The 144,179-nt window shown below is 39.9% G+C and overlaps 1 protein-coding gene across 3 annotated transcripts; it reads right to left on the minus strand.

Annotated features, from left to right (window-relative positions):
• Nucleotides 1-1,384: 1,384 nt before the first annotated feature.
• SPTLC3 (serine palmitoyltransferase long chain base subunit 3) lies at nt 1,385-100,836 on the minus strand. Of its 3 annotated transcripts, none has more exons than XM_088160731.1 (14): nt 99,244-100,836; nt 83,272-83,330; nt 81,197-81,362; nt 51,393-51,584; nt 49,757-49,911; nt 48,687-48,835; nt 38,635-38,759; nt 36,424-36,517; nt 28,253-28,358; nt 20,201-20,420; nt 17,939-18,065; nt 6,640-6,775; nt 5,526-5,655; nt 1,385-3,193 (listed from the first exon to the last, which is right to left on the minus strand). In XM_088160731.1, exons 3-14 carry the CDS (start codon nt 81,308-81,310, stop codon nt 3,080-3,082), a joined length of 1,662 nt encoding a protein of 553 aa, XP_088016857.1. In that variant the 5' UTR covers nt 81,311-81,362; nt 83,272-83,330; nt 99,244-100,836; the 3' UTR covers nt 1,385-3,079. The 3 variants fall into 3 exon arrangements, with proteins under 3 accessions (XP_088016857.1, XP_088016858.1, XP_088016859.1); XM_088160732.1 differs by lacking the exon at nt 99,244-100,836 and adding an exon at nt 86,070-88,411; XM_088160733.1 differs by lacking the exons at nt 83,272-83,330; nt 99,244-100,836 and having other exon boundaries at nt 51,393-51,581; nt 81,197-81,727.
• Between the last annotated feature and the right edge of the window lie 43,343 nt (nt 100,837-144,179).

A 144,179-nucleotide genomic window follows, 5' to 3' on the forward strand; every position in this document is an offset into this window, starting at 1 on the left:
GAGAACAGCAGAACAGAGAGAACAATAGAAAAAGACAGAAGGTGGTGGGGGGAACCACCTTGACAAGTTTGTTAGCTCAGGAGATGAAGACTTTCTAAAAGATGAGGAAGGATAAAGGTGCAGGAAAACAATTCAGTTTCTCTCTCAAACAGAAACTCTAGAGTTTTCCCATATCATAAAGGTCGATCAAGTTTTTACATAAGATAACAGGATGCAGCTTGCCCACAAAAAATTAGTGTAGTTATACTTACGTTTCCACTGGATTAAAATACGACAACTTGAGCATTTTTTTAAAATTTATGGAAGGCAGCTCTTCAAAACCTTCTAAAGCAATTACAGAGAACTATGTTTTCCAAGAACATGCATGCCAGAAGAAGGAGGGCATTCTAGGAAAAACGTGGTCCTGTGCTAGAGGTGCAAATTTCCTAACAGGTATTCTATCAGACTTTTTCAGACATGAGCTAAAATAGAGTCTTCAAATGTTGATCAACTCTAAATCTTTAAGTAAACCAGGAAAAACTCCACACTGTTAGATAAGTAAGTTCCAGACTATAAACCTCATGGGGAAAATCGAAAAGGCTGAAGTTCCTGGGAGTTTTATTATTGCACTAGTGGAGCAGAGATTTCTCCCTAACTGTTCCCGAAGCCCAGGGGTAGTCAGTCTGTACTTTCTCTAGTGTGTAAGGGATGGAAGAAATCAGAAGAGAGCACATAATAAATCAACTGACAGTCTCTAAAAAATAGCTGTCCTGTCCCCTTAATATGAGTGAGAGTAATGTTCTGAGGGCAGGAAGAATTCGGCTTTAGACTGAAAACATTCCCCTATTGGGGTACAGAAAGTGATCACTCTGTAGTTTAATCAATCTCAGGCCTCTCTTTGAGGGAAATAGTGTGTTGCCTCCAACAGGACGTGTAATGATGTTTGCTGAAATATAAACTATGACTGTATACCCCAAGATGGAAGGTCAGAAGTCAACTGAGGATCTGGCCGCAGATGTTCAGCAATAGAGATCAAAAAGCAATATATCAAAGCCAGTGCTTTTCCTCAAGGAACAGGTTGCAGAGATTTCTCAACCCATCTCCTTTCACAGTAAATGCTCACACTCTGCATGTAACAAAGCTGTGCACTACAAACTGCCAGGTTATTCTAAGATGAAGCTGATATTTCCTAATTTCTCCTTGTCCTGTGCTCAAGTATTTGAATATTTATACAGTGAGTTTGCTCTTATCCACCAACACAGCTCCCCTGAAGCTCTGCAGTGCTTTTCAAGTGCATCTACCACAGTGAAGAATCACATGACACACCACTTAGTCCTCCCCCAGCCCTTGATAAACATTTCCTAAAGCCGACATTTGATATTACGGAATGTGTTGTAATCAATTCTTAAAGTTATAGCACCACTGGATTTTTATTAACTTGCACAACAACAACAACAAAAATCCAACAAAAAATGGGCCCTCATAATCAGTCAGCCTTGTTATATCCTGAAAGCTGCTTTAACAAGCAGGGAGTAATATAGTGTAATTGGTACTCCACAATTTAATTGTTCTGTTCTTAAATCTAATATTGCAGCTGTGGGTTAAGTTTACACCACAGCTTTCAAGAGAACATGAAAGTGTGGTACATCTGTGCAACAGAAAGCTAAACATCTCTCATCTGATGTGTTTACAATGACATTTGATAGCGTGGAATTGTTTGGAGTTCTTAAAGCTGCAGAACTGCTTTTCAACGCCGGGGAAAAAAAAAAAAAAAGGGAAAAAGCCTCCAATCTCCTTCCAGCAACTCAGCCCAAACAACCCTGATGCTTGTGGCTGCTGGCATTGCAGGGAAACTGCTGGCTGGAACAACTCCTTCAGGCAGCTTTGAGCATTTGTCACTGGGGCAGTGGACAAGGGGACAAGGGCATCTTCCTCTTCAGGAGATATAATAATTATTTAAAAAACAAACAGCTAAAAAAAAAAAACCCTGGACAGAACACCCCCTGACATGCATAAAACAGACAAAAATATTTCAAGAAATGTTATTTCATTGATGACTGTAGCATGTATAGAAATGGTGGAGTTTTGTATTTAACAGGTGGCAGAACTGCTTATGGTATCCTGAACTTCACATTCAGCATAGCTAACAGCTTCAGCATTATGTACTTGTTAGTGAATTTATGGGGCCCATAAGTAGTTCAAGAAACTTAGGAGTGGGCCCATAAATGTCATCTGCAGTTTGCGAACTGCAAGTATCTGACTGTTTTGATCAAGGTTTTTACGGGAAAGTTAAATGTTTATTAAAATTATTTACTACTGCTCCACAAAAAGGGAGCAAGCCTGCTGAAGAACTTAGGTAGTGATAGGATGTGATAGGCTGTAGGTCAAATGAGTTGGCAGAAAAGCATTTCTGTTTATGTCTAAGCCCAAATTTTTGTACAAATCAAATTTGAGAGTGCATTTAGGTGACTGAGAAAAGGTCTGTGGAGAGGAGGAATTTCCCCTTTCCCATAACCTGCTGTCAGAAATACATGATCTCATCAGGCTACTTTTCTCATTCTCAGCATTAGCCTTTTTCTAACACTTTGTGTCCTTGGAGAAATGCATGATAGTGCAACTTGGTTAAAGAGGTCACTTTCTGCTCATTCCTTTGTAGCAGTCCACACCGGCGTCTCCATCCGTGCTCTTCAAGAGATCAAGGTCAGTCTCACTGATGAAGCTCAGCTATATTACACTGGAATCTATTAACTTTTTAAACTTTATTGTTTCAGTCACAATTAAGACTATCTGAAGCCTCTTCATAAAAAAGGGCCATATCAAAAGCTGTACGTTAGCAACTGGATCAATGGATGCATTCATTCTGCATCAAAAACACCTTAAAAAGAACAGATCTCCTGGGGAGGCAAATCTGTATCAATATTTCAGTCTCTTGAATACAGAAATTTGATACAACGTGATGCAACACCCGAGCTTCCCCTCCTTTCAATTAACTGAAAAATAAAAATTGTCCTTAGAAGGGAAGAAATGCATTTGTGCTGTTTAGTTTTCAGGTTTTCCGCCCTTTCATAGCATCATAATGTTCTCTTCATGGGTGGAAAACTTAATCTTCAAGTTCAAGCCTAGATTCTTCATACAGTTCAGGATGAGATGACTTGGAATACCGGGAATATTTCAGATGTAGAAAATCACCCAATTCATCCAGAGCATTCAAAACCTGTAAGACCATGACACTTCGTCAATTCTACTGGAAAAGAAATGAAGTTCTAGTAACTTCTACTTTACTGCAGAACAAGAAGATTATAAAAAAAAAAAAAAAAAGTCAATTAAAAAAAGTTTAAAGGACAAATGGGCAAATTTTGCATTCATTCTGAAACAGTGAACATCAGTGCAGTTTAGATGTACAGCAGCATTACAGCAGAATTAACTCCTTCAGTAGGTTATGGTTTATTAGTAAGTACATTAATTGAGCACAGATGAAAAAGAATTACTTTTTCCAAAAGCAAAGAGAGGTAAAAACCAAGATAAAAAGTTATCTTTGCTTGTGCAAAAGAAATGTTTGATGATTCAATATTCCTCCACAGCTCCCAAAGACTGGAGTTGCATTTTCTTAGGTAGAACTCAGCTCACAGTGCTGAGCAGAGTCAGCTGAAACAGTCTGAATAGTTTAAGATAATTTTAGTGAATGCCATTTTTTATATATATCACAGGGACAAATAATTTTTGTTCATTAATACTGTAATGCAATTTGGTGAGCTGAGTGTGCCTAGCTCTCTAGTGGATTAAAAAAATAGCCAAGAACTCAGTACCACAGGAAAGCAGCTAAGTGCTTTGCAGCTTCTGACCCCCATTCAAGAGCAGCCAACTTTTTGGCATCTAAGAAGAAAACAGCAATTTTGATTTTGAGCCGGTTTCTGTTAAGCCACTAAAACAAGCTCACGGACAAAAAGAAGTAATTTGGAACAAAAAGAAGTAATTTAGTAATGGTTTATGCAGAAAGATAGCTTCCAGGTCATTAAGGAAGTTATTCTTGGGAGCTTGCCCTTTCATAGATCTTTCCTCTTTAATTCCAGGTTGAGATACAAAACAAATTTTGCCAAAGTGAAATATTTTCATTGTGCTTGTTACCTGTTGTTACCCTGGGTTTAGTCACAGTCACAAAGTATTTTGTCTGAAAAGCTTTCTTTCTGCTAATCATTAAACTCAGGGCATTTCCTTTGCCCCATGCTGTAAGAGTGCCACGAGTACTGTGGCAAAAGCTCAGCACATTCAGTGGTGGCTGGGGAGTGTCAGACCATCCCTGGAGGCAGCAAGGTGCAGGTAGCAGGGAGTGAATGCACAATGATGGCCCAAAAAATGAGGTGGGCTTGACATTTGGGGAAAAGGAAGAAAATCAAAGCAGCAACCTCGAGAGATGAATCTTCAGATCAGCTTCACTGCCTGTTACCTGTTACATGATCCAAAATCCTCACAGTCAAACATCATAAAGACCAACACAAGAACGTAGCTATGCTCTGTTTGATGAAATACTACCTTTATGGTATTGTACCTTGTTAATAACTACTGCATCTTTAAACCAGCAGGAATTTTACACTGCACACATGCAAGGCAGGTTTTTGATGTTTGAAGGGTATGGGAGCTGCTCAGCAGGACAGGGCTCCAGCCTCCACATCCATGTGCATCTCAGGATGCAAAAGGAGAGTCAGGGGCTCTCTGCAGGCCCAAGTGCTTGTCTGCATGAACCAGTGGCACATTTAACTCAAATGCCTTTCCATGTTCAAGGATTTTTCACTTTGACCATCAGCACACGTGCAAAGAGAGGAAAAGCAAAACCCGAAATGTATCGTTAAGCCTCTTTGTTTCATGCCTCTAAGTTGGCTCATTCTGAGAATGAAAGAACGTATCTCAAGCCAGGCCAAAAACACCTTCGGCAAAAAAAGGAAATGGAAAATTTCAAAGAGTTTATTTTAAACACATTTCTGTGTTGGAACAGAGGTTTATGATGGAAGTTTCAACATACTCTTAATGGTATTTCTGATATCAGAGAAAGATACAGAACTGAGACTGGCCAGACAGCACCAATTAAACTTGATTAGGTTCAAACAGTTCCAAATACTGTTTGCAATTTCTCCACCTGTACCCCCAAGGCTGTCCCATATACTTCTGTAATTCAAGAAACACATGGAAATATGGAATGGAAATATGGGTATGGAAACCTTGATTTTCAATTATTTCCACAGAGTTTCAGGTTTCCTACTCTGATAGTTTTGACGGAGCATTTAACTTTTGTCTTGTGCTCTTCATGTAGGTTTTTAGTGATGACAGATTTGGTCACTATTAGAAATAGAAGAACATAAGAAGTTAACTGTCCCGTAATTTATTTTAGAAAATAAAATGTATAAGGCTCAAATGCCTTTAAAGATCAAGTGACAAGGCCAGAAGAACAAATGGAAAAACGAAGTATTCAGATTCAAAGTAACAGAGGGACAGCTTCTCCCAGCCTCCTCAGCACCTGAAGTTAATTTGGGCAGGACATGTGCTGTGCTTACCGTGTCTAACATCTCCCGTGTATGTGCAGCTGACACACAAAACCGAGCCCTGGATTCTGTGATGGGAGTAGCTGGAAACCCAACCACGACCACCCCGATGTTTTTTTCTAACATGCGCCTTGCAAAAGCCCTAAGGAGAGAAAAAGTAGAAGGAGTAAAATCAAAAATACATTATCCCCAATAAACTGAACACAGACAGAAAACAGTCACATATAATGCAGCAATAGGTAAAATCCTGCTTTCAGTTGATTGAATATTCCCACTGATTTCCATAAAAGCCAGAATTTTACCAGCAGGACTGAGATTCTTTGCTGCCTAGTGGCTCATGAAGCCAAGTGGGTGTCAAATACTAGAAATGTGATGGCAGAGAGGGATCTGCAGGGTAGACATGATTAATTTATGTCAATGAAAGTCTCTGAGTACAAATCAAACCATGTGGGCATTGACAATCCCTACGGATGGAAGAGGCTGGGCTTGTGGAAGGCATGACTGCTTGGTTCCTGAACATCAATAGGAATGAACCAATCTCTGTGTGATGGTTTATTTGCTCTCACAATTACTCTGCCAGTTAGGAAGGCTTGTGTGGCATGAGACCAAGAGCCCACAGCCACTCTAAACTACTGAAAATACTCTCTACAGTTCAACATTTCCATTATTCTACCTCTGAATTCTGGTCTGTGTGTCCAAGTCAATGCACAAGTGCTGCCTGAGAGGAACTGAATGGTAAAACATGCAAAGACCATTCAAAGATCAGATGGGGAAAAAAAGCAGCCATCTAAACCAGTTCATACATCAAAGCTAATGTGTCTCTTTTAATGATAACAAATACAAAACCAAAAAGTTCAAATTCAAAATGTTATGAAGAGTATTATTCCAGACCACGTTAAAAAAGGAAAAGAGAAAAATTTTAAAATTCTGACATCTGGAACAACTCAAAATTAAACCTAGGGCCAAATTTAAAAGAAAACAGAACTAAATGATGAATTCAACTAACAGTGGATGTTTCTCCTGGGAGGCACCTACGACAGAGTACATCATCTTCTGCAGCGTGTACCAAATAACCCACAAACTTGAACAGTGCTTGCTTTGCCAGCAAGTTTTTTTCGGTACTTACCCTATCTTACCAGGCATATAAAGGAGCAAGGGAACAACAGGAGAATCATCATTGCCATAAATGATGAAGCCCATTTCATGCAGTTTTCGCCTGAAGTACCTTGTGTTTTTCTCCAGCTGACGCACTCTTTGGAGCCCTGAAATGAGCCAGCCAGGAGAACAGTCAGTACAAAGATCATAACTGGAGTCTAGCCACAGGCAAGGATCAGGGCTGGGGGTAACAGTTTGGCTGAAATGTAAATGTTGCTATTTGATGGAGAACAAAAACACGGAACGAGCTAAATGCAACTCCATTGATTATTATGGCATTGTAGGGATGGATGGCTGATACTCCTGTATTTGTGAGGTGCTTTCCCACGGGCAGAAACAGTCCCTGTCTGGGGACAGACATGTGGACAATTCCCTGGACTTTGTTGCGCCAAATAAGGCTTCCTGGATGACAGAAACCTACAGAGAAGTAGTGCAGACAGGATATGGAAATCAAGTATGTTCTTTCTCAACATAACTATTATCTCTGCATTGTCCCTGGCCTCATTTAGTCATGGATCCACAGATGGGACGCCCAGCAAAACTGACAGGAGAGTTGAAAATAATTATTTTTAATGAAGGAAAAAGACAAAAAACAGCAGAGGAAAAAATGTGCTTGAAAAGAATTTCAGCCATTTCTTTTGCAGTGCCACAAAGGAGGTGATTTCTGACAAGTGCAGTCGCTTCCCAACCCATTGCATAACGAGGCAAGAGCCACACTCTACATTACTGTAGTAGGAGATATTACATGTCCTTTCACCACTCCACCTGCATTATACCTAGTCACTGAGCTCACCTATGAGCTGTGAGGTGCTGACAGGGATGGTGCCACCTCCTCCACACCCACATGCCTGCCCAGTGCCAGCCCAATCGAGCCAGGTCTGTCATCTGCCTGACCTCACCAGAAACAGAACTGCCAAGCCACTGTTAAGCAGATCAAGACTCTAAAGCTAATCACTGTTCAGCAGCTTGTGTCTGCCCAGCAGAGCTGGTGAGAATGTGTGGTAAGACTGGGATTTAGCAGGACACAGTTACACTCTTAACTTTCATTTTCCTGCTGTTCATCAGCCCATACTTTCAATATCACTTACAATATGTCACCAGACATGAACACTGAAACCTCCAGTGCAAGTCATTTCCTCTTTTCCCTTTGCTTTTCCCTTTGCACAGATGTGTTATGCTTTCACTCTCCATTTACGTTTTCATTTTACTTTACATTTCGTTCACTTCATTCTTCATTTACCACTTTCTGCTGTCACCATTCTCTGACTGGAGGCCCGTTTCCTAATTCCCCATCTTGCTCTGTGTAACCACAGTGGCCAGCAAGGCATTTGCAGCAGCTACATGCCACCTTTGGCAGATTTGTCCTCAGACCACACTCTGCCCCCACCACCTGCTTTGGCTTTTCTTCCTTTTCCCTCTTGACTGAAGTGGGGATCACCACAACTACATGAACCTCTTTTACATTAATATTTCTGAACCTGTGTAGGCTTGAACAAGATCTGCTACTTCATTTGTTCTGTATCCTCCCGAGTCAAGGTTCTGTCAGTGCTCTGGCTGGGAAATTTATAGGGAAGCAGGGACTTGCTTCACAGTGATCGGTGTTTTGCTTGAACAAATTAAAAGATCTCATAAAAACAGTGCATTTGTAACTTTACACACAAAACTGCCCACGCAGACAACCTGTTACTTACAGTCTCGGTCATTCAGTTTAAAGCACTCAGTGGAAGAGATCTGCTGGGTTAGAAAAGGCCACAAATAGTTTAACCATCTCTCTAATGCTGCTAAAGCAAAAACAGCTGTGCCAGAGCAAGGAAAACAAATGAAACACAAAAGCATCCTACTACAAAGCTTTCCAGTCACTAATAAAAACAATAGTCTGTGGTATTTCCAAAAATATTTTTGGTGTAGTAGATCTCAAAGAAACAGGAGGAAGTATTGAGGAGGAGGAGGAGGGACGGGGAGATGGTGGTAAGGACAGGAGTTAGAGAACTACAGAATAATGTGGTTGAAGTCTAAAGAGAGACTTTTCCCCCTGTTAGAAATGGTAAAGATGTTATTAGCACCTCCTCAACGTCCAAGTTAGGAGGAGGAGTGTGGGGGAGTAACCTGAACTGGGGGCTCAAAGCCACTGCTGTTTCTTGCTATCTTAGCAGCCCCTGAGCTAGTTTCCAAACTCTCAGTTGGAAAGCATTTGAAACTACTAGATTTTCAATTAGGGAAAGTTTTTCATAAATGCAGATGTTCTCGGCGAGTGCAGCTCAAGACTTGCTGCCTTCTCCTTTCTATTCATGTGTTTACCACAGAGCTGGAAGCACAGTGTGAGCCACGCAGGATTCCAGGCTGTGCTGTTTGCTATTTATCAAACCATATGTGCAGGGCCCAGAGTTGAACACTTTTGTCTCTACTTATTTTTGGTGCTGGAAATTTAAGACTTCAGCTAAGGAAACTTTAGAGCTGAAAGATGAGGTTCAGGCAACCCCCCCAAAAGTCAAACACCTCTTCCTTTTCTGATCTTCCTTTCCTGATTCTACATCCTCAACCAGTTTGTGATGCAAAATCCCCCCTTTCAAGACTCCCTATGGAGCTCATTTCAAGCCAGCCAGTGCTGATGCAAAAGAGCCACTTGAATGTTTTAGCAACATCCCAGAATACTAATTTCATTTGCAGGGATGCATTGAAGAGCCAAATAAAAGATCAGAGCACTCACATATATCTGGAGGGAAAAAAAGCACATTAGGAGACGATTGCTACACACACTGTATTTGTGGGTGGGTGGCTGGGAGGAACCTATTTCTTTACCAAATGTCAACACTTTCCTTTCTCATGTTAAGTTTTGTGGTCAAAGACCACAGACACACATCATATATGCAGACTTCTTATATGCTGTCCCAATAAGAGCAATAAAACCATTAAAATTTGTAGCTGTATTTCAACACTCTTTTTCGTTCTTTTATGGGACCTTCCGACGTCAGATAAGGAGGCAGATCTGAGAAAAACGTTTATTTTTGTCTCACTGGTCTGCTTTTCCCCCCACACTACAGATTAAGAGTGATGAATTCAGTTTAGAATCAGGTCTTAGTCCAAATTCACTGTGGGATGTTCAAGTAAAAGCACCACATTTAGAAAGCACTTTCTTTGATTCCTGAGGCTGGGATCTTGTGTCCCTTATAATTTATTGAGTGAAAACCTGCTGAGAAGACCCTTGAGCTAAAAGAATCCTGTAAGTGTAAGAATTTACCTGTATGGGACTAATTAGAGGATCGGGTCCCCAGACAGTAAATTTATGTGTTACAAAATTCTTACTTTGCAAAATCCTTGAGGATTTATAGTCTATGCAGAGAGCTTATAGCACAGCATGCAGCATATCCAGAGAATTATATTCCATGAAATATGTGAACCACAACACAGCATATGTTTGGAAAAACAGCTTGGACAGGAAAAACCAACTCTCCTCTATTTAAAACCAAGCACACTAATGCTCCAGAGTATTCAGCTAAAGCTGAGAATGACTTTATAAAGTGCTCTATGTCTTCTTATTGGCTGAATTAAGAAGGGACAGAAAGGGAGAAAAATGAACGATAAACAATTCCCAAATTTCACAAGTTATCTTCAAGCTGCTGGGAACACACACAGCTGGTTTATGGGGATTTTTCTGAAATAAAGGATTAATTGCCTGGATGGTAGAAGAAAAGCACATTTACTGCATCAGCAATCCACCTTCTGCTGGCAAATTTAGAGTTTTCATTTGGTTGCACCACTTTAAAAATATTTGGTTTACTGCAAAATTCTAAGGTGTCTGCAATTCTGGGAAAAATGCTGATTATATTTTTACGTGACATGTATCATTGCATACTGCTGACTTTAGCTCATTAATTTAGGCAGGCTTTTAGAAAGCTTTATAGCTCAAAATTAATCTGGTTTAGCTGAAAGAAAAATACAAAAAGAAGGCAAGAGAGAGAGAGCGAAATAATAAAATGTAGCAGCTTGCTCATAGTTTCTTTGAAGCAATAAGCTTTTTAGGAGAGCCACTTGGAGCAACAGACTTGGCAGAAGCTTTGTCACACACTAGCAGGGCACCTGACACCAGGAAGGTATTCTGACTACATATTCAGCTCTCTGCACTTCAATTAAACTTTGCTGTTCATGGCAGCTGAGTACCTTATCCTGGCAGCAAAAGAGGCAGTAAAACTATCAGCTCTCTAAAACAAAACTTTGTTTTCCTCTTCCAGAGATGTCTGCTTTTACCTCCTGCAAAATGCTCGCAAGCAGAGGAGCTGCCTGTGCTCAATTCCTGCACGAACATTCCACCTTTGAACTCTTCCTGTAGGCTCCTACCCTTGGAAATTGTGACTCAGTCTATTGGAAAGAGGAATAAGCAAGCTGTAGCCTTTGATATCAAGATCTCAGGTGTAGGAGGTGAAGGAGAGCTATTTTTCCTGAACCCATCCCAGGAAAGATAACCCCACACTGTACTGTTTTTTTGGCATGTGGTGGACTCTTCAAAACACAAATCCACCTGCTTTAATCTTCTCCAGCTGTTGTTTCACAGGGTCTTTCTAAATAATTAGTTACACAATTGAGCTTTTACATACCGGTGTCAGAGTTCCTTGGATGGAGCACTCAACTCCCTGCCTTCCTCTACTAACAACTAGATAGGAAAAAGCAATCTTCCATAGGCTGCAAAAGCCCTGGAAAACAATAGCTCTTTCCCATTAAACTATTGCAGATGGACAGATTTTCAATTTTTTCCCCCTGGTTCCATTATAAGAGTAACACACATGTACCTCCATGTGCATTAAATCACAAATAGAATGCTATAAAACCAGGGTGCCTAAAAGGAAATATGTTCTCAGATAAAACAATCTTCATAAAACATAACTTTGCTATGAACTGGGGAGAAGTGAAGACATTTACTTCTACAATCTAATGCTAACTAGCAATCTGGTAATTTCGATTTAATTCAGCTGCTAAATAATCCCTTAAGGACTTATTTTAACAGTGAACTGCTGCAAAACACTTTTCAGAGAAGATTAAGGGAAGAAAAATGGCAATTTCAGTTGAAACAGAAATGAGAAAAACTGTCAAGATTCGGTCATTTTTACTTTATTTCTTGAGTCAGATCTGTGTACCCAGCACCTTGCCTATATTCAGATATACAATGCAGGGACAGCCAGCCTTGGCTGAGCCCAATTTACTCCCAATCACAGAGTGGATCCAGCCAGTGCACAGGGTGCTGCTCCATCTGCATCCCACTGGGTGTTTCTGACGTGCCAGGGATCCAGACTGGGAATGGCACTTCCCTGCTTTGTGCTCGGCAGGCTGAGAACAGAGCTGGATGCCTCGGGCAGCATCTGCAGCACAGGAGGGACGCTCACTCCCTTCCCGGCAGGAAAGACACCCTGGAAAGGGGACTGTGACATGGAGCTGCCTGCTGCTGTCCCTGGGGAAAGCAGAGCTTGGTCACATCGAAGTCTCACATCCCTCCTCTGCCTGCAGTTGATGCTTACAACAGGATACAGGGAATATCTATCCATGGGCAGGGTCTGTTAGAGGACTACAGCACTTTGAATATGAGAAAAGTGACTGCAGAAGAGGTAGAATTTGATTGATCCTCAGAGATCTTAAAATCACTGCAAACACTATTAGTCCAAAGCCCCTGCTTGTTCAGATCAACTGACTCTCCATGGATACATTGGATGTCCTGTGGCAGGTGGATCATTTGGCAGGTGTCTCCACTAGAACAGCATGTCTCACTCATTTTGAGCAAAGATGTCAGAATTTAGCTCTGTTTCATCATTCACTGCTGGGAGAACATCTGTGATGTTCAGCTTAGACAAATAATAACTGTGGCAGCATATTATCATCACTAATATCTTCCCTGTTGTCGTGACTGGGAGCCCGAGTCATGGAGCCAGTGCTGTGCAAACAGGGAATAAATGTGCTTAAGGGCTTGAAATGCAACCACATACTTACTGGGAATATTAATTTAAAATTGAGCCAGGGTTCAAGCATTCTGCTTGCTAAGGACCTAAGAGAAGCAATCCCCTCAGAATGAACAGCAAAATGAGAATTTGAAAAAGACAAGCTTTAGCATGACTGATTCTGCAAGCTGTTTTGAGCAGGTCCAAGGGGTCCATGACTAAGTCACTTACAGATTTAAAGGTTACAGAGATAGTTTCATGATCAGACCAGTCTGGCACAGATTTATTTTGCTGCAAAATGGATTGTTCCTCTTGGCTCCAGCTGCTCAAGTCCTGACACTGGGACTCATGGAGCCACATGGCAGAGTGGCTCTGGGAACCAGTCTGGGTGTAGGCTAACCATTTGTGGGAGGGTTGGTTATTTTTCAGCTCCATCAGTGCTGTGATTCAGTTCATTGCACGGCTGCACGAACAGTCCCACTGGCGTAGGAAAAAAACATTGGAAAGGGGATAGGCAGGGGGAGGAGAAACTGAGGACATGACTGCACTTCCTTGCACCAGTGCTGGTTTATGTCAGGTCATAGTGATGTGGAACTAAGGCTTCTGAATTTACAGAGGATGCTGACAAAGCAAAACTAGTGTTTTCCAAAGACTGTTGGGGACAGATCGCAGAGGAAAATGTTGGAAACTGATTTTAAGAAGCTGGTCCTCCAGTTATAAAAGAACATCTGAGGCCAATGGAAATATCTTAAAAAGGAACCTTCTAAAAACAATTTCTTTAATGCCAAACCAAAACAGAAAGCAGCATTCTGCCATTTCTCACAATCTGAGTGAGCTCAAATGCAAGAATTCAAGAGTTTGCGAAAAACACAAATGAAAACTAGAAGCTGCAAAAAGATAAACCCATCAGGCACAAATGGCAAAGTAAATGAACATTTTAAGGAAACACAATCTAAACTATTTCAGGAATTACCTTTTAACAAAACATGTTTTACTAGTAGATTCCAGAGGACAAACTTTTACATGTTTCAATATCCCATGAAAACATGAAAACTGCTCACTGCTGTTGGTGAATTATTGTTTGCCATGCATTAAACAGAAAAAAATGTTTCCTTTGTAAATGCTGCAATTTGCTTTTTAAGCCAGTACAATCTATTATTAGTCATCAAAAAAATTGCTTTGGACTTCCCAGCAGTCTTAACTCTGTCTGCCTAGTGGTTCTATTTTGTACCTATCAAATTTAAGTGTAAAAATATGCTTTTGGTATTCCCATGCAGAAAGGGGGGAGGAAGAAAAGGTCTGAGGTCACAGCTGGAGGGGCTGTGTTGCATGCAAGCAAGTGTACTTGCAAATTTGTGCAGGGTCCAAACACTCTGAGTCAACTCCAGCCTCATCATGGGATAAAACCACTAAGGCAGCTGCTGAGTTTCCTGAGGTATCTCCAGTGGTGTAATGAGAAGCCACAAGGAGAACACATAAAGAATATCTATATTATGAATTATAAAGAGTAAATGCCATGGGGACTTCTGCTTCCCATATTTCCTAAATAAATGGGCAGAGACACATATGAGATGAAAAGGCCACGAAGGCTTAAGAGGGATAAAATGATTTTTTTTTTTTAATAGACTACATGAGCTGAACTGTGGAACTTGCTGCCTTATGACATTTCTAGAGGAAATACAGCTGCCAGAAGTTCATACACTTTTGAACAACTCTATTATAAGAACTATGAAAGTATCTATGATGTTATGGTACTAGGAACAAATGTGTTTTGTTCCACAAGACATCGATTTTCAGAGTTCTGTAAAACATGGCACTGAGAAAAAACAGGACATTTACTCCACTAAAAATTAGATTTCACATTTGCATCTTTTCTAGTCAGTTTCTGATTCTTTGGATATAGTTGCTCAAGAAATATTGGTAATATTGACCTCAACCTGTTCCTCTTTCCCCAGAGGAACAATGCTGTATCAGTTTTGAGGGAGCTACTACCTTCTCCTAATTTTGCATTTCTTGCCCTTCATTTTCTCGAGTCGCCCCAGAAAACATGGCAAAATAAATGAAAATGTAATAGCTGGCTGTGGGCTCTGCAGTATCCTCCCAGTCACATTATCATGACATTCATGTCTCACAGCTATCACAAATACTGATGTGGAACATACCCACGTGTTTGCACCTTTCAGCATGGAACAGACACCAGCTGTGGGTAATTTCCAGCTGAACAGTTTAGGTTTCATAGAATTACTCTGAAGGTGCTAACCTGTTCCTTCCCTGTGATGAAGCAGGGAAACATAAACATCTATTCATATCCTGCAGTCATACATCCCCTATACTGATTCTATCCTGAAAATCCAGATCCTGATTCCTTTTCCAAACAACTATATTCTTACTAATTGAAAATAAAAGAAGAAAATATGGAAGGTCAATCAATTGGGTACAGATCAGGATACACAAGCAGTATCTGCACTTCTGGGCTCTTGCATTATCTACTATATAACTGCATCTGTGCTAGTCTTTTCTAAATCAGCTGCTTACCAAAGTAGTGGAGAATAACTACCAAGAAATTCAAGGGACTGTAATAGTCTTATATCTGGGGAAATAAAGAAAACTAAAAAAATAGGGATTTTTCTCAGCAGTGACTTAAATGCCCAAATCAGTCTTCCTTCTCTTAGTCTGTTAATGTGCCAAGGACTCAAGTTCAGATGTAAGAACATGCTGGGTTAGCACATTTGTTGTCCCCTTATTTCATCCTGTTTCCAACGAGCACCCTCTAATTCACATGGAACTTTTTAGCAAACTCTAATTTCATTATTGTCTAAAACATTCCCAGTGATTTGTGCAAGGCTCACTCTCCCAGAGAAATGACCTCTGGAGGACAAACCATTGGTGGATATCTCCTTATAAAGGATCCCTCATATTGTCCAGTGGGAAGGGAATGCCATTTGAAATTAATTGCAAAATAAATTTCTATGCAAGTTTATTTTTATTATCCATTATTTATGGATCCTTCTATGGATCTGAGAGGCTTCCAGACAACACATGGTCGATACTACCCTGTGGCAAATTCAGTCTCCTTGAAACTTCTCTGCTCCACAGCTCACTCTCTCACAAGAATGTCTTGTGTGCAGGATTCACCTTCTATGACAGTGGACCAAAAGAACTCTGCCAAGGTCATTGTCCTTGGAATCAAAAATATCTACGGAGAGACAGTGCTTCCTCCCTTCTGTTCCTTGCTCCTTTCTAAGCCACCACCTTCCTCTCTCTGATGCCAAAGCAACACATTGTAGTGTGGCCCAGCATAGCATTTTTTTCCTGTATTTTGGGTTGTGGGGTTTTTTTGTAGTCCACAAGACAGCCTAATGAAGGGAGGCCCACATGAAAGAAAACCCAAAAGACTAAAATAATGAGTCTGGCTCAGAAGGACAAGAAACATTTTTACACATCACAGCCAGCTTGCTAGCCTTTGTGCAATGGTCTAAGTTGTGATATATGATTTATTCAGTTGTTTTTCTACTCATTTGCATTTCATATTACAAGACAATTAAATAAAAATGACAGAACACTAATTTATTTCATAACAGATTTGCAGAAGACTTAATAAGCTCTTATTTAGTGCAGAAATCCAAACACTGTGTCATGAAACAACACCGCTCGTTGAAGAGAAAATGCTTCAAACTCTTAGCCCTAAGTCAGACACGCACATCTTAAAAGACTCCATCTTGAACCCAGCTCTCTTCTTACCCTGCACTGAACTGCACGCAGAATCACGCTAGCTGAAGAGCATTTTTACCAGGCTTTGGAGGGCTGGAAATGCTCGGCATGTTTCGTGTTTTACACGCGGCATCTGCGAGCGCTGAGCCAGCGAGTGCCGGGCAGGCTCAGTGTCAGACCGCCCTCTCACGGCAGGCGCCAGCCGTGGCCCCGGGCTACCCCTGAGAAAGATATCAGAGGTGGTCTCTTACACCAAACACGTGTAGGCATCAGCCAGCACATGCAACCAGGACCTTCCAAACTTCAAGCTGGAAGCAGATTTTTATGCTCCGGCTTCTCCGCCGAAATGACAGAAGCATCGCTCCCCTACCGCCCGCGCATCGCGCCCGAGTTTTGCTGCCTTTTGCCCTTGCACTCAGCAGAATTTGGTGCTGGGACTGGATTCTCCATCCCTCCTTCTGTACTCTGGGTCTTGTAGAATCCTGGCCTCATCGAAACACTGTGATGAATGTCTGAATAGTCTTGTATCTGTCATGGTTTGAAACAGCCCTCTAGGGCACTGCAACGGAGTAGTGCGGAGCAGTATCTCACCTGCTCTCATCTACCCTTCATCTCTTCCATTCCCACCTTATCCCGGTCATATCTATCAGGGAGGACTAATACAGAATTAATTCTGTTAGTCTCAGACAAAGGAAGAGAAAATAGCACTGCTGGACCAGTATAAAAGAGATTGCAACTCAGAGCAGAATGTTATCCTCAGCTGCACGTTAAAGAATAGCATGACTCTCAGACATTCCTGAAAAATATCTACACAAATTCAAACACTTTTTCTCCATATTGGGATTTAATTCCTAGAACACTGAACACATATCAGCATTGCTTTGAAACGGTAACAGATAGGTATGCCACAGTTGTTTTGTTGCTTGTTGTACAGAAAAGGTATTACACAGAGGATAAAACATCACACAGAGGATAAAGCATGTCACACAGAGGATTGGACACCTGCAACTTCAGAGCTGCATCTGCAACTTCAAGAGCTGAAAAGAAATACACCTAATTTTTCATAAGGACACAAAGTAGTCAATTCTTTTGGGACAAAATGTAGTACAAAACTAGGCTCAGGACACCATAATTGATGCCCGAGTGAGGCAGGAATTATTATAATCATCTTCTCATACTATTATTTAGCAGACAATACCTGTTCTGAAATGCTGCACCATGCTTGAGTTGCTTGCCATTTTCAAGGTTCACACTTACAAAGAAGCTGAACTGACAGCACCTAGCCCAAAAATGGTGTGTCCTTATGAACCCTACTACAAAGTCAGACAATGTACACCAAGGGAAATCCATGTATTTCTATTTGTTGCTGCAAAGCAGGATGGACTGGCAACTATATAGCCAGAACTCCAAAATCCCTGCTGCATGTGGGTGAGCATGGAAAAAACCCCAGGGTCAACAGCACTTAGAAATATGGTGATTCAGATATTAATTTTACAATAAGAATGATTTCTTTCGCACTGCCATTGCAATACGTCTTTGCTGCTGGATGAGGTTTTGCTTGTGCAAACAATACCCATACCCAGAGAGATGCTCTGGTAGCAGCTGAAATAAGTGAAGGAAGGAAGGAAGGAGGCTTACCTTGTGTTGTCCCATCCAGTCCCATGAGACATTTCATTGCCCTGATGATTTGCTCTGCCACGGCGGGACACATAGATGTGGCGTACACAGCGCTGTGAGAATGAGTTCGTAAAAAGTCCACGAGGCCCTTACACAAGCAAAACAAGGCATGAATGAGCTTTGAGCTGGCCAAACAGCAGATCTCCCTCTTAACTACTGCAGGAGAGGGAATGTGCAAAAGGAAGAGGATGTTTCACCAGCTACTGGATTGCATTCTTGGCTGCCACTGTTAATACATGGCCTGAAGAAACATCAGGCAGGTGCAAATGCTTTACCATATAAGTGGGGCAATTACAGGTGAAACAAAAGTCTGGAATAGAAGAATGTTTACTTCTGTGCTAAGACTTATTATAAAGGAGCCAAAATAATTTCAAGACCAATGAACAGCTGCACTGAAAATAATGCTGCTCAGTTCTCCTCTGGTAATGAAACAAAGGCTATACGACATCAGTGTAAGTCCTCTCCACATGACCTAGATCAGGAAAAGCAACCTTACTGGGATCTATCTTTGCCTATAAGCACATAAATTTTCAAAAGTTTCAATCAGTGTGGCAGGGACAGTCATGTCGGAGTTGGCATAATTGCTTTAACATTTCCTAAGAACACAGTAACTGTGAACACAATCTGTCCTCATAGAAAAACCACTGATATACTGTAGGCAAGTCTAAAACACCAGTAACTCTCCTGAATCCAGGCATGCAGAATTCAGATCTTACTAAGATCATCATTGTTATAACAACTTATAGCTCCTAGTGCAAAACATCAGAGTAACAGTTAGCACACTAAAAGTTGAGTGCATGTTAGTGAGAAAGGAATAAGGCCTACTTGAAAATTGACTTTGATCAAAAAATGGTCATCAGAAAAAAAAATCCAGTGAGAGTAACACAAATCACTACCAAAATACTGTAGGAGTCTACACAGTAACTCCAGTGCTGAGGATAAAGATTTACCTAGCCTTACACAGGTTGTGCATGCACATATTGCAGTTGTATTCCTAAGGGTTTGGTTAAAGGCTAAGAAGCTCCAGCTGATGCAGAATAAACAGCACCACTGTGAGTTTTTGGCTGCAGAAAGGAATGTAAGTGGGCGAGTGGGTGAGCAGCCTTCCAAGGCTGAGAAGCCTGAGGCAAAACTTAGTGATACACACAAGGGTGAAAAGAGTGACCTCTTTTCAGTTAAAAAACTTCCAAGGATTAGAGAATAAATTACATCAGACTACTTTTCACAGGTCTAATCTTTCTATATTTTCTAGCTACATTACCCACATTGTCTTTGGTAAGAAATAAACCTACAGATACAAATTCAGGAAGCCAAGGAAACAAAGAAAATTGGTTCTTGATATATTATGACACTTGGTTTTAAGATCTCTAGTGGAAACCCCCAAAAAAGACAGGAAGAAATACATGGTTGATACTTTCTTATAGCCCTTTTATTCTACTGTAGGGCTACCCTTATTAGTGTTATCCTGACAACAACCATATGGGCTCTCTAAACAGGCTTCCCACTCATTCAGCAGACTGCTTAAAAAATACATTCAGCTGGGTATGAAAAGAGAAAATAATCAGCAACTATTTGATCTCTCTGTCAAGCAACAAAACCAATGATATTTCACAATGGTGCTGATTATGCTTTCTCTTCTACACCCCCAGTTAAAGCAAGCTCAGCTCTACTTTTTGTTGACATCTGTTGTTGGCAAGAGATTGTTTTGTTAATGTACGCGGAGCAACTGAGGACACAGAATTTACTATTGCAAAAAGCTCCCAGTAACCTTTTTCTCCATTCTCCTAAAAAATGCAACTATGTCAATCCACAACTCTTTAGGAATTTTATTATCAGTGGATGAAACTGTGGTTTTAATCTCTCAATATTGCTTCACACACTGTTTACAAATGCGAAACAAAGTAATGAGCAATCCGCATGCAAATTAATGTAGGGAAGTGTATTAGCCAACCACAACATGCCCAAACATTTCCAAGACAAACAACAATCATCAGGGTGGCACAGAACAACCCAACTCAAGCAAATTACATAATATGAACATGAGACAAAAATAAGAAAGTCTGACTGTTTGATGTGCATTTGGGATCTGGGCAAAAATGATGCTAACTTCAGAACGGCTCTCACATTAAGCAGCCTGTTCAAAAAGATACTGAAATGTATCATACATCATACAAAAGCAGTTCCCACACCCTTGATGTGAAATAGTTTCTGATTTCCTTTTACCTTTTTGCCAGCTATGTATCCTCCAGCTGCGCCAAAGCTCTTTGTGAACGTTCCCATTAATACGTCAACATCGTCGGGACTCATCCCGAAGTATTCCACAACTCCTCGGCCCGTTGCTCCCACTGCACCAATGCTGTGAGCTTCGTCCAAGTAGAGGTAGGCTTTGTATTTGTTCTTCAAGGAGACTATCTCTGGCAGGCGCACGATGGACCCTTCCATGCTGCACAGGGAGGGAATCAGAGGTGAACAACAAACCCTCTACTCTTTCCCATGCTGGCAGAAAATATATTCATTGCCTTGTTCCACCAAAGTTCTTCTGGAACCTGAATTTTTACTTACAAGCCAAAGAAAACTTGCAACCCATTCCCGTTTGCGGGCGAGTACAAAACTGTTCAACAGTTTTAGAATTCAAACATTCAAAACCAGTCAAAAAGTCTTTGAATGTTTGTGAATTGTCAACGTGTCAGAGGAGAGAAGGAAAGGTGTAAAGCAAGGTGGAGATACTCACCCTGAGCAGCACATTACAGTTCATCTCTACAAAACAAATATTATAAAGAACTGCTATAATTCAGTCTGGTCCTTGCTTACTTCACCGTCAGCTACTGTGGCAATATTTGGGCATAACATCTCTAGAGCAAATTCATCTGGTGCAGAGGAGCTGGGTCCAACATACACTGGAGAAGGGCCATGTGAAACCCACAGCTGGTGCCATAAACTCTAAGTATTCCCAGTCTTCACAGAATCAGGGATTAAAACAGGCAGCTGAAATCCAGTCTTGCCAATTTTTGCTTCGATATGTACTTTTTGGGAAATATAGCCTGCTACCTAGTAATCAAAAGGAAAAACGCTTCCATTCCTTTTCTTTTTACTTTCTTACAACCATGCAGAAAAATGAAATATTTGGAACTGGCACAGGTTGCTCAGAGAAGCTGTGGATGCCCCATATCTGGCAGTGTTCTAGGCCAGTTTGGATGGGGCTCTGAGCAACCTGGTTTAGTGGAAGATGTTCCTGTCCATGGCAGGGGGGTTGGAACAAGATGAGCATTCAGGTCCCTTCCAATCCAAACCATTCCATGATTCTGTGATTAATGGTGTACTGAGATTTATAGAAATGAGAAGAGGTGATAAATCTTTTGCACTGTTGGCAGTCGTGTCAGTAAATGAGAAGGCACAGAGGAGGTGTCCAGCAAAATGAAAGCGTGGGGACATAAATAAGAAACGCTCTCTGATCCCATAAAGATGACATATGCAGAGTATTGCTGTGAAGATTTGTGTCCTGAAAACCTTTGTGAGATGACTACTGCTGTGCTTAGATATGCTCAGATCCACTCAGTATTCATTTCATAACTAGTTAATTGTCTTCCACTAGCTCGAGCAAGCAGGTCTCTAAAAGCTAAAAACTTCCTATCAAGCACAAAGTCAGTGTGCTGTGTGCCAGGAAAACCAGGGCTCTGTGGCTAAGGCTCACGGCTAAGGTGTATCCACTTGCAAATGCAATAAATTTCAGGTGACCAGAAATAGGGACTTTGATCCCAAATAGCAAGTACAAAAGAGAAGTGTAATCAGCAGCATCTTGGAAATTTTTGGATCCTGGACCAATGGCTTTCACAAGCTGCTTTTTTGCTACTTTACTTGTACTGTGCAGCTGCAAGTTTGGCACCATAAAAGGAGCACGATGTGCTTTTAGCACTTGGGAAATTTCTGACAATTTTAGTCCTTCTTCATCCTTTAGTCTCCTGAGTAAGCTTGGAAACTGGTCAGCAGTTTTGAAGGAGACCTGCCCAAAGGCAAGTCTCCATTAGTGTAACAGCATGGGGGAGTAGCCATGGACAAGGGTTGCCTGTGCTGTTCACACTGGGAGGTTCAGAGAGGCTGGCTGTGTGTGCCTGGAGGCATAATTTTGGCTGTTGGTGACTGCTGGCAAATCTTGTCCCTCTGTCTTGCCCAGCCATAAAAGAGGCAGCTGTGAGACTGCGTGCTGGCAACATGGTCCCTTGCAGCAAAGAAGGGTGGGCTTGTACTGCAAGCTCCTGAGGACTGGGCTTTCTCACTTTTCCCAAAAGGCACTTGGCAGCTGGGGGAGAAGCAACTTAAACCACCACAGCTATTTTCCTAGTGAATACAAGGGCAGAGCCCAGAGTCCTCACATAGCCCAGAGTCAGAGCATTAGTCAGCTAAAATGACACTGAGCCACTGGGAGTGCTTGGACGTGCACCATGGTACGTGCTGGGCTTGGCAGAGTTCAGCTGTGTCTGGTCTTGGAGAGCCAAGGAGCACCTCTGAAAACTGCAATCCCACCCTCCAGCAACGCCTGGGCACACCAGCCAGGCAGAGAAGGATAATAACAGTTTTTCCACATTTATATGGTCATCATTAGGCTCGGTGGCTCGTGGAGATCCAGCAGGAGAGACAGCATTTAACTTCAAAAAGAGTAAAAAACGGTGAATTAAAAATGCTGTGTATTCACATAAGGGAAGGAAAGTTGTGCTGAATCCGAGAATACATGGAGCTGGTACATGGCTGATGCAAGATTTAGCCATTTAGAAGATTTAATGAATTTTTTTTTTCTCACATGAGTAGGAGATTTCTCTTGGAACTCTAATCTGCTTAGCAAAACAAGGCACTTGTATTCAGTTCCAGTTCTGATCTACTGCTCTTGAAAGACGCTGGCTGACATAAATGCAACAGCTGACAGAGGTCCTAATGTGGTCTTGAAGCATCCATGGAACAGATAAAGTGCTGCTGGAGTCGTGTCCATGGTCTGTGCTGCCATTCCACCGTGTCTCAGCCCTCTCGATGGCAGAGATGAGAACTCTTTTGCTGCCTGCTCTGGTCTTGGTCTCTCTTTTGAGCCTAGGAGATGGTTAGTGATATGCACAGCACGCTGTCTAGAACTGCTTCAAGATAAAGCTCACTTCACGTAACTCCTTGGGTAGCCCAAATGGAAAGTTTACTGAATCCTTCAGTAAATGTTTACGTCAAGTGAGCTTAAACCAAAGAGCCAGAAGTGAACTGTACTGCTTCTGTCTCACTCTGGCTGGGCCACTTAGCTTTGTGTACAAACGTATTGATCTGTTTCCAGACCTGCTCAAGCACACAGGGCATATAAAAACCCCCCAGATGCAGATGAACTAAAGCTGTCTCTGCCCAGGCCAGGTTTCTCATTACGTGGCATGACACCCTGCCTTGTAGCACAAATTCCTAGCTTGGTAGAAGGGATGGAAAGCTTCCAGATTGCAGCTGATCCTTGTGTTGTGGACAGGCACAAAAACTTGGGTTAGTACCCACTCAGTCTGAAGAGTTTCCAGACGTGAGGAGATAATCCCAAGTTTTTAGAAGACTCTGGTTTGAAAGTTGATTCAATCCCCATCAAACCACAGATGTTCTTCCTGATGCAGCTGATGAATTGTGGAGCCAGGTGCTCTAAGAGATGGGAGGTGTGTGTTCTTCCTGATGCAGCTGATGAATTGTGGAGCCAGGTGCTCTAAGAGATGGGAGGTGTGTGCTTGTGATGGTCACTTCACTTGGAACACAGGCTCACCCTTGACACAACACTGATGGTTTTTTACCCAGTTTCTATTGAAACTTCTCAGGAAAAGAGGTTTCTACATTCTACTATGGTACCACAGTTTCCTTTTTTTTTTTCCTGTCAGAAAAACCAATTTACAAATATTCGACCTCTTATCCACTTCATCTCTAAACATGCCCTAGAGTACCACTATCTTTTCAACATTTGAAGAGTTTATCTGTTCCCCTTTCAAGCTAGTTTGTAATTGGGAAAAATCCCTCCTTTGGCCTGCTACCCACAAGACATATACATTCCACTTTAACAGTTACTTTAGGTACTGTTTTCTTACATAAACCTTGTACATTCATACAACAATCTCTGTTTTGTACTTTAGAGCAATAATTTTAAGGAAATCTTTCAACTCTGCCCTCAAATACAACTTCATTTCAACACTGAAATTATAGAAATGTTAACCTTTAATGCTGGTCCTTGGCCAAAGACATTAAATGTTACCTCATTCTTTTCTGGAAGTCCAGTTACTTAATCCCAGGAAATAAAAAATTACTCCGCTAAATTTCCTACACTTTTGGCATTGAATCCCAAGGAACTTCTAATACATATGAAAAGGCATTGGACAACATCTAACTGATCAGAGCTAATTTCTTAGCAGGAAGGGAAAATACACAAATTAAACTAAAAGTAAGGAAAAAACAAATGGAAACCATTCTGTTTTGATCAATTTCTGATGCCCCATAACTTCTGTCCTGGGCCTTGGCCTATTTGACTCCTCAGTAAATATGCATGGAAGAGAGCAGAAGCCTACCACAATTCATGTAAGAACACAGTAACTGATTAATCCTGAACTGGAAATGGCAGAAGCCAAGGAAAACATTAGCTGGAATTCAAATAATGAAAATATGAATTAGCAAGTCGGTTTAACTTGTGCCCCGGTCACTGCCAAAACTTGTTCATGCTTTTTGGAGTCAAGGTTGATGGCTAGATGGTCTCCCTCAGTTTGGAACACAAATGGAATATATTTGCTCCTAGGCTGGTCCAAGCTGAGAGCCAGCTTTCACTAGGAGTTACATTTACTTTTGATGATTTTTTTTTTTTCTTTTCAAGATAATAGAGACATTAAAAGCAAACAAACGTGTACTTAATGCTATTTATTTGACATGTAGCTTGAGTGCTTCTCAAGTTGAGGGGCCAATTCTGCCTTCAGTTGTAACCAAGTAAAATCTGTGGTTTATGGTTTCAAACACAAGTTTGATTTCCAGAAATGCTCATGTTGGCTAACAATGACCCTTTTCAAATTTTGCCAGCTGGTAAGTCTAGGCTTATGCACAGGGTAAACACTTTAAGATACTCCTAATGGAAACAGAAGGCAAATTTCTTTCCATACCATGAACTTCACCATACTAAGACTATGGTGTCCCATACAACAATATTGTTTTAAAGAAGGAAAGCTTAGTGTTTTCTTTTACATCTCTGGAAAAAGCATTTCTGTAAAAATTTGCCAAGCCAAACTTGCAAATCAAGGTATTTTAACTTGGAGAATGGCTCTGACCAAGTTATTTAAATTCTATATTTGCTGTCCATGAAGCATAACTTAAGGGGGAAAAAAAAGCAGTACTAACTATTGTAAGAAGAATACATTAACTACACTCTAACTCCTCTTAAACTCTCTTGATGAATGTTAATTTGGCACTTGGCAAAGCTTCAAGAAAACTATCATTAGCCAATATGGGGCTGGAAAATTTTAGTCTTTCAAAAACCCCAAGCCAAGAAAGGAAAGAACATACACACGAAAAAAGTAAGAGTATTTCTACTCTGTCCTTCTCCAGCTTTTTTTTTTTTTTTTTTGCATATGAAATGTTCTTAGCTACCAGCTGGCTCTGACTGCCCGGGCTGTGAGCCTGCCCCTGGCAGGGCTGCAGGGAGTGCCTGGCTGGCGTGTCCAGGGCTGGCAGCGGTGACAGGGACACAGCGCGGTGGCACCTGGTGGCATTCCCCCTCCAGTCACAGCACAACCAAACCATGCTCTACAATTCCTGATCTGCTTAGACTGTGAATAGAACTAACCAACCAACCTAGCTACTGCTAGGGATAGCTTCCAACAAGAGGCTATTAAGAGAGCTGAGCTTTGTTTTTCTTTTACTTTACACCTTTTAGAAGCATAGACACTCAATGGTCTTAACATTATTTAGCCTTTATGGAGCTGAAGGAACTTTATGGTTCCTTTTAGTAGGTACTCTGAGGTTCAACGTGCTTTTATTTTTGCACTCCAACATAAGGCTCTTTGAACTTTGGAAAATTAAATCTCATTTGAGAATGAACTGCAAAATGACAGCAAAAGAAACCTCTACACCAAACATTAATCTGGAAATACAGTTGTAAGTTAGTATAGTTAAATAGCTGACAGTGGGTTTGTCCCACTGCTTGGACTGATCCATCCATCAGTGTTACCAGTCTACCTTCTTGTTCCCTAGTGGTCAATATTCAGGGTAAAGGATTTAAAAGTGAACAAAGCTCAGCAGCTGGAGTCTTTTCTGCCAGCCATGTGACCAATGGGAACATTTGTCAGTAAAATGTTGGTGGTCCACTTAATTTCTGCATGATCAAAGTCCTTAAATCCGAGCTTTCTTTTAGTAGTGCCAAGGGATGTTTATTTGTAGTTTTGCTGTGTTTATTCTGGTTGAAAGGACACGTTCAGCCTGCCTTGGATCAGCTGATCTGCTGCCGACCTGCTTCACCTCTGAGTGACAGGTGTTTAGATAAGGACTGATTTAGTCTCTTTGCAGATGGAAAACGTTAGGCAAAAAGAAAGCACTGACAGCTATGAAGTTGTGATGACATGAGATCATAAAAGATTTCTTCCAAAATAAAAGTTAATTGGCAAAGCTGTGCCAATATTTTGCAGTAAAATGGCATAAGTGACTGTCCATCCAGACTGGCTGTATTTCAGCAACAAATGATACAACCCCTATGTATAAAATTTTAAGGCCACTTTTATAAACCCTGTCGTGTCCTGTGAATGAGTGGTTCTGGTTTTCTCCTCTCTGGGGCAGGTGTTGCCGCTCCCTAAACCACCCTTGTCCTGCTCCCCCATCTCCTGTCACCACCACAGTAGCCTTGCCTAGATCCCTGCAAGCCCCCTCACTGTCCAAACCCCTGCTTCTTCAGCCCTTCCTGCCTTTCCCTTCTCCAACTCACACCTGTCAGTGGCTGCCCCTCCATGAGCCCCCTGGCTGCCTTCCCAGTGACCTTCTCTGGACTGGAGCAATTGCCAGGATGAAGCCCAGGATGGTGAGCCTGGCTGGTGCCACTGCTCTGCTGCTCAACTCCTGTGACTGTTTGCCTTTCTGGCTGGGTGTAAGCTGCACCACACCGTAGCTATCTGACTGAGCTGCTCTATAATTACATCGTATTATTGATGCTGCTATTATCAGATGGATTCTCAAGGGCACTTCTCTCATTTGAATTCCTCCAGGGACTAGGGCAACATTAAATACCACTATATAATTCTCTGAAAGCCAGTCTTTCAATTTTCCTGTTGAAGTGTGAGTCTATTAGATCCAGCACAAGTTACTAAGAAGGTGCTGGTATCACTTAACCTCAGTTTAGGTTGAAATTTAAGATCTCAACAGCTAGGGAAGAACTGGACATGCAGAGCCTAATCAGTTCTGTATAGTTGTCTCTTGATCTGCCCACATGTAACAAACAACTCTAGAAAGTTAATTCTCAGATTACTCACTTGGTAGAACTCCTCACCAATTATAGCTCCACTGATACCTTAAGTTTTAGCTTTCATATTTCCCAGATTCTGCACTGCATTAGTATATAACTCTGAACTTCACTTAAAGTGTTAGCAAGTTCTCTTCACTGATTAGTTAGACAAAGCAATCCTTTTCCAGCCTGAGAACCAAGGACACCATTGCAGCTTCAGGCCCAAAAAGTGCAAACAGCAGCAAATTGAGGAAAGTAATCTGGGAGGATGGAACTGCAGAACCTGGGGCTGGAATTGGACAATCAACCCCGATATGTAAATGGACCAAAACTTATAAAATATGAAAACTCATGAATGGCTGTCCATCTTGTGTCCATCTTGGGTGTAGCCCTGGCCAGGCTCTAGTAATGCCCAAGGTGTATCCTTTGAAGGCCTTTTGATAAATACCTACTGTATACCTTTAACAGTGTCTAACCCCTGTTCTAGGTAACCTCTTTAGGCATCACCATGAACTTTATCACATCTGTCACAACACACGTCACCTTACCTGGCTTGCTCTCAGTACATCTTCCACTCTACTGTGATTTGCTAAATCAACATTCAGAACAATGCACAGGATCTAACTGGAGCTACAGGATACAGGGTTCAGGCTGCCATAATGGAAAACAACATATTTATGAGATCACAGAATGTTACTGTAACTTCTGCTCTCATTAAGATTTCCCTAAGATACCTAGAGTCAGAGTTTGCCCCACTCAATTCATCACTCTGTCCTCAGAAATGATAGAATACTCATCTTTCTATGACACAAACATACCTGTAAATGCCCTCCACGAGGATGATAATTTTTCTCCATGCTCTGTGGGTGCGAGGCTGTCCATATATTATTGCATCTCTCAGCAACTTCTCGAGGCTCTGCATATCTTTATTTAAAAATAAGAAAAAGGAGGAAGGAAAAACATCAACAAAGATTTTTCACAAGAACTTTCAATTTTCTCTTGGGTGCTATTTTTCCTATGCAGAAAAGAACAACATTATATATAAAAAAAAAAGTGTACTAAAGATAAACTTCCTTTATTAGTAGGCAAAACCCAACAATTACTTTCATCGGTGTAAATGCAATTTAGTGACAAGAAGAGTTATAAAAAGCTTTCAGTTATGCACCTGACCTGGGAATCTTCTGAATTCTTCTTCTTTTGTTTTGTATTTAAAGGCAGAAGGGAAGAAGCAAGAAAAAATACCACAGAAATCAGGGTCAGGCCAAATGTGACTTTCAATGCACCAGTATTCTGGTGTCTCCAATGAAGGGACACTCTTCAAAATGAATTGTTCTGGTACTTCTCAGGAATCCAGACTGGCATTTCAAAATGTTTTCCAATAACATCCTACAGAGTCTCATAATACCCAAGAAACTCTACAGATCAGCTCAAACAGTGGGCTGAGGAAATCAATGGCATTTTTTCACAATATAATCCCATTTGCTTCAGCAACACAACGCAGTTGATCAACCTTCTACAATAGCACAAAGTTAATGTGTAAAATGAATTGTCCTGAGGGAAAAAAAAATACACCTTAGAAATATTAATATTAATCCAAAATTTGGTTTCTACCCGAGGGGAATGGGGCAATTTGCACATTAATTGCCCATTGTGAATAACCTGTGCCTTGAGAGATGATCAAGTTATGACCTGAACCCTTCCACATCCTGATGCCTCACCTACTCCTAGCAACATTTAGTGATGTTGGTGGAAGGTAAAGTTCTCAGCAATGAAATTACCACTCTGCACCTGACTTAGCAAGTCCCTGCTGTGCTCTACAAAATAGGCATGGACAATATCAGCTGCCCCTTGTTTCAGTGGTGCAATGGCCTGCACAGCTCAGCGAGCTCTGAGATGGAAATGCTGCCAGGAATGATGCGATGCAGACAGCACACTTTCCACTAGATGGCAATCAAGGAAATAAAAGTTCTTTGGTGCTTTATAAGGGAAAGTTTTAACCAACCTGAACATTTGCAGCTGCCCATGTTCTCTTTTGTTTCAAGTAGAAAATACTTAGAACTCCTCTTAAAGGGCTCCCTCAGGATGACAGCTCGCAGTAAAATTTGGACACCTCCTTTCCTCCACGAAATTATTCTCTACTGATGTCACTGTCATCTAAATCCTTTTGAGACCTTTGAAACCCTCTTCTGAATCACACAAGGTTTTTCAATTCAGTGTTCTGTCTATGTATCAGTCCAGATTGGCTCTTGACTTCAGAAAAGTCATTTGCCTCTGAGCTAAAAGCATGGCTTAAAGATTCAGTTGTTTTAGCACAGGAAAAGAAAAAAAAAGGAAAGAGGAGATGAAGTGAAATGTATATAATTTTGTTTTAAAAAAACACATGGCAGTGAATAGGTCCTCTGTCCAAACTACTGTGGAACATGAGACCACAGACTGGAGAGAAAACATCTCCAAGGGATGAGTTTCCCTGACTTTACACATAATATAGTCCTGCTGGAGTACAGGCTAAGAAGATGTCTGTTTGCAGGATCAGGGCTATCTCACCTTCTTTTTGATGTCTCATTCTGAAAAACATGAAGCCTGTAATACTCAACACATAATTTGTTCATGAATTTTACTGACCTATTATCTCTGTGCCTCATCGGGAAAGGGAAAATAGGAAAAATTCCCCACAAAAGGCTGCTTTTGTTCTTCAAGGTGAAAACAAAGTGCTCTATGTGCTTGTACTTAAGCTTTTCAGAAAGTGGGATACACTGAGCAGCAGGAAAAACAATAGCACAACCCCAAGGTGACTTTCAGAATCAAATTATTTACCCATTAAATACAGTTAGATTGAGAGACATGACATTAAGATGATGAGCTGCACGAGTCCATCCTGAATAACCAGTTATAGAGAAAATAACAGTCCTTCCTTGTTTGACCATCACCAGCCCAGGGTTTTCAGCAGCAATGGCCAAAGACTGTTCACCAGCCCAGGAGGTGGTGTGAAGAATTTGACTTGATTAATCACAGCCAAATCTATCCATGTTTCACTTTCCACCTTCTCCTTACAGCATATTGCCCAGTTATGGAGGATAAAGTTTTCTAAGAGGGTACAGTGGATCTATCAGTGGGTTGCTGGACTTGCATAATCCTTGTTTGGCATCTCTCCTAGTTACTTCAAGAGTAATACCAAGAACACAAAGTGCCAGTGGGCTGGAGCGAGTCTGGACCTGGGCAGGCAGCGTGTCATGCTGCCTCCAGTGCAGGTGGGACAGCAAGGCTCCAGGAGGGAGGACATGCTCAGGGAGACACGGCGCCTCCACCCCTCATCCTTACACTGCAATGCTGGGGATGTCATCACCATTCCTCTGCGTGGGCTGGAAACCTCCTGTGTGATGTCAGCTGAATCCTGTTTAATTAAAATAAACAGGCTGCTGCTACTCTTGTCGCATTGTCCTTTTCGCTTTGCGCCTGTAACTCTGATTTTTAGTTTCTCGCAAGTCAGCACAGACCCCGTGGCTACACACGAATATCTGTGTTTGGAACATGGGAGTGGTGATCACTGCAGCCACACTAACAGCCTGAGACTGCCCTCCCTGCCCCTCAATAAATACCAATCTCTCTGAAGGTAAAGGGCACTGGCTCAAGAGAGCTCCCTGCCCACAGCTGGCAAGCCAGATGTGGCTTTCTCCGAGCAGAGAGGGCAAAGGCAGACACAGCGTGCAGGGAGCAGGACAGACCAGTCTCCTTGCCATGGCGTCTGTATGTGTCACTGGGAATTACACACCCTGCTGGATTAGGCTGCAATCCACCTATCTGGGCAACAATCTTGTCTCTGATAGTGGCCAGAGGCTTCAAGGAGCACAGAACCTTAGTGGGTAATGTGCCTTTCGTCCTGCTCTGTAATAGCTAGAACACTGCCCTCCCTTCTGAAATTCAAGGGCTACCTACACACTTGGAAAAAAAATATAAAATTAAGGAACCATCCTGTACTAAGCCACCTCAAACTGTCTGGGTTTTGCAACCAAAAAGATCTCTTTCTAATTTTTACCTGTTTATCTCTTTCATTTCTGACCTATTTTATTTGCTTGCGTAATTAGTTGCACTTAGTTTTCCACTTTTCTTTTTTTGTTTTCTTTTCTTTCCTTCTTTTTAGATAGAAAATATATTTGCACTGAAAGGTAAAGGCCTCCTGCCACCTAGAAGTTCCTTCAGCATTAACTACAACTCCTCCTGGTGCACTCTCTTTAAGGTGTCCCCATGGCACTTTTTATCTGAACTCCAAAGCAGTAATTTGACTGAGTAGACTGAGAAATGCCAGAGTTGGATTAACATAAATTCACAATTGTTGTCCAAGCTGGAAACTGTATTTTGTATGGAAACCTGGACAGCTCATACCTGCATCACACACTTGTCCTCAACCACTCGATCTGTGACAATCTAAAAAATCCCTGACTACTTTCACAACATTGAAAAGGTGACCAAGGAGGAGCTAGGAATGTATTTCCCTGATTCCCATTTCAGATGTGGATTCAAGCACCAGATTACAGGCTGGATTTTCACCTAACCAATGTGCTTGGTTATGCTTTGCAATTCCCTGCCTTCCTCATAGGACCACTTGCTCTGACTGCTGAGTGAAATGCCCTTGCAATGAAGAGAACTGGAAATATTTTTTCCCCCATTGCCTGAGTTCTGTACCTTGTCACAGCATTCCCACAGACTGTTGATGCAATTGTAAATCTGAACCTGAAAACGGGACATCACTTGAGTTGCTTGATGCTACATGGGAAAAATGTAGTAAAATTAGAAATAAACAAATCCTAAGCCTAGTATGGTGCCTTCTTTTACAAGCTGATAAGAACAGAACTCACTTGGATATAGTTGGTCCATAACACTCTCATCTCTTCACCTGATACCAGACTAAGACCCAGAACTGCTGTGAGAGAAACCCCTTGATAAAAATCACACACTGATTAATGGTTAAATATTTGGTTTTGCTTTTCAGGTTTTATTGGAAGGGTTAAGGATTCTGGCTAATACTTAACCAGATAAAGGTCAGAGGTCCTGAAAAAAAGAGCTTATAAATGTATGGTGTTCTTAAAAGATTGCCTTAGAAATAAAAAAAAAAAAAAAAAAAAAAAAAAAAAAAAAAAGCCAAAAACCTTAATGTGGTAAGTCAATCTCTCCCTGAACCACCAGGAAGTAAAAACATCTGAGTTTAGCCCCCATTTAACTGAAGGACCCCCAAGCCTGTCACTTGAGGAAGTTGGAAGAGACTCCCTGGAGCCCAAGGCTGGTGAGGGTAACATGAGACACTTTCTGGCAAAAATACTCACCAAGGCCAGGCCACTACTGCCCCAGTGGTGGGGAGATGTTTGAGCCTCCCACCTTCTCCCACTGCACACTGGCTGTTGGACCATGCTGCTGCCTGCATTCCAGGGCAGCAATGCAGCTCTTTCCTACCTTCCCAAACAAATCCCTGCCTGGGAGATGCTGACCTGAGTGGTGTCCACGCCACAGCAGGGGAGACAAAGGCAGGTGCTTTATGGGCAGAGCAGAATGATTTTAGTCCACTAAAACACTACTGCATACATTTAGGACTGCTTAGACCCTAAAATAAAATTGAAAAAAAAGAAAATTTAAAATCCCCTAGACCTGTGATTCAGAGCAGGGGCTCCAGGGAGCTGAACTTTGCTGCACAAAACCTCACAAATGCCTGACAGAAAAATTCCTTTAAAGGCCAAACCCCATGTGCCAATACTGCTGTGCCCTTAGCAGGGTGAAGATTATAGACAGTGCTAATGGGAGCCCCCAGGGAGGAAGGCCCTGTTCAGTAGTTTTTAGTTATGGGGCTAAGATGGAATATTCTCTTACATTTCTCTCACACAGATGATCTGTAGGTCTGTGTGCCTGTGCATTTCTCTCAGCCCAGACCTGTAAATTCCTGTCTGATCACAAGGAAGGGATTGTTCACTAGCAGGTAGGATGCAGGGCACATTCCTATGCCCAAATAAAAACAGACTTATAGGTCCACAGCACATTCTTGTTCTATTATTTACTTTAAGGTTTGAAAACCATCTCATACACCCATGCAATGTTTTTGTCAAAAAGGAAAGATATCTGGATGCCTTTTATTTCACCTAGGAAAAGCACAGAGGTCTAAGGATTTTGTCTGTTCTAGAAAAGCTGTTCAGATGTTTTACAGAAAGTATAATGTCTAAGAGAACTATTCATTTATTGAAATAGAACTTCATTGTCTTTTGTAAAAATAAGAACTACATTATACATAATGAAGGCAATAGGTAGAGATTCTTTCTTGTCTTACAAATGAAATAATTCTCTATTAATAATAATAATTATTTACTTTTGGAAGATGACAAATCAATCCTCTACTACAGATTTCATGCTTTGAAATAAAGTAACAGTTTTACAGAATTAGCTATAGTACAGCCTTTGAAAGGTGAAGGTACTTCATAGCAAGTTCAAAATGATAGATTTTACTCTCTTTTCTGTGAAATATTTTTATCATAGAACAAAGTTTTGTACTTTTTTTTTTTTTTGACAAAGGGTTTTTTCCCTAACAGAGCATGGAAAGGAAAAAGAAGAGAGATTTATGCACTTATTAGAACCTGATGGTGAAATCTATGCTTATTAAAGATCTTAAAGCAATAACTTAAAGTGCAAAGTTTTCTCTTCATGCACAGGGCCCATACAGCACAAGGAACTTTGCATTCACACCAAGCAGTGTGACATGGAGCACGGCTCAATTCTCCTATTCCTAAGCATGACAACGACAGCATGAGCACTCTGACAATTTGGGCATGCCTGTAGATGTCACATACCCACACATTAGCAAGAATGAATCTGGGAGCATAAGCAACACAGCTCTGGTCTAACAAAACAAACATCTGTCTAACTGAAAAGAACCCTTCCAACCCAAGCTGGAATTTTTGGTTACCTAATTACTTAGTTTTGGTCCTTAATTTTTTTGCTGTACTGATTAGTGTTCCACTTCTCCCTGACAGATTCAGAGGGCACAAGGCTCCATTTTGGATAAAAGCATGCATCCCACAAAGGCAGTCCTGCTGGGTTATGCTTTCCACTGCTACCTCCCCCAAAACACACCTTATTTCCCCCAAAGCAAAAGGCACACACACACACACCTGTGCACGTGTGATTTTAGTTGTTAGTGATGTGTAACTCATGGGTATCAGTAAGGAAATATTAAAAGACACAATTTTCTAACCATAGAACTAACAAGCTGAGAGAATCAGAGTGGGCTGAGAGAAAGCATGAGCACGTGAAGCTTCTTCACACGAAATGCTCTCTAAATGCAGCTTAGGCTCAAGACTAGAAAATTGTGACAACAAAAGCAGTCACTCAATACCAAAGAGTATTTGCAAAAGTTTCCACAGATTCCTTTTGGAAATAAGTTAAGGTGATGTCTCTGCAATGGCATACAAGACTGTCTTTGGCAAATAAGATCTCTAATCCAGAAAGCAGTGAGTTTTCCCAAAGCAACTTGGATGGGCTTCCATTGAGGTTTGCTAAGATCCTTAAAGGAACCGTCTGCATTTTCCAGCGCTAGACTAGCACTGTTTGGGTAGCTCACTATGATTTTTAGGTTCACCCATTATTCAGAAGAGCATCAGCTTTAATTTACTGTCAGTGCAACAGAAGCTGGTTAGTTAGCAGGTTCTGGGGAGGGGAATGAGATACTGAGGGATGGTTAGAGACTGAATTCCTTAAAGCCAGCATGACAGCTCCAGGTGATATCTTCACAGCTGAGAGTAATACACTCCTCAAACTGGAATGTTTCCTGAAATAATGTGGGAAGTGACACAAGCCAGCTGCACTGCATGCAGCATAGGTGGGTGGAGAGGCTGAGAACATTTGGATTTGGGTAGTAAGAGGTCAACCTGCAAGATATGATGTAACCTGACTGAATGGGATAAGGCTTTGAACAACCACGGAAAAGTTGAGAAAAGACCGGGGTGGAGCCATGCTTAGCATATCCAGATTTGTGGAAGTTGGGGCATGCTACAGGTTAATCTATGAATAATTAATTCTGTAAAAGTATTTGTGTTCAGATGATCTTTAATCCTTGAAGGATCTTCAGAAATTGCTTCTGGCCCAAATTATGAATCTGTATTAATTATAACAACATTTTATATTATAATTATACTGTGCTTTTCATTCCAACTCATCCTTAGGCCTTTTACAGCATATGCATAATTCATTTTTGCTCCCCTTGGGGCCGAACACAACACTTAATAAAGAGAAAGGATTGTATTAGCCATTAAGAAAGGTAATCAGATCACTCTTCTGATTTCTCACCACTTCACTAGCTTCTAAACTTTCTTGCAATCACTGCCTGGTGGCAGCAGTGAGGATAGAAAAGGGAATTGAAATGGGGAATAAGGGCAAAGAGCAAACTCTTGTCATCAAAGGCAGTCCCAATGTCACTGACAGTAACCAGAGCAACACTCACTAAATAAAAGTTAAAGAGCACGAGCATTTTGTAAGAGAGCTATACAATTGCAAAGTTAATGTGTGATTTCTATACTAAAATTCTATTTCAAAGAATATTTGGGATGATGCTGTTGATACAACCATCTGCATCTTTGCTATTAGATCCCTGGGAATTCAGAGTAGCCACTTCAAAGGAATGCTATGTTAAGTAACTCTGGTTTCACTGAACCTGCTGGAAACAGAGGCATGTTTTTGTAAATGTGTTTCTACTATTTGGGCTACAATGACACTAACAATAAAACTTTTGTGGCAGTATGTAGTCATTCAGCAAGCTAAAAAGAGACAATAGCAATTATATTATTGCACTATTGACTTTTCCCATCAGAAACCACACATAATATTAAACAGTTGATCCCACTGCCTGGACAAAAGCATCATCTGGGAACTGACAGCAAAGTAAGCATTGAAAGAAATCATTCTTGCCTTTGAGGTGTGAATAACTCTGTCTCTAAATTTTCCCAACTTCAATACTCACTATTGTGCTTGAAGATTCTAATAGTGGCACCTGAAAGCCTCGCACCGAGAACGAGAGAAGTGTGGTTCAACTCATCACTTAAAATGAGGCAGCCCTGTGGAGAAGGAGTACAATGAGCATCTGCATGAACTGGGAGGCTGCTGACTCGTGTGCATGTGTGTGCCAGCATACACACGTGTCTATGACAGAGCATTGCACCAATTAGGCTGTAAGGATTAACCATAAAATGAATTTTCTGCCACTTTCCTGAAGTGCAAAGGCAACCTGAAATAGTGGGATCAGATTCTCAGGCATTCCCAGGTGGTGCATAGGGGTCCAGTATTTCCTGCAAAATCAGGGATGTTGCTTCCTCTATCACCTGTTCACAGCCTATTTTGAGTTGCAAGGAAATTCAGCCACCACCCCACATATAAAGACTGCAGGACAGTAGTGTGAGGAGGAGTAACACTGAGGCTGGGCTGACATCAGCACTTTGGACTGCACAAATGAGAGCAGAAGAGACCAATGCCTTCTAAGTCCCACCTTCATTAAGATGTGAGTGAAGTTTAGGAACCAGTCTTTCTCTGGTAAATGCATATACCGTTGACCTGTAGTATACTTTTTATTAATAACTCAGTTGAAAACTCATTTTATTTTTAGAAACGAAATTAGAAATGTGGGAGAAGTAAATTTGTCTATTATATTAACACGGGGCAGAACTCGGAGTTGAAATTCAGGCTTGAACCCTTGTTTAGCTCTGCTTTCTATTAAACATGTTTTGCTGTGTTTCATTATGTGTTGCCAAAGGGCAACACATAATTAAGTAAAAAACTTATTCTGGAATCACAGATTAGGCCTAGGGTGAGAGATACTCACAACCTCCCTAGAGACTGGTTTGCAGAACTAACAGTAAGTGTAGGTGAAGCTTGACAAGAAAATGTAGCTGCTAGGCTTAATTATAGAGGAAAACACAGGAGTAAATCTCTCAAACATAGGGTAGTTAAATAATACTTGTAATATATATATATATATATAATAATATTGTATAATAACATATACTGAATTTTCAAATATATATATATACACACATATATGAAAAACACTTAGAGTAATATCTTTATTTGTGCCACTTATATCTAAATATCCCACCTCTGATAGAGGCTTGTATCTCTATGTGAATCCAGGTAAGGGAGGGGAAATTATTATGCAGCTAAGACAAGTATCTCAAACTGCATATCTGCAATTTCATCAATTTACCCTCATAAATTCTCCATATCTTTCCCTGTGAAACTCTGGACAAGTTCTCCAGCACTGCTGCAGACTGAAGTTCTTGTTCTGGACAACTGAAGCAACTCTCCCTGCCCAACACTTGTGTGCATGTATTTTAGAGATCCTGCAAAAACTGCAGTTGTCTTCAACAGTGAGTGAAGAAGTGACTTCAGCTCTGCCCTGGTGTTTCAGGAGTCTCTGTCATACAGCACAAACTGCATTCACTCCACCCCCACCTAGAAGGAGGTCATGTTTTGTACTTGCATGGCACACTTCATGCTGCTCCACATCTGGACAAGCTGAGGGGGAGTTACCCCCTTTCCAGCTGTCAGCACAGTGCACCTGTTTGTGATGGCCACAGTGACAGGATGATGGATATCCACGCCTTTGAGTTCCGCGCTCCAAGCTGGAGAGGAGGTCCCTTCAGCACCAAGTAAGAACCCAACTTTTGTAACATGATCACAGCTTTAGACTTTTATTTGCTGGCAGCTTTCTTCACAGGGCTGGCTGGAGCTCTGTTCACCAGGAATGCTAAGCACTGTGCTTTTCCTCTTCTCAAAGTGTTCTAGAAATTATCCTAATCACCATCTCTCATCACAGGCAGCTGGGCAAAAATCTCAGCAAGTAGCCTAAATACTTCATCCAACAACACCTGGGCATGGGATTCAACATCTGGTTATTTTTGAAGGGAGAAACACCTTCATTAAGTGGAGCTAGAGAGCTGTATCACTGATCCTTAAGCAAATGTTAGGTGTGTGTGATAGCAACACTCAGTGCTAGCACAGATGATAAAGGAACATATTTAAAGTCACAAGGTCATGGGCTTTATGACTCACACATTCCTGATACCAAGCTTTGTTCCTCGATCAAGCCTTTCCACTCACTGAAAGCCCAGAACACTGCAACAGTAGCTAAAACAATTAATAAATGATTGTTCTCTGTGTTCCTGAAGGAAGTACTCACCTTTCCAACAAGGGCTGGAATATTCATCGAATTAGTTGCAAAGCCCATCCCAAACACCATAGCATCTTCCACACCAAGGAAATTGGCCACAAGTTTCTCTAGCTCTACATGTTTGTCTAGGGTGCCTGCAGAAATAAGCAGAGGGAATATTAAATCTCGTTAAACTGTGAAAGTTATTATGACACAAAACATACAAAAGAACAGGCTAGAACTGTGTCATTAAGCTGTGTGACATTAAGTTCTAATGAGGGTTTTCCATTTGTATCCTATGCACGTGGACTAATGCAAGAGGAGCAAACTAGCTGTGACTAATGCTAACAAATACTGCTGCTGTTAGGGCAGCAAAGCAGTTGCTACGGGAAAAAGCTTCCTCTTCCCATAGTAACTTTTGACATAGATTATTCTTAAGACTATTTTTTTGTCTTTTTCTCTCCCTGCAATGAGGACAAAAATATTTCCTTTTTGCAGGAAATGTGGGACAAACGTTTTAGGCATTCTTGAGGTCTCTGATGTGAAAACAAAAATGGGCAACAACAAAATTCTTCCTTTTTTATTGCCTGTCTATGTAGGTGCACAAAATTCTTTATTAAGATTTTGTATGGATAGGCAAACTGATGATAACTCTGCTTTTTCTTTCCTCTCAACAGCAAACATTAAAGATAACGCAACACTAGAGACTCTTCTTTATTGCATGTAAATTATCTAATATTAGTGCTTGAAGTCTCCAAACAAGGTGCTCCAACTCTCCAACAAAAGCAGTATCCTTCCTGCCCAACTCACAGTGGAGGATGACAAAATACAAAAGGCAAACAAACAAAAGAGTGGTGTTAAGAGACTGAGGTAACAGATAGCTTTGAACAGTAAGGAATCATCTCAACTTGCCAGCTCTCTAGTCTTTGGTTGCCTGGCTGTGCATTGCAGGGACCAAGGCAGAAGGAACTCTTACAGGATGATCTGTGGGGAAGAAAAGAGAGTGGCCTGTGGATTCTGACAGAGCATTTCCCCTATGAATAAGGCTGTAATCAGAGAACAGAAGAAAAAAAAAAGGCAAGTGACTATATTACCTCACTTGCACTGCACAAGCTGATGGCACAAAAATATAAAGTGAATTACAATGGATGGAACAAGAAAGCTGTGTTCACTGTGATGCACAAAGGGCAGATGAATGGAGGAATACAAAAACTTGGCTAGAGTGTCTCAACAAGAATGATGAGTCAGGAAGATGATCTTACCTTCATTATGGAGCAGAGCTCATTAAAAAAATCAAATACGAATGGCAGGAGAACAGTTTCAGCAATAGCACTAAGTCAGCTGGTTAAAGTGAAGTAGTGTTTTCCTTATTTTTTCCCATTAAATATCTAAAGAATTACATCCATTTGGAAATAGAATGTGACAAATATCCATCAAGCAGGCAGGTAACTCTCCAACAGTCAGAGAGATAAGGGGCAAGGATCACACTGCTTCTTGAAAAACCTGGATTACACGGACAGTAAAGAACAGCAGTGCTGCTGAGATTTTGCCAGAGCCTTCCTGGGTTGTGCTAGACCTGAGCCTACTCCAGCAGAGCTTCAAGAGTGTCCCTGCTGTGTCACACTGCATGTACCTGGAGCTGGGTTGTCTCTGTGCTCTGAGAATTAGGTAATGTGGCACAGAACGTGTGTGGCTTTGCAGAAACTCCACTACGAGTGAGCCGAGTCTGTGTGAAGCTCTTTGAGGATGGCTATTTTTTGAATTTGTACATGCCAAGGCACATGAGGATATGAGCTGGCTCTGCACACAGTCACAGTTTGTTACCCAGGCTCTGTGAAATACAGAACAGTGTTCCAGAGCTGAGCTGCTCACTGGAAATGTGGGTAAGAATCTGTCTTAAGGTGTGAGCCCAGCAGGACTCAGCATATATTTCTGTGGTTAATTCTGTACTTTTTGCAAATTGGACCCAGCTAGTCTTCAACCTGGTTATAGCACTCATGGACAACCAAGAGTTCCAGCAGGATCAATTGCCTTTAGTGCTCCCTGCAGATGTTATTTTGTCACTCGAGGGCTACCAGCACCCAAAAAGAAGATGAAGTCTAAAATGGAAGCTTGAAGCCAAGCACACTGTGGTCACAGCTTGAATAGGAAGGTTTGTGAAAACATGAGAAACAAGCAGTGTGTGCTTTGCAAGGCATGACACAATTGTCCCTGACTCTTCCAGGAGTGAAGTCTGACACTAACGGGGTGGAGTTAAATTGCTTTTTGGGGTTGCATCACATGTTTTCTGTTTTTACAAACAGGAAAAGCCTGACTCAATACAGATTGCTCTGTTAAAGCTCCTATTAGATGACCCACAAAGGAGTAGCACATTTTGCACCTATTTTTATTGATTTTGTCGTGGTGAAGAATGACTCATTCTGAAAGTGACTGATTCATACTTATTGTTCTCTAATCCTAAAAGCGAATGCAGATGATTTTATACACCACTATTGCCTACAAATCCCAGAATACAAATGGGAAATGGTTAGCAAAACAAAATCCTGAATGACAAGGATTTGCAAAACGAGCCCTGTTTTTGAATCATGTTAATTATCGTGGCAGTATTGTTGGTGGTAGGTAAGGTGTTGCAGAAGCAATACAACACACGCCAGTACTGTCAGTGGGAGGTTCATGACAGCTGCATACACTGAACAGAGTGGAAAAAGCATATAATTATGCAATTATTTAATCATATCAGGAGCTTTCTCTACACAGGATGCCCTTGGACACTGTATAAATGGCATCAATTCTATCACCTCTCTCCACTGGAAGAAACAAGGGGTCAGACATGATGAGGTTTGGGATGAGGTTTGTCCACTAGCACTTCCCAGCTGGTCACAGCCACCACCATGACAGGCATGAACAGCACTTCCAAACAGATGCAAATTTGATCCAAAGGAACTGGCACAAGCTGAAACATCTCAGCATCTCAAGCTACATAACAAAGGCAGTAATTACACAGCTCTTCATTAAATACAACCTTGGTGATGTCAAGTAAGGTAATCCTGGCCCTTAAAGTGTTTTGTATTGTGCTAGATTTAAGACCAGTATCATGATCTGATGAATGAAAAGTGATATACTAGATATATCTTTTTAATACACTGTATACACAGATACTTTCTATGCTTAGCCTATAAACAGACATTAGAACTTCCCCACTGACTGACTACAGCTTGGCTTGACCCAACAAAAGAGGATACAACTAAAAATGTACACCAAATCACCAGGAAAGGTTTAAGACAGAAAAAAAAAAAAAAAAAGGTATTTGCATTTTTAAGAGACAAAATTAAATCGTTTTGAAAGTTATTCTTCCCTGCTGAACAGCTGTATGTAATAAAATACAGCAAGAGTAACTGTGATCCAAGACTATATATGTATTAAGATCAAAGATCATATCAAAAGTGGACTTTCACAATGGGAACCACCTCCACAGATTCCCACACTTCTCAAAGCAAATCCCCTCCTTTTCAAAATCTGATGACCCAGTTCCCTCCATTAACTTGCCACTGCACTCTGGTGACAGGGAACATGAAGTACACTGTGTTTTGACAGACTTTTTCTAGATTTACCCATACTATTGGGCTGAAAGTCACTGCCAGACTACTAGAAAGATAAAGCTGGAAAATGCCCTTCCCATGATCCACAGAGTCATTATTTAGTTTCACATTTTCAGCTTGGACAAAGTGGTTTATGCCACTGGTTAGTCTGCCCAATACAGTCTTTCAGGTTCTTACACACAAGTGACACAGACTGGTTGAACTGCCAACACTGTCAACAGTATCCTGTAATAGAATTTTATGTTTGGAATTCCAGGACCCAAAGAAGACAGGGAAATACCTGCTTGCCTCGAGTTAAACAAAAGCTGGAAGAGTAAACTGATATAAGCAACGAGCCCTTGAAAGAATAAAGAACAGCTGGGAACCCTCTGCATCCCTGACGTGACTCAGAACCATTACACTATGAAAATGAGGGTTTGTCAGCAGCATCCTTGGCAGGGTGGGGAGCAGAACAAAACACCTGAACTTCCTTGTCACATTTGAAACTTAAGGTCACAAACTCACTCTGGTGATGCTTGTCAGAGATGAAAAAAAATCTCAATTATTGAAAGGCACGCACACTTTTACAAAAGCAAGATTGGATGAGTTATCGATGGCAAGATGAAGAAATAGAAGCTGTGGAAATGATATTATTTATTATTTCTTGACACTGTGTTACCAGATGCAGATGGTATCACTGTCCTACAGAGCCACCAGCAGAGGAAAGCCACAGCCTGTAGAATGTTGGAAAGAAGGGGAGAGAAGCACATAGTAACGTTATGCAGTTGCCTTATTTAACACTGTGAGTGCAGAAGAGACTCCCAAAATAAGGGATTTTGATGAATCATTTGATAGAAAGGAAATGCTCAAGTTTTCTTAACATTGCTACCAACTGACAGGACTTTCATACCACAAAGATGCTGTGGGTGTCATAGATCTAATAATGTACCTGTGTAATTTAGTGATTCTCAGAAAAAAAGGAGATGAGTTTTAACAAAACTTCCACTTGAATTTGGTTTTGTTTCTTTTTTTTTTTTTTTGCCTTCATAAAAACACGAAGTTAAAATTTCCACTTTAAATCCACCCTCTTAATGCCAAAGCCTGTATGGCAGCATCTTGGGTATCAAAACATTTGCATGCAGATAACATCATATATCAGAGATATTTCGGATATTAACGAGTCATACAACCCTTAATTCTACAGATGCCTTCAATTTCACCTGCTAGAAGATGGACTATCCAGATCATTCATCTTGCATTGCAAAGCATACTTTTGCAATGGTGAAATACAAGGAACAAACTTGATCCAGTGATTATAAACTGATTGTAAGATGGATTAGTTATTTATGAGAGGGTAGGCACAAAAAGGAAAAGGATGTTAGTGAACATGACAAGAAAGAATTCTTTGCATGAACTGTTTACTAATATACACCATACCCTATCAGAAAATAGCTAAGATTATGAAATATGTGTATATATACACACATATATATATACATACACACAAATTCACATTTTGATGTCTTTATTTCTCCTTAAGATCCCACTTGGAAACTGTAAATTATAGGAAATTCAGTTCTTTATCTCTTTCTCCAAACTGAAGAATGAAATTCATGTTTGTACAATTATCTTTAAAATTAGCCCTGGCCCTAATTAAAGCTTTGAAAGAGCATAACAGAAAGAATGTCCAAATAACTATTTTTATCTTCTTGAAATGCTGCTAGAAATTCACATTAGGCCTTAAAATCCAGTGGAAGGAGGTGAATGGGATTGAGCTACTTCTGTATATTAAATGGTGGCACAGATTTTCAGATGTGCTTTTTAGAAATGAGATCACAACCAAGTGAAAGAAAAAGCCCTAAAACTTTGGTTGTTGGGTGTTAGGGGGTAATCTCCTAACATGCCCTCCAGAGTGAATCACCCTGCAAGTGTTTCTGTGCAGGCTCCATGTTGTCTTTTGGTCCAAGGCATAATCACAGGAGCAGGATTTCAAAAGGCAGGAATCCTGCCTGGCTGCTTATCCAGCCCTAATGACACGTTTGCTCCGGTTCCTCACGTATGTCACCTCCATGAGGGATACTGGTGAGTTAGATAAACAGAGCATTGGAAGTGCTGGCTGGCTGTGGGACAGTCCTGTCACCAGCCTGGCCCTAGGAGTGCTCAGATAATCTGCCTTATCTTAAAAAAAGTGTAACTTTGCTGATTTTGTTATCACCTGCAAGAGGTAAGCAGGAAACTAATTTGCATGTTTCTCAATAACTCTCAGTCACATTGCTTAGACAAGGCTGACTGTAAACACTGAACAACAGGATGGGCTCAGACAAAAGGCTTTTGAATCTGCCTTTAACAGTAGCCAACTCCCACTCCAGTCATTAAAATACATTGATTTGCATGGCAAAAAAGGACTTTATGTTCAAGCTGTCATTCTTTCATATTTTTCATTATATGAAGGGAGCACTTGCTATTTCATATTTATGTAGGTTCCCATTTGCTGGCAGTTTTATGAAGCTAAAAAATAACTTCAGAGAGAAAAATTAAAATACATAAAACAGTAGAGATATTTTTGGGGGGCAGTTTACATGGAATGCCCTAACATTCCCAACACTGCAGTTAACAGTTGCTGTCCAGTTACTTATGGAATCATAGAATGAATCACAGAACAGTTTCTCCTGGAAGGAACCTCAAAGATCATCACATTGCAATGTCCCAGCCTTGGACAGGGACATGGACACCTTTCACTAGATGAGGTTGCTCCAAGCCCCACCCAGCCTGCCCTTGAACACTTCTAGTAATGGGTGTCCACTGCTTCTCTGGACAACCTGTTCCAGTGCCTCGCCACCCTCACAGGGAACAATCTCTTCCTGATATCTAATCTGACCCTGCCCTCTGTCAGTTTGAAGCCATTCCCTCTTATCCTGTCACTCCACACCTTGTAAAAAATCCCCCTCAAGCTCTCTTGTAGCCACTTTGAGGTACTGCATGGCTACTTCAACATTCAAGAATTATTTTCTCAGACCCAAGATTTATTCCTAAAAGACAAAACTTCCTACTTCTTTTTGTGTCCCAGTTAGTTTCTTGGTGTATAATGAACAAGGCAGAGAAATAAAAAAAATTGACCTTTTCCTGCACCTACAGGAGAGACTGCTGCTGACAGAAGCTGTTTTAATTTAAAATAAAGCTCGTGATCAATTTTGTCAGCTAGGGTAGGTGCAGATCTCTCTGTATCCTCTCCTGGCATCTCTCAGAGTTAATAAGGACATCCTGAATCAGGTAGAGTTTGGGCATTTCTAGTAACTACCAGCGAGCTCTCTGCACACATGGCCAGAATCCCTTAGAACAAAGGGAGTGTGAAGCTCTGGCATCTGCAGCAATGAGCTCCTCTGGTCTGGCAGCCTCCAGCATTTATTTAGGTGAAAACCTTCTACCAGCTTCATACAATGCCTTGTACATCTGGTTGTGGGAAAGGCAACAGACAGTGAACCCTGGCCACTCTTCCACAACACATTATGTTGAAAATTTCTATAATTTCTCCCCTTAGGCTCTTTTTTGAGACAGGCATCTGTGACAGCTGAAGACAGCAAGCTCAGTAGTTCTTCACCCAGAAGCCTTCTGAGGCCTTTGATGATCCTTGTGGCCCTTCTCTGACACTTTCCAGTTTTGCTAAATATTTTTGATCAGACCTGCACAGAGTACTCAAGCCAACAACAAACAGCAGATTTACACAGCAGCATACTGAAGCTCTATGGTTGGCTTACTGTGTACTTTCTAGTAATTTCTGGTGTTTGATTTGCTTTCTGATCATGGAACAGCAAGTTAATTCTTCCATGGATGTACCACTTATAATTTCAAGATCTTGCTGCTAAGGGATAATAATTCTTGGTCTTAAAAAAAGGAAAGTATTTTTATTTCATATTGAAAGGCCCACAAACCCCTCAAAAACGTGTCTTAGATAACACTATTATAGTAAGAAAGTAATTTATTATTATTATTACAATTACAAAGAGCATAGAATTAAAAATGGAGTGAAAAGCCTTAAATATTTTTATGGGGGATAAGTCTAGGAAAGTCAGCCACAGTTTTTATCAGTTTTAACCCTGTTCTAAGAGGAAAATACCTGCAGCAGTATTCTGGTATGACAGCATTGTATACCCTCTCCAGAACCTCCACAGTTTTAAGAAGAGGAGTGTAGGCAGAAGACCATAAAGGACTATTTTACCACCATGTGTTCCTTCAAACATCACTCACATTACTTTCATTTGTGTCTCCTTTGTTTCACCCTCTGTCTGAAATCCTTTGAAAGTAGTGGAATGATCCTTCTCAAAAAGAGAGCGACCACTGCTTAGAGAGACATCTTGGTAAAACTCAAACATGCCAGACATTTAAATGCACACAAGCAGAACAGTACTTTCAAAGTCAATTAGCTTGAAAATAGCAACATGTTTAAGTGCTCTCTTGGATTAGAACCCTACAGGCAATTTCCAGCCTTGGCTCTTGCAGCTCACTGCACTTTTACTTCAAAACGCTTTAGCTCCACACACAATAGCAACAGAAGTTTTGAAATGTGATCTGTCCAGAAACAAACTCATCCTGTTCTTTTTTATCTAAGATGAAAAATCGTAATTTAAAGACTTAAGATGTTTCATTCAGACCCTTCCCTGTCTCTCTCTTTGATATATTCAGCTCATAATTTTCCTGCTTGACTGTGATGAGAATGGAGACCAAGAGCATAAAGGAATGAGGGTATCCACTATGAATCAGAGGCTGTTTTCCTTAGGCTGTTTGTACAGATACTGGGGACAGATGGGCTCTGAAGAGCCAGCACCAACGAGGGAGCCACTGCTCAGCCCTGCCCTGTGGAGCCACCTCTCCCCATGGAGCACACAAACACAGACCCTCTGTTACCTGCCCAGGATAAACTGCTCTGACTCCTCATTTACACCAGCTAAGTCAGGCCTAAACACCCTGCTTCCCTTTCTTAACAGGCTGATGTCCAAGCTGCTCTCCAAAATCCACTTCCAAAACACTGAGACTCACAAGGCTTTGAGGATGCTCTTTATCTGCAGCCCATTCTTGCCTTGTGAATAGTCTTGATGCAGTTCACTGTTTGTTGTGAAGGCAATTAGAATGAATCTAAAACTTTGCTCAATCAATCAAGACAACTTTGAGTACAGCACAGGAGTTCAGATGAAGAGAAAATCCTAAAAATCTCAATGCATGGGCTATCAAATAGACTACATGAAGTTACCTAGTAAGATTTTTAATATTTGAACACAGAATCAATCTTTTAATAAGTTGGGTTGTTTTGTTTTTTTTCTTCCTTTCTTTTTGAATAAATCTTTCATTTAAAAAAATATCAGCAAAAGTTACAGAATAAGAAACACCAGCCATAATCTTAGCTGTTCTGAAAACAACTTGAAATGCTCTTAGACAAAACAGAATCTGGGAGAAAAAGAGAGAAAGCTTCCTCCAGGACCTTAAAGGACTAGCAATGGTGACCACTTTCAAGCATGCAATTCAGGTTAAATAATATATTGCAGTCACCAGATGGGTCACCTACAAAGGGAAAGTAAAACCCTCTCTGAGTGGTGTCACTGACATAATTATTATTGGCAAATCAAACCACAGCGACAAGATAAGAAGCGGGTAACAAGGTTTCCATTACTTTTTAGTCTGAAATGGAGACTTAAAATAAAAAATTAAATTAAATACAGTGTTTTTTCTTTAAGATTTATGGAAGAACAGAGTTTACATTGAAGATAAAAATGTAAATTTTTTAGGTTGCTGGATTAAAAAAAAGAAGTCTTTTATAGACTTCTCCATACTGGGAAGCCTTTGCTTCTTTTTTCATTTCTATGGCTTGAAACTTTTTTTCTGAAATGTAAGATGATTGTACCATAAGGAATGCAAGATTTTGAGTAATAACAGAAAGTTGAAGGTAACACTGCATGCAGCCTACAAACTAACAAAGCAGACAAATCATAAAGGACATATAAACCAAACATGTCAGATGGAGCCTTCCTGAATTTATTTGCTAAAGGCAAACTAGAAATTTCTGGGTTTTGCCAGTAGTATCTCATAAAACAGTGCAATACATTCTTAGAACATAGGATTAAAACATTATGTAAAACATAATTTTACTAATCTGAAACCTGTGTGTGGTAACTGATATAAATCTGTGATGTAGTTGAATTTGCCCCAGAACAATTGTTGAAATCTCAAAGTGCTTTTTACTTCTCTTCAAAAATAAGCCTGTTACTTCCATCATTAAAAATCCCAGGCCAGTACACAACACATTTGGGTTCGCTTTTCCAAAAATCAATTTTAGTTTTCCTTTACAAAAAAACTCTCATGTGCGAACAAATAAAGCACAACATTCCTTTTAATTGTGAAACAAGTAATTGCCGATGTGATTGAAGTTTTCTAAGTATCCAATTCTTTCAAGATATCTGTGAGAAAAAGAATATAGTTACAGAACCTCTGGTGGCCATCTCGCTGTTTACTCACCCATTTCTTGCCTGGTACTGCAGACTCCTGTCCCGTATTTTTCCAGCTCTATGGTCACAGTTTTCAAAGCATTTACATCTGTTTCTGCAAAGCCGAGGTAGTTATAAGAACCCATATTGATTACATTCTTGATAGTCCTTCCTGTAAACCTAGAATTAAAGCAAATTTGGAACAATAGTGAAATTTTCCCTCCAATCCCAAACGAAAAAAAAAAAAAAATCTCGAAATTTTCCCACCGAATTTTGTTCCAGCGTCAAGCTCCTACTTGGGAATTTACAATCCTCATACTCTAAGAGCCCAAAAGTATTTCTAGCCTTTCTCTTTTCCTTACTAAGGACTACTTCATGGTCAGAGTGCTTTCTAGAAGCCATGCTGTAGATGGCAATATATTGGTATGGGGTGAATGGCTGATTTTAGGGATTTAAATAAACAAAAAATCCTATGATTTTATTTAAGGAACAACTTACAGATATTAATTTCTCAAACAAATTATTAACTGCTTCCATTAAGTCATCAGTGCTCTCTCACACACACAGAACTTAAACTTGATGAAAATACGGGAAACACTATGATGCATTCTCAATAAGCTCAAATATAGCCAACCTACACATTGTCTATGCTGTGAATTCCCATAGCTGTGTAATTCAGCTGCAACACACCAAAGCTGGTGTAATTCAAGCTGTAATCTGCTTAAAACCCACTGCCAAAGACTCACTGTGAAGGCAAGGAGCCACATTCCTGCAATGCAAGAAATTACGATTTCAAACCTAACCAAGGGATAAAACACATTTTGTTGTAATATTGTGAGTCAAGCTCTGTTGTTATAAATGGTGTGTGAGCAGTCTTGTGCTGACACAGCTAAACCCATTTGCAGTGGAGCTGGAAATCTATACTGCATTTCCAAACAAATACTCAGAAGAAAAGGGTCAGATTGTCAGCATGGTGCTGACTGCAGAAAGAAGCACACTGGTGGATATTAGACAAGGATCTCAACACAACTTTCTGTGCTTTGCAGAGGTGTCAGGAGTATGCTCATGAAGCTGAGAGCAGCAGAGTGTAAGGTGACTCACCTAAATGTCCAGTTGTAATCATCTGTAACACGCTCCATGAGGTCAAACTGTGGCCCAGGGACACTGCAAATTGGACGATTCCAGTTATCCCGTATTCTCAAATAGAGGTTTCTGGTGTAAAAGTTCTCAAAATCTTGATAAAGTGGCACAAAATCCTGGTTTGAAAACATGCACAGGGTTATGTTGCTGGGAAAATATCTGCTTCTGTACCCAAGTCATTCCTATTAACAAGGAAAAACTGATTCATCAGTAAACAGAGAGCCATAGCAGCCACATGTTCCTATGTCACTCACAACTCCAAACAGCAAATGTCTTACTATAATTATTTTAAAACACAATATTGTATTCCTTAGAGGGTGGAATATTTTGTTTGTTTCTGTTTCAAGACTGGGGGATTTTTTTATTTCTTTTTTGGTTGGTCAGGGTTTGTTTTTTTGTTTGTTTGTTTACTTGTTTAATGGTCAACAAGTTGGTCTAACTCTCCCTATATATCCTGAAAGTTGGAAATGGAAAAAAACCTAGATTCTTTCACTTGAAGAAACCAATTGCTTCAAATTGAGCATTTTTCTATGTGTGGAGCAGATTGCAGAAAAGTAGGATAAACAACTCACAACGTTTCATGAAATGCTGGATACATCAGACAAAAGCTAGTCCAAGATATGTGATTTGGGCATTACAGGCCTAGCATAGAGATGCAAACATCCAGTTAAAATAATTTTTTTGGTTGAGAATTAATGTCTATCCATGGAAATTAAATTTAAACAAAGCTTTATGTGAAACAGCAATATATCCATGTTGAGCACTGCCTACAATAAACTGATAAAATAACATGGCATGCAGTTAACATATGTGGGAGAATTAAATAAACACGTAATCTGTAGTGAAGGACAAAAAAAATTAACTGGCACAACTGGAATCAACAAATGGCCAAATCATGAAGTGAATTGAAAGTGATATTCATTAAGTAATGCACACATATTTGAAAATCTAAATCAGGAAACAATTTCAGGAATTTTATTTGCAAGAGAAACAGTAACACTGTTCATGTTTTTCCTTCATTATGCCAGGTGTTACCATAAATGTTACTCAAACTGCACAGAGGAGGAGCAACCAAAAATTCTAAACAAAGTTGGAAGGCAGTTGATCTTGCTAAGGTGCAAGTTTCACTTGGAACTATGTGGGATGAAAAAATTTTGGGAGTTACAAGAATTCAATAATAACAAAATTAGAAATGCCTTGCTGTGAAAGACAGTGTAAGACAGCCAGCTGGGACAAAGGAAAATCGGGGTTGAAGAGATTTGGAAAGATGATATATTTAACAATAAGGCATTTATGAGCTTTCTTTTTCTGTGGATTGACCTAATATACTGAGATTCTGCTTTGCTGACGGTATTATGGCACTCTTAGAACGAGGTGAACACGTCCCTTGGGTAAAAATGATGATTTTACATAAATGTAGGCACATAATCATACACATGCACACAACTCCACTGCAGGGCGTGTCACTCCTCCACCCCTGTGCAACCTCCTGCAAAATGAAAGTTGTCTGCCTTGTTCCTTCCACAAGTTGCTGAAAATCACTTGCAAGCAGGGGGAAAACTCAGCTGTGGACACATCATGACTTTTTCATACATACTTTTTGTTGTTCTCTCTCCGTAGCAATGTTACGTTTTTCTAGTCCCCAGGCTCTCATAAAATCTCGCAGGTAGCCAAATATTGTTCCCACTGCAAACCCCACGAAAGTAAAAACTGCAACATACATTGGTGCCTGTTCAAAGTGCTCAATAAATGTTTTTTTGTAGAGAGTTCCATTTGATACTCCATTCTTCTGGGGAAAAAAAAAAAAAAACAGAACAGAAACTTGTGATTAATACATTTCATCTCAGCAAAGCTTAGACCCTTTGACCTCGGGGCAAATCTTTTTTTCTACTTAGAGGAGACATTTAGACCTCACATTCTATCAGTTGAAGAAGACCTTTAACACTGACCACTCCAAGTATCTTCCATTTTCTCTCCTCTCATGTCCTCAGTTGCAGATGTCTTCAACACCACTCCCTTGTCTATTTTGAAACACGTGAAACTTATGAAAGATTGGCAATGTATTATTGTGCAATTGGACAATTATTTCAAAGGTGATTAAATGGAAGCCACAATGCTCTGTCTTGCAAGACAGAGCTATAAAAAGGGAAGGGCAACATTAAAAGCTCACCTACACTGTGCCTGAGTGCTTCTGGAAGTCTTGTGTAACCCATTGCAGCAACTAACCTATATAAAACAAATCCTGCCGAAAACAGGGCAGCTTTACCATGATGTTCTCCAGACCTGAGGAAGCATCCCAAACAGTTATGATCCCTGCCTTCTATTTCTATTCTGATTTCACAAATGCTTTTAATCCTATTTTCAGTGACATCTCCCCTAATTCTAAAACAAAATAGAGAAGAGCAAAAGTAAAGGAAAAAAAATAAAAAGAAGACACACAGCCTTGCTTATTGGAATTAGTGATCCCATTGTGAGCAAATTCTAGAAGTTTACAACAGTGTGCGGACAAAATATTTTGTCATTAAAATAGATCAAAATTTCCATTTTCAAATTAAAGAAGCCAAATTTTTCAGTTGCCATATCCAATAGGCTCATCAGATTATTCTTTGGAAGAGTGGTAACTCTCTTATTTCTGCAAAACATGATGGCCTTTACTGTCTAGTAACAGCCAATCTGCTAATTCAAAACTAACAAACTGCAATCCAGAAAAAAATAGTGCCCTGTTAAAAAAACCTAAAAAAACCTCAAACCAAACAAACAAATACCCAAGACATATATTTTAAACATATTATAAAGCAAAACTGCCAGCACATGAAGAAATACCTTTAATACATTTCTGCCTGTGGGAAGGATGAACTAAAAATGTAGGTTACCTAGTTATGTAATGTAGCAAGCTGAAATAGAATATTCGTATTAAGAACAACTGCCAATTCACCATACTTGTAAGGACAGAGTATTATTGATCTTCATATTGCACTAAAATGTCTTTATCCTCAAAGGATTTAGATTTCTGTTGTTACTTGTTTGCTGGTCCAGTCCTGGATCCCCCAATGGTTTTTTTGGGAGAAAAAGAAATAATAAAAAAAAAAAGTTGCTGGGCACAAGAGAAAATAGAAAGGCTGTTAAGGAAACCCAAAAAGAAAATAATGCTGGTTGGGCTGAACAGAAACATATTTAGACTTTGGAAACACATACTGCCGTGCAAGGGAGGGCTGGTTCTCACCATGTGAGGGAACACCTTTGAAGAAATGCTACACATGCACTCCTACCTCAAGCTAATTGCTCTTTTAGGGCAACCTATTTACCATGAAAAACATTTTATGAGGATGAGTTAAATACATGGTCAAGTCAAATTTCACATGAGTCACAACAGCTGTGTGCACATAGTGATGAGATAAAGCAAATATTTCAGAAAGGATTAAGCTCAGTCCTATTACCTTACATTTGCCATGGGCTAAGAGCATATTTATGGTCATCTATGGAAATTCAAGTGGCATTGCAGCTTGATGCTCTTGAATCAATTGGCATCAAGCTGTGATGATGTGATAATGCACCTGACCCCAGAGGAGAGAGTTATGATGTTTCTGTTCATTGATTTTATTAAGAAACACTTTATTGCTGTAAACCTTATTGGTGAGGGAATGGGAAAACTCCTATCAGATTTCTGCACTGTAACATCCTTCTTCCACAATAAAACTCTGCTGTTGTGGAACTCTCATTTCAGCAGGTGCCATCTGATGCAGTCAGTACGGCACGTGTATTTGACCAGGTAACCACTGTCACTGTCCTTAATACAAACAGCTGGGAGGAATAAGCACACATAGCAGTGAAGAACGAAGAATGTGGAGCCAGATGTGACCCACATTCTCCAGGCTATGAAGGAAAAAACCCAATAGTCTTTGAACAGTTAGTACAAGGCTGGGAGAACAAATTAAAAAACCACAGTGACACCTCGTCTAAAAAATAAAGTGGTGAAAACAAAGAGCATTTAATCCATCCCTGGAGTCCCACAACATAGTAAAGAGAGAGTTTCAAGACAGAATAACCAAAACTAGTGGATTTGCTGCTTCTGGAGAGTGAGAAAGTTGTAGCTGGGGTGTTTCTGTGCAGCATTTCTGATTCAAGCATGGGGTATATGAGTGAGTGACTGAACATCATGAGGATGTTCAATTTTCAGTCTAAATTGGCTGAACTTGTCAGTGAAGCAATGGTTGTCATTTTGCACTACATTACTGTTGACTTTTTCTATGTTATCATCTCATATTATACCATTTTATCTCAGAAGAAGGAGGTGGATTTGGAGACTGTGCCTTTAGAACAGCAGCTACACAGTGAAGGGAGATGTAATTCAACTGTTGCTGGCACTGAAATCAAATACAGCAGATTTCCAACAAATGCCTGAAACCATTCAGAGATCATCAGTAACACCATTACACAGCAGGTGCTCTGCTGAATTGTGTCTTATTACCTATAATAACATCTGCAATGGGCAGTACATTTTCTACTCCATACCTTCCACTGTAGCAATTGGTTGGGCAAAGATTCTAAAAAAATATATATATATTCTTCCAACTTTAGCAATTGGTGGCTTTGAGATTTTATGACTCTAAGACTGTCTTATCACCTTTAAGTCATCAGGGGATAACTATGAATGAGTCATCATTCTTGAACCTAAAAATGTTGGGGAAATAAACTGTGACTTTTGACAATTCATTTCATCTGTAAAAATGTGGTTCCTTTTTTGTAATGAAATTACCTAGTGTCACGACAGTTTACTTTGTTTGTGTCTGCTGTGCTTTCCTACTCAGCCAATTGCACAACTCATAATTTTCTATACTTAAATAAATTCTGCCTATTTGTCTCTTCCCAGCCTAGAAGAATCTTAATCTATATAATTCTATTCCAGTCTCCTTGTCCTTACAAAGATTTTAATCCTCAAAAATGAATTTAAAAAAAATCTATATTTTCATGCTCAGCTTTCTCTTCACTCTGCAAAAAATCAATAAAACCTTTCTGAGATGCAGAGGATGCAAATTAAAATTGCACACCCCACCTGAGGGCACAGTAGGGATTTATACATTTGCAAATGATGACAAAGGTCTTCAAATGAAGCCAAAGGTCTTTTCTGTAGCTTTTTAAAGACTGTTAACATTCTATTTGCCTTCTTACCACAGTTCACAGTTTCACCTTTTGATTCACCTTTTGATTACATATATCCTTCCCCAGTTGCAAAAATACTGAATTTAGAGCACACTAATGTTGTGCATTCTTGGGACCATTTTCCCTTCCAATTAATTCTTTGTTTTTTATTTAGTCAAATATTTTGTCAACATTATACACACTACCAACAAGAAACTTCTGCAGTGCTTCTTGCTCAAGCCTAATTTTTCAGCTACCTGAAGAGTTCTGTATTGTCAACACATATTATCACTTATTTCTCCTCACTCCTTTTTCCACACCACGGATAAAAAAATGAGAGCACAAGCTCAAAGAGTGATCCCTGGGGGACTCCATTCCCTGCATCTCCTTTTCAAAAATTGTTTGTTTCTTACCCTTAATTTCTCTGGCAAAAAGGGCAACATAAGCAGCAGCCCAGCCCAACAACTTTATCTTTGGCTTCCTTTAAAAATCTTGAGTAAATACCCCTTGTGATATGTTAATCCACAATTTACTGGTTTAAAAAAATAATTATGCTGGCATCTCAAATCAAAATAGTTTCTCAGTAGCCTACCACACAGTAAGTTTAGCTTCCAGGCATAAGTGCAGGGAATCTACTGGTGCAACATAAAGACATGCAACACAGAAAGGCTACAGGTGAAATTCAAAGAGAATGGATGTTTCACCAAGGAGTTTTAAAGTCTAGGATTTCATCAGCTTCTTGGAAACCAAAAGCACATTCAGGATATGCAACTTTTGTGTGTTGATCCCCTGCTTAGCTGGTTTCAAGTAAGATACTGCAGTAAGATTCCTTGCAGCAAGATTTTGATGCCAAGGAAGTCAACAGGAGTGATGGCAATGCAGCAAAGTCAGCTTAAAGCACAATACCTCTTAGATTCCTATTTTTTTGTAATTGGCCATAGTATTTCAAAATTCTCCCCTAATGAAGAACTCTTCCAAAATGCCCTCAGTTTTTCAAATGGAGAAATCAACTCTCAGAGTTGAAATCAAATCTCAGAGTGCTATTAGAATGGACATCAGTATAAAATACTGAATATAAGGGACATACAATTTTAATTGAAAGAGCTTGCTCTAATAACAATGTAACCTCATCTTGAAGTCAATTAAACACACTTCTGGCAACACCTTTACAAGCAATAGCTATAAAATAGATTTGAATTAGCAAAGAAAAAAAATTATAGCTAGGCAGTAGCATGAGCAATACTTATTTTTTTTCACATTACTGTTAAGAGATAATTTTTCATTGCATTAAGGTCCTGCAGCCCTTGGAATTGTGCTAATTGGCAGGAGCCAGATTTGCAGCAAAGGGAGAGTGAAGAATTGAACAGCACAGAGTACCACAGCACCAAACCTGTGTGCTGGCCCTGAGTAACTCCCCAGCAAAGAGGTAATCTCCTATGCTGGATGAGTGGAGCTGTATCAAGGAAACTGAGCCTCAAGAGCCCATGGTTTCATGCAAGTCTGTTCTACAGAGACCACAAGCTCTAATTAAATATTCTCCTGCAATTATTGCCACTTCCAGTATAGCAGGAGTAGGTACAGATACCCTTGAAATAAAACTACTGGCACAACAATAAAGTCTTCATCTTTAAATATAACTTCCCTGCCAGGAATAAAATCTGATCCAGAGGTGGATGAAACTTTATGTATGTTTCTGGATCAGATTTGATCAACTTGTTGTATATAACCTATTAAAAAACAGTGCAAGCTGACTGATCTCCACAGTGCTTCCCATCCAGATATGTACATGAAGAGAGAGTGTTGAAAACTGTGGACCAAGTGACAGCCATGTTTGCTCAATATGTGACAGACCTACAAGATGACAGTGAAATCTCAAGCAAATTAGGACAGTGTGCTCCTACAGCAAAAAACTGATGGGAGAATAGACACAATTGCTAATGCAACATCTGATTGCTTGCAGACAGTTTGGTTCTAAATAGATGTTGCTTCCCCAGCACTTGAAGGACAGATGATTTTAGATGTCCTAGGATGTGTGAGACAGCCACATGGGGAAGAATAAAAATATCTACATAAATAATGACAAAAATGAGTGCCAGGATCTACAGAGGTCTGTAATGTGGAGCAGAAGCCGAAGGTGGGGTACTACAGGATTCCATTTCAGCCAAGGGAAGGGTATGGTCCAGCTGAATCCCACTCAGCACTTGCCACTGGACAGTCACAGCTTGACGTGTCTGGTGTGCAATTCTGTCCCCTACAGATCATTGTCACCAGAGGGCTGGGTCCCAAAGAATAAAACTGTCATGTTCTGTGCAAACCCACCAGGCTGACTGTCACAATTATTACATTATCCCAAAATCACTTAGGAATCCATTAGACACTGGAGGAATCCGGGTGATTGTATGCAGTTCCCAGGAGAAAAAAAAAATAAAAAAGGAAATTGAAATTATGAAAGCAGAAGTTCCCTGTAATGAATATACTATTGACACAAATCTAGATTACTTCATAAATCTGCCCATTTACTGGCAATGATATCCTTCACTTTAAATGAGTGATTTCTTTTCTGTTACAACGCATTTCAGATCTTAGAGGCTCAAGTTTCTAAAACATAAGCCAAAAATGGCTACATGGGGAATTAATAGATTACTGAGCTATAAAGACAAGACTTAAATTAAAAATAATTGTGAAACTTAAAGGTTTAGAAGGTGCTAAAATGAAGGTCACTGCCTCTTGCTATGTGACAAAGCCACAAGAAAGTGGCTACAACACAAACTGCAAGTAGCAACCAAGCCAAAATGCTCCGGGTTCTTATTAGTGTGCCTGCAGAATCCTTGTTTAGACTATTGATTTCTGCTGAAGTTTCAAGAAAAAATACACACCTGGTAGTAAGACAATCAATAAGAACTAAGAATAAAATCTCCAAGACTGTCCAGAAGGTTTAGGAAATATAGGACACTTTTAAAGTACCTTAGGAAACCTTGTACTTGCAGAGATTTAGGATTTAACAATTCAGAAACTCTAAAAAGTTCACTCCCTGTAAACAGGATTAAATGCTGCTTGTTCTGCTGCTTCAGGTTTGTCTGAAGGTTGGGTCTTCACCCCAGTTTTCACAAGCACCAGGAAATGGTTCCATTTGTTAATGAATTGTCATCTAATTCCTGGCTAAAAACTTGCAGTCTCTCTTCAAGACAGCATGCTACAGGCAAACACCACAAAGGTATGAAAAGACACAATCTTCACCTTCCAGAATTTTCAGCTGAACACAAGTCAAATATTCATCCTGCAGCAATTCTTTCAGCATCAAATAAACAAGTCCTGCAATGCTATGACATTAATACTACGAAAATACAGATGTGAATGACAAACACATTAGAAATATACTGTGAAATGCTGTTGTGTAATGAGGAAAACAATATCCATACTGTATAATTTCCAGAATAACACTTTACTCTGATGCTAAAATGATACTTTTGATTGCAATATAGGAGGTTGGGAGGATACAGAGACTTATTCATAAATAACATTCAGGAAAAACATTCAACAGTGGTAAGGGTTCCAAACAAGAAGAAATATGAGCTCAGAAAGTACAAATTTAATCTTATTTTTTATTAAGATATTTATATTAATAAGTGTCTTATCTGATAGATCATAAATTCTAGCTCTGCACATATTACAAGCAACATGCACTCCAGCATCAATGAATGTTTAATTTCGACTATTAAGAAACTGCCCTATTGTGTGCAATTTTTGAAAAACCTACGGAAAACATCAGCACGTGTTTTCATCTTGCATGTATTTAGTCCAGCAGGTAGAACTGCACATTGCAGAATGTTTGCCAAAAGAAAAGCCACATGTAACTCTTCATAGCACAGAAGCTTAGACTAATGCACACACACTCAGGACAAAACCCAATAGCAAACCATGAAAATGCAATCTGATGGGGAGGAGAAAAAGAGTAGAAAACACTATTCTGAACTTCAAGGTTCATCAATTGCAATGTAAACCATAAGAGCTACTACCCAATACCAAATAACCAAGGCATGGGGGATAAAAAAATTGCATAGCAAACTCTTTTCCCAATGGCTTTACATTTGTACATTTCAAGCAATAGCAAGAAACGCTAGAAAGAAGAAGCAACATGATTGTCTCATACAGCTGTTATTCTGCTATTACTCCCAGAAACTTCAAAGTGATTCAACCTAAATAGGAAGGCATGAAGGCAAAGATGGAGCTTAATAATTTTAAATTATTAGAGACAAAACAATGCTATTCACTACCCAGAGAGATGCTTACAAACACTTAAAGGTTATTTCCTAATCTTACAGCAATTACAGAGCAGAAAGCCAGGCATGTGGGATCAGAGAGAAGTGGATGAAACACCTGGGTTACTGCAATCCCCACGTAGTTTGTGGTGTCAAGTTGCAGCAAGTGTTTGCTACGATTTCCAAAGCTTAGGGTAAGTTCACAGTGCTTGGCCACATCAGAATATCTCCTGATCATCCCAATCCTATGGCTTTGGCTTTAAAAATAAACAAACAAACAAACAAGATGAAGTGGCATCACTTCAAAGGCTGCTAGTTTCTGCATCATCATCATGGTGATAATCTGAAATATGGGAAGCTACTTCCAGAAGTGAGCTAGCATTTAGAAATTAATCCTATAGATCTCACATACACTTTTGATATGAAACTGTTTATTTGGATGAAGACTGTAACAGTGTAAAGATTCTCAAGATGTGCTAACTAGATTGCCAGTGATTTTGACCAGTGTGGATTCTGATTAATATCCACATGATGCAATCCACCAACTCCTACCTATTTCCTCCACAGTGACTTTGCACCAGAAAATGTTTTAGTTAGCTATCAGATTCCTCTTCATGAAAAATTCCCTTGTGAAGAAAATTATTTATCTTCTGTACTAACTAGCATAATGAATCCTCATTGGATCCCAGACCTTCCCCTATTGTATGGCACAACAGCTTCAAACAGGACCAGGATTTTGCATAGATTTAATAGTGAATTTAATAATGAGACACACATTCCCTGTCAGAATGGACGTGGCCATGGGTGCTGGATCATGCCAAACACATTGCAAGCTTAAATCTTAAGGTGTTAAACATTCAGAAGCAGTCTCAGGCCATTCTTCATTCCTTAGATTACAGCACCAGTTTGGATAAAGACTTCTGGAAGCTACAACACATTCCTTGTTAAAGGAGGACAAATGTATTCACACTTACTACCTGAAAGCTGCGTGTCATTAGGATAATTTGCACATTATTTTCTGATTCTGAGAGTTATGCACAAGTTAAGCTGAAACTGTGTGCCTTCCGAGACATTCCTATGAGTGCAAGGAGTAACTTATCATATTTCAAAAACGTGATGAAAGAGAAAGTCATTGCCAATTTTGTTAATGCAATCAGTTCAGCTGGATTTATGCTCCCTCCTCCAAGGTAATTAACTACTTTAAAATTATATTTAAATATAAATATCTTGGCATACCACAGATGGAGAGGAGAGAGAGATAAGAAATGCCATAACAAAAATCTCCAATGGGAAAGCACAATTTCTCATGAACAGCTGAGAAAGGGGCAATCAAATCTGTGCTGCTAGCTTGACAGATAGGGGCATTAAAACTCAGTAGGAAGATGACTGTCTGGGTAGACAAGGACCTCCTCTGAGTTAGGGTAAGAATTCAGCATCAAAAGAGAGCCCTAGGGTGAAAAAAGAATCAGAATAAATTCAGTTAAGGCATAGCATATAGGTTTGTAGGACAGAAGATTTTGAGGAAGGTGAAGACAACACCCATCAAGAAAATGAATAGCTTGACACCTTCAAACACAATAGAAGATGTTTTAAGCAAGAAGACAAAAAAACTCATTTAGCCAGTCATTAGGCAACTTGGTGGCAGTGACCATGGCTAATTAAAGTCAGTTGTCCTACACCAAAGGCAGCATCACAACTGGTACATGTGATCAAATCACTGCAACATTTAATTTAACAACATGACGAGGGCTGCCAACCCACCTATCATCAAAGTGTCCTCAGAGAACCCCAGCCTAGAGAAACCCAGGTTCACCAACTTCTGCCCAAATGCAGAAAAGCTACACAGTTTAACCAGTGACAACCAATTACTTTTTTATTTTTCACCTAAAAATCTACAGAAGCAGTCACACCCTGCTCCAGCTTTTTTTTTTTTTTTTTTTTTTTTTTAGTTTGAAAACTATCAGTTTCAATCTGTTATGGCTAAGTAGTGCCCATACCTACACCTATGAGAAACTCACAACTGGATGCCTCCAAGTACAAAGTTCTGCAAGAGCAACTTTCCTCTTCTTACCAATTTCAATTTCTGCCTTAGACTACTGGAAAAGATGATCTTGGCCTATACAACTTCTTAATGGCTATTTAATTGTTACTACATTAATTAACTATTATTAAATTGAATAATTCAATCGGAGCTCAAAAAAGTTTCACTTCAATTTCTTGAAGATCAATAAAAAAGAACAAAGAAATAAATTGATGCTTTTTTTAAAAAAGTGCATTATACATTGAAATGCTCTTTATAAGTTGCTCCAGTAATTACCTAAGTCATAACACTGAACATGAGAACTGATGGCTTTCTCTCATCTGAACCTTCTGGAACTATCCAGGTTTGCAGAAACACCCATAAATAAATGCTCTTCTCAGGTTTTACAGAAATCTAGATACAGACAAAAAGGGAAGTCCTCACCCCACCAGGTACTGATTTTCACCAGTGGATCAATGTCTGCCTAGAGATAAACACCTAGAGCCTGTGGTTCCTGGCTGAAAAGATAAGGGTTAGGAAAAAGAAGCACAGGAGAAATTCAAGAGACAAAAATCTAGTGCAAGAATACTGAGGTAAAGGGGTGACTGAAGCGTTTTGTTTCAGCAAAGGAAGACACCTTTTCAAATGCACAGCAAAAAGAGAGTTGAATTATCCTTTGCATTTGAACAATTTTAACCTTTTTTTAAAAGAAAGCTACTCCCTCTGTCTGCAAGTACCCATCTACTAAAGCTTGTGAGCTCACAGAGCAATTTCAATCAAATCTGATGAGGCCTTCACGATATCAACTCTTCTAAAAGCTTCAGGAAAATGTGACCTTGGTAGCACAAAGGGATCCAAATCCCTGAACTGAAGGACAGACAGCAATAACTTGGCTCTTTAGCCATTCTTGGAGTGAATGACACAAGCACAATTGTAATAACCCATGAACCAGCATCTCTTTAGGTCTGAACAAGGTTCAGCACATTCTGCCTCTTGCTGTTCTGGAAAGAAAGGATGTGGTAGGCAAGTTGGGATGTTCCAGGGTGGTGGAAGATGCTGGATATGTAACAACATGAAATCACTGCTTGTGGAAAAAAAATGCTTACAGGCATTTCACAAGTCTTTCCCTTACCTCCATTATTATTTCTTCCCATATTGCCATGGGGAAAATTGGAAGACAATACTCAAAACATTGCTGTGCTTTGGAAGTAAGTTCAGGAGACATTATGGTGTATTAACTCAAATTTTTCATTTATACTGATCATAAAAATCAAGGGACTTAGGAAAAGCAGGAAATGGAACAGCAGAATCACAGATTTCAGGAGAGCATGACTGCTCCCAGAAGTAGCAGATATTGCTACTTTAATAAGCAATATTAAAAGTAAAAGGAGATCGAGAAAAAACAGCCCTCTCTTCAGAAACTCATGTTAAGGGGAAAAGGACAAACCATTCTAGAACTACTAAGCAATACTAATGCAGGTCTCAGCTGAAGTGTCCATCCAGCTTCAGACACTGCTTTTTGAGAAAGAACAAGTGAACCAGATGGAGAGAACTGGGAAAAGAAGCATAAAGTCTGGTCAAGTAAGTTATGAGGAAAGAATGAACAAATTTGAATTGTCTAGATTAAAGAGAAAACCCTAGTGACTGGCAGCCTATGTGCCTTCAAACATGTAAAAGATAACTGCAAAAGAAAGACAGTAATCTGTGCTCTGTTAAGCATCAATATGCTTAAATTACAGCCAAAGTGATCTAAATCAAATATTAGAAAGAACTTTGTACTGATAAAATCAGTTAAATGTGAATGTAGAGCAATGGAGGTGTTTAAGATGGACATAAACCTCTGGTAGGGACATTTTATGGTAAAGTCAAAGCTAATATTGTCTAGCAGAAGACAGCAGAAATCAGTGCTGTCAGTCTTAACAAAACCCCAAAACACAGTGGTATATCTTATGAGCTAAGAGGCTCCAGAATAGCCTTCAAGATATTCCAGCAGAAAACCAGCCCTGGATAGAACTGATTTGCAAAAACGGACTAAATAACATCTCAAATACTTTAAAGCCTCTTGTCCTATTTTCCTACTTACCTGATGTTCATTTCATAAAGCTCACTATGACATGAAATGTGGAACAGAAATGACTGAGAACTGCAAAAACAGCTGGTACATATTTTCAGAGGGTGAAATGTAAGCAGATAGAAAGAACCTCTGAATCATAGATGCTGGAAGAAGGAAATGGGTATACAGACTTCCTGCTTACAATTAAAATTAAATTAATATTACTCTGGCTCTAGGCAACCTATGATGTTTGGGGAACTTAAATCTGTTAACACTTCACAAATCTGTGTAACAAATTGGCAAATGTCCCCATTGACATTTTTCCCCTCTTCTGTGGACAAAAAAACCAACCAAACAAAAAACCCCAAACCCTTTTATCTTTACCTCATTAACATCTTTACTTATCACCATTCTAGTAGATCAATCTTCTGAAAAAGATGATGTTTCTTTGACTTTTCCTTAAGGATAACACTTTGGTACATACATCTATGCCTGTGCTCCTAAATTTGGGAAGTACAGAGACAGAGCCAGAACAGTTGGCAAAGCAAAGACTGGCAGGGTCATCTAGAAGGATCTAGAACACACTCTCCTGAGCTACCTGATGTATTTCAAGAGCAACAGAAGATGTCTAGACACCAATCTCATTTTTTGTCAACACAATCCAAAAGGAAGGCTCAGTAAAAGGAATGTAAAAATGTAGAAGATTTTAAAATACTAGTAGTCTCCTACTTCTGAAAGAAAGAAGTTACTGCTTAAACTTATACATGATAAGCAAATAACAGGAAAACTTCACACAGAAGGTAAAGAAACCTTTTTCAGAAGACTTCTAACCTTCCACGTCTGCAAAAAATAAAACCCCCAAAATACAAACCTGAGCATAAGAGAAATGTTGTGTCCTTCTATAATGACTGCTACAAATGTATTTCTGCAAAGAGGCAAATAAAGACCAATGACAAAAGGTCCCAGTTGTCTGTCTCCACTACAGTGGAGAGAGGTGTCAAATTTGTTCTGACAACTTTAGTTTGTCCAGGGACTCCCCTGAGAGGATGAACTACATACTCACAGCCTACCATTCAGCAGAGAAAAATATAATTTACTTGGGAAAAATGTCCACATATGCAAAATGATCCCAGTAGCATGTTTCATGGTAGAAATCAGTTAATAAAGAATTGATAAAGTTCAGCTATAATAGGAAAAAAAAACCCCAACAAACTACCTGTGGTCCCATGACAGAAACTCCTAGCAAAATCTATCCAAGGAGACACTCGTGTGGGTATTTAGAGATTACAGACATAATGCTTTACAGTGAATTCTGAAACAGTATTAGTGTACTCTGATAACTCCTGATTTTACATTCTTTCCCAGTCCACAGGGAAAGCTGGGCACTCCCTTCATGTTCAATATGAAATTAATCATAGTTAAGAAATTTTATCTGCCCATCCTGACAGCTCCCTTATGGACTAATGGGATAACATCAGCCTGTGTAGAAAAATATCAGTTGATACAAAATCAAGAATGGCAAGCAGGACATGCAGAGCAACCATCATAATTCAAGAATATCCCCCTCTGAGGACCAAATTCATACTGGGTAGTGTTGTTGTCTCTTTTCCCACCCTTCTTCTTTATTTTCATGGATCAAAGCTAATCTCTTAAAGCTGTTGGAAGATAGTAAGTATAGTAAAATGCCATAATTTTTTGTCTGCATTCTGCTTAGGAGAAAGACAGTGGAAGCCCTTGAAGAAAACTCAGGTAGAGCTGCCCCCCAGCAGGGACTGATGAGGAAAATCCAGGATCTCTCACTTGGAAATGCACCGTGAGCTCCAAGGAAAGCACAACTCTGTTCCCAGGATGCACAGCCATGGGCACCAGCACAAGGCCCTGGAGAAACTTTGAAAAATGATGAATCTTGCTTCCAGAGAAACAGTTCCAGAGACTAATCCCTGAAGTGCTCTAGGAGCTCTAGCTTTAAGTCAAGAGAGGAGTGAATGAAAGGTTTCTCCTTTTGGATGAAAGCAGTTCAGACTAAGCCAGTGTTCACTGTGTGAAAATGATACAGAAATGTCCAGTGAAAGGTAATGCTTTCCCTAAGAGACCTGGAAAGGTACCTGCAAAAAGTCATGCCAAATTTGGAAGAGCCAGAGAAAAGCACGCAGAGAGATGATAACACTAAATATCAAATATTCTAAAACACAGATTCTGTACAAATAGTTTACTTAAAGAACTGCCTTGACCCACGCATTTCTGCTTTATTCTCACAATAAGCCAAAGCATGGGGTAAAATCCAGTATCCTCTGTTATTTGTTAATTAACAAAACAGATCAGCATTTCATTTAAAAAAAAACCTGGCCAATGGAGGAGTATCCAAATTGGGATTCTATCAGCCAAGGAGCAAGGTTGGCTCCTACACCAAGAGAACTGAAAATGCAACAGATGGTGCAGTGAAGATATACAGGAGGATTCAGGAAGGAAAGATAATTATGCCTAATGTTCAGATTATCACATAGGTCTTGACTGGAATGGAATGTAAAATTTTTAAGGTATCTTCACTCAGGTGCATCACACCATATAGATTATTTACATTAAAACAGAGCATAACCTCTGGGGAAATAAATTCATGCCAGGAATGGAAAATATTTGACACAGGCATTCCTGCACCGTCAGGAGAAAAGATCACAGACCACAGAATTTTGAAATATTTTTATTTTCTGTGGGAGCCATTCCAAAAATCTGACCACTTAGTTTGCAAAGCCCAGTGGAATTATTTTGAAATTCCACCTATGTTCCTTTGTCTCTGTAGCGAACTTGAGTTAAGTGCTAACAACTTTTTCCCGTGTTACAAATCTCAGTAGAATAATGTGGAAGTCTTGCATTCCTACACAAACCCCTACAATTCTAACCTAATTTCCTAAGATCCATTACAGCCCTCAAGTCTGCTTTTGGTATCTTATGATACCAGAGAATACCAGATTTCCCCAGAAATGGAGCTATAAAGAAAATTTTTAAAAACGTGAATATACCTTTGAAGAATGTATGACAAAATGGATTAAAGCATTCTTACAGATTCAGACAAACTAAAGAAAAATATTGCAAGCAGTTACAAAAGAGCTTGTGCTAGGACTTTCCTAATTTGAGTATAGAACAGAGCTGGGGGTAGCAGCCACTGCCGCTTCTGTTTTAACTAAACATTCAGTCAACACTGAAGTATTTCATTTCCGAGTACTACAGAATAGTCAATACACTTGCTAGCTGTAAAATCATTTGTGATTCTGTGGCTACCTGCTACCTTTGCAGTCTTATTTCTTCGCTATTTATGAAAAAAAGAAATAAAGGAGAAAGGAGGGGAAAGGGGGGGAAAACGGGGGAAAGAAGAGAGAGAAGAAAGAGAGTGGAAAAGAAAGAGAGACGAAAAAAAGAGGGAAAAAAGGAGGGAAAAAGAAAAAAGAGAGAGAAAAGAGAGAGAAAAGAGAGAGAAAAGAGAGAGAAAAGAGAGAGAAAAGAGAGAGAAAAGAGAGAGAAAAGAGAGAGAAAAGAGAGAGAAAAGAGAGAGAAAAGAGAGAGAAAAGAGAGAGAAAAGAGAGAGAAAAGAGAGAGAAAAAAGAGAGAAAAAAGAGAGAAAAAAAAGAGAGAAAAAAAAGAGAGAAAAAATGAGAGAAGATCGACTCCCTTCAAGACTGCAATTGGTTACAGGTCTCCCTGGTCCCCTCCTTGAACCGCTCCTCCCCGTGGCTCCTCGCCGTCCTCCCGGCTGAGCTCACTGCCGCAGACTCAACCCATCCACCTTTCACCTCCTCCTGGCTTTCCCTCGGTAGCCCGGGGCTACCCCGGCACCCCGGGCACGCCCCTGACCCAGTTCTCACCGCGCATTTCGGCCCCTCGGGCATCTCCTCCTCCCTCCGAGCATCAGCGCGGTGCTGAGCACTGCTGACAGCAACCCAGCCAGCCGGAATCTCCGGTCCAGCCACTGCTTTCTTCATCTGCATCCCTCATTTCCAGCCGGCCTGGCCCTCTGTCACTCGGGGAGAGCTCTGTGTCCCTGCCCCAGAGCAGACTGCGTTGACCTGGGCTCCAAAGTCACAGCAGTTCGACCGGGATTCCTTGTCCCCGATATTGACACATGAAAAATTACAAATCGCTGCGGACATGAGCCGAAACGAGGGATGCGGGACATCAGGCTGTTCTTTAAAAGGCTCTTTATTGTATCCAGATGATACAGCAATTCACGTGTCGTGGGTGACAAGAGCCCAGCTCACAGCCTTTTCAGCCACAGCTCTAGGTTCATCTGAAGCCAACTCTAGTTCTGGTCACAATGCATTATATACTTTTCATTGCAGAGCATCGTAAAATGTGACAACCAATCAATATCTTTACTATTACCTATAGCCTATCCTAACTACTAACATTACCATATTCATGTTACTATGTTCCAGTCACAAAAAGTTAGTATGTTAGAGTTTAAGCTAGAAGATGTTTTTAGTTTTTTTTCCGGTTTGGAAAATTTTGAGACTTTTTTTTTACTTGCAACATTGGCTTTCTTGTTTGCCTGTGAAAATATTTTTGCTTAGTAAAAACATCTTTTGTTTGAGGTGAGTTTATCCTTTGTTCTGAGTCATAAAAACCCCTTCCAACTTACTTGCTCTTTGCCTTCTAGTTACCCAGTAAGACTGGCTCAGCAATTCTTTTCTTCTATACCAAAACTTGCTATCATTTCTATTCCTTCTTCAGATTCTACATTCAAAGATCTTTCTGTTATACATGCACATCTGTGAGACCTTCCTGTCAAATCCTTATCCTTCCCAACACACGAGTGTCCCATTTCCAAGTGTGTCTTTCTCGGGTGTGAAAGTGGGACCTAAACCAAAGTGTTTGTTTATAGTTGTAACCTGCTTATGACATAAGCAGCTTTGTATCCAGCTGATGATCACCCTTAATGTGAAACTAACCAGCATTAGGTAAATTAGATATCAGGTAGCTTGAGAATTAATTTTCCTAATGCAAAAGTGACCAGTATCCATACATAAAAAGCTATTTCTGGCAGCTTTTGAGACTCCTTCCCTTTCAAAGCCTTGCATGTGTATGTATTTTTTTATTCCTCCCATGTCCCCCACCCAAGTGAATTCTCTTTTCAAAACTCAGTGTTTCAATGCCCTGCTAATGCTCTTACCTACTCAACTGTTAAAACACTGTTGTTTAAGAGCTCTGCTAAACCTTATATGTTGAACAATATAGACTGAAAAAATAATCTCCAAAATCACAAACTCCTATTCAGTTTTGCAATGATCTGTCAGAAAATGTGACTAGATAAAGCACAGGTGTGTTAGCTTGTTTAAACCATGGCTAAAATGAGACTAATAAAGAAAGAAAACCCCAGCATCTGCTTCAAGTTAAGAAAAATATTCCTTTATCCAACAGCATAGAAAGTAACACTGGTTTATTTGCCTCTACCACAAGTTTCAAGAAATTGCATCAGAAGATTTATCAGACTTGGGAAATCTTTTTATCACCATAATCTCATAGATAAAGCTGTTTCCTATTCCAAGAAAGTGCAATTGGCAAATATTTGTTACAGATGATTGGTGCCCATCTCTGCTACCTCTGCTGAAATACTGCATTACAAACCCCGCATGAATCCTGTGGAAAATGTCTTTTTTTTTTTTTTTGGCCACACATCTAAGTGGGGATGTAGCACAGCCAAGAATGCCTCACACTGTGCAGCAGTGATTAAATGAAGCCTTGAAATGCAGCCATAAACCAGGAAGATGTACAGGACTGGAAAAATGAAATATAGGAAGAAGCAGCAAACAATGGAGTCTGTAAACAAATTGTTGTCAGTCAGCCACGGTGGTTACTTATTGAGAAGCGTCAGAGTGCAGAGATGCTTTGATAAGCTTTTCCAGCAAAAAAATCACTCAATAAAGAAAGAAAACTAAAGAACTCTCAAACTATACTCTGTCAGTCTTTTTAGGTGATATTTTTAAGGCACAAGCCTTCTTGGATATCTGGTTAAAAGCTGTTTAAAGTCTTTCCACACTATTCAAGTAATTCTGTGTGTAGCCCTGAAAAATAAAATATTCTCACCATGTTCATATTAATTCCAAGATAGAAGCACTCCAAGCCCTCTAAAATGCCTGTCCATCAACTTCCAGCCTGAGCTCACACAAATTACCTGTCAGAGTGAGAGGTTTGCATTTCTGTCTTTAAGCTGATGTCCTGATATACAGCTCCAACGAGAATGCTGCTGCTGAGCAGGTGAGCTGCTTGATCAACAGGAGGTGAACTGAAATCACACGGCCCTCGAGAAGCAGAGAAACACCAGCCAGACAACAATGAAGAGTTTGGAACTGCTCCCCTTTGGATCATGCTGCCCTAAAGATGAAGAACTGATGCCTGACTGGGTTAGAAGTGAATTATGGAAAAACAGTAACGTTTAACATGAACTCAAGTTTCATCTGTAAATAGACTGGTGGAACAGAAATATCCCATGAGAAATGACACGAAATGACACCAAAACACACTTCATGCTGACTTAGTATCATCAACCAGAACATGAGACAGGGCAAATCCTTTAGACAATACTGATGACAAATTACTGATATTTGAAGGAGTGGCAGACTTGGATAAAAATCCCTGTGAATAAAGGTACCCTTAATAGACACTGATCCCATGTGTACCAAGTATTTTCCAAGCGGAGAACAAAATAAAATGTTTTTACCTCAGAAAGTTTGTGGACTAAACAAATTCCAGAGAAATGCAATGGTAAGTTACAGACCATGCAGAAGTGGGTTGGAGCAGATGTAAACAGAGCAGTGTGAGCTCTGGGAATAATAAATACTGGGGTTTTTAATGAGTGTCTCATGTTGGCTTTTGTGTAAAATAAAGGAACTCTCTGAAAGAAGCTTCTCTCTTATTTGGAACATAGGTCAAATCTCCTTCCTGCTGCAGACTGCCCAGGTCACTGGAGGAATGAGCTCACACTGCAGCTTCCACTATTTCAGCAGGGAAGGTGCTGGGCCCTTCTCCTGTGTCCAAAAGCCTACTTAAAGCAAAAATACAAAAATGGCTCACAAGTTCACAAGCTGTTGAGGAGCTGACAGACAGACAGCAAAACTAAATAAATTCTGTTTCTTTAGGAAAGCAGCCAAGATTTTATAATGATACCGTGCTAAAAGCTCAAACTATGTAGGTGGGGTTTTTCTCCCTCATATAAAACTTCTTTCCTCAGTCACCTACCATTTCGGACACCTATAAAGTGTTCAGTGGGGAATAAAAACAAATATGCCTACTAGAGGTTTTAATAATCTGTATAACTTGTCATTGATTGAAATTCTGTTTCCTGTGGATGTTAACATCTTTATAACAAAATCACAAGCTTACAACACTGTTTCTCAGCAGGTCCACATAGAAACAGTCAAAAAAGCCCAAGTCTCTGATAATAATCCCAAAAAACAGACTGAAATCATGCATTAATTTACTTAAATAAACCCATGTGATTCTCAGCCCACACACAATAATTCTAAAGGTCTTTGGTTATACTGAATCACAAATATAAAAACCTACTAATGTTATCTTATATCTGATAATTTTCAAGTATTTTCTACCTATTGATAGGTAAAGCTAATTTTTAGCTTCTGACTTGCTTGATTCAATTATGCTGTGGTAGAAGCATAAGGAAGTTAATACAAGATTTTCAAAAGTGTAAGTGAATGGGTACTTTGGGTTGGGGATAAGGTGGAAGCTAAAAGAGCTCCATTTCTGATCTGTCATGCTTGGTAATGCTGTCCTGTTTATTACTAGTAGAGTGTCTGTTGATTTTCATTCCTGCACAACCTCCAGAGATGTATCTCTGGTGCAAAACCTACTGTGATTTCTTTACCAAATCAAAGAGGTGATGACAGAGCTTCATTTGTAGAGGAAGACAGTAAAAGAAAGAGATTTCTCTAATTTCAACAGAAATTTAGTAAGAGCCAAGATGCTAATGAAGTGCAGAGAACAGTTTGTTGGAAAGGGACAGGTGACCTTGTGTGCTTTGGAAGACATTGTACATGCAGGGAGGTGGAATGATCTTGCAGACATTGTGCTGAAAGCTGCTGCTGTAACAACAAATCCTCTGCTAAAGGACCAAGGGGCCAGTCTGTTCAGCTCCCCATCCTTAAAACAGACATGTGGACAAAAAAAACCCAGTCTCCCTGAAGCCCTTCTGGATCCTGAATATCTTTGGCTCAAGACAGCCATAGTGTGCACAATTTTATTTCTTTACCTTCCACTGGTGAGTAAGAGATGCAAGGAGGTCAATTAATTCCTCTTTAGGGAAGTAATAAATTTCACCTCTTCTTGGACAATAGGTTCAACTCAAGGTGAAGCCACATTTTATTAAAGCTGCTCCTCTATTCCCAAAGCACAAGTCTCCTGTCTCAGGACACAACCTCATAATTATTTTGCTAACTTGCTAGTGTTCATAGCACATCCAACGTTTCACACTATGCACATCAACATACCAGTTCCATTAATATGCATTTGAAAACAGACACAAATTATGGAACTGATACATTTTCTAACCCTTGAAAAGAGATTTTAAGAAAAAGCAATTAGACTTGGCATATATCAACAGCATACTTATCTCAGAATAAAAAGCAAAAATAACTAACTTTTTTCTTTAAGAGCTGTAGATTTTGACAAACTCACATTTTTATTTTGGAATCTGTACTTCCTGCTTGGTTATGGGTAATAAATAGATTTAAGAAGTAAAGGTTCTGAGTTAACTTGAAAAGACACTGTTAAAGTATGTATTGAGAGCCAAAAAATAACAATAGACAAGTTTTGCCCACAGGGGATTCTTCCCAGATTATTTGATAAAGTAATTTTTTATTTGGGATAAAACTGGCTTTTACACAGAATAATGAGAATCTGCTTTGCAATACCCATTACTACTTATTTACCCACAGATGCACCAATCCAATACTTAAATGCTTATTTCCCCAAGAGTGTTTTTGTAACCTAAAGCAAGTGGAAATAAACCAAGGATAAAGCCCACAGGGATGGATGATTGTGATTAGAAGATAGGAAAAGAGGTGGAGATTGCATCGAAATAGTTTAAACAGAGTTTTGTTTCATTTCTGATCAAAACAGAAAAATCAAAAGCCAAGAAGATCTGCCCTTCAAGATTAACACACCCTTTTATCTGCTAGAACCTCCCAGACACTTTTACCACCCACATATGCAAACAAACAAGCTGTTTATATAACAGTGATGTGGGGGAAATATTGCACAGGGGAGCAGATTATAAAGATCCTTCTATAAAGAAGAGATGACTTCAAGAGACTTGCAGACACATTTTGTGCCAGAAACAAAGTAAAACGTTCCCTCTGAGCGTGACTGATGTCAAGAGATTGTTGGAAGTTCAAAACCTCAAACTCAAACTTGCACAAATACAATCTCAAAAAGAAGAGAAAACATGATTTTTCAAATGCTTTTTTCTTGGACCATGAAATGCCTTCAAAAAATCTTGTTCACTTTGAATTGTTTTGTAGTTTGGTGTTGGGATCTGTGTAGCACCTGAAGTTTTGAGTTGAGCAGCAGGAAATACATTTGGTTGGATTATGGTGCTCACGGGATTGTTTCAGGGAATTGCTGACAGTGAGGTACAATGTGACAGCCAGCAGTGGTCTTAAATTTATTTCTCAGGTTATATTTCCTGACCTCCAAGGTCTCATGTAAATCACTACAGTCACTGGTACATGGCTGCTAGGACTGGGTGGAAATATCTGTGTCCTGCCCTCTCCAGGCAGCAGTGTGGCTGATCCTTACAGATCTCGCCCACAACAGTGTGCATAAGAACCTGGAGCAGCTCACCTTCACCTGCAGGAAGTGCAACCTGGTGTCAACATGTAAAGAAATGCTCCTGTCAGAAGACAATCAAAGCTTTGTGGAAACACAACACATGGGGAGGAAATGGAAAATCCAAGCTAGATTGAGGCATTCTCCTGCAGAACAGCCCCGGGAAGCTCAAGAACATACAAATTGGCTGCTGTGATTCCAGGTGTAGGCTGACAGCTTTGGGCTGTGAGATTAGCCAGGCTGAAGTCTCAGATAGCTACATGTGAGTCACAGGGAGACATGCATGGCAGCTCTTCAGGCTGTATGAATCAGCAGCAGCAACAGGGAAGCAGAAACTCAAATGGAAATTCTTGGAGGAAGCAGAGTGCAGCATTACATCAGCTGAAATGGCTACAAGTCTCAGCTCTGCATCTCAATTTTTTCCATATTTCTTTTTTAGGCGAATAAATCCTCAGGTCTTGGTAGGCTGATGGAGAAGACCAAATGTTTTGGGAGAGGGGGAAATGACAGAGCACATGCCTGTGCTTGATCAAATGAATGAAGGCAAGGATACAGCTGAATGACTTCCAAAAAAACCCTGAGATGATCAGTAGAAGAGATAAGGCATTGCTGTGTTACATCTACACAGGATGTTCTAGAAATTCAAAATACTTCAGGTGGGACAGAGAGACACCTGGCCAGAACAGGTTAAATGTTACTTTGTTCTGAACACATGGGTGTACGCAGATGGCATCTACCCTGGAAATTCAGCTCTTCAACCTTGCAGTTTTATACTAAAGATATCTCACAGAATGTTCTGATCATTCGTCTGAATTCATGTATCTTTAAGTGCAAAACACTTCAGTTCCTCTTCAATCTGGCACAAAACACTGCCGGTCCTGCTGCCCGCTCTTCTCCTTCTCTGGCATTTTTCTTCCCAATTCCATATCCATCCCACAATGACAATTCTCCCAGACAATAGGCTCGCAAAATTCCTGGCTGGGTCACTTTCTCCAAGTATTTTCTGTGGAAAAATTAGCTGCCAGGAATGGCAGGAATTCTCTGGCTGAGCCATTGGTCATTGTAGGGAAATTTAATTTCCTGCTTTGCAGGATAATGCCACATCCTAGCCACAACAAAAGTTACTTTTGGTTACAACCAAAAATCCATGACAGAGTTCATTATGTCATTTGGCAGAAGAAATGGACTTGCATATCATGATGAATTAGGATCTCTATGGTTGTCTTGTACCCTATAAATCAGTATTTGAAACACCACTGCACACATGCAAAGAGCAAGCTCTGAGAGAGGCAGCACGATGCTAACATATTTCTGGTGAAAAGCCAGATTTTATAGAAAGTGTAGGAACATAACAGAAGACTTTGAGGAGAATTATAAACGAGCTGAAGTGATCTGCAGCTGAGGTGTAGAAAAACACATACACCAATTGTTGCTCAGCTTTGTGTGTTGGGTAAGTTCAATGTCTGTGTTTCAATAACACAGGCCTGAGAAAGACTTACAGGTATTCAATCGAACATGCTTGAGATTCCTTCCCTGCTGTGGGAAAGATAGAAGCAGGGAGGTAATCTACATCTGTGACAGCCCCTGAAATACAGGTGAAAACAGCAGGTTCAGAGATGCTCTAGCAAGGACCAAGCAAGAAGTGAGTTCTCTGGTGTCCTTGCTCATGTGGCTGTGCCCAGGTGCTGCTTTGTGGGGAGTTTGACAAGGTAATGGAAATAAATATACTCTTTTCATTTCATTCAATGTTCTGTGGTTGTCTCTGGGTCCTGTATATGCCAGCTTGCACAGAGACCCAAAGAGGCCCTGAGCAGCCATTATCTTATCATTCTGCTCATTATTATTAATGAACTTGTTTCTGCAATGGAGCACATCCAGCCACATCCCCCACTGACGTAGCAGGTAGAAGATGCATTTCACCTTTCTCATTTCCGAAAGCCAGACCGCCACTTAAAGCTTGCAAAGGTAATTAATTCTCATGCTGAAGGGATGTAAATAGGCAGGCAATGACACTAGCCACGCCATGGCTTTCTATTATTAATTACCTCTATTGAGCATGAAGAAGCTGCTTGCCCGACTGAGGTTCGGCATCAATTCCATCCATTTTTGGATCACTACTGCTGACTCACCACAGAAATGCTGCCTCCTTGCACTGAAAGGTCACAGACTCACTTCAACTGGATGGTCTCTGTTTCATCTTCATATTTAAAGGCAGGTGAACACCAAAATCCCAGCAGGGCACTCAGGGTTTTGCCCATCTGAGCCCCGAAAGGCTCCATATGTCCCATTGCTGTTACCTACATCTTGATTCCCACTCCCCCCCCACATATATGAAACCCTCCCAGCCTGCAGGGCTGAACCATTACAGTATGAACCATTAACCACTAGCCTTTGAGCCTGATGACCCAGCCAGTTATTACCCATGTAGTAGTCTGCCCATCAAGACCGTAATGTCCCAAGTAGCACATGAGGGTGGTGTGGCCAATGCCAAGGTAGGTGACATCTATCACTTACCTCTCATGCACAAATACCTCAGCATAGAAGACAGTCAGTCAAACATGATTTATCTCTGGTACATCTCTGTTTGCTGTTCCAAATCACCTTCCTCTCTATGCTCCCAGGAGCAACCTCTGCTAGAAATGATCTGCTGTTTGAAGACAGGTGGGGTGTTTTGTCTTAAGTTATCAGGGATCTTTGACACCTGGGAGCTTCCAGAGCTGACAGTGTGTGACATCACTGCCATATCACCTACCACACGTGAGTGCTTCCCTCCTGATCCCACACCCGTGTATGGGTTTCTATTTCTCAAGCGAGCTGTGACTCAACCTTCTTTCACTGCTGGTAGTTTGACAACACAGAGGCTTGGACAACTTGGATGGTGAAAAGTGAGGCAAAGAAAGCACAGAGTACACCTTACCTGCAGCTGTGGTCACTAAGTCATCCACCCCATCTGTTGATGGGACACGTTTTCCTTGTTTATTCATATCTGCTACTAATGTAGCAGTAAAAGCTGTTATTGCTTTCCTTGATATTCCTTGTGAATGTTGACTCCAGGAGACCTTTGGCTTTCCTAATGTCACTGCTACATGCATCCAGAATGTTTCAAAATTCCTCTCTCAAAGGCCAATCCTGTTTCTACCACTTTTTTACTACTTATCTTTGCACTGGAGCTCAGCCATGGGTTATTTATGTGTAGCAAAGTCAGTCTCTCAATACATTTACTTGCTTTCATGAGTAGAAGGATGAGCTGTTACTATGCTAAGAGGAGGCTGACCTTAAAGACCTGGCATGCTGAATCTTTCAAGCCAAAGTAAATTACTATGTGCTATTTCTGTCACAGCTTTACCTTCCAAAATTTAATTACCTGAATTTAGAGATTTCCAGGTGTTAAGAGGGTAATGACTTCAGACCAACCTTATATACTGAGCTATGTGAAAAATCTCAGCCTTGCATGTAAAGTCTCATGCAACACGCTCAAAGCGTTGCTACAAGAGTCGGAGACTGTTACATGTGCCCACACAGTGGTGACAGCTCAGCTGCAGAAAGATGTCCTCAGTGTTTCCTGCTTCCAATGCATTGAGCTCATCACATAGCAGGGCAGATGACAGAAACAAGGGCGTGGATCCGAGACCTGTGATTATTATCTGAGAGGGCAGGTGCAGAGGAACACATTTCTCAGGCTTGAAACCAAGGAGAAAAGAAAGCAGGAACTGAGGATGAGGTGGTATCTGTGGGTCAGCTGAAGCAACAGGTACAATGATTGGCAGAGAATTTAACTGAAAACCAAAGCTCAATTTTTTCCTGTTGTCACTATGGCTACAAAATCCAGAGGGCAAATTGCAATTGCACTTTCCATCAACACATGCACAATGGAAAATGTCCAAAATCCTGAGCTGCTGCAAGTGAAACAGGCTGGACTCAATGAAGCCCCTTTTCAATTTGTTTTTACCCAAACCAATATCAAAATATGAAGATATTTCAGAAAAAAACCCCCCTATTATGTTGGTAGATCATTATGGCTGCACAACTGATGCTGCAAACAGCTGGGAAGGTCTGATCAGCCTTAACCCTCTCTCCTTGCACTTCCCTCATTAATAATAACCCTTATTGCTTGACTCTGATTGTGGGGATTGCTTTATTTTTTTCCTACCAGACTCTTTAACATTTACATTGAGTATGCATCTAAAACGCCCCACTTACACCAGGTTTGCAAAAACACTGTATTCGTGAAGACAGAGCAAAGAAATTACAGGAGGCCTTTACAACATCCAAGAAAGTTACTGCCATGAGAACAGTTGCATGGCATATTCCTTTCATGACTCTCTAAACAATCAATGGTTTCTTTAAGATCGTCATTGGCAATAAATGACATTGTAGAGCAGAAAAGAGAGGAAAAAACCTAGGCTGACAAGATTATGGAAGGGACTGAGACTGGATGCTGGACTAGGGAACCAAATAGCTAAGTAGAACAGCTAGGAGGAGGAGATGTCATAGGACAGAGGTTAAACAGCTTCTGAATTTTAGATTCCCCAAATGTTGGAGACTATGACATTTTTGGGCCATTAGATAAGTGTGGCAGATGTTACTGGGTTGGATCTCATCCCAGGCTCTTTTTTGCTTTCCCGCAGGACCTTGAAATCCCTGGAAAAGCCTTTGGTCTTGTTGACTACACATTTCTTCCAAGCCCTGCCATTCTCAGTGCAGAACATAAAATAATCAGTTGGCAAATAGCTTTATAAAGTCTTGGAGGCTAAGGCATCCAAGGAAATAATCTATGAAAGCAATGGAACTTTTGTATGTATTTTATAGGGGAAAATGTTTCCGCTAGACAAACATATTTATTGTTTTAAAAATCCAATGTCTCCTACTATTGGTACCTGATCAACAGCAATATAACAGCAAAGAAGCCATCACTAGGAAAATACCTTCTCCTGGCCAATACAGTTACATAAGTAAATAGGTTAGCTACTGAACTGTGCTTTGGGTAAAGGCAAGTCCAGACTATGGATTCTGGAAGAACACAAAGCATCTGCCTCTGTTAAAAGCACTAATAAAGTGGAAGACATGGTCCACAACCCACCTCCCAAAGTTCAGGTCTTACTATGGCCCAGCTTCCAAAGAATACCAGGATGAAGCATGGCTGTGGGGACATGATTAAGCCTGATGTCCATTAGTACATGGAGAGTCTGTGCTATCAGCCAGAATTGAGTGAATCAGACTTAAAATAATCACAGAAGCTATTTGAACAAGCAGTCGCACCCCAAAGCACTCCAGCACTTCTCCAAAAGCAACAGCTTCTCTTCTGGTAGGATGCTCCACTGCTTCTTTATCACTCAGCTATCTCCTTTCTGTCCTTGGTATGCTACAGATTGCTACAAGCAAAGTGAGCCTCCCTGCTCCCCCACATTTGATCATCCCTAATTACCTTTCCCAACCCATTAAACAAAGTCCTTTCTTTAGAAACCCGGGGGGTTTTGTGGTATCAGAATTGCTTCTCTGTTTCTGTCAAGCACGCACAGACACACGAAATGTTCTTACATCATTAAGATGCAAAACACATTGTTCTTGAGCAAGTGTTTTCAAAAGCAATGTTTCCAAAGCCAGCATTTCCTGAAGCCAGTGCTTCCTAGGGGCTCCCTTGGAAAAATAAGGGTTTAAAGAGTTGATTTCTGCAAAGCCTCATGTTCCAGTCAGTCAGTTTTGCAAAACTATTGCTATAGGCTTAGGAGCCTTCACAGTGCCATTCTCTCACTGCAGTCTCTGCACTAGGTGCCCCTCTTAAACCGCAGCATCTCTCCCTCCTCCCCTCCTTGCAAAGTAGCACAGCTGTAACTAAGCCCAAAAGCTTTGGAACTGTCACAAATCTAGAACCAGCATCACCAGTCACATCCCTTGACTATATTAGCAGTATATTTCTGCTGTATAAGGTGTTTAATTGTCAATTAATTTACTGCATGGGCATTAAAGTAGATAAATGTGTGTGTCAGAGTTTTAGGGGAAATAGGGGCAAGGTGGCTAAAGAGCAAGAGAGGAAGAAGGACTGGAATTAGGAGAAACTTGGAAACCATGTGCAGGATTTCCTTGTGCACCAAGCTGCCACATTCCCTGCTTGTCAGATCCCAGCTTGCGAAGTGGGGAGCACATCCCAGAGAGGAGTGTGTGGAGTCGCACACCTCCAGCAGCGAGGCTGGTAAACAGCGCAGGGAGGAAGGAACAGTATCTGTTCCTGTAAAATAGCATCAAGCATAAGCACCGAACAGGGCGAGGCAGCTGGGGCGGGGAAACAGACCAGACAGGAATGGGGAGATTCCTACCAGGAATGAGATTCCTGGTTCATTCAGGACTCTTGTCTGTTATTGTTTCCTTCTTTCCCAATCTCTGCTGGGAGCAGGAAGAAAGGGGAAATGGTATGTAACTTGGAGCACAGTGCTCGACCCGGACTTACCAAATCTGCCTTTGATAAGCCTCCTGAACTTTCTACGTCTTCACTTCCTCACCACTTCCCTCAGCCATGGATGGTATTTACAAGTGGCTCAGTGCTACTCTCAGGTGTCACACAGCAGAGTAAAACATCTTCTCCTCCAACCATGTGGAGCTCGTAAGACTGCACTAATCTTGAGAGTGCATCCACTAATATTTCCTTCATTTCTTTGCCATCCCTGTCAAGCCAATATTTACTTTTTTTTTTTTTTTTTTGCTCATCCTCAGTTCTAGTATTCATTACGTCTCTAGCTGTTTACTTTTCTTCTCTTTTTTAATAAGGAGGAAATCCTACTTAATGCCCTCCCGGGATTTCAAAATCACTCATTTGCAGCAGATTAACAGTAACCGAATGGCGAAGTTTACTCCTTGGAATCTGTGACAAGTGGAAAGCAAAGATTTGGAGCACAGTTGTGGCAAATAGCTAATGTACAAAATGACAAGGAGCGTGTGATACGCAAGAGGACACTGAATTAAGTTTCTGGAAGCGAATCCAAGAAAGGTCTTTTTCAATCATTGCGCAAGATTTTTTGCTTTCCTCATCCAACACACGGCAGTGATTGGGACACACTCATACCAGGGGAGACACCTGAAGCCAGACAACCATTAGGCATGACACTGGGCGTGCCCTCATTAGAGTGCTGAGGTGTGTGAGCGCCCCATTTAGAGAAAGATAAAAGATAGCAGTTTATTTGTAAAACAGCGGAGCCCTCACCACGGTCCTTGTCTAAAGCTTCCAGCAGGGATGGTCAGGTGAGCGCTCAGGATCCATAAGGAACCTTCTCCATCCCCCCTGTCACACCACACGTTGTTGTAAAGACAGCCTTCCTGCAGTCACTGCAGGACTTTCTCCTGATAATCACATCAAGATCCAGAGCTAGGACATTGCAAGACAGACAGTAAGCTCCCAGTCAGAACAGGTACCACGGAGAGACAACCTGTAAGATTTGGGCTCTTTTGCTAAAGGCATACTTTTAGATTTGTCGTTCATTCTTCAGGATGTTAAATGCCAACAGTTCTATGAAAAATTCACGTATGTGAGAAGCGCTGCTTCGAAGAGAACAGCTTGAGAGAATAGAAAGTGAACTGACTTGGATTTTAAGCAGTACAAGGCTGGAAAGCAGTAAAGTGCGGGAATAAGCTAAGCCAACGCTGTAGAAATGTAAACATCAGGAGAAGACAGCTTTCCTGCCTACGTGCTTTTGTTGTTACACTTGTACAACAACAAATCACACTTTAAAAATTACTCCACACACACCTGAAGCTGACAAAACAGCTTTCCACTACTGATTAATACATTGCAAAGTCAACTCCACCACCGGTTAAGCTCTAGAAGGAAGTTACTAGATGTGTTTGTTGTTGTGTTTGATATGAACTAGAGGCTAAATCAGTCCATGGGACCATCAGCATTTGCATGAGCATTCCCAACTCTCTCTGCAGTTCAGGACAGACAAAAGCAGTGTCAGGTCCCATGATTACAAAATTTAACACACAAGCCTAATCCATACAAGCTGTTCAATGGATACTAAGACGACCATAAAAATAGCTTAACAAGTAATGTTGCAACTACCTATTTGTTTTCAATATTGAGGCAATTAGGGTAAACAATTAAACCTTACCTTCATTCCTTTAGTGATTCCATTTTTCTTAGATATTCCACTTTTTAAGAGGTTATTCTGTTTCTGATGATGATGATGTAGATGTCCATTGCAGACAGCACTGGGATTAGCCATCTGTTTAAATTAGTCAGATTCTCAGTTCTTAAGGGTGTCTCAGGTCTTTCTACTGTAAAAAAGACAGTGGGATGAGAAGATAAAGTTCTTGGTTAAGGCCTGAAAGGTATCCAACTGGTCTGTCAGGATTTTCCAGGATGAGAGGAGGAACTATCTTTTGCAATATCTTCAAAACGTAAAACTTTCTTTCATACAGCTTCAGCCCCAGCAAGCTAGAATGCGAAATACATAGCAGGAGGTGTGCTCTTAAAATCTCTGAAAAATACTGCTCATTGCTGGCTCTTGCATGAACACGGCTTCTGTGAGTCAACAAGGCTGCTGCAGCTATCAAGAAGTGGGTGGATTCAGAGGCGGAGACACTTAAAGATATATTACCTCTTAAATACCTCCCAGGGAGAAACCTTGTTTCTTTTCTCCGAATTACACTCCATGCAGAGCGATGTCACTCCATGTAAAACTGGCAAAACGTTTTGAAAATTTTAATACATTAATCTGTAAAATTACATGGCTCATCTTGCTAAGCGTTTATTAGCTGAAAACTTGTGTTGCCCTGAGTAAAATAAACCCTTTTAACAATTTCTTTTAGTGTCTTCTATGAGTGGCATGACAGACACAACATTATACCTGAAAATAAATGGAAAGCATTAATATATAGGAATAAAATGAAGATTTACCTAGAGCTAGATCCTACAGGAACACAGTGCAGAAATAGAGTGATCTGTCTCTTTAAGCTCGGTTTGGCCAGTAGTAGGATAAATGGCATGCTATTACAATGAATGAGAAAGGGAGTTTTACAAAGCTGATTCATTTAGTTTTAAAACAAGTCAGGCTTTAATCACATGTGAAACTACTAAGGATGACTAACATACATCCTTTCTTTTAAGAAAAAAAGGTTTTGAATTGTGAAAATGCATATATGGTCTTTGCTGAATCAAATTCTTGTGCTTCAGATTTTAGTGACACAAAGTATAAGCAGAAGCATCTCTGGTTGCATTTAACAGAATCCCTTCCTCCCAAAATAATTTATATTAACATGGAGACAGATTAAAGGAAAGCTGTATTATAATATCAGTTCTGAAAAACAGTTAGGATGAAAGGCTGGGAGAATAAAAATACTTGAAGTTCTTTAATTAGAAAAAATTGCTATTCCATCCTGGCAATGAAATGTAAGTTATATACAGAAAGAGCAGCCTAGAACTTGAGTATGTGGAATGCAGGAGTTGAAATGTTAAATAAACTGCTTGTGAAAATACACAGGTTGTTGGTTTTGAAAACTTATCTCAGACACATATTAAATTGCTAAAATATATTTTCTTCTTTGAAGTAATTTGCAAAGTGAGATATCTTCAATGTACTAGAAAATTTTTGGGTCCTGCTTAAGTGTGATCTAAACCTAAATTGATAAGTCTGTAGTATTTTGGTTGAAGAAAATAACCCCTTAACTGACTAAAATGAAACAGAAGCAATAAAACACCAAAATGTTTTGCTTCACAGTTTCACAATATTCACCATCAGAAATCAGATTTTTTATCTTTTTGGTACTTTCCTAGGCAGGAATACCTCATTCTATGTGAATCAGTCTTATTTAGGTTTCATTAAAGCATCTGTAAGTATAACTCAATGACAAATGAATTGTGAATATAATAATTTCAATTATAGTGGCAGAATAAATTGTTGGTCTTAAGTGCAAAGTGTTGGTCATATTTGCAAAGAAAAAAGGAGACTGAGATGAGGATAAGCCTGCAGGAGGAATGGTTGCTGATATCTCCTGCATACCTATCCCCTGTGGGCTGCTGATAAATGGAATAAGGTGATACAAGGCGTTCTCCCCTCCTATCAAGCTTTCTTCCTTAGGAATTGTGTCCATGATTGTCACAGCAAATCAAACACCTGTTTGAGCCATCTGCTCAGTCAGTTACTGATCATCTTCCCCCTACTGTGATAAAGACAAGGACACTTACCAGGGTAGTGCTGCTCCCCTAGCACCTCTGCCAGGTGCTCTTCCCAACAGGCTCAGCACCTTTCAAGGCATAAAGCAATAAAATTAACATATCATACGTGTCTTATTTAACTTAAAAAAACCACATTTAAATAAACAATTAAAAAAACAAAACAAAACAACAAAAAACAAACCAACTCAGAGAAGAGCTGCCCATTCAGATATCTGTTAACCATGACCTAAAAGCCAGTTCTCACAAAACAAATACCACTAGAAGTTAACTAGAATTCCTGCCCTGATCCTATTCAGAGGAAAAGATTTATAGAAGGGATGAGCTTGGCCAAAAAACCAAAAATCATCTGTAAACAGAATGTGGTATTTTTCCTGCAGTAAAAAAATGAAAAAACCCAACAGCAACAACCCTCCCAAGAAACCCCCCCAAAACCTAAACAAACAAACAAACCAACCCCAAAAACCCAAACCAAAGAAAAAAAAGCAAGAAAAAAAAAGCAAAAAAACCCACCCAACTAAACAAAAAACCCAAATTAAACCAGAAAAAAACCCCAAAAAACAAAAAAATAATTGTGCCCTTCAGAACTCTATCTTACTCAAAGCCTTCTCATCTATTACTCAGGCGTCTACACACATTTCTCATGTTACCTGCTACCTGCACTTAAATCTGTTACTCAAAGGTATGAGGATCTGTGCTGTCTGGATACTGGAGGAAGGGCTCAGTAATTGTCTGCTTTGCAACACAAAACCACCACTAGCAATATCCTATTTTTATCATTCTGGGAAGTGGGAGGAAATAATTTGCTGTGCTGACTGTACAACTGTATTTAACTGCAGGGGACACCAATCCTACTCAGATTGTACGTGCACTTCTCTTTAGTGGCTTGGGTGCTGGTCACTCTTCATACTTTGGCAGGAAGAGGGTGAATTTCGAAGATTACCAGCAGACCACACACTATGTTCTACAAAAATGCTAGTAAAGTTTGCAAGAAACGACTACAATTACTATAAATCTGTAGGAATACCATCAACGAATACCCAGGTTCTAGGTTATGAATCCTCAGGTTCTAGGTTTTATTCCTTGCTTTGTCATCATTCTGTTAACATCACTGGATTTTCTAACTCATATCAAAATCAGGATAAAAATGTTTAAGTCCTTTTTAAATGTTCTGGGACAAATTGCTGAGGAGTATGGTGCAAAACTGAAGTAAAATATATACAATTAATTAGCCAAAGTTTAACAACAGAGCAGAGAGAACATGGAAGGGTAGGGCTCTGTCTAAGTAGTCTCTCAGTGTTTGAAGAAAATCACTTTTCTGGTAACAGCTCCATTGTTACATAGGACAGGTTAAAAGGCTGAACTCTGCTGATGCACTGAAGAAATGGGGGACTAAACATTCTAAACTTACATTAGACTTTTGGCCCACTCAGACATGTATTGTCATTGTAGTGGTCACAATGTCCCCATTTAAAAACACAATACTGGATTCACAGTGTCCTCATTTATAATAGCAATACTGGATTACCTACCAATAATAATAATAAAAAAAAAGGTTGCAAGAAAGCATGAGAGTTCATCCCAGAAAACTGTCATGTCATAATCCAGAAGGATTTCGTAGGATTCCTGCTCATCCCAGAGTGCAGTGACTTACAGTAGCATTGTGAAATGGCCTTGCAATCTCATTGCAAGACCTTGGTAATCTCAGTTCATGACAGATTTGCATTTACATACCACATGAAACAATAAGGGTCTAAACAAGGACACCAGGTAGCTTTATGCTTGTTTTGAGTGGGCAAACACTGATGTCAAACAAGAGCTGAGAAAACTGGGAACCCGAGTCTATCACTGTTAAAATCCAAGCTTCTAATAGTGTTTAAATTGGCAGCAGAGCATGCCAGTAATGGAGTACACAGTAAAAAAACCCTTTTTTTTTTGTTCTCACAATCATTTCCCTTACAACAGAAACTCATCTCATAAATTCTGTGTACCATTGATGACTTAAATTTATTTTTGACGAATGTGGATGCAGGGATGTTGGAGGCAATTCCTGCTTTGGATATGTAGATGACTTCATGGACAAATAGAGAGACAGAGCAAGAGCAAGAACCAGCCATCAGCTGGTCAGTCACCCTCAAGGTGTCTTTTGAGTCATCCACGTTTCAGCAGCACCAGCTGTAGACTAAATTTCCTAAATCCTTGTATGGAAGAACCCCATAGCTGTATTTGCTTCTTTACACCCTACCTAGCAACACATACATGGGATTGAGCAGGGATATGCCACCACACCTGGAAATAAAACTGCACACCAATACGGAAAGGTCCCCTCAACTGGCCTTGCACAACTTGAAGGTTACACAGAACGGTTTGAGATCGGTCAGGGGATGCACAAAATGGTTTGATATCGGTCAGGGGATAATCTGGAGAAACTCAGAACCGTGGCAGAGGTGGATGGATGCAAGCAGTGTTGCAACAGGGCAGGGCATGGTACAACAGGCAGGGCTCCTCTGTGTCTGGCAGGTCCACGCAGCCCCTGCAGAGCCCTGGGGCTGGCACAGCTCCTCCTGACACCTCTGCACCTCCTTCTTCTTCAGGAGCATGACAAGACAATGCTTGAATGCCTTAAGCATTTAAAGGTGCTGCCAGCCTGGTTTCTTAGGCAATATTACCAGAACCAGTTTTCTGACTGCAGCTGGAGGTCGATAAGCTTTGAGTACTCATAGCAGCAGGAAATTGTTGAGATTTCCTGTCTAATACAAATATCTGATTGATATATGATACACAAATCCAGTTAGGAATCTGTATCTAACCTGAGGACATTTGTAGCACCTGTGACTCTTATCTCCTTGCAAGGATTAAGGCTTCATAAATTGCACAGTTGATACAGTTCTGCCCTTATCTTCTGATACAAAAACAAAATAAATCTGTCATAATAGACAAAATCAACATTAATTTGAAAAAAATCCACCAAGACAAAAAGAATAACCATATAGCAACTAAGAGCCTGCTGTAAAAATCCAACAGGAAGCACAAGAGAGCCCAGTGCCTTCTGCTCTATCTTCTTGCAATTACAAGGTTGAGGCCATTATTACACTCTTATCTGGAAATATCTTATAAAGCTGAATCTGCAATTCTCACTCCTTAAATAAAAAACTTAGATAGCTAGACCCAGTGATGCCAATAGAACTACTCAGCCAAGTCAAAGGCTAAGAAAAATCACTTTACAAGCACTAGGTAGAGGCCAAATCTCTTTCCTGGGTCATTTCTCTACTGACCTCTTTCAGCAGCGATGTGATCCATAGCCATGTAAGCTCTAGAGCTGTGCAAGGCAGATCTCAGTTTACTTTTCCAAGACTTCTGCCAGTCAGGCTGATTTGTTTGCTGGGCTCTGTAATTTGCCAAGAACCAGTGTGACACTGTCATTGTTTCCACTGGACATGATGAATGCACAGGGGCAGGGGCAGCTCTGTGCCATCTGTTCCTGCTCTGTGTCATCACCACGTCGATTGACACAAGTCATTCTCCACCACAAACATCTGGAACATTAAGGCAACTGATACTTAACCAGGTAGACAAATCTCATTATTATTACTACTAATAAAACTGAACAAAACAGACATAGCTTGAACCTATGTTTAATGATGATGTAAATGTCAGTCTCTGAACAGGAAATTATGAAGTGATTTCACACAAAAGTTAAAAGTTATTGCTTACTGTTCTTGTAATGTAATTTTTCAATGCTTCCAGAAGCACGAGATTTATGCAGGCCCAGATGAGAACTTGGGAAAAAAAAACCAAACAAAACCCAAAAAAAAGTAGCATTGCAAAATACTCCATTTTTTAATCTAACAAGTGGCTCTGTTTTGCAATTCTTACTCATTCAATGAAGCACTTCATTGAATTAGACCCAGTGAGGTCAATAGCCTTACTCATGCAAGTAGTAGTTATGCCTCAAAACCTTTTTATTAGAATTACTAAACTTAGTGACATGATACAGTAGATTATTTGCCTTCCCCATTGCCAGTGAACAAATCATTTCAAGACAGGTCACAGAATTAGATTTCTGTGTTAAATGTGACTCCATACATGGGCTCTCTGGAGCCTTATTTCCTCTTGTCACTGCCTACAGTTTTGTTCCTCACCATTTCAGTTTTGTTCATCCTATCTCTTAGGAAAGTAGAGGTTGAGAGAGGAAAAAACTCAAACAAAACTCCAAAACCTGTGTTTGCCAGTTATAGTAAAGAGGCGGTATATGGATTGCTTTATAAAATTTTAATATTTTTAATTCAGTTGCCTCATGATACTTTACTATGGCTGGCATTAGTTACTTTTACCCTACACTGTCCAACAGATGGAAGAAACCAAAACATTGTTCACTTTACCTACTTAACTGTAAACATTCAAACTTTCAAAAGCTTTGTCAGATCAAGTTTTTTCTATTTTCACTTGTGGATAATTTCTTTTGACTATTGAGAGTTTTTCTCTCCCTATGGCTTAGCACAAATAGATGCAATTCTGTTTTAAGCAGACTTAACTGCAATTCTTTTTCAATTTCATGCCTCACTGAAGTCAATGGAGCTCTGAAGAGGCACCAAGTGTCAGATGGGAGACTGAAAAGGGGAATGAGAATTGAGAAATTCATTTTAGAAATTGCTGCCAAATGCAGGAAGGGCAACTTTATGAAATTATCTCAAGAGTTTTTGTAAATCCATGAGTTTTGAGACAGGTGCTTTTAAAGCTTTCAAGACTTATATTTATATTTATAATTTTGACAACATGATAAAATGTTATTCCTTACTTTAAGTTATTGTATTAGAGGTTCAGTGCAGAAATCTGAAACACCCTGAATTTGTTACAGAAGCTTTAGGAAACACAGACTGGTATTCCAGAAACACTGCCATGTTTCAGGAGCTACAACTCCAAGAGTTCAGTTTAAAGCTCGTACATACACCAGAAAATAAAATCAACTGAAGATTTCCCAGAGGAGCAGATCCTATTCAACACAATTTTCAGTCACAAAAGATTTTCATTAAACCCCCTCAAGTTTATTGGAGTCTTTTAACTCTCCTGCCAAGACACGAGGAAACTAAGGTTTCTTTCCTGTGATATATTTGGTTTTATATTCCATGTAATCTCTAACTTCAGTATTATGCACAGTAAACTTGTCAGACCTCAGTAAAGAATTGGAATCAAATGTTACTATTTTCCAGTCTCTACAGTTCTCTTTTGAAACAAATCCCTATTCAAACAAAGCATATTTCATTTCATTGGAGAAGAGTTGGGCAAGTTGGGCCTTGGAGTACTTTTAGACAGGTGTAATTCCACTATCCATCCATTCATCCCTTAGGTGGGGAGGCAACTATTGCAATTATTGCAGCCACATTTAGCAGCCTATTGCTTGCAGTGGATTTCAAAGCAACCTTTTCTACACAGGGTAGAGGTCCTGTGCTGCTTTTTCAACACTGCTAAAACTTCAAGCCATCAAGTTCTACAGATCAAGAACAGCTTGATCAAGATCAACAATTAGCCATCAAGATCAGCTAAAACTTGCTCTGAGAGCACGTCCTTCAGCTCCAGCACTCTCAGTGTAGCTAACAAACATCTGAAACAGTCTCTTACCTGGAGTAGCTCCTCTCCTCACCTGCCATGCACTATGCTGGCAAACAGCAGCTGATGTCATTGAGTTACTGCATCATTACAGTTTCTTTGCATAAGGTTTCCTTCTCTTTTTATCTGCTAAAAATGGAACGGAGGTTCATGACTCATAACTGAGATAGGCAAAAGTGAAATACTCAGCAGTAAAGGCTCAGCTAGGGTTTCCACTGCCTGAGCTGGTTCCCTGCTAATGCTCATCCACGGGATAGACAAATTCCTGGCACCATCTCAGCCTCTTGCACCATGCCCTGGGGGTCTGGCTGGATCCCCTACCCCAGCCTCTCCACAGTGCCATGCATTCACCGTGGCAAAAGCAGTGCTGCTGCAAGCTCTTCACCTGGCTGATGCTCCAGAGCTTCAGCTCATCCCCTTTACCACAGGGCTTGGCTGTGGGGCTCCTGCCAGTCTGTGCAGGGCAGATGAGCATCACCCCCAGCAGGGTGGGGGAAGGTTTAATAGATTGTTTTCATTGAAAACAGGTGTATGGAGGAAAGGAGCAGAGCAGGGTTTGAGAACTTTCAGGAGAGATTCTCATGTTCAAGGTTGACTATTGTGCTTCTGTGAAAGAAATGCCAGGGAAAAGCCCTGACTGCTCCCTTCCTTCCACTGCACCTGCCATGCTTCAAACGGCAACCTTTGCCAGTCCTAGTGGCCAATTAACTCCTAAGATTTCTGGTCCTGGTAATGCAATGGTAAAGCAGAGCAATGGCCCTTTGACTGCCCTCTGCTGTCTGATGCAGTGGTGGAACAGATCTGGCAGCAGCACTTGTGCATGGGGACCAATTTCTACAGCCCTGGGAGAAAGCTGACATCAACAGATGTGCTACTCCTTGTCGTGGAAGAATTTCAGCCTTTTAAAACAGTGTGATGATTACATCTTCATCACGGGATTTCTGAGGCCAGGAGACACCATCAACCATTAGATTCAAGATGAGAATAATTAAATTCAAAATTAGTACAGTTTTACTCAGACAGTGTAGCACTCTCCTAGACCAAAGCCTGGTGCTCTATTAGTGATCCGAGTTTGACTAAAGGATCTCTCAGGAAAATTCTGATGTAACTAGAATTGCTCAACAGAGAAAATGTAATACCTCTGCAACATGTTCAGAATTACCAAGGACCAGATTTTGATGTTTAAGACAAAGGAGAACAAACACACACACACATATACACACACACACTCCTCAGTTCTGAATAAAAACAAAATCTAGAGAGGAAACCAAAAAATCCTGTGATCACTCTTGCAGTGAGTCATGGCCCTCTCCTTAAGAAGACACGTGTGCCCTCTAAAGGGCTTTGTTGACTTCAGGAACTCTGTTCAGATTAAATTTATACCTGAGTCTATCTAGGCCAACATATTTGCTTTATTATATCTATCTAGGCCTATTTATATTTGCTTATATTCCTACTATTTAATTCACTACCTTACTGAACTTGATAAGAAACTTGGATATCAATCCTGGCACCAAGCACAAGAAGTCTCAGACCAAACCCACCTTCTACACGATGCTTAGGGGAAATACTTTAATCAAATTCAGGAAGTAATTAAAGATAATATAGAAATATTTATATAAATATATAAAGATATACTGTAGAACAGCAAGAAAGTCATCCACACATTTGCTCCTTCCCACATAAGCTTAATTAGAACTGTCAGTGGGCTTCACAAGAATTCAAACCACTGCTCACTATCACGACCTTCTGATAACACAAACACCTTTATCTTAAGTCTTAAACAAACTGGTCACTCTCAGGACACCAAACCTTTTCCTGCAGACATCCCTGCCTTCCTACAGTTCCATGCATACTTTTTACACTTCCAACCAAATCCATACAGCTGTTCACAATGTAAAATTAAGACTGAAAAGAATTGTTGATAAAATACACCAAAATTCCTGACCCTTCTTATAACATTCCTCAGATCATGATTATTAAATGTAGTTACAGTTTGGAATCTAGGGAGTTTTCTTTCCAAGGTTGTCATGGCCTTCCTAAGACCTCATGTTCTACCTCTGTTGCTCAGTGTCAGTACAATATGATAATGTTTGATCTGTATTTTATTAGATACTGATATGTCCCAAATAATTCATCAGGACTGTGAGGGTTTTCTAGTCAGTTCAAAGGTGTTTCTCTTGAAATGTATTTGCTGGACACACATTTGAGATAGATACTGGGAGAAAATTCTCTTCCCATACTCAGCATTCCAGCTGGCACAGTTTTATCAATCACAGGATCTAATGTCTAATGTTTTTTCCTGTAGATCCAGCTCCTGGAGCAATGGGACTTTGTGAGATTAGGGTTTATTTGCTTGGGTTTTTTTTCTTTTTTTTCTTTTTTCAGGTTTTCAAATGACAGTAGAGGAATACTTCAGAGCTTTTTCTACATTCATATGGTCCTCTACAGGCACAAAGACAAAATCATGGTATCTTAATGAAAGCTGAGATGATAAATAGCTGTGGGAAGTAGCTATTTAATAGCTTCAAAATAAACAACCAATATAGTGACACCCATGTTGAACTCGAAGCCTTGTTACTTCTGGCTGTGCAGCATTTTGTAATTTTTATTATCTTCTGAAACCGAGTCTCAGTGTTCCAATAAAATCAAGTTAATAAACTGCATTTTTAAATTTCAGCTAACCTTCTACACTTGAAATTTATTTTCAGACCTTAGTTACAGATGAGAAGCAGTTCACATTATTATTTCTGCTGCTTGGGAATGAATAATCATATTTCATAATTTTTTTCCTATGTTTCAATATTTCTTTTGGGTCAAACCCAAAATTGTTTAGAAAGTTTTTCCTAAACAAAACTATTCTAGTTGCCTTTTAAAAATTTTTTTTTACCTTTTCAATTTGTCTCTAGAGGGCAAAAATCCCATAACTGATAGACCATTTTCATAGTAAGAAACAGAAGTTCAAATTCATTCTCTGCCAGATTCACAACAGAGGTTCTCAGCCCTTTTCTGCACCAGAGATTTAAACCACACAATTCACTGCTTACTTTCACTCTCTGCCCCTATAGCCAAATAAAATTTTATTCACGTTCCTTTAGGGAAAATTTTTCAGTGAAACAGATGCAGAAGGGTACAGAAATAAGTGGTAGTTTGGAAAAATAAATTCAGAATTTCCTGAATCTTTTTTTACCTCAGAGCTTTCCAATTTTTAGCAGTTCATAGCGTGGGCTTTCTTTCTTTTAAAATAAACATATTTTAAAATCACTTATAAATCCACAGAACATGGTCTTCAAACCTTTATGTTCTTTATCTGAAGACTATTTAGATATTTTTTTCAAAGTGCACTTCACTGTGATCCATTAATACTAGACTCCAACGAGCCACTGAAATAATGCATTGTGAGGTGTAAGCTCTTTGTTGTAGCAGTCCTGGGGCCACTCTTAGCACCTTAAGCTTCATAAGCAGCAGGATTGGTGTCAAACGGAGCTCAGTGAGGCACAAACATCAACCAAAACCTGGAGGAGCACTGGGTGTAGCTATTCCACCCATTCCAGCCCTTGGTCAGCTGCTGAGTTAGACATCCAAAACTAGAGCAAACATTCAGGGGTGCTTTTCCTGGCACACTGTGTGCAGCCAAGACATTTGCCTAAGCAGATATTTTGTGGTCATTAGCTTCTCACTGTTCCCAAGATCCTTCCTACCTAGTAAGATGTTAGAGATGGGAAGGGTCATTTTCATGATTTGCAAAAATCTGCTATGCAAAACTGGAGGAATAAAGGACCTTAAAGCTGCTGGGATGAATGAACTTGCACTGACCTCCGATGGCTGGGAATGTGTATGAAACATGGTCCTGCAATGATTTGTGCTTCCTTAGGAGCTCCAGTGCTCTAATTTAAAGACGGAAGCATTTTTTGAGGTAGAAACCAAATTATTTATAACAGAGTTCTGGGATTATTTTTGTTTTGCATCACCATTCTCTTTTGAAAGCATGGTGAATGTGTATTACCAAGTGTGTGCAAAAAAAAAGAAGTTGTTTTCAGTGGGAAGTCGGTTTTTCTGTCTCAGCTGTTTGGAAATCTCACAAGAATTTTTTTTAAAACAATTGTCCACCTTACTTCCTCTTTATAGATGATTTCATAAGGCAGAAAACAGAAACACACGAGAATGAAAAAATTACTGTCACAATTTCCATGGCTTCTGAGTTCAAAATCCAGTTGCTTGGGCTGCTAAGTCAGGAGAAACACTTGTACTCAGATCACTGTCAGCATGGTAGAAATTACCTTGTGATTACTGGAATGGGCCCGCCTGGGCCACCAAAAAGGGTAGCAGGCAAGGAAGAAGCCAACTTCATTCTGACAAGATTTTTCCCTTTTGTTTGTCCCTCAGGCAAACTGAGAATTTCTAGAGCTTTTCCCTGTGCCTCTCATTTTAAGGAGCCTTATGGGCAGCAACTTTCAAGAGTGAGACTATGTGCTGTAAGGTATCTAAAATAACTCAGTATAACTTCTTTAAAAGTATAGTCAGGAAATTCTAGGTGCAGTGGGAATGAAGAAAATATTTTTTTTTACATTGCTATACAGACTTTTTTCCTTTGTGAAATGAAGAAGCTGAGTGGCACAGGAATAGGGTTAAAATCCTCACCTATTAATTCAGAGAAGAGAAACAATTAAATAAGGATCATGGGAAATTGAGTCTGTCTATTTAAGTGCAGGAAACCAGCAAATCTCAGGCTGCCACTCTGAGGTGGAAGGAGAAATTGTGCAGAGATACCAAATGCTGGTCCTGAGTTAATCACATCTGCTTCAGTGGAGAGCAGGTGACAGTGAAACAGGAAGCTCACAGCTGGACAAGCACTTTGAAAGTGGCTAAATCTGAGCAGGTACATCTGGGAAAGAGAACAGCAGAATGAGTGAATCAAATTGAAATATGCAAGTGAGTAACAACAGGAAATGGAGGAACATGGGCCTATGGGAGGAGATTACTTCCAAGACAGAAATTCTATCAGCATTGGGACCTCTGTACCAGCATAAATTAGGAATTCTACTGCTTAAACAATGCATTCATTGCTTAAGATGCTGCTTAGCAGGAGAAATTGGCACATACAAGGTTGTAGGGTTTTTTTTTTAACAAAACAAACAAAAAAAGCAGCAATGTCAGAATACTTCAGTTACACTGTGAGATATGTCAACTTTAGGCAGATGCATAGCACTGATCTTATAAACTGAAGTGTCTTGCTTTCACTATGCCTTACCACAGGAAAACAAAGGTGTATTAGTTACCCTGAGGTTAAAGAAAGGAAGAAAGAAAAAAAAAAAGCTGCTTCAGCCCTAGTGACAAGTAGTCAGTTTAATTTATTGTAATATAAGCAGAAAACTGTGCCTAGATAGGAATTCAGCACTGGCCTCTCATACCGAGCCAGAGGCAAGCACCTGAAGTGTCACCTTACCCTTCTGGATTTGTAGTGACATAATCCACACTTGTTAGCTTGCTCTAACAAGCTCATCTGTCTTGAGCAACAAAGGAAAAACCTTCTCCTTATCTTGGTTTTGGGTCAAAGGCAAAGCCTGGAGAAGGTTATTAACAGAATCAAACATATTCAGAATTCCTGGGAAACCATTCCATTCTGTTAAAGGAATTGGTTTGGTTTTGGTCCAAAATTTCGAAGAGATTTTCTTTAGTTTTCAGTAAACATAAAGCCCCCATCACCATGGTTGTCAAAGCTGTCTTACCTTTCCCTTGCCATCAACACAAACCAATATATCAATTCCCACATCCCACTCCAGACTGCTCTGAGAATGAAGTTATTTATGCAGGATAAAAGTTGCACCTTCCTCCTTCTTCCCCAGAAGCTTCTGGAAGTGAATACCCCCAGAGAGTTTCAGTCAGCAATTTCAAAACCAGGTCATTTAAATTAAAGGGAAAAATCCAGACTTTATAGATTAAAATGGAGGCAAAGTAATGAAATTCATATTAAATATAACGAAATTAGAACCAGTCTGGGCCTTTTTGTCACAATTTGCTGATGAAGCAAGAGTAAAACCTTACCTAGCAGAAAGGCCAGCTTCTCAAATCCAGCACACAATCTGTCAGGCATCTCCCCCAAACTGTATAACCTTTTTCTTCCACTCTTTCAGAAGCCTTGTGCTCAGGTAAGAGGATTCTATTTGCAAGTGGCATGTGAGGAATATTCCTATTCTAACAGTTGAATACACACAGACTGGAATGCCTTTCCAACTGAATTGTCCATTGAGTTTGGACTCAGACCACAAGATTTACCTCCTGTACACATTGAGAACCTTTCTGTGCATTAAGGGTGTATTGTCACATGAAAGAATAGTTTTAAACCTCTGCTAGGGACTGGAGAACTCATAATTAACAAATGTTCCCTATCCAACTTTAAACTCTCAGAGAGTTCCAACCTGAGTGGCAGCATCCAGTTCACAGTAAGACCTGTAGGGATGTTGACAAATTGGCCTGCCTCAGCTGGTGCACTAATCCTTCCAGCTCTATCATTTTTATATCTATCAGCATTAGCTGAACCTCATTTAAAACAGAATATCGATCTCCTGTTGAAAAGGTGGGATAAAAGCATCCTAACCAGAAGCTGTCACAATCTAAGCCAAATTATTGAAACAGGGTTGTGAGAGGTGGAAAAGAGCACAGGGATCCACAATAACAGGCATGATCATCACATGGAATACAGGGGTCAAATCCTCAGTGTTTGCAAACAGTTTGCAGATCACCTCCAAAACAATCATGGGTGTCAAATGTTCACAAAGGATGTGTGCCATAAAATACAGCAAACAGAACGTTAGTGCAGTTCAACTAGTACAGCCTTCTACTCCATCATTTAGAATAATTAGTTATTTGGCTACCTTTCTTATGGTTCAGACACCCTTGCTCCTCAGCCTTTATCTTTTACAACCAATGGTTTTATTCCCTTCTTGTGATTTCACTGATCTACAAAAGGATATGTGGGGAACTTAGAGAAAAAAACCCAAAATTAATTTACACCTATTTAAAATTACATTAGAATTAACAAGTCATCATTTATTGCACTCTAGTTTCTATTGAAATCCAATCTATCTGTGCTCAGAAATGTACAGGGTGTCATTTTCAACAGTGGCTCAATTCTTTCCCAGCTTTAACTGTAATTTGCCTCAGCAGGAACCAAAAAAAAAAAAAAAATGCAAGCCAAGGACTTCTAGAAAATTGCAGTTTGTGCCAGATGAGAACACTGATACAATTTCCATTGAAATTGCTGTGTTTTGGAGCTTAATCCTGAGTATCAGCATGCAGCTGCATTGGCTAGTGACAGCAGCAATATGTGAGAGGCTCACAGAATCCCTGCCCAAACACACGGCACCACAGTCCCATATCAAGAGCTCTCCTTTGTGTTATTGTCACTTGGAGAGAGAGAACCTGCTCAATCATTACACTGTGGGAAGAGGGAGAGGCAGTATATCCCCTATTTTTTCTCTATCTAATAAAAAAATCTGGAGAGAGCAGAGTGAAGTTACCTCTTTTTTATTGGGAATTGAACCTACCTAAATTGTCCCAGATCCTGGAATAGTTCAAAATAGTCCCAGGTCAAAATAGAAGCCTGGGAGAGTATCTCAAATGGGAAAGAAGATGTGCTCAGCACAAATGGCAATGATATGTGACTAATCTTGTTTATCAAATCTGTGTCAGGAGATCTGGGACAATCAAAGACCCAATTATTGACTGTTCCATTTAATGATCTGAATGATGGAAATGGTTTTTAATAAAAACCAACAGCCTATAAAACATAAAGATCCAAGATACCTAATTCAAACTTTACCCTAACGGTGGGGGTGAATGCTGGGCTTTGCACCACTTATTAGTGGTTTGTCATCATTCTCATCTGTTTTCTCTCAGAGCCAGGATTAATAGAAACACGACTGAGGTGATTCTTGTGTTTGGGCTTGGATATTTATTATATTTTATCAGAAATCACAGAAATTATAACAGCACCTCTAGCTCCTTGCTAGAAGTGGGAAAAACGGCCACAGCTGAGCCTGCTTCAAGGCCTTTTAAAGCTAAACAAACCAATAAAAGTTTAACACCTACATTATTTATCCTTTTGACCCAATAATAGATTCCCACGACCCTTAGAGTGACATTTGACTGACCAATCAAAGGCTACTACCTGAGTTCCACGAAGAAGATGGAAGAAGAAGAAGATGAACAAAGAAAAAGACACCACCCAAAATTCTTCATCTTGTCCTATATCCACCACTATACTATAAAAACTTCAAATTTAAAACCCATCACCCAGTGAAAACACACACATCTAACCCACTATACATTTGAGTTTTAGAAATCACTATTCATATTTACAAGCCTTCTCCAAGGTTTCAGGTCCAGAGCAGTGTTTTCCAGAGGGTCTGTGCCTGGAAGCACGGAAAGCTCAAAAACTCCAGATTTCTGAGATCCAACACCTAACCCCAAGTATTTAAAGATAAATGATTATCTTCACTTGTATGTTCTTTACAATGCAGACCTGAAGGTGTTACATAGGTCCAGGGATGAGCAAGTCTCCTGTACTACACTGCCACACTTTTAGAGACCAGCTGTGCACTTGCTCTCCCAAGGCAGTGCATCAGTTCTGAATGCATCTCCTTTGATAGCACCTGGCTACACAGTCCCACGGGGAATTGCTCCTTGGGAAAAGATGCAGAAATGCTCTGTCCAACCAGTAACGAGCTGATGACAGAGCCCTGCCTGTGTCCCAAATATCTGCAGTGCTCCCAGGACCCATTTCCACAGGCATACATTTCCCTCTTAGTGGACTGGTGCTCAGCCTGAGTTTAAACTGTGCACAAACACCATCTGCCCTCGCAGTGAGCACTGAACTCCTTCCTGCCTGGGACTGGGAACCAAACAGGTTTCTGCACAAGCCAACAGATGGCTGTCTTGCATTTCTTTCCATTAACAACCACATTTGCCGCAGAGAAACAACTGCCACTGCTCTCTGGCATCCATTTCCCATCATGATTTTACACAGAAAAAGAAGGAATAAGAAAGGCTCTAAACCATTCTACCCTGTATATGGAGGAAGTTTTAACTATGACTTGAGCGCTGCACTGTTTAAATATGAAATATGTGACTGCTGTACTAAACATTCCTTTTTCCTTATTAGGCCTCATCAATTACTATGCCAGATTGTTTTTGCAAAATTTTATTTACAACTTTTCAGCCTATCTATATTCAGCAGAATTAAAGCAATAAATGCACATGGATATAATCATCATCTAGCACAACGAGGGAAGAATACCTGACCAATACTACCTAGGAAATCAGAAAAATGACCCAGTAGTTCTGCCTGGCCTTCAGAATCTCTAAGTCAGCAATTATTTATAAAGCCTAGGCAGACTTGGCTGAATACCACAAAAATAGTGAATAATTTTGTCATAAGCACTGTCAGCTCTTTCAGTTATTATTTGTGGCTTATTATTAACAACTGCATATGCGTATCTGCATGACAAATGTTTTTTTGCCCTGAAGATGTTTATGAATCCTAAATACTTCACAAATAGTCAGTGAATAATTATTCATGTTGAAAAGTAATATTGCAAGTCATTATAGGTTAGATCTTTTCTGGTGATTTTCTCATTTTAAGACTAAATTATCTAATCATAGTGTAGAAACAGAAGACTTGAGTAAGCAGACAAATCAAATGCCTGAAAAAACAACTAGATTCTTAAAGAACTAGTAGCAGGGGATTCATAAAAAGCTTTTGTAACAATTCCTTTTTTTATTAAGTGGAAAAAAATAGAATTTTTGAGCAATTAACACATTCATAGAAAACCTGATCAGTTCAGGAACAGAAGAAAATAAAAAAAAATTAGTTCAGTAGTTCATCAAGAATAACTTTGAACACTTCTAATCTATAATGGACTTAGAGATTTACAATAAATCACCATTTTCAGAATAAAATTTCCAATATACATAGAAAAACAGTTTCAAATTCATTATTCTAGGATAAAATCTAGAATCTTGATAAAAATGTTTATGGCTCAGCCATTAAGAGAACAGAAATGCTGTCATATGACTAACACATCAAATAAATTATTAACTCCTCAGAACAGATGTTGAAAGTAATTTATAGCTCAAAGTTGCCCAGGTAATCATTCTAAACAAATAGGCTTGGCAAAACACCACTGCTAATTTCAAAAGAGAAAGGAAAAGTTGAACTTATCAAATACATTTTCTGCTGTTCCTTACTTCCCTTAACACATCAGTTCAGTTGCTAGGCTTACAAAATTGGACTTCCAGAGGAAAGAGAGCAATGATGGTTTAGCAAAAGGTTTATTTTCTGTCTTAACAGAAAAAAAAATATCTACATTTACTTACTTTGGGGAGAGTTCACATGCTATCAAATCCTCATCTTGCTTTTTCCCTTAGTCTTGGGATGGGTTCTTCTTTTGATATGGCAGTGGTCAAACATGAGTATGAGCTCAGAATCAGAGGAAGAGACAGATGATGATTTTGTAGAATGTTTTTGTGTGGAGTCTCACCAAAGTCCAGTCTCCCAAAGTTGCCAAAGACTGTGAGGCTGATGATGAGTACATTCACGTGTTGGTGAGCAAGAACGGGCAGAACACCAGGGATGTGACACTGAGTATAGTCACAACACTCCTGGGGTCTTTTGGGTCCCATCCACCCTGACACCATCCCTCAACAACTCTTGGGCAAGGAGAATGAATAAGAAACTCACATTTCTTCTGCAAATGAACACAATCTTGTCTTTACTGTGGTGTATTTTTGAAAGCACATACTGCACAGCAGTTTTGTAATCTGCAGTAATCAAAGGGCAAGTATTTTTGTGTATCATTAAAAGGAAAACAATAACCAGGGCTTTTTTTCTGGAAAAATATGTAGCCCACATTTATATGGCAGCAGAATGTATTAAAAAGCAGTATATCTGTGAAGTGAACAACCACAGGTAAATTGTTCCTGGCCTAGTACTTGACACAGCTCGCAGTCTAAGGCAAATTTTATGGTTTACACAGTGAGGACTCATCAGGCAAACACTAGCACCATTTCTGCTGAGAACCAAGTTCTTTTCAGACTCTCAGCAACCCTTAAAATCCATGGTCTCATTATCTTGCATACAATACAACATGCTCCTTCTCATAGGACATTATTTATTTAAACAGAAGAGAGTTTTCCATAGCAAGGATGCTGGGAATTGCCCAAATTGCTGGGTTCTGCTGAAGCTGCACAACTTCTTCACACTCATCTTCACATGTGGCTGAGAGAGAGATTGACAGTGTCTCCTCAGAAGCTGAGTTATCACCCACAGAGGAACAACCACAGCCAGGTCTCCTTAATATCCTCCAAGGTTACCTTGGCATCTAGATGAAACTCAAAATCCTTAGCAGCCAAAAATAACTTGTGGCATTGGCAGTAGGGGAAAGTAACATCCTGCAAGTCTTCCCTGTAAGTGTGTTGGAAAGGGTACTGTGGAATATTACCAAGACTCCTATCAATATTAGTACCTGTTCATTTCAGTCTTGATGGACATTATCCACAGCTTCTGCCAAGCAGGCTGCATTTCATATTTACAGCTAATGCATTCATAATGGAGCTGTCAAACCTTTTCTTTCATTTGCTTTCACATCACTTTAACTAGAACTTGTGATTCTTCCCTGGAGTCTCCATCCCTTTTACCAAATTCCCTACTGCTTCAGAATCTGTTAACTTTTATGTTTCTGAGTCGAAGCTAGTGAGACCTGCTGGCCTGCAAGTGAGCAGACCAGCACTGCATTTCTAGGTGTGGACAGAACATCTCATCCTATGGCAAAGTCTTTAAGAGTGCTCCTCACACCCAGAGCTCTTGAGTTTCTGCAGTCACTCATAGGTGTGCCGAGGAATAAGCTTTCCTATTAGGAAATTTTTCATAGTAGGGGATGCACAGACTGCATTCCTTGACCTCCTCGTTGTGATTTAGCTGCATCGACAGCCCAGTGTCACTGGAGCTGACTTAAAAGACAAAAAAAGGGGCAATTGTGCTTTGACTTCATGTCTGCACACTCATCCCTTTGCTCATTTTAGGCGTGTTGATAAGATTAGGCTGCTATGAACAGATTTTCCTCTACATGTACTTATGTTTGGCTATTTCAGATTAACAGGCAAACCACAGGAATCTCATTCCTAGATAAAAAAATGGAAGATTGTCATGGTGCCCACAATCCAGTAGGTCTTCAGGAATACCTAAATGGATGAAGATTGCATAGGTTATTACAGAAATTGTGTAGCAGAGGGCCTGTGTGAAGGAGATAGTAACAGTTGTCACAGGAAAGAGGTAATTTAGAGGTGCAGGAAGATCACATAGATCTACACCCAGTTAGGTTAATCTCATAAAATATCCTTCCTTAAACAGGGGAACCATTCTGGATCTCTGCTTCATACTCTTCAGGAGAGGAAAATATTTATCTGGAGGAACCACTTACAGAAATAACAACACAGCTGGAAAAAACATCCTGTTTTTCTAAATGGAGCATGTTCATAAAAACATTTTTAAGCAAGTCATACTTTGTGGAATGATACTAATGTTAAAAAATTCCAAACCTTTCATACACTTAAAAGAAAAAGAGAAAAATGTATGGAGGGAAAAAATGAATCACACACATGACAGAAAAAATGCCAGTATTATCTTGAAGTTGGAGATGATAATAATAATTTCCTCCTTCTTTTTCATTAATATTTGTCTTCTTTTGCTATAATGTGCTCTTATTAATAGCATGTCTTTAAAAATTATTATGAATATCTGTCTCCATTATGCACTTACTGGAAAAGCTATCAATGAACATTCTCAGTTTCCTGAGACAGCAAACTGACAAGGAAAAACACTTAAATCTAACAGGTGCTGGTGCATATTCAGCCTAAGAAAGGTAAGAGTCAAAATTATTCCCACAGAAGTAAAACAAAAATGTTTCCAGAAGATAGAAGTTCCATGGTCCCCACCACAACCAGCACTCTTTAATCCCTTTTAGAAGAGATCTGACTAAAATTAAATCCAGACCTATCCCCAGCTAGAAACTGAGACACTGCTGGAGAAGCTCATTCACTCAATCAATATAAAGTCAGCAGTTTCCTGTTTTGTTATAGTTGACTGTGTACTCTGCTTGTTCTAAAGTCAGTGATAAAATACACATTGACTACAACAGAACAGAGCTGACCAGCCACTGGCACTGCCCTTTAGGAAATATCACTTGTATGTAATAAAACAACAAAGACTTAGGCCAAAGAAGGTCTAGATTAATCTCATAGCTCTTTCTTAAAGTTCTCGTGTGAGTGAAAAAAACCTAAAAGGCATGCCATCCTTCTGTATCAGAGCTGTCAGATCAAAACCAGGGCAAAGAAAATTTCTATTCCTTCACTTCTTGTCTTAGTCTAAAAGGGGTAAAGAGGATTTATCTCCATCTCTTAATATCCTGAACACCATACTTGTAGAAACATAGAATGGTTTAGGTTGAAAGGGACCTTAAATGTCATCTAGTTCCAATCCCTTGCCACGAACAGGGACACTTTCCACTAGACCAGCTGGCTCAGAGCTCCATCCAACCCAGCCTTTGAGACTGAAAACCTGTTCCAGTATCTCATCACCTTTACAGTAAAGACTTTCTTCTGTATATCCAACCTATATTTCCCCTTTCAGTTTGAACCCATTACTCCTTTTCCCATCACTGCAGTTCCTGTGGAGTCCCTCTCTGGCTGATTTGACCTGTGGGACACATATTGAGAAAGTAAGAAAATTACAGCCTGAAAAATATTCCAGGCTGGAGCTTTTCAGCTCTGTTCCCAGCCGATAAGCTGCTCCAGCTCAAGGCTAGGGAGAATTTCTCCCAGGGTGATAATTTGGTCAAAATAAAAAGGAATTAATAACAGATAGAACACCTGTTGTGGTGTGTGACCAGGCCCTGGCAATGGGGTGTCTTCTCTCTGAACCAATCACCTTTTCTCTACTCTTGGAGTTGCGAGTCATGCTATAAAACCAAGTGTGTTTCTGAATAAACTTGTCTCTTTCTTCCTGTCATGAAAGACGACCATGTAGCTGTGCATCTTATTTCCTCCCCACTTAAAGGGTTAAAACCCTTTCCACGGCTACATTGACCCCCTTCAGATACTCAAAGGCTGCTCTGAGGTCTCCACACAACTTTCTCAGCCAATCCATAGCAATGATGTGCTCTGTGTGCACTGAACAAGCCGAAAACTGCTGAGACTGATACCAGGAGAGAATTGTTTGAGCTCCTGGGAGCAGGGCAGCTGTTGGACACGTGGCTCTGGGAGTCACCTCGTCCTGCCCATTTGCACAGACACCCCCTACTTAAACACCTGTGAAGCAGAAGCAGCTGAGCTGTGACAGCAGGGAACTTTGAACAGGCTGCTGTAGTTTTCCAAGAAACCAGCTCTGGTATCTCTGCTCTGTGCTGTGGCACTGATGTCTCCTTTGTTACGGGCAGGACATCGCTCATCTCTCTCTCCCCAAGTACAAATGTCTTACAAGTCAATTCGGTGGTTAATGCGGGCTGACAAAAGGAGGTTTATGTACTGCACAACAATACCACTGCCACTCACTCGAACTGAAGATACTTCAAGGGCAGCCTGCTCCTATGTGACACGGCTACTGCTTTGCCAAACAGAACAGATGACTTGCAGTGGTAATGCTGTTTTTTGCTTTGAGTCCCTCAGCTAGACTGTTAACTTCTCTCCTGTGGCAGATGTGCAGATTAATCGCTATCTCAGCCTGCAGTGGTCCAGCTAATTTAAACACAGATACACTGTGGAGAGTACAGAGCCTGGAGGAAGAGGGAGGGGAAAGCTGGTGTGCTTTGAAGGAAGCACAGCCTGCTAATATCTACAAAAACTGAGCAAGAAATAGATAAAACTAAATTAGCGATCTATTAAAAATAAATTAATGACATCTGCAAATGAAACTAAATCTAAAATAATCACTCTAATAGCAGAGTCTCTGGTGAGCATTAGTGCTTAATTTTTTCTTGTATTTGATGAAGGCATCTATTAATTAAAAATATTTATACAAGGTAGAGGCTTGACAGGAATACTCTGTGCAGCTGCTCTTTAGGGAGCTTCTTCTGTTAATCAGCTATTTTAGAAGAAAATGCCCCTAAGTCTAAGCAAAGAAGGCAATATTGTACTTCAATAAATCATATTTAAGGCCTGTGCTTTCTAAATATTCTCTGCAGCTAGAATTGGAAGAACTAGGCTGCTTTCTACAGATGATATAATACACTTTCCTTTCCATTGTTTAGTTAGCTTGAACTGAAAAGAAACCTTCATCTTATCCTCCTCCTTTTTTACCCCCCTTTTATTGCTAACGTCTTATTGAATTGTTGAACATCCAAGAACAAAAGAAGATGATCTGATATGTATGAATGTATTGTACAAATGAGGAGGACAAAGCTAAACACACATTCAATAGCAGGTATGAAAATATTATCAGACATTGAGGCAGGGACAAACCAAGACTGTGTGTCATTAATGAGGCTATTCAAAGTAATTTTGATGAAGTTATGATTCTATTGTTACCCAGGACTGAAGAGAAATCACTTACCATTTGAAAAATGAATCGTTAATCATTATGCAGCTCTCTGGGGCACTAACTCTTTCAGGGTTTTCTTCTTTGTCTCCTGTCCCCCCTTTTTTCGATTCTTTTTTTCCCCCTCTCATCTTTTCACTGCTATAAAAACAGAGAGGATTAGAAGTTGTCCCTGACAACGTTTCACTGTAAGGTTGTTAGTTTTGTCTTTCAGCATTTATTAGTTTGAACTCTGTATGAGGCACCTGTTGGCTGATGAGAATAAATCAACAGGAAGGTCACATATGGGTTGGTATTGTACTCTTGCCTTTTTAAGCCTGTTGGGAACTCACTGCTTTGATACACAGGAGTAAACGCTGGAAACAGGGCAAACCAGGCTGTTCAACACTATTTCATTATGTGAATTATGTGTGAATTGTGTAGGCTCCTTGAAGGAAAGTTAGGGTTGGAGTCCTGTTGCTCATGTCATCATAATTAACTCAGGCTAGTGAGGGCAGGAGCCTCATGACACTGGTTAAGCAAGCTGCAGTTCAGCTCACCTACCACAGCTTTTGTGATGCTGCATGGAGAGAAACGAGCTGCCAAAGGGCACTGGAGAAATAAACACGGGAGGTGATGTATGGATGCAGCTTTCCAAAAGCTCTGTTAAAAAGGCCTGGCTGTGCAGTCCATCATGCTTGCTAAGTCAAGGATGGGTGGCAGAAAAGCAAGTGATGAATGTGTTAAATTGCTAAAAATGGATCGGGGGACAGCCTAGGACTTGGACTTCATGATTTCTTTTGCTTATACCACTGCCATGATAAAACACTGTGGCCAGCCAAGTGGGAACAACAGAGCCCCCTCAAGCTCCCTCACCCTTTTAATCCAGGGGACAGAGCTGAAGTGAACACTGGAGTAAGGAACATTTCTTTTAGAGAAGAGAAATAAAATAAAATACATTTTATTTTAGGATGCAACTTGTTATACATCATGGCTTATGAGAATGTCCAGTTCCCCGTGCCCTTTACAAACTACAGCTGGGCTTTACAAAAAGATCTGCTTCTCAGCAACACTGCCCATTTATTTAACACTGCAGTGTATCCAAAAGACCACCTCCTGAGCAATGGAAAACTAAATCAATTCCCACTTTGGGATGGGGAGGGAAAGGGATGCAAGCCTCCCAAATCTAATAGCTTTTCTCACCTGGCAGTCAGCTCCACAGGCACTCGCTGCCCCATCCCAAGAAGGTGCATAAAAAGGGAATTCAGGACTGAGGAGGCCATAAAGAGGGAGCAAGGGCTGCTGTCTTCCAGTCCCTGTCCTAAGTCTTGCTTACACATTTTGATTAAACATAGCTAGATATCTTGGACTTTTCTCATTTTCTCAAATGCCCAGAAAAAAATATTCCTCCTTCCTTTCTTCTGTATGAACCCCATAATCTCGATATTTTTAACAATTTTTTCTATTAAAGATACATGCTATTGATACATTCAGAATATTTTGCATCTGTGGCCAGTTATATCTCCTTTTACTTTCATTAGTAAAACATACATTTAGACATTTATCTCCGGGTGTTTGATGAAATATTTCTTTTTCTTATACTATTTTTTTCACCCATCCCTGCCACTTGGAACTCCAGCCAATGCCAAAGTCAAAGCACAGCCAGAACATCTTTTCATGTGCTAAGTGAAACCATTAAGAGTTGGAAGTTTTAAATTCATTCTTTTCAAAGCTCATGACAAAGCTTCTCCTGGTTTCAGTGAATATTACAGTTTCCAAGTTATTTCAATACATGAAGAGACAAATGTTACAATCTTGCAATCTACTGTAATTTTATATAACTTTAAGGAACATTCAAATTACAGGTAGTTATAAAAAGTCAGGCAAAACCCCCTCCATTTCTAACCTAATGGACAGTTTCAAATGCTGGTAAATCAGATTACTTTTTCCATAAACTCACCAATATTCCAATTCCAGTTTTGCAGATGCCATATGTACTAGCATGGTAGAAATACGTATTTTTCAGCTTCACGAGATTATTCCAGTAAAAATCAATTAAGAACTCCCAAACCTTTAGCATTTGGCCATCATTAAGGTGCAGCATAAATTAGCCTATTCCCTAAGCACTTAATTCAACAATAAATTCTGATGATACCAGCACATTAAGCAGCAAAGAAAAATAGATATTAGGAAAAATATGAATCATCATTCCAAGTGTTAGTGAACTGGCACTATTAATTTTTTTTTTAGTTCCATTGATGCTTGCCATGCTGCATAGAACATGCACTGTGAGCTCAGCAGCTCATGTCATTTGTCATTTTTCTGTCAAAGTTAATGGATCTGTGTATGTTTGCTCCCCAGGTGAGAATGTGACCCAACACTTAGACATGACATTGCTTTGATCAACTTGCAGTATAAAGAGGGTGGTGGCATGACAGGAAAAAGCCTTATTGGGAAGGCAAAAACAAAGACAACTGTAGTCTGTCAGCACAGGTGAAAGAAGAGGGGCTGAGAAACAGAATAATAGTGATAAGTAGCAGAATTTCATTTCACTACCTAGAGAAGATCTGAGGGGTACTGCTGGCCATTTTACAATTCTTTCACTTGACTTGTTTACTGATGGAAACGTTTGCCAAGGAACTTTGGAAAAATAGTGACATATGAACAATCTGTTGCGGCATATTGTAGTGGTGGTGTTTGTGCTGCTATAGTTACTAAGATTTTAGCATTTTTGTAATTTGTCTTGAAAAAACTGGAATTTGGCATGAAGTTTTCGGGTACCTCCATGTTCAAGTCAGATGGTTTTCATATTTTTCTGTTGCATTTCTTATGTGAAGAAAAGCCTGAAGATATGCTGTGTCAAGGAAAAGGAAAAAGCATGCTCAGATGAGGAAAGAAGCAGAAGGTGGGAAAAGAACCGAATGCATTGCAAGATGAGGAAGAACAGGTGCAATCTTCTTTTCAAGGTGAGAAGAGTATTTACAGGATACTCACAGGTCTTATGTAACTGCAAAATGAATCAGGTGATGCCAAAAATGCCTCGTGATTTTTTTACTTTCCTTTGATTTCTGGTCTGATGCTAACACTATAAGGTTGGTTTTCACTGCATGATAAACTCAGAGCAGAACCTCATGTTCAAGTACTTGAAGTTCCACATGGCTCTGCTGTGGTGGGACACAGAACCACCCACCCGAAATGTGGTGGTACGAGCAAACATCTGTTAGAAAGAAGTCTAGAGAGGAACTGAAGAACAGGGAAAGAGCAAAAAGGGAACAAAATGCAACAAAACTGTTGATGACTAATCAACAATAAGAGGAGAAAATATAATATAAAAGTCATGAGGGAAGCTGGGCAGTGATAAGTGTGGTCAAAATAGTGTTTACATTGTTCCATTTGGTAGCCCTCCCATCACATCCTAGGGCTCTGTATACAGGTACTTCCCATTACTGCTGAGTGCATATGAAATACTGATTTTCTGTAAGAAGAATACTCTGCCTCCCTCTCCCCAAACCACAGCCCACACAGAACATCCTACACTCCTGCCAGGCATAATCCTAAATACACAGAAAATCTTACCTGACACATGTTAGATTAATAAGGCATTTAGCCAGTGTTATGGAAGTCTTCAGTGCTTGAATGTCATGTCTTATCACAGTTCTGCTACAATTTTCTTGACACTTTGAACTTTCCAGAGGTCTTTCTAAGGGAGAAGGAGGCTGAAAGAAGAGTATTACAGTGCTGTTAATGAACCTATTAGCAATCATGCTTGTTCTGTACATCTCGGGGAAGACAATATATAGATAATTCTGTTTGCTCTTAGCATTTTGCCTTTAAAAGTAGTTTAGCAGGTGGATGCATGGAAAAGTTGATGATAGCAGCATCAAAAATAACTGAAAAATTAAACAGTGTATGTTTCATCAGCACAATTGGTTAACTAAGGATAATATAGCAAGAGGTTTGGTGTGATTACATGCACATGTATCCTGAGATATAACCTATCAACATTTGTATGGAAAGAATAATATCCTTTATTATATTACCTGAAATACATATTCACATCCATATATAGATTATACAAGATGTCAATGCATGTATTAGAAACAATTATGAGCCAAAAGAACAGTGGCTAGCCCAGAGCTCACTGAAGGTTATTGGAAAGAAAATTCCCCTCTGGAAAGTTTATTCCACAATATATCTTCTAATCTACTCTTTAGGAGCTCACAGCAGCCACAGTTATACTGGATACCTACTTATGGCCCTCCAGTACTATCCTGGAACACGACTCCCACATTCTGATGCTCTTCCCATCAGTCCCTGTCCTGCTGTCTCATACCACGAAACACAAATTACCCATAAAAATGATAATTCTCTTATTAGTTTTAAAGGTCAAATCAAGTGATGTGTAAAATATGTGGTGGTGTGGCATATAATTTGCATAATTGCCACAAAAAAGCTGCACTAAAGCTGTGTGAAAAAATAATAAATAAAATGAATCAAGCTCCACTCAAAACAAAAGAGAATCAGCCAGATTTGTGGTGAGAGCAAATGGAGGCTGCACCACCAACATACAAATACCTGCAACCCAAAAATCCCCACCACATTCAGGTCTGAATCGACTCACCTTTTCTCCTTACCCCTTTCCCCCAAATACACATACACACACTCTAAAAAAAGGAAAACTAGATCTCTCCCACCAGTCCTGGATTTGTTTCTAGGTGTGGGATGTCATTTCCAAAGTCTTTATATGGCACACTACACCTGAGTGAGGGAGGAACACAAAGGTGACATTGCCAGTCCTACCTGATGTCCCAGGCGGGGCTGCACACGGGAGCAGAGTCACTGCTGGGACCCTTTGCAGAATTTGCTTTTCCCTTGCCCAGGCTCTCAAATCCAGCACGTAAAGGACTTCCTTTGGCTTTTGGATGAAGGTGCTGTCAGCACTGCCCTTCTTTTCCAAGGCTTGCCATAGTCTGTGGATCCTTTTCCTCCCCATAGGGAGAACTCACAGATCCCAATGGATCTCACAAAAGCCAAAGCAGCAGCCAATGTGCCTGTATAGGGAGGAATGGAACTCAGCTTAATTAATGACTTCCTACAAGTGCTCACTCACAGGAAACAGACCCTGGATCAATATAGTCTGAATCCATTAAAGAAAAAAAAACATACTGCAAACACCACACTTCAAACAAAACCTGAGCTGTTTCAAAGCAGGCTTTGGGTTTCTTCTAATCTAATTCTTCTGATGCTGCTTGCCTACTTGAATTGATCAACATGGTGGCTGGGCTTGGCTTATGATTTTGGAGTTATTTTACACAGAAATTAGACAACTCAAAAAATTTGCACTAAGCTTGACATCCGCCCATTTTTCTGAAATCTTAGGGTGCATCCCTCTCCCCTTCCTCCCTAGCACACCAGTCATTAAATCAGTTTTCTGCTTGGGGCATCTGGCAGCCTACAAAATTATATTTATTTCTGAGATGAAGACAGCAAGTTATCCCTCTTTGTATTAATGAAGCATAAACCCCAAGTACATACTTGGTTACTCTGACTCAGTTTATTAGTATATCTTCTTGTGTCCTTATATCCGAATTTATGTGTACTGTGTTAATTATAGATACATCTATTCCCCTTCTTTTTAAAAATTAACTATTACAAAGACAGTCTTACTCTTCTTTGATTAATTAAGGTTGATCTTACCTTACAATAATTAAGCTGACAATAGATGTCTACACATTAGAAAAATGGAGTGTGATGTTGAAGAAAAGGTAGGTTTATTACATTATGTCTACATTTTGGATTTATAACTCAGTTCATTTCATATCATATATATTTATCATCTGTGTTCTTAATAGAACTTTTTAATCAGCAGAAGTAAAAGAGATCACTTATTCATTTGACATATTACAAATTAATAAAAATGCAATGAATGAGCACCAGAAACTTTGCTGCTTCTGAAGTGCAAAGCTGTTATGAAATAGAAGAGCTAAAATTCTTTTAGCTATCAACGGGCATTCATCTAATTCACTGCATATATTAAAGGAATCCCCACAAGGTATCTATTCAAGGTCAAGTTATTTTACATTCCCATAATATTAAAACGAGGAAAAAAAGTAATACAATGACACACTGAAAGAGGGCATTGGGTAATTAGATATGGAACATTTGTGATCCGGGTATTCAGAAAGCTTTAAATTAATTTTAGAAGTGAGCAATACTGCCTTTTTTTTTTTTTTTTTTTTTTTAAATCAGATTAATAGCAGCCTCAAAATATGGCTGAGCTGAATTATACAAGTGTCATCATAAAAATCATTTGGCAAATGCCTATCAGAGACAGCACAGGTGGAAAAAATTCAGGCAATACTGATCAGTTGCTACAAAATCCTTACAGTTCTGAAACATTACCAGAAATTCATAGATATAGCAATTGAGTGAATTTCTTACACCTTCCTAGCACTACATATATGTTGATGTGTATTAAAACTATTAAAGCTTAGCAAATAAACAGCCAAGTACTGCATAGTCTAACCCCTCATTTTTACTTCTTTATCCCACCTCAGCCCCAGGCTTTTATTTTTCCTGGTTGTGTGCTCTACCTTGTTTCTGACAGCAGATTAGAAGGGTGAGAGCCACCACCCTTGTTACTACAATTCCCAGCATAGCCAGGCCTGCAGATGTTGCAGGAATAATAATAATAATATTAATAATAATAATAAACCACAGTCTGAAGGGACGTCTCAAGCAAGGGAAATATTCTTTGGCACAATGCAGTTGGATCTCAAGTGATATCTGAGCAAACTTTCCTGCACTGACCATGAACACACCCTGATGCTTTTCTGGAGGACCCATGCTGGGAATGAGGAATTCAGCACTTCTCCCAGCTCATGCATTTCCCTGCTCCCCTTGGCTGACACCACTCAGGGTATTGTGCTGAAACTATCCTATTAGACCAGCTATTATTTAGCAAGTACTAAATTTAAATATGTCCGTTTTCTTCAATTTGAGAAGAATGATATTTATAATTACTTTCTCTTAACAGTAGGCTTCTCAGACAATTACAGACTTCTACCCAGAGTTAGCAGGTTTAAATATGTGTTAATGCTGAAATGGCACGAAGCAACTTTAGCATGAGTCTTGAATCACTGCCTGCTTCATTAATTGTGGTAATTACTGCATCTGATGCAGTTCCACCCCAGCCAAGGAATGGGAGGTGTGGGCAACAGGTTTCCCCATGGCAGGTCCTGGGGGCCAGAGCTGCATCCAAGAACTGCCAAGACTCATCTGGTCACCTTACAGTCAGACTTGGGTTAAGTGTCACACTATTAAGTAACTGTTCCTAGGTTTCATAACCTGATTTCTGCCACTATTGTTGGATGACAAAGATCAGTAGAAGGCATGTGAGAAGGTAAAACATTGACCTTTGATTTCTACTGCAATAATGAAGGAAGATATTTATAATTTTTTATTCACCTTGACTGCTTTTCTTATCTTATACATATATATATATTTTTTTTTCTTCTCTGTTCATCATCCTGGACTGTAGGGTTTCAGGGGCAGACATTGTGTGCTGTGCCAAACAACACAGCCCTAATCCTTGCTGGGGATTATTAAATACTACTGCAAAAATTAAAACAACATGTGCTCCTGGACAACAGAAGAAGAGAGTGAAAACTGCAAGGTCCAACTTGACATTTGTGAATATAATATGAGTGAAAAGCATCACAGCAGGAAATTGCTGAGGAGTCCAGCTGGGAGTTCTCATTCATAGCCCTGCAGTGCAGGTAGCTGCACCAGCCCACTGGAATGCCATAAAAATGTCATGCTTATTGTCACTTTCTTCCTTATGTTTTTGAGATAAATAGTGTGGGAAAGCATTTCCACCAAATCTCAAGATCAGGCAAGATTTATTTTTCATTTGTAGCTTGGTTCAGTATGGGAGCCCACGAACACTGTAATCTGTCTATCATATAATAGTTCCAGACTGGATTTAGATGAGAGAAAGCAACATTTCTAAGAAATGTCAGATGAGAAGACAAACTGAAAAGACAACAGACCTATGCTGAAAAATGGAAAGATTATGTATAAACCAGCTTATACATCATTACTGATTGCTGTCCTCAGATCAGAACAAGATTTTACTTGAAAGGCTATTATCGAGCAAAGAGAAAGAAAAAAGTTAAATAGTTGTAGACTTCTTTTACAAGAATTTGCTCACATGTTAAGAATCAGTTCTCCACAGTGAACTAACCACCACTGGTTGCTCACAACATGGGTGTTTTCTCAGTAAGAGAAGAAAGAACAGTAGTGATACAAATCTGCCATTTTCTAAGCAATTTCTGATACTAAGCAAAATTATTAGGAGTGTAATGTGGACTCATAATCTGTCTTTCTTGAGGGAGTAATTCAAAGCTCTTTTCTCCATTGGTTTACATCTTGCTTTATGCAGGAGGGCAACCTTGTTATCTCCTCCAAGGCTGATGGGCCAGAGGAACTGCAGTGCTCCTTGCCCCTCTGGAAGTTCAGTTGTTCACATCAAACTAAATCATGATCTCTTCCCACTGAAACCCCCTTCCCTGCTTGATTGCAGGCAGCCAATTAGTTCCCAACATGACAAACTCTTGGGCTCATGCCATAAGCTCTCACAGTGGGAATGATTGGGATATCTGGAATAATGGCCTGCTATATCCATAGGGTAACTCTTCCCATTCTGAGACAGTAGGAGTAAGGAGGTTACACTAGGATTTGAGGTTGTGAAAGGTGGGGATTGCCTTTAGTTCTAGATTTGATTTGGATGAGTGAAGAAGATATATGAGAAATGTCAGATGAGAGAAGACACTGGAAACATGGAAGAAAAACTCAGCTGGTGTTATCTGGCCATTGGAATGCTCCTAAACGAACATTTCAATGTGAACATACTGAATTTAGGTTTCAGGAAGAGCCTGGGTCTGTACAGCAATGGACTCTCCTGAAAAGCAGCAAGCAAATGCTCCTAAATGCAAATTGTCTCCTCAGCCACCCTCCTTGCTGACAGTCAGTATCATCATTTGGAGGCTGTGGGTGTAATTTCAAGTGGTGTTGCTTGAAATGGTTTCAGTGGCACAACAGCAGTGATTTGTCTACCTAAGGCTGGTCTTGACAGTAGCTGCTGAGACACCAGAGTCAGGCCAAGAAAAACATAATTGCGGATTATTCTGACAGCCAGTCTGTCAGCAAATTATTGCTTAACCTACAACTACTCATGGCCCATTCCCAAAACTGAGTAAGGCTCCAAACAGATTATAACTAAATGTATTCCAGTGCAAGAAGAGCCAATTTACTGACCCCTCACCCCCTGCAGAAGACACCATGCAACATTACTTATGCTTGATCAGACTGACAGCAGGGAGGAGGAGCTTCAGATCTGGCATAAACAGCAGCTCGTCTCATAGGTTTCAGTTTCTTGTCTAGAAGATGTCAAGGTAATGAGTCCTGAAGTGAGCTCTGTGAGGTGTTTATCTTCTGATGGCAACCTTGTATTTCTTTTTTTGTGTGATTAAACCTTATAATGGTTGGGGAACATCAATTTTTTTCCCTTTTTATTCAAAAGGGAAACAAACAACAAGATCACGAACTAAGCCAGCGAATGGAGTGGAGCCCTGTAAAGTACATTCACAGCCATATTTCAAGAGTGCTGTCTAGATTTTTGTAAAAGGTTTGGAAGCGTTTCCCTCAAATAAGCTCTGTGTGAACCAAGGTACAGATGAATAGAGAATGCAGAACAAATGACATCATGCTGATTTGGTGGGGTTTCATCACGTACTCACTAGGGTTAACATGGAAAACTGTTCTGAGCCTTCTGTCACTATGTTTTATAAGCAAGCTGCAGCAGGACTTCTGTCAGCAGAAGTTAAGTGTACCAATTGAGGGCAGTATATCATCTGAACAAGAACTTGCTTTGAAATGGAGAGCGTGCTTGTTCGGTAACATTTTTTCAGCCAACTAACTTTTCTTCCTCATCAGAATTTTTTTTTCCAGCAGATTTTTCCAGCCTGTTACAGAATGGATGTTATGACACACAAAAAAAATCCAGTCTGTTCTTGTCTGTACAGAACAGAATATTGTTTTCTGGCTTAGCCTTTCAGTGATCACCAAACAGTGCAGCAAATTATTGCTGCAGGAGGTCTGAAGCAATTTATGCAATATTTTTTTTTTAAGAAGACCTACTGTTATTTCTCAGCAGTCACAATAGAAAAGTATATATTGAATACTTTATTGCTTTTTAGCATTCATAGAGTTCGTGATAAACATGTCAGGAGCTGTCAAATGCAGTAGCTAGATAGAGGCAAGGCTGCTGCACTCCATGTTCCCAGGTTCCATGAGTAGTGAGGCTGAGTGTCTATTCCTAATAGGTGCCCATAAAACACAGGTATATGACCAAAAGATGTATAAACACATGGCCAGCTGTACAGCTCACTGCAGACAGAAACACCAAGCACTCTCACAAACAGCAACAGCTTCCTCTTGTTTTTCTCTCTGGCTGAACAGGGTAAAAATCTGTTCATGGAAAATATTCACACACACATATATATTATCACATATATCTACACGAACTGAGTAACTGGCCTTCCATGCACATTAGATATCCCTCCAGTGGCTGGCCTCAGGCACTCAGCCTATCCAGTATCTTGCCCTGGATCCTTTCACCTCTGTTTGCTTCACAAAGAAACTCTCATATGCAAATAGATCCCACTAAGCTGACCCCTGCTCCCAGCTTATGGATCTTATGGTCTCCCTAGTCATGGGCTTCTGGGACCCTACCACAATCAACTTGCAGACTCCTTGGTCTCACTGATATTTGGCCCAGACTCAAAGCTGCCTTGATACCCAGCTCACAGGCCTCTTATACTACTCACCGGTAATTTAGTTTTACACTCACTAGCAATCATACACAGATGCACACACAGTTGCTCCTTGTGCTGGCATTGCAAGCAGATGAGCCCCTGTTCTGTGGTCCAGTTCCATTTCCTGCCCATGAGCCCCTGTTCTGTGGTCCAGCTCCATTTACTGGCCATGAGCCCCTGTTCTGTGCTGTCCATGAGACTCCCTTGCACACACAGCTGCACTCAAAACAGAGCCCCTCATCCAGCAAGTAGAAATTGAGATAACTGAGAATATAGGACAAACTGCAGTGATCAGTAAACCAGTAACTTTTGCCCCCTTTCCATTTCTCCTTTCTGTTCCTTCCCAAAGCACCTTGATCCCTCTCCTTTCCTTTGCCTCCTCCCTTAAGTCAATAATCTCAACAGCAGATTCAAGACTAAATACCCAGTGCTCCATTTTTTCTTGTAAAACGAGGCATTCCTCAGAGGCAGAGTGAATTAAGAAGTTATATTGTACTGCAGAAACACAAATAGATGTAGACCTTAGCAATACATTTGCTATGCAACCGATTTAATCTTCAAGTTAATATAAAATGTTTCTGTTCTGCATCGTGATTTTGCTGTAACATGCTAGTGCTTTCTGGCTGTAAGCTTTATACAGAACTACAAAGATATGTGAAATCAGTATATTTCTATATTTCCTGTATGATTTCTTTTAAAAGAAACAATAATTTTGCTCTAATTTCTGCATAAGGTATAGAACACATATATTTCTGCATATCTGAAAACAAAAGTACACACAAATACAATTGAAACTCAAATATCTTCAGATCATTTGAAGCTGATGAAGAGGTGCTAAAGGTGAGGTATTACCAGCATACCAGTTTTGGGGCCGATTGTACAGAAAAGGTTAATTTCAAACCCAGATTCTGTACTTTCTATGTAGATCTGTTTTGTCCCAACCACCTTCTGATGATTTACTGTAAATGAACAACCTGGCATAAAAATGGCTCACTCAAGATGGGAGGCAACAGCTGAACAGCTGAAACACGACAAAGCAACAACCTGACTGCTAAATGGCCTGAGATCTTGCTATCAACGTGTTAACAAAATCAACAGGTCAGTTTGATATGGAGCCTCTATCCCTGATTAATGGGACCAGAAACTCTCTGATGACCCCTAAAGGGGATCTTGCTGTGTGCGGCATTGGAGTGAAGGAAATCTTCAGCAGCTGAAAAGCTCAGAAGGAAGGAGGAAAAGCCCCCCAACAAAACAAAAAACACCCCAACAACCTAGAAATCCATGTAGTTCCTAGCCCCGGGACAGAAAGAGACTGTTTTATTTAAAAGAGCCAAGTGCCCTGCACAGACCAGAGTCACCCTGTAGGTCATCACAGGACAGGAGTTAGCAGAGCAGATATGTACTTTCTTATTTCTGTGGATTTTTAAAAGATACATGCCAGCCTACATACACCTTCATTTCTGGGGATTTCTGAGTGTCCTCCAACACTGTCAGTTGAGATCTGGGTACTGTTTTGAAACTAATATCCCAACTGTCCTTACATGTTTTAATTCACCCTCCCAAACAGGATTTTCTCAAAGTGCACAAACTGGATCCCTTTGTGATGTACTGGACTGGAAGATGATGCCTGAGAAAATGTCCAATACACTCCAAGTAACAGCAGTGGCTGTCAGACTCATGCTACCACCAGAAAAACAATATTCAACTCCAGTGCACCACATCCTTTGAGAGAGAGCAACCTCAGCACCAGCTGTTTCACACTGTACATCCCAACCCAACTTGGATCCTTCACTGCTTATTGTGAATTTAGTACCTAGAACACAAAACCAAATATCGAGGAAGCAGATAACATCTACTGTGATTTAGACAGGGCTGCCTAAACTAGAAGTGACATTTAGGACAGAGAAAGAATTCACAGCATTTTCGAAGAAGAACAGTGTGTAAAATGAAGAAGCTGAAAACCTTCTGTTTCTGAAAGCTAACACAAAGAGTCAAAGCTACCCTGCAACAGAAACTAAACACATCTCAGAGTTTCTCAACAGAGCCATATGAAAAGTGACCCACCATCAGCTGCTCTTTGCCAGGTCAGAGAGAGATGTCAGCTTCACCAGGCCATGTCGTGGGGAAGGTTGGGGTGGTGACCCATGGGAGCCCATCCCCTGAGAGCCAGTCCATGACACACCACAGGGCTTGTGGGAAAGAGCAGCTCCAAAGCAGAGAAAAGCACCTGAAAGAAGTGACAATAAAAGGAAGAGGTATGAGTTCAGAACTTCCATGGTGTGTAGTAATGTTAACACAGGAAAGTGACACAAGTAAAGACTGAAAACCAAAATAATATTTTAAAAGGTCTGATCAGATACTGTTGACAATGAAGTAAATCAGTGGAGATTCACACTGCTTGAAAGTGCAGATATGGACCCTAACCTTGGCATTAAAACTGCATAAGAATGTTCTGATATTTCTGCCTAGCCAATGTCTGAGAGCACAGGTGAGACAGGGGCAGCAGGTACACTAAATACCAAAGGGGAAACTGGAAAAGTGCTGGAAAGGCAGGGCTAGGAAAGGCAGGGTACTGCAGTCCAAGCTGTAAACACCTTTTTCCTCCTCATAGGAAAGGAACTTTCTCTGTATCCAGTGGAACAGCCAGCTGTTCCCCACTGTGAGACAAAGATTTACCATCTAGCACACAGAGTAGGCTCAGTATTATTCAGCCAGGCTGTGATGCAGTTCTGGCTGTAATTTAGGCATCTGTTGAAATGCTCTTTTGCATTATAACATGCAATTCAAATGCTCTACCCTTGAACAAATTGTGATTGTGATGGACTTGGCACTCAGTGTGGACACCAAGAGTCATGGAAAAGCACAGAAATGACTGGGATGTTTTTCACAGCTACAGAGCACCCAGTATTCCAAGAGCTGAAGGGATTAAGTGTTAAAGTTTTGGTTCAGTCTGTTGTAAAGAAAACAGATGCATATTTGTATTCAGCTTAACATCTCAAAAGTTTGAGATGGCTTAGTACGATTATAATTTGCACTCATATCATCTTTGAAGACAAGAGATGAATCATCTGCAAAATTAGCTGCAGATGGAGGCTCAGGTCTTGGGAGGCTTGAAAGATTCCAGGCTGTTTGGAAAGGTTTCAATTTGTATCCACAGCCAGTTCAAAATGAAAGATGAACCAAACCAGCTAATACACATTGCAATAGACTGTGAGGATGTCTTTTGTCTGTCCCCTGGAGGAAACTTCTGGCTTAATAAAAGGCTGCTGAAAAGAAAAATAGTATTTCTTTTCATATATTTTGCCCACATTGTAAAAATCTCTTTATTGTTTTCCTGTACTGCTGTTGTGTGCCTGCCATAATTGAACAGCCTAATGCAAAAAGAAATATTATACAATCTGAACACAAACATAATGGGTATTGAAAAAAATCCCTGGCAACAGGCAGAAGTTAAACAAACAAATAGAAAAATTATCTTGCCGAGACACAGCATTTCTATTAAAGAAGGCAAAGAGATGAAATGCCTTTGTGTTTGAAAGCAAGACATTTCTCTATATACTTGTATATATTCAACTCTTGATAGTTGCACACTTTTGTTACAAAAACTTTTGTGATTTTGGAGCATGGACATCTACCTCTGCTGTGTCCTGGAAAAGATCCCTTTGCTATTCAAACCTGTCACAAAGGTTTAGAGAAGAAGAAATGGAATGAACCAGACTGGGTGTTTTTCATGACCAACATGATCACTCAAACGATCTTGCAAGAAATATTTTAATATCTTTTAGGTTAATGTTTCGGGTTGCACAAGGAAATTACGCTTATATGGTAAAGTTAGAAGAATAATAAGGAGTTTGAGATGCAAAGCCATCAGAAGCAAAGAGACAGCACTGCCCATGTTTGCAGATTTGGTAGCATTGTTTTGTTTTAAAATCTGTACATATCAAACAATATTAAGAAAGCTTTATGTCTTTTTGCCTTCCCTTTCAGTTATTTAGACAGAACAACAAATTAAGTGCTTTTGACAACAGTTTGGAGGACAATCTGATGAGGAATGAGCTGCAAATCATGCAGAGATTTAATTAAAAAAACAGATGTTGAAAAACTGAGAAAAGCCATCACTGATTGGAATTTCCAAACGATTAAAGAATGACAAAGATAAAAATCTCATTAGCATACAACCTTTATCTTCCAACAATTTAGACAGGAAAAATAGCATTAAATCTGGAATTTTCTAAGTTCTGCTAAGATATCTGCACCCATTGTTGTAACTCCAACCTCAGGCAAGCAATATTAGTACCTTTCATTCTCACCACATGTGTGAGGGTGGCTGTCAGCTTCCTATTGTTCCTGCTAAATATTTTATGTATTTCTTCTATATAATGATATAATATAAAAATATATAGGATATATATACATACACACACATCCATATATGATATATATATACACATACATACATATATGAAATACACACATTTTTTCTCTCCACCCTGCAGGCCACAGGAGACACGTACTTTGCTGGCTTTACAAGCATGACATCCCTAAACAATAACTTGAAATGAAAGAGATTAAATTGTATGTGAGTGTAGTATCAGTTCTAAACTTGTCAAGGCTCCAGGCACTTAACTGTATGAATCTTTTGGAATATTCAAGTACACCCTTTTCAAAAAAATACTGGAGAATAATGCTAATTAAAAACATTTCTCTTTGGGCAGTATAACATTCTACCAATTCTTAATTGGCACTTAAGTCCACTTGACACAGCACAAGTTTTGTGAGTGAAAGATTCTCATCTCCATTTTTCAGCATCTCTTCTGCTATTTTGGGATCCTTTAGCTGATATTGTTTAAAAATTTATTTCTGGAATGAGAGATGGCAGATAGTATGGAAATTAATTAAATAAGCCCCGTGGATATCTAAAAACACATGCATACCTTAACTACTTCTCTACATAAAAAGGAGTTTTCCAACTGTGGCTGGGTTACAGTGTCTAACAGAGGTCATGTGGAAACAAACTCCCTTGCTGGATCAACCAATGAGAACTGAAAATCCACACTAAGATGTCTTCTGCTAAACCAGAAAGTTCTTTCATACCAGTCCCATTTATTTAAATTCCTAAAACACACAAAAGGTTCTGTAACAACTGCCCCCGAGAAAGCTGTAACAGAGTGAATGCATATCCAAGAGAACTATTCAAGCAAAAGTAGATAAAGCTAATAAACAACAAACACAAGGAGAGTTGTGCTGGAATGCTGATGCCAGTTTGGGGGAATCACCTTTTTAATAGAACCAGCATGAGTATCTCTGTTCATGCATTTCTCACCATTTGAATGGGAAGGGAATTGGAGTAATCCTGAATCCTGCTGTGACACTGCAGGGCAGAAGTTCTCAAGCCTCTTTGGGAATCTCCTTGCCCTTTCTCAAAGGCACAGTTCTCATTCCCATCAGGAGCACCCTTGATTTTCCCCTACATAGGATAGTCACTACCTGAAAGAACTACTAACATAAATAAATTCTACAACCCCACAGCATGCATCTGAGGACTCTGTCCATGCAGCACTCCTTCTAGAGGGAAATTTTATGGTCCAAATGAGGAAAGAAATCGAGAAGTGTCTCAAAGTTTTGCTGATGGCTTTACAAATAAATAGCTCCAGTATAAGATGTCTAATTCTGATCAACACAGATAAATAACAGCTGCCATGAAACCACCTCAGAACAGACAGTCCCTTAAGTAAGAAGGGCCCAAACCACATTTTGTGCTTAGTCAGGCTTCTGTTTGGCACCGAATTTCTCTAAGTCTGTGCACTCTTAATACATCAAAATGAAAGTCATATCCTTCCTGCTTTATGAAAATCAATATGTAAGTGTATTATACTGTCTATCAGACTATAATTGGTGCTGCTTTCTGGAAGCACAGTGCTGACTATTATGGAAAGCAACAGAGCTCCAGCTCAGTAAGTCACCTACAGTGGGTTTTGCTTAATAGTGCTTAATTAGTGTCTACTCCAAATCCACGTCCAAGGTGATTGCAGATTGAGATCCAAAGATTAGGAATGCAAACTTTGGAAAGGCTGGTCAGGTGACTGGAACAGCAAAGATTTATTAGCTGTAGCCACCGTTCATTTTGGGCTGTTTCACTGTTTTTCTGGCAGGGGTTAGTTTGGATTGTACCCTTCTTTTCCAGAATATAGGATTTTCAGTGGGATTTGTAGAGAGGAAATCTGCAAAGCACCATGCTTAGGGTAAAAAAACAGCACTCAAGACTGATCTAGTGCAAAAGGATAAGCAACATAGTGTCATTACAGACTCACAGAATGGATGGAGGGTAGAGAGTTCACCTTTACCTGGGTAAGCTAAAAATAATGCTGTGAGTGAGCAGTGATGGATGGTGTGCAAAGCACACTCAAAAGGGGAAGCCAGAAATGGAAGATGTCACAGAACTGGCGATTCTATTCAGGCTCTTCTAATGTATTTTCTGTCTTGGTAACCAAGGGTTTATCTTATTCTTGCCATTTACACCTCGTTCATGTAATCTAAATGCTGTTGCAGGGCCATGCTGGCACATGGACAGCAAGGAACATTTCCAGTGTTGCTATACAGACAAAGGTATGAGGTTTGTTGAGCATGACAATTTCACTTTAACATGGAAACCTTCAGATGCCTCCAGGAAACGTTCAAGTATGTGTCAAGATTTGGAACAGCTGGGATCAGGTGTCCTTTAAGACTGCTTTGTCTAAATCCAAGCAATCATGAAGGAGCAGCCAAAAGAGTATTCCAGTCCAGAAACCCTCTGCTCTCTGTGGCCATCTGTGACATGGGCTCATCACATCTATTGAAAACAGAACCAGACAAAACTTCTGTCCTTGAGGACAGAAATAGGTGCACTGGCAGAAGGAATGAAGGTTGATGAATTCATGAAGGATGGATGGAGGGAAGATTGTTCATGAAAACTGTCTATTCAGGAAATTTCCCTCTTCTTGGCTGCCAAAGGCTTGCTCACTGCTCTACACAAAACAAGGTGTTTTCTCCTTCCCTCTGCAGAAGCAGATGATGTAGTAGAGCAAATGTCAGGAATAACATGTAGTACTGCAGGATAAGAAGTAAACCCCTAGAGAATATATAATCCTTTATGAAAAACTCCTTAAAAATGCTTTAAAAATACCTATTTATTGGCATGGAAGCTTCCTATCGGTCAAAAACGGTCAGCATGGACAAGCTTTAATTTCCTCTGAGACTTAAGACAAAAAAAAAAAAAATCTCATTCCGGGCACTAAGACGTCACCTATCGTCAGAATATGTTTTTTTCTTATGAAGTGTTAATATGATTTCACCCCAAATAAATAGGATGATAGGTCTATTTCTGTACATGTGCTCTTAAGGACTAGTTTGAGGGAGCTAGTTTTAGTCCATCCATTGAACGTTAAAGGAAACCCAAACTGAGAAGGAAAAAAAAAAGTACCAAGAGCCTGAATTTAGGGTTAATTCTTTCAAGCTCCATAAATCTTTAGTGTCTGTCAAGGTGTATGTAAGGCATACCTATATCTGAGCAGCAAAGATTAAAGCATAAGATCAATAGCTGTAATCAAAATGTGTTTCTTTTTTTTTCCTGTTTCAGAAATGGTAGCTAAGAAAACCTGGGAAGAATTGAGAATATGTCTGCAAAAAGCAAATAAACTCCAGAGATATAATCTGTTCAAATAGAAACTGGTTAAACATGTTACTGTTTGGTAGCAAGCACTGGCACTTTTCCAGTTCTCTGCAACTTGTGGGAAAAAAATAAGAATAACCAAGAAGCTGATACTAGCATTCTCTATGTACAAATACAAAAGGACAACAATACAGAGCCTGATCCAGAGCTCACTGCAGACACAGGGTTGTAGTGATTTAGGGCAAGAAAGCAAAGAGCTTCTACTACAATTTTGCTTTTATGTTTAACCCCAACCGCATCAGGCGTACCGTAATCTTCTCCCAGAAAGGCATAAAATTTTTGTGCCTTTCATGGATAACTCCATCCAAGGTGGATGGAATGAGAGAGATGCAATTTGTCACACAGAAGGTGACAAGTTTGCACGTGCAGGTCCATGAGAGTAACACAGCAGCTTCCTGTCTACACTGCCAACCTTTGGAGTCCAACACATCCCTCCTGAGAGCACCATGGCAGTGCCAGGCTCTAAGCAGCTCAGCGTGCTCCACTTGAGCAGAGCTTTCCAAGAGTGCAGTTCAGTACCTAAACAGGTGCCAAGTTTTTGGGCTCTGATGCATGAAAAAGACCCAGTGTCTGTTAAAGTTAAGAACTCGTTAGAGAGTGCCATAAAGTGCTTGATGGAAGCAAAGAGACTGGGATGTGACAGCAAAGAACAGAGATACAGTTACATTTTGCCAAAAGGAAAAGCATTAGCAGATTAATGGCCACATGATAGTCTAAGTACAGTTCTTATCTACAAGGTTGAATGATATTTTCTGGAGAACAATACTCCAAGAACCAGTATGTAATAAGGGGGAAGAAGAGTTAGTTAAATAATAGCTTGAAAATCTTGAAATTATGGACAGGTTGCCTGTGGCATGTCTTGGAACTTTCCAAGTTTGTAGAGTTCAATAATCTGATTAAAGCACAAGAATGTCTAGAGCAGATGCAATCTAACATTAAAGAAACATGCATGTTGTGTTAAAAATAACGTTTTCCACATTTGCAAAGCTATGCTTTAAAGGTAAACCTATTAATTTATCCTTCATCTTGTCTAGCAAAAAAATCTGACATTAAATAACCTGACATGCGTGAAGCAGCCTGTACTTTTGTGGGTGGCAAATCTGTTCACTGACAAACTTCTAGAAAACCTGTCACACAGCAGGCTCTGGAGGTCCCCAAAAGCAGCAGGACAATCTGCTACAGACCTGCCTGGGCCTTAGCTCTAGGTGCATAACACACATCACCATATTGTGGGGCGTTCTTCTTTCTTGGCAAGCAGTGGCCAAGCATCTTTGGCAAATGGCAAGAGAGCAGGGAAGAAAATTAGAGGTCGTGAGGATCACCATCAAAATGGATTTATTGGCAAATGCCTGTTGCAAGACAAATAACTACAGAGAGGCAGGAGCTTCAGAAACACCTGTGTCACCAACTGCCTTGCCAATCACTACAAACTGTCCATTTCCATGCCTGCAGTTCTGCATCAGAATGCTCAAAGCTTATTCTTCGATACACTGAGCATTTGTTGCTCCTGTATGATTATTGATATGAGCTACGAGATATAAAGTCGAATTGTACAACTTAATTATGTGAAACTAGGCCTATTTTAGTTTGAAAACAAATTGGAGTATGAACAGGCTCAGTTTTTCTGTCAAAGCTCCCTTTTTTTCCTGTGCCAATCAATTTTGGGTAGAAACTACTTAAAACCTAGCTCTGGATAGCAGTTGATCAAATCTATAAAACCCAAGGCTAGCAATGATAAAATACAGCAGCAGTAAAATTATGCTAAATTATCAAACCCATGTATTTATGAGTCTACATGAAAACTAGGAAAGTTCTCATAGTCTAAGGAACAATCAAAAGGCATCACCACAAGAAAAAGAAAGAAATAATCTATATATCTGAAGGTGCCTGAACAATTTTGATTTAGTATTGCAGGCTAATCCATCCTAAACTACTATCAAACAGTAATGATACCATTCATCATTCTTTTGACTAGAAGTAATGACAAGATCTCTAGTGCTGTGTGTGGGGAAGCAGGAATTTTTTTTCCTCAAAAGATACAGAATTTGGATTCTCCAAATTGAAGTGGAAAACACAAAAAATTATACCAAAAGTATTTAATGGGGCCATTTTTAAAAGTCAGTTTAATTCTTCAGACATTCAGATTATTTTTATTTTTTTACTATGGAAAAAAGTTGAATCATAAAAATCCCAAATTATACCAAGTGGAACCTTCAACACTTAATCATTTACTCTTTCATTATTCCAAGCTCATACAGGAAGAAATTTATCTACTCCCCTCCTCCCCAGAGGAAGGCTTATTTGTTCATCAGGCATTTATTTAAAAATACTCTGCTAATTTCCATGCACATTGCAGAGAAAAAAATAGATGCTTTTTATAGATTTATTTAATTCACAGATGCTATTTTAATTGGTCTCCCATACGATTGTCTCTCACTGGGAATCTGGATGGCTCTGGGGAATTGGCAGCAACTTTCAGAGCTTTTCCAGGTCAATGATTCAGATGTAAGCAGCGTCACTGGTGGCTGAGAATTAATGTGGAGAAAACTATTTGATGGCCTACATGAAATAATGATTTCACTCCAGTTGTGGTTTGACAGATTACCAGCAAAACTAATCAGTGCTCTTTTCGGGTTTTTTTTTGGAAATAGACCCAGAAAATTAGCTTCTGCATATTATCTTTCCCATTAGGGTTGAAGGCAGTCTTCAGAGTCACAAGCATGAAGCCTTTATTATCAGCTCACCTTTTTCATAATTAGTTATGAAGATTTCATGTCTTTTTCCAAATTCTGTCACTTCAATGTTCTGGGAACTGTTTGCCATGCTCTGCTTTAGACTAAGAAGGTTAATCTCTTTAAACTTCATCTATTGTCCCAAGGTGGGTGGAAGGGGGAGAGAAGAGAGGAAAGGAGATGCTTGTCCTGCATTATTCTGTACAGAACCTTACTGAGGGAATTTGGAGCCTCTTTCTGCAGTGATGGAGAGACTGCCTTGGGCATGTAACCTTTAGAAGAATAAAATTTGCCTTTGTAACCTTCTTCCTCATGTCCCTGCAAACATACTGCAAGTGTTAGGCTAGATTGTCAGAAAATGTGTCAGACCACGTACTGGGATACAAACAGGTTAGCACAGCAGTAAGGAATTTATCCCTCGTTAAATATTCCAGTAAATCCTAACTGGATGTTTTGCTTCCAATTTCTGGTAAAAATAGGCTGTTACCCACCTCATGCTCCCATTTGATTAGCACATGCTTGTTTTCTAAACTCCCATTCATCCTACCAACAAGGCTTCCTCAAGAACTGGCTTTTGAAACAGCAGCACTGTTAAAAGACATAGCTCAGGCCTTTGCTTCATTATTTTTTTTCCTCACAGAAAGAATTCACAAAGAAAACTGGCATGTGTAGTGAAATATTGTTCTCACAGGCCACAAGATTCTGCAGTCTTCAAGGACTGGATGCACTGATTCAGCTAAAATTAACATATAGAACTAGGATGAACAGAAGATGCATATGTTCTTCAAATCCTTATATAACCCTTTCCCATTATCTCATTAATTCTTACTAAAAAAAAAAACAACAACCCAACCAAACCCCAAAACCAAGGAGATTAGTTTCTCCCCATTTACTTTGGCTCTCAGTGGTGCACCAACACAGGGATATCTGGGCTGCTTTTCTTGTGAGGTTTGTAATGAATTGCCTCTGGTACCAAACTAATGAGGTTGTCAGAAGCTACAACAAAACAGTTTTGCAATTTATATGAGCAGGAGAGGGTCTATTCAAAATACATAAAAAGGTACACAAAATGCATCTCTCCTCAGTGCTATAGAGAGAAGAAAAGGCACAAACATCTTTGTTTAGTGTCATGTAAGTAAAAAGAGTAAAAAGGCAGAAAGAAAAATAAAAAGTTTCCCAGGAGAAAGAAGGAAAAAAATGCAGAAAGAAACCTAATGACCCATTTTGTCCATGGCAATGGAATTGGGAAGCAATAAGCAGCTAAAGCCCAGATAGTAAGTACTTGTCTGGTTTTAAAAGCAAAATGTTTCTGCTTCCTATTCATAGCTTATTCAATAGTGCTTTGTGCCAGGAAAGAGAAATTGTATATGCCTAAAAATTTCTTCTCTGCTTCACCTACTTTGGAGATCTGGAGTTAAGAAGTTCAAATTCAATTTACAATTTATGACTCCCATGAGGAGTTTAGAAATTCAAACTCATTAGAAAGAGGGAGGAAACCAAACTTCTGTTACTTCACACTAAAAGCAGAGGATGCTGGGCTACCTTCTGTGCAACAGTGACAGCTGATTTTCTACTTGTTTTCCTCCTGCTATTCAATGGTCAATTTGCAGCCAGCTTTATTACCTTCTGAAAGTGTCAATGGTTGGGAACAGATGTTTGAAATCCATGGCAGTCCCCAATCCCATAGAAGAATTTAAACAGGTAAACTGCTGTGCAGTAATCCAGAAATTAGTAGGCATAATACATCATCTTCTACTGTGGCTGTCAGTTCTGGGAGGTGTTGGTTCAGTGCCAGCATGCAGCCAGGCTGTGCAGGAGGCTGCACACCACAGAGTCTCCTGACAGCACAGCTCTGGGAACCTGGATGACAGTCCCCAGGCTTCGAGGATATGCCTGAGCACAGAAAAAAAGCATTTTCTCTGACAAGGGGTCATTCTAATTACCAGGAACAAAGTAGTGTGGAGGTAGATAATTCCCCATCACAGGAACTGGTATTATATTGATATCCAGGATGCAGTAAGATATGAGCTAGTGAAACTTTTCATGGATAAGTTAAAGGTACAGTTATTTAAGTGAACAGAGTACCCAGGCTTATTTTGTTAACCTAGTGAACAACATACATGCCTTGTCACACTGTCATGGAAGCATATGTGACAGCAGAATAACTCTGTGCCAGAGTATACACACACACAGAGTTCTCAATCCACACTTATCCTGAAGTGTGGAAGAACTTCTGGTCAAATGTGAGTCAGTTCTGTCTTACTGAAGCTGTCTACTTGCTCCTGGAGAGACTGGATGTAAGGCATGCAGGTGACAGAGGGTACAGAGTTATCCACAGAGAAGCTACACATCCCTAGAGAAGCATATGGCTAAATGCTCTAGGACCAAAGGGGTCAGGTGAAATCGAGTTCTGAAAGGAGGCTGGAAGCAGCCCAAGGAAGACAAGGCAGGACTGTGACAACACTTGGCCTTGGTCATTTGCAAGCCTGAGGTACTCATTCCTGCCCCCTCCTGCTGCTGCTGAGCTCAGGTGCTGCAGCTCACAGCTCCCTTCCCAAGGTACTGGACACTGCTTTTCTCACTCTCTCCCTATACCGGGTGGGGATGCAAAGCAGTTCAGCAGTTGCCACACAAGACACTGAGTCAATCCAGCAAGGCAGAGAGCATTGGGGTAGAATTCCCAACCAAAATGTTAGGAGTCCTTCCTTGCAAATAGGCTGTGCTGGATACACTGCAGTTGGTGGGGGATCAGGAGCATACACTGCTGAAGGAGAGGAATCCATAGGCTGCAAATATAGAGCATAAGTAGTTCTTATTCCATAACCGAGGCATCCCTTGAAGCCAAGTTAGGATTTGGGAATTTAGTTGGGGCTCCAAAAGCCTTGGGGTTTACCAGCACCAGACCACAGCCAGAATCCGCTTTGGGGAAAAGCAGCCCAGACAGTTGCTGATGCTGCTTGACTGGGTGACCCTAAGAAGCAGCTCAGGTCACCCAGCCTTTAGCTGGGAAGAGGCACTGGGCACAGCAACTGTCTTCAAAGCCATTAAATTCCACTTCCATAAAACCAGTAGCACCATAGTTAACCAGCACAGAGAGGCAGGTAGTGGAAAGGATAACTTATTTCTGGTTACATGAATTTCCACTGTGCTATGTAGCCAAAAGTAAGCTTTGTAGAATAAAATACTACTCTCAAGGAGAGGCAGAGCTTGCAAGGAAGGGATAGGTTCATGTTCCCACCCATTGAAAGAAAGAGCCCATAATAATGACAGGAATTGAAACTATTTGATGATTTAAGTAATTATGCAATTGCCAGACTGCTTTCCTGCAATCTCTGCCAAATACCCATTTTCTGGCTAGAAGAAACATTAGGCTGAATTTTGTAGGGAGCACAGTGAGGATAGAATAAAATATAAAAGAAATTAGAAGTTATCAGCATACGAAGCTAAATAAATTATGCACATTTACCTGTTGCTTTTCATGTGCACAAATTCTGATTGCTCTATCCTGGAAGCAAAGTATATGCTAAGGGGTGCATCAGCCTATGGGCACACCTATAACATTTGAACACTCAGGTCTTCCTCACATCCATGTGCTCATGCACCTCTTTCAGAGCACTAAGATATACAGAATATGTGTCACCTGTTGCATGACACCTGTTTTACTACATGTGACTTCGGGGACTTACTGCTCTTGTCAAGCAGAAGCATCAAAACAGTGGAGAGCAACATTTAGTCTGCAGCAGTTTCAAGGGTAATTGAGCTATTCAAGTAATTTGATTTCTATTTTTTAATGCTATAAAGTATTAGCCTATGATTTAAAGAACCTGCCTGTGTTGTGTCTCTCTGCCACCAAATTTATGCTCTTTCCAAGAACTGTGAAGCAGGTTGCTGCTGAAATTTCTTGGCCATCACTATGGAGAGTATCATGTTCACAGAAGAAATTTTGAAGTGGCAGCTGGAAAAGTTCAGTGCCTGACAGTGTTATGTCCCAGCAGCAGTGACTTCTTAACCCACAGCTTGAAACAACTTCCAGGAACAGAGGTAGTTCTTACATACTGATTTTAAACTCTGTTACTACTCATGTAGCTGAAGTTAATAGAACCCCTTTTGGTGAAATATTTTTCTGTGTTTCTATTGGTTTCTTGTATTGTTTTGCAAAGTATTGAATTATTCCTTGTAAAAACAAGGAATGCTATATAAGTAAGATTGAGACTACAGGTACTGCAAATGTTCATTTTTATGTTTACATGCATGGCAAGCTCTTGACTTTTTTTCTTGGCAAGAAAAGTTGACTTTAACTTGAGAAAGGGGCTAAAGCCAACCTCCAGCTAGCTGCTCTAATTGCAGTGCAGAGAATCAGTGTGTATTTAACTTGCAATAAAAAACATCCTGGCCAAAACCTCTGTTTCCTATAATGACTCTGACAGCAGCTAGATGAAGAAACTCAGTTTTAACCCTTGACTTGAAAGCTTATTATGAGTATTAGGGGAAAAAAGGATTCAGTTTTATTGTATTTGATTATGCTCATGGTCAAGCACAACCTGATCTTCTAAGGACCCTTTTCTCTACATTTACAGAGGTGAACACTTCCAGGAGTGATATTATCTTATAGTAGGGTAGAGGGCATCATTCTCTAGGAATGTTTACCTCTCTATGTAAATCAGTTTAAACTAGCTTCTGATTTTGGGGTTGCAAAACCCAAGTACAATGAATATCACATATGTTTTCATATTCCTCATAGAGACCATATTTTCTGGAAAATTAACAGCTACAATCACAGGACGTGGTGAGATAACCTCAGATCATTGGTCATGACTGCTAAATATCTCAGTCCTAAAATACACATAATGAGTGAGCAGATTAAGAGAATTTCAAATAAACACTCGGTGAGATATTGGTTCTTGTAGGTATAAATTCAAAATAATGTAAATCATCCTTGTAAAATGCTTGGGGGCTTTTGGTTGCTTTGCTTGTTTTTGTTTGGTTGGTTTGGGTTTTTTGTTGTTGGTTGGTTTGGGGTTTTTCATGGTTCATCCAATCCTCTGTAAGCTGCTTAAAATTTCTCCTAATTTAAGGTGCATACAAGGTCCATTTGATTATCCTTATTGCTCTTCATTTGAAGAAAATATTACACAAAGTTTAAATATTTTCAGTGTAACTAAAAAAATGTGGGGTAGCAACACTGCCCATGAAAGAGTTTACAGAAAATTCTTTGGGAAAAAGTTCATTTAACACCACTAAAGGCATTGTACAGATGAAGCATGCACACATTCCAGGGACAGATGTTCCCTGTACCACAGAATATCCTAGGAGGCTGCTGTTAGCTAAGGAGAGCAGGCATCATTTTTACTGTTTCAGGAGAAAGCAATGAGTACTTTACATGTAGGCACTTTGGAAATGTGCCTGAGTGACACACAAGAAGACCAACTCAAGTCCCAGCAGAAAGGGAAAATTAAATGTGAACAGATGGGCTAATTCAGCATTTTCAAGGAGTGAAATTCAAACGTGAAAGAAACCTAGCCAGCTACAGATGACAAGGCCTGTCTCAGTTCAATCTTCAAGTTATAATAGCAGACTCTTGATTTTTTTTTTCCTCCATCAAATTAATCTTCTTGAGGAAGCTGGCATTTCAGTGGGTTTGAAGCAGTGAAATAACCTTCCCACTCCTGGGGATTCAGTTTCAAATCAAAATTCAAGGTACCACTCACCAGACTTGTTGCTCTCAGTCTATTCAGAAAAAACCAAGCCCATCTGCACAGTTTGCTATTTATGTGTGCCAACATCATCTGTTTGGAAAAGGTCAGGATAGAAGAAAAAGTTTTCATAGGTCAGCCTGTGAGTGCCCTACAAGAGGTACACACAGATAATGAAACAACACATTTCAATTTTGCCAGTTTCCAGCATCCACTACTTTGCTGAGAACTACATTTGGATAAACAATTAAAAATGCCTACCTGGAAAATAAAAAGAAAAGGAGAAAGAACACCCACCAAGCTCTCACTTGTCAAAGGTCCCAACCACACAAAACTCAATTACTTGTAACGTAGCAGTAGCACAGTGAACCATGTAAGGTGGATTGTGGCACTGGATAACAGTAAGAAGGTGGAAATTTTCTTTTTTTTAATGAGAATAATGATTTGGAGTTTCTTAATATTGGAGGAAAAAGAGTTTTGGGGAATCTAAAGCACCTTGCTATTTCTACTTGACATGAGTAGGAAAGTTAAAAAAAGTAACAAAAAAACCCCTTTTTCAGTATTATGACTTGTGACATTTTGAAATATATAATTTAAATTCTTATAATTTAAAATTTCAGTAGCTCTTTTTTAGATAAATTGGCTTAGTCATCCTCAAATAGATAGCAATTTCCCTGTTTAATTTTTAGTTCTCTTAAAAATGCAAAGCAGTGTGAAGTTTGAGACAGAACAAATTCTTTTCTTCCAGCTTTCAACACTGTGACTAAACTAAAATCTACAGGTTTTCACAAAAAGTTTAGGAAAGTCAGGTGGGCAATGCAGGAAAGGAAGAATGTGAAGTAGAGGTAGCAACATTTTAAGGCTGTGACAGAACTCAAACTGACATTATCTGAATTCCATCAAGCATCTTGAAGCTTACTATCTTTTCAGAAAGAAAAATTAATTCTTAATGTCATGTCATGATATTTCACCTGAAGTTTATAATCTATTCATATGGGCTCTGCTGCCATTATAGATTATTAACACAAATCTAAAAAGCAAAAATATCCATACTTGTTTACCCATAATGTTGTTCATTATTTATATCTCTTTCCAAGGATACATTTGGTTCTGGGCTTCTTCCCTGGTTTGGTTTGTTTATGGAACGAACAGAGATTGTTCCCCTCTCAACTGCTGAAACATTAACTCTGAGCTGCTGGAATAATGGAGATCAACAAGGAATCATTGGACAGGCTGAGAGCAGCTCAGTCTCTAGACAGAAAATTGTTCAAGAACCCTCTTTTATAGACTCTGGCCTGCAATGACCAGTGTCAGATGCAATTAGGGATCCCATTTATTGCCCTCATTCTAGCTCTGTGTTTACCTAGTGGCTATTAGAAGAAATTTTTAATTGACCTGAAACAGGAATCTGTGATAAATGACAGTGGGAGACTGATCTGTGCTCCAGATTCCATCATTCAAGAGCACGTGTATGCAAGCTGATCATATTTAAGAGAAAGAAAGTAAACTGGTTTTGAAGCTAAAGGGAGCAGAGTAGCTGGTGGATTCTTGTTATCCTATTTGGTATGTACAGACTGGCTAAGTTTCACTAAAATGTCATTCTTTCACAGTGATTTTCCATTATACACTAGGGAGCAGAGCTGAACTCCTTCCAGGAAAGTAAGTATACTGATATATCAAGGGATAATAAAGTAAATCTGGGAATCTGTGGCAACACTACAGACACACAACTAAATTGTTGAGCATAACAAATACATTAAATAAAAAAATGTGAGGCAGAACAGCATTAAGACAGAAGATGCTGATAGGAGTCAAAACATATCTGTACTAGGAAATGCAAAATGTATAAGAGAATCAGAACTATACTGTGTCACGAAGTAATTACCTTTATTGTGAAGTGCAGCCCAATCTAGCAACTACATTGTAATTCTTGCCAATAAAAATTAGATTTAATCATTGAAAATGCAACATTGGTTAATAACTAAATCAAGGTACTATAAATGGAAGAAATGCCACAATATCTCATAAATTTGGTCAAATATCTTTTGAGCTCTATAGGATCACACTGAGGCTCTACTAGCTCAAGTACTCAATTTCAGAGTAACAGAATTAATCCTAGAGAGTTGCCAGTTTAGCTACATAAATACAACCACAATTCATCATCATCCACATGTTTGCAGCACCTTGAAAATCTGGAAATACAGGAAAAAGTAAAAAGCCCCAAATGTAAAAAAAAATCCAAAAAAACAACCCAAAACCTTATATATCTGATCATTATTTTAGATATTTTTCAGTTAGACTGGTTTTCAGGCAAGCAATGCAAAGGGAATCAAAGCACAAGTATTTGCTGTTTAGATGAGCAGTCTTCAAAGTCCTCTCACTCTGGTTTTCCCTTTGTAAACTTTCCTGTGTTACTGGAGTTTGTGGTACATCACTTATCCAACAGGGGCAAGCTCCTTCCTCTGACAGCCTTTACAGCACAGAAGGTTTCACTAGAGCAGAGAGGGAATTTTTCTCCAGAGAAATCTTCAAATTGGCTTCAGTCAGGTTATTACAACTTAGCAATAATAATGCAAACTTTTGGAAGCCAGGGAGGGGATGAGCCCTGCAAAAGCATTCTCTGGCTTTGCTTCCTTCCTTGCCAAAGTGCTGTTTCCTCAGCCCTTGATCACCACACCACAGTTTGATCATTCTCCCCCACATTCTGCCCTCAGCTGTTCACAGTTTCCTATAAGGAACATGGCTGAGTAGAATAAAAGGACATAGGACAGTGAAGTGACTCCTTTTAGTAATAATCTCCAAAGAAAGGAGACACCAAGTGAAATGGACTGGAAAAAATAAATTTTAACTTAGCTTTCAAAACCAGTAGCACATATGCTTTCAGTAACCTTCCAATTCTGTTGATTCAGGTCTGCTTATCTTAGATCCCTCTTTTTTCCTAATCACATAAGAAAACTGCTTCTACTGACAAGAGTTCTGTTTATCTTTAATAAATATGAGTGAGTGCAAGAGTAAAGTGGAAAAGGGGGAAGAGTATGCCCATTCTTTGTTGGAGCCCTGCAGTAATTATATTTGCTTTCATTAATTTTGATTATATAGCAATGAGCCTAGCTGCAAGATAAATTCACTTTGCAGGCAGAAAAGTAAATCCATTATTGAGGTCTACGGTAAAGGCAGGACCAAACCTCTCCACAGGTAAAATGGGCTCAGGTATTCTATTCAGACAGGTGGCCTTAGCTTTCATTTAACTTTGTTTCTGCAGATGAAAATCACATTGCTTAAGGTGCATCTTTACTTGGTAGATTTAATTGAAAGATGGAGCAATTTTGTTGTGAGCTGTGTGTTTGTTTAGAAGCAGCAGTATGAGGACAAAAAAAACCCGAGTAAGAAAATGATGCCTACACAGCTACTACTCTTCCACGAATTGAAAAGGAAGCAGTTGCCTGTTTTTCTGGTAGTGTTCATTAGTCTACCGCCCCATACATTATGAATTAAAGACCCCCTGAAGATTAAGAAGATCGAGTCTGTGCATGTGCACAGAGATAACTTACACTGAAGCTGTCACTAACTAAGGCTCCAGTGAGCCTTTAGCACAGTTGATGGTGCAAATAGAAAGGCTAAACTCAAAGGCCTTCTACCTTAATGTAAACGGTATTTAGCTGGGACAAAGGAAAGCTGAGTTGTAACTCTGGATCAGGCTGGGATGCATCATGAATATGTTTGTCACCTCCATGGTGCAGTGATTACAGAATTAATCAGTTAATTGTTAATCCTGAACAGTTTTGCAGTACTGATTGATAAGCCTACCTGACTATGTCTGGGCTTTGATGGGTAGAGTTTTGTAATGAAGAATTAACAGATTTGTCAAAACACACTTCAGCTTACTGAGCACAGAAGGACAGACAAAAGCCGATTTACCTAACACAAAGCAAAAACTGTTCCAGTGATAAGCAAAAGTAAAATTTGCAAAATTACATTTAAATAAATATTAGTTCTAAATGGAGCACTTCATTACAATTCCAAACTCCTTATTGTGTTAAAGAAAGTATTTGAAAAAGCTAGTTTGAAAAAGATAAAATAAACTTAAGAATTATTTTGAAACAAAATATAAAGCATAGGCTATTCAGACTATTTATGTACTCTTCTTTCCTTGCTTCCTTCCCTAAAATAGAGACCAGTTCAATAACAATTACATTTGTCAAAAGCAATGCTGTTGCCAGATTAGGCCCTTTAAGAAGTTCTGATCAAAAATAACTCTAATCATTAATTTGCTTTGTTCTAGTCACTGCCACCTTCCACCAGGCTCAGAAACTCCTGCTGCCTGGAACATGCCAGCCACATTCACTCAGCTATTTATGCTTTCATTAGGAACATATCACTACAGATATATTTTCAACTGTACTCCTAGCAAAGTAGTTAAAGATAAATCAGTAGAGCTATAAAACCCAAGGGAGTTAAAATTGCTAAGCTCACAAATAGTAGATTACATTCCCCAAAATCACAATCAAACATCACTGTGCTCCTGATTTCAAACAGTCCTGTTCCAGCTGTGCTCATTACTCACTATTCATCCCTTCCTTCTTTTGAAGACTTTAGGGCCTGAAATTCTCACACTTCTATTTATAACATCCCTAAGGAATACTAAGAACAGTTCCCTAACACTTACTCCCAAGCACTGTTAGGCCAAAACCCACATAGACAAAGCATTTCTTCTCACCCATTATGCTGTTAATAATTAATTATTGAAGATAACACAAAATAATTTTCAAAGCTCCAGAACTTCCAATTGCTAAGCAATTGAGCAATTAGGCTTCCTAATACCCTAGATCACGATCAATAATTTTCTGTATTGCTTCCAAAGTAGACCTGCACCACACCTACCCACAGCTGAAGTGCCAGAACTACTGCATAAGTTCTTTGGCTCTGGCTCAGGTGACAGACACACAGGAAAACTCAGGATTCAAGCTAGGTGTCTAATGACCCTGTAAAAAAATCACAGTAAGACTTTAACACCTAAAAATGGATTAATAAGTCAGTACAGTGGAGGAAGAAGGGCTTGCTGGTAGCTGCCTAAGCCATCTAATAAACTGAAAAAGAGTGTTTACAATTCAATGACATTTTTCTCCCTACACCCCAAGCCTGCTATCCTTAGATGTGGACTGAAGAAGACACGTGCTGGACAGGGGCCCACAGATCCTTTTTGCACTTAATGGCTCCTGCCAGCTCTTTCTCTCTTTTAAGCAGAATTTACTGCACTGCACTCAGATTTTGGGAGAGCAATGCTGTGTTTACTCCAAGCCCTTCCATCTCCACATCTGTCTCTGACCACCTGGTTATGACCTGAAGTGGGACATACCCTTGGGAACCAAGAGATGCAAGTTTGAATCTCCTTCACCTGAAAGGGTTATTGATCCAAGACTCTTAACTCATGATTACCAAGTGCACTGATCTGATATTACACACAAGGTGGGTGGCCTGCCCTTCACCTCAACAGCTTTTCCCCTCCTTAAGGAAATCAGTATTCCAGAGGAACAACTAACTTTGAGGCTATCAAACTAGTTAGAATGCAGTATGTTTAACCCAGCCATGCTGCCTGTGCATTTTTACAGGCTTCAAAGTTAGGTACAAAGCACAGCAGGAAATAATGTTTTTTACCTAAACTACTCTATCATAACCAATGCACTTATTCTTTATGACCTTAATCCCTTAAAACAAATAAACAAACAAACCCCAAATTGCAGGCCTACAAATCTCATTTCTGACTCTCAGCTGGACTTAAAATTATCTTATAGAAAATTAGGCTGATGGATACTAGCCATTAGTCCTTTTTAGCATAGAAAGTACTTTTCTCATACTGTCATGAAAAATTAACTATATTCTTTGAAAGAAGGACTTGAATAACAATCAATCAGTCATGGGCATTAAGGAACAGCAGCTGCTACTCCTTGTGCTTGAGCTCTGTTCATTGGACATTTTTCCCCAGTACCTGCACTGACTGGATAATTTATTATCAGAGACTGATGATTGTATTAGCAGCCTTTCACTTCTATTTTTGGATTGTCTGATCCAGGGCACTGTTAATTATGACAAAATAATCAGCTATACAAAAAAACCTCATTACAAAAAAGGTGGATGTGATAGAATGAGGAACAGAGATGAGGTAAATGTGATGCAACTGGTCAGGGATCAGCTCTTGAAACATCTTCACATGCAATCATAACTTGTGGAAAAGAGCAGAGGAACTAAACACCAAACAAGAGCTTGCTCCTCAATATTTCATCTTGTTCTGAAGATGAATGTTGTTAAGTGCTTTCAGGTGGATGTCACTGTCTAGAAGATGAAAGATTGTGCCAGCAGAACCTTCACAAAAAAAAGGGATCACTGTCCAATTAGGATCATCCAGTTGCAGTTCAGACTTCTGTGAAAGGACTTCAGAAGGAATCTGGTAACTCAATTCACCAGGGCTCCTGTGAGCCTGGGTATTGCTTTTCTATCAGGCAATATGAGTGAAGAATCCAAGATTCACCACAAAACAGGTAATCTTTGCCCTTGGAGAAATTTAAAAAGTAACAGCATGATCAAGCTTCTGCCAGATCCATTTTTAATCCTATCTCTGGGCAGATGATGCAACAAATTACCTTCTGAGGCCCTAATAATCATATTTCTTATGGAAAAATTGACCATTTTCTGACCTGGCCAATAGACAAAGTTCATGCTTTCCCTTCCCAATTCTTTTTCAGGTAGAGCAGGCTGCTGTTTAGATAAATGTACTTGGAAAAACTGACCCTGGATAGAGAGATTGCCATCTAGAGAGAGCTGAGGATAGGAAGTATTATTTTCTCCATTTTGTAGACTGCCTGTTAGACAGGAAGAAGAGAAGCCTCAGGGAGGAAAAAGTTAAAGCTCTTATTCACAGCTGAAGCCTTGATACCCTCTTGACCCTACCTGCCTGAAGGTAGGTACTGGCTCAAATGCATTCTTAAATCAGGAACTGACAGAACAAATGACTCATTCAACTCAGGGGGATCTATGCTCCAGCCAGAATTGGAATCCACGTACACAAATTGTTGGACTATGAATCAGTGACAAATTTATCCTTTGCCTCTCTGTTGTACTGCAAGAGGGAAACACTTGATGTTTATGTGATTTAACACAAGCAATGCTAAATACTGTACCTAAAATGGAACATGTGAATGGTGGATGGGGAAGAGGAGGCAGAGAAATAGGCTGGGAGGGAGAAGAATTAGGGATGACATTTTATGTCTTTTAAAAGTCTGACCTTTTGGAAATATCACTGTGTACGTTTTAAATATTAATAAAGGCAGTAGCTGTTAGGAGGCACAGGGCTGTTGTGAGGGGGTGACCTTTTACTGAAGTAAAAGAAAATTGACAGTTTTATTAGCCATAGACAACTGCAAACAGAAGCTACAGGAAAAAAAGCAAGCAAGAAAGCTGTCATTGTAATTAGCTACATTCTGTAAATTAATCTGAGGATGTCTGTGCCTAAACATTGCTGCAGGTCCCTCTGTATCTTAGCCTAGACTCACCAACCAGCTTGAGAATTAAAAAGAATAGCATATCCCCTTTAATTTCTTTAAACAGATACTGTTTCTAGAGAAAACAACCATGGCAGTGGGATCCTCATGACTCTGTGATCATCACTTCTGTGTCCCACTCCATGCACCCCCCTCAGCTCTGAGCAAGGCAAGAATCTTTTTCAAGCATCACCAACAGGCACTAGATCAAGGATCAGACAGCAATTACCCCAGACCTATTTTTGCTTTTCAGGACTAATTAGTAAAAAGATGCTTCTTCAAATTACCTAGATTTACTCAGACTAGAATTTTGATGCTACATGACTAGGGAAGAAACAAGCACTCTAATTCCTCATACCAAACCATTGGGGTTTTTTACTAGAAGTAAGCTGAATTAACTTGTCTTCATTTTGCTAGCAGTAATCTCAGGGGTTCAACTGTGTGTAATCCAAGGCCAGCCGATACAGCACAACAGTGTAACCTTGACTCCATCTTCTGAGAAAATTGCTAAGTTGTGAGAATGAGCTGTGAAAAACAAATCAAGTAGACTTGTCCAAGGTAAGAAAAGTAAAATTGTAGGCAAAAGTAAGATTGTTCAGATAGGTGAGTTGCAAGCTCAAGGACTTGAGAGGTAAAAAAAAATCCCATCAACATGAAAATATTCAAAGTCCTGCAGGGGAAAAAAAAACAACTCAAAAGAGACTTGGAAGTTGATGTACATCATCAAGGATCTCTGTTCCAAAGGGGAACAGAGGTCATTCCTCCCCCACCTGACTGCTGACTGCCTAGCCACTTTCTTTTATCCAGGCAAGAACAACAGGCTTGTGAAAAGTTAATTCAGACTCTTCAACTCCTAGTGGGAATGAGGGATCAGAGAAGGAATGAAAAGCAAAGGAGAGCCATTACTTGTCCTTGGGATATCCTTTAGTGACAAACCAGGCAGCTACATAAGCTTTTGCACTTCACGACCATTTGCTTAATGTGATAAGATAAGGTCTTTCATATGTTTCAGCTCCATTCAGCGTTTTTTTGTTGTTACAGTTCACATCAGTTTATAAACTACATCTAGTGTAGTCATAGAGGTGAGAATCTGCCCTCCTTTATGTCTCATTCTGCAGAAGGTATTTCAATGCATAAGATTTAGAGTTGATGTGCACCCCACAAATTTTTTTTCACTCAGATGAATCTCTTGAACATGGGCACACCACTAAGGCTAGTGGGAATGAGGAGGACCCAGAAATAGTGAACAGCATGGGATTCACTCCAGAGGGAAAAAAAGTCAGCTTGCCAGCAAGTTTCAGCACAAAAAAGACATGGATCTGCTTTGGTGAGTCCAAAACAGGCCACTGAGTTAATCAGAGGGATGGAGCACCTCTGCTATTGGGGTTGCTCAGCCTGCAGAAGAGAAGGCTGAGGGGTGACCCACTTGTGGCTTCCCAGTACCAAGCGGGGGGGGGGGGGGGGGGGTGCTATGAAACAATGGGGAGGGACAATTGGGACAATTTAAAAGAACCTGCAGTGACAGGGCAAGGGGTGATGACTTTAAACTGGCAGAGGGCAGGTTTAGGTAGGATATTAGGAAAAAATTCTTCCCTATGAGTGTGATAAGGCACTGGCACTGAGTGCCCAGGGCTGTGGCTGTCCCATTCCTGGAAGTGTTCAAGGCCAGGCTGGATGGAGCTCTGAGCCACCTGGTCTAGTGGAAGGTGTCACTGGCCAACCTAGAGGGGTTGGAATTAGATGATCTTTAAGGTCCCTTCCAACCCAAACCATTCCATGGTGATTTATGTCTCTGTGTCTCCCAAAGACAAGCACACTTACCAAAAAACTAGCCCTGCTGGTGTAAGCAGTGTTTGCTGGCTAATCTGTAGATCCTGGGTTCCTGGGCTTTCCTGGAGGTATTATTTAATTTCCATTCTTGTATTTTCTTTTGGAGTTATGTTCTTTAGCTGACAAAACACAAGCTGCATTTGTTTGTAAAAACTGGCAGGATGGGAAAAGGTAAGCCTAAACCAAATATTTATTCTGAATGACAGACTTTCATTAGTTAATTCACATAGAGATATAAATGTGAGCTCAAGAACAAGCTAAAAATATTGTCAGGAAGTCATGGGTAAATCAAATAGGAGAGAAAAGACAGTGAAGTAATTATAAAGGAGATTTACAAGTCTATTGCCTGGAAAAAATATTCCAGGTGCTGCTATTCTTTAAAGTACAGGAAGATATTTTAGACAGAGAATGACAACAGTAACACAGAAACTGTGAAAGCATCTACATCTCTTACTGCTTAGTTCTATTTAGAGGAGACAAATTTCTCCTTCCTCTTTTCTCTTAATATTGACAAAGATTAGGATGCCTTGAGGGCATTTTCATGTTACAGTGTAATGGAACACGCAGGAAAGAGAGACAAGTCAGTCCATTGGAACTGAGGGCACAACCAGTGCATGCCAGGGAAGGCAGACCTGGCACCTATCACTGCAGTGCAGCTGTTTAACAGCACACAGAAGGTCACACACCCCTCTGGGACAAAAGCTTCAGCTGAAAGCACAGTTAATGAAAGTAATGCCTTCTGACATCATTCCCTTGGACTCTACTACCCCTTCCTCCTCACACGCCCACCAGTACCCACACCCAAATTATCCCAAACCTGAAAGTTATATCAGCATTTACATACAAGAGAAAAGAAATAGGTATTATAAAGACTAACTGCCAGCTATGTCATTTGGTGGTGGTGTCACTAAACTTCTGCTGAATGAAATCTGTGTCTTCTCTCAAGGCAGAACAGTAAATACTCTAAAAGTTACTGAGTTTGCAAAACTGAGGGATGTAAGGGAAAAACAGACTAAAGAGGAAACTGCCACAGTACATTTCACAACAACAGGAATGAAAACCTTTACAAAAACAAGTTGTTAGAGCAAGTTTCCTTGATTAACTTATGGGACCTAAAAAAGAAGAATGCCTCATCCTCAGAGGTCTTGAAGACACTGAGTAGGCTGGGGAAGAGCCTTTTGCAGAAGGGATTAAACTTCTTTGAAATGACAGAAATGTATCTGTTCTGAATCAACAAAATTTAGTCTGTCAATAACTAAGACTCTATTCTTAGCTATGGGCAGGGAATCTTCTGAGCACCTTCCGTCCCAATCTGGTGTAAGAATAAACAAAAGTAACAATAGCAAAACACAAAATAGTGCTCTTTGATACTGCATTTTCCCTTGGTATCAGGAAAATGATTCAGTTTTGTGGTTTCCAGTCACAGACATGCAGGCAATGACCAGAGGACAGAAGTATAATGGGTAAATCAATTTTTCTCCTTTGCTTTTCAGAAATATTTTGCTTCTCCCCAGTCCCTGGCATTTATAGCTGTGTTGAAGTTGAAAAGCAGATTTCTGCCAAGCCACAGCCTAAGGAAACTCCTCAGTGTACATGAAAAGCGAGTTAGTCTCCAGGGAAATGGCAAGAGATTTCAGCTCTTTGTCCAGAGATCTGAAGAGATGAAACATCAAAAAGATAAGAAACATTCAGATACAAGGCAAAGAGTAAGAAACCCTTATAACCCAGTCTATGAGTAGTACCTTTTTAATGCACTCTTGTCTACAAAATCACTTGCTGTAAATCTATTCATGCCTGTGCAGATACCCTGCATTAGTCTTGTAAACCACTAAACCCTCCAAATTACTCAGATGACCCAAAGTCAGAAAATTTCACTTCTGTGGTGCTTAGCAGCTGGTATAAATCAGAATTACAATTTCAATCAAAGGGGAAGTCTAGACCAAAAACACATCATCCATCAAAACTGTACCTGGGATACCTAAGGAGTGTGACAGGAAAATATGCACATGCCAAACGAGACACAACAGAAGACCACAATTATCTGCTGAAACACGATTTTCTTTTGGAAAAAAGAATGACTGGTACATATTCACACATCTATTTGTGTCTGCAGATCAGAACACCAAAAGGCAAAGTAGGGTAAAGGTCTGGGTGGGCTTTTTTCCTCCCCTGGTTCTGAGACTGTGAGGTCTTTCTCACAGTAAAAGAAAGCTTATTTTCTGTAAAAACTAGTATTAAAAGAGATTTGCATCATAAAGGTAATTTTTTTCATGCTGCTATTTCAGCAAAAATATTATCTGGTTTCAGCAGAAGTGCTAATAATTTGAATTATACTTTTTTTCCCTTCTGAACTGCAAGGAAGTTACATGATACCAAACAACTGTGGCAGGGAACAGAAGAAAGCAGTCCAGATAAACAGGAAGAGAGTAGAAAGCTTGAAGATGTGAGAAAGGGAAGGATAATTTTTTTTAGTTATTTTTAAAGAAATCACACAGTTATATTTACAGAGCATTTGCATCTGGAGGGATGTGCAGGTATTTTGGCATATTCTGGAGATACCAGAAATATCCAAGCCAACATTTTGAAGTCAACACAGGCATTTTAATCAACAGTCTGTTCTGTCTTTGCACATACATTTCCTGAGAATGTTTCCTACCTCTACCAGAGCATGGCACAAGCAGCTTGTGCTTGCACCAGAGAGATGAGTGGGAAAAAAATGACTTTTTAAAGCATATGGTAAGCTGGGCTGGCTCCATGACACATAAATTGTATGTTATCCACTAATGGCAAGGATGAAGAAAAACCAGAGAAGATGCTCAGATCTATTGGCTCAAAAAGTTATGGCCAGCTTTACCAGCCAAAGTTTATTTCTTTATTTAACATTAAATTTGCTGCAATTCTGCGTCCAGTGAATAAAAGCCTTAAATCCCCAGTGCTTTCAGTATAACACCTTTGACAATAATGAAAATTCCTTTGACAATAATGAAAATTTTCTAGCCAGAAAGCATGTTAACAGTTTCTTTTCCCCTAAAATATTGGTCTCCACTGAGGTTAACAGGCCTAGCAATATCCAGCAGAACAGCCACTCATTTCCCTCCAGCAGTAGATGGTCCTTTCATTTTCTATAGTTTTTTATGCAGCACCACCATGTAGTAGTGCTTATAACACAATTCATTTTGATTAAGTGGAAGAGAGAAAGTCCAGTGACTTGGGCAAGAGATTTTCTATGTGATTGAGGCAATCAGAGTCTGAGGCCCTCGTTTTCCTTGATTTTTCTTTAAGATAACCACAGGCATACCTCAGCTAGGTCTGTAATTCCTCAAGGCTCCTTATAGGCAATAGAGAGCAGGCTAAACTGGCTTAAGGTAGT

The sequence above is a fragment of the Sturnus vulgaris genome, chromosome 3, assembly GCF_052056855.1.
Source record: "Sturnus vulgaris isolate bStuVul1 chromosome 3, bStuVul1.hap1, whole genome shotgun sequence".
NCBI lineage: Eukaryota > Metazoa > Chordata > Aves > Passeriformes > Sturnidae > Sturnus > Sturnus vulgaris.

Coding starts and splice junctions, on each gene's coding strand:
- SPTLC3 (XM_088160731.1), bottom strand. CDS start 81,310: ATGGCTAATCCCAGTGCTGTCTGCAATGGACATCTACATCATCATCAT. Junction 48,836..49,756: donor GATTACAACTGGACATTTAG/GTGAGTCACCTT, acceptor CTTTAATTCTAG/GTTTACAGGAAGGACTATCA. Junction 5,656..6,639: donor TATATGCCTGGTAAGATAGG/GTAAGTACCGAA, acceptor TTCTCTCCTTAG/GGCTTTTGCAAGGCGCATGT.